This window comes from Sus scrofa, chromosome 15 (assembly GCF_000003025.6).
Source record: "Sus scrofa isolate TJ Tabasco breed Duroc chromosome 15, Sscrofa11.1, whole genome shotgun sequence".
Classification (NCBI taxonomy): Eukaryota; Metazoa; Chordata; class Mammalia; order Artiodactyla; family Suidae; genus Sus; species Sus scrofa.
In genome coordinates this window covers 118,619,470-118,763,648 of record NC_010457.5, presented here as the reverse complement: position 1 = coordinate 118,763,648, position 144,179 = coordinate 118,619,470, and the positions used below count along the sequence as shown (strand labels likewise).

General features: G+C 45.2%; 2 protein-coding genes and 1 long non-coding RNA gene across 9 annotated transcripts; all 3 read right to left on the bottom strand.

The window, feature by feature from the left end:
• LOC110257175 lies at positions 5,367 to 32,289 on the bottom strand. Of its 6 annotated transcripts, none has more exons than XR_002339436.1 (5): positions 30,928 to 32,289; positions 16,161 to 16,252; positions 14,519 to 14,742; positions 12,490 to 12,567; positions 5,367 to 5,743 (listed from the first exon to the last, which is right to left on the bottom strand). It is a non-coding gene; the product is annotated as an uncharacterized LOC110257175 (long non-coding RNA). The 6 variants fall into 6 exon arrangements; XR_002339437.1 differs by lacking the exon at positions 5,367 to 5,743 and adding an exon at positions 9,447 to 9,624; XR_002339435.1 differs by lacking the exon at positions 5,367 to 5,743 and adding an exon at positions 9,448 to 9,651.
• Positions 58,675 to 61,451, bottom strand: RPL37A (ribosomal protein L37a). 2 transcript variants are annotated; one of them, XM_021076246.1, is made up of 4 exons: positions 61,291 to 61,451; positions 60,833 to 60,961; positions 60,175 to 60,257; positions 58,675 to 58,799 (listed from the first exon to the last, which is right to left on the bottom strand). In XM_021076246.1, the coding sequence occupies exons 1-4, from the start codon at positions 61,291 to 61,293 to the stop codon at positions 58,736 to 58,738; spliced, it is 279 nt and encodes a 92-aa protein (XP_020931905.1). In that variant the 5' UTR covers positions 61,294 to 61,451; the 3' UTR covers positions 58,675 to 58,735. The 2 variants fall into 2 exon arrangements, with proteins under 2 accessions (XP_020931905.1, XP_020931904.1); XM_021076245.1 differs by lacking the exon at positions 61,291 to 61,451 and adding an exon at positions 61,039 to 61,259.
• SMARCAL1 (SWI/SNF related, matrix associated, actin dependent regulator of chromatin, subfamily a like 1) lies at positions 75,644 to 135,915 on the bottom strand. The gene is given in 21 exon segments (XM_021076244.1): positions 75,644 to 75,758; positions 75,761 to 75,926; positions 80,183 to 80,279; positions 81,170 to 81,270; positions 82,333 to 82,515; positions 90,374 to 90,476; positions 93,836 to 93,906; positions 100,783 to 101,001; positions 104,832 to 104,972; positions 111,824 to 111,889; positions 115,314 to 115,472; positions 117,417 to 117,567; positions 121,412 to 121,598; positions 127,041 to 127,091; positions 129,525 to 129,767; positions 132,722 to 132,772; positions 133,588 to 133,737; positions 133,740 to 133,817; positions 133,820 to 134,469; positions 134,885 to 134,921; positions 135,829 to 135,915. Coding segments are annotated over 19 exon segments (2,859 nt in total). The 5' UTR covers positions 134,412 to 134,469; positions 134,885 to 134,921; positions 135,829 to 135,915; the 3' UTR covers positions 75,644 to 75,708.

Genomic DNA, 144,179 nt, shown 5'->3' with positions numbered 1-144,179 from the left:
CATCCTCCACCTCCTCAAACAGCTGCCTGATGGATTTCCCTGCACCCACCTCATCCTTCAGATGGAACCCTCAACAGCAGCCAGGGTGAGCTTTGCAAGGATAAAATCCAGTCCTGCCTGAATACTGTCCTGATGGCCCCCAGAATCCTCAAGATCAAGGCCTCTTCTGACCATGGCTTGCAGCCTCTTTCTGGTTTGCCTCCTCCTGTCTTTACAGCAATACTTTTCACAGTTCACCTCTCATTTCTAGTACTCCAAAAAGTTGGAGAATGCACACTTCTTTGAATATATCTTCCTTTTTCCTTCCTTCAGCTGTTCTTTCTTATCCCTCTCAAGTTTTAGTGTTGTCTCTTCCTGCCATGTCTCTATCACCTCCATCATGTAACCCTTTCAAAGCTACATCATAATGAACTTATCTGCATCTCTCACTAGACTCTAAGATCCCAAGAGCATGAGGATCTTGTCTGAATCACTATTGTGTCCCTAGTACATCGAGTACAGTGACTTTCACACAGTCATCACTCCATGGAAATATGTCAAAAGCATAAGCTCTCCCTGGGCCAGCTGTGTCTTCATGTCACAGATGAGATAAAAGTTCTTGAATGGGTGGTGGGGTGGGTCAAGTGGTATCCAGCCCATCTCCTCATTTTCCTGGGGCCAGCCTTGGCAAAGTCATTAGTATTCCTTGGAGGGTCGTGGTTTATTCTTTGTGGGGGTTTCCTGGGCAGATGTTTAGCAACATTCCATTCATCAACAACAAGCCAAGAGGCTAAAGACCAGAGAGAATTACCAACCTGTATGTGAAACCAAGGTTTTCAGGGACATCCCCTTGTTTGGCCCATCCAGAGTTTTCCCAAGCAAAGCCCACCTAATCTGACACAGAGGAAGTAGGGTAATTTATGTCATTTCCATCAGAAAATGTCAACACTGCACACAGGATAGTTAATCCAGAATGAAATAGCAAGCACTTGCTCAAAATTGACTTAACACATTTCTCAAAGCACCTCAGATTGTTGCAAAACCTCTCTGTGCTATTTAAAAAAAAAAAAAGAAAGAAAGAAAAGGAAAATCAAAAGCAAAACAAAACAAAACAAAAAAAACACAGCAGTTTGGAGTTGGGAACAAAGAGTCCCAGAATAGTTTCATTTCCACACCACGGTCACAGCAAAACAATCCTTTGGAAAATGCTTTTTAGTTAACAAGTCTATTTACTTGTCTCATTGGGTCCTTGCGACAATGCAAGCATTCCTTGCAGCCTTTGATGCCATGTCCAAACACTCTGCCTGCTTTTGAGGTCATCCTGGATCTCCGATGCTGCCTCTACCCCGATCTGTCTCATGTTTGTGGGTCCTGAGTTATGCAGGCTCCTCTCCTAAGATACAGGTTCTAGGAATGCCCGCACTCACATGGTCTCCATGGCTTCTCACAGGCACTCTGGATTGCAGTGGATCTTGCCTGGTTTTTTCTCTCTGGTTTCTTTTATAAAGTTTGTCTTTGATACTTTGTAGTTTTGCTATGGTGTATGTTAAAGAATATTTGGTTTTGATTCTCTAGTTTGGGATTTGTGGTGATTCCTGAATTTAAACATACTTGGGAGTTCCCACTGTGGCACAGTGGGTTAAGAATCCAACTACAGCAGCTCAGGTCTCTACAGAGGTGCAGGTTCCATCCCTGGCCTGGTACCATGGATTAAAGGACCCAGCATTGCCACAGCTGTGGCATAGGTCACAGATTCAGTCTGTGGCTCAGATTCAGTCCCTGGCCAGCAACTCCCATATGTGGCCAATGCAGCCATAAAAAAAAAAAAAAAAAAATCTCATCTTTCATCAATTCTCAGGCATCTTCTCTCCAAGCATGGTCTCACCCCCATCTCTCCATTTTCTTTTCTGGAACTTCTGCTAGATGTATGAGAGGCTCTCTCATTTTCTCCTCCATGTCTCCTAATATCTGTTTCATAGTTTCCATCTCCAGGCTCTACTGGGATACTTTCCGAGATTTACCTCCAAGTTCAGTCATTCTTTCTTCAGCTATGTCTAATCTACCACTTAATTCATTCACTGAGTCTTAAATTTTCATGAGTAGTTTTTGGGTTTTTTTTTTTTTCCTAAGAAAGGATACTCTTTATTTTTGAAGTCTGCCTTGTTGGGTTCACTTTCTAGGTATCCATTATGCTTTTGAAGCCTTACGTTATGCTATTAGTCATTTTAACACACTGAGTTTCTGGTCTCCTATGAAAGTTCTATAATCTAAGCTTCTAGGAGGTCTAGTCCTATTGTTTGCTGGATCTGTGGACTCTAGCTCGTGGCTCTTCCTTGTGGGCTATGTGATTTTGGATTGTGAGCTCATCTTCAGCTGGACTTTAATCTGGAGAAAGCGGTATCATCAAAGTGTTTGCTTCCAACAGAGTTTCACTGGCCCAAACCAAATTTTATATTATTTCTTAGACCAGGGGTTTCTAGGTTGTGCAGGAACTATTTATTCCAACCCCAAACCCACTAAAGACTCATGCCAGTGGTTTTCAATTCTTAAGGGAGACATTTTCCTTCCCCTCCTGACCTAGAGCTCAGTTCAAGATAAACAAATTTTCTTCCCATTTTTTTTTTTTTTTTTTTATGCTAGAGATTGACTATTTCTGGTCTACAGTTGTTTAAAGGATGTTGTCCTTCCACGGTTTTGGCTTTATGTGGAAGTCCCAGTGCCAACCCTCCACCTCCCAGAGGCTCAAGATCTTGTTTCTTGTCCCTGAACAGCATTAAAACCCAAACCCCTGTGTAAATAAAAGCAGCTCTAACATCAGCACCAGTCCTCCGCCCCCACCATAACTGCAAAGGACAGCCCATGTGCTTACTTTTCTAGTTTTCAGTTCCTTCTTGGTTTCTGGCTCCTGGAGCTTTTTTTGTCCACTCAGCCTTTTTAATAACAGATAGTATTTTTTTGTTTGTAAACACCACACACCATGCTAAGTACTTATGCCTACTGACTCCTTTAACTCCAGTAATACCTCTTGAGCTAGGTACTATTATTATCGGTCTCATTTTCATATAAAGAAATTGAGGCACAGACAAGTAGAGTCACTTTTCCCAAGGTGTCACGGCTAGGAAGCTCAGGCTGAAACTCAGGCAACCTGGCTTCAGAGCTTGCCTTCTTTGTCAACACTCCGCCCGCTGGGCTCTCTCATTGAGGATATGTAGGTGTTTCCTAACAGGAAACTCTTTAGATACCATGTTGCAGTTTCACACTTTTGCTCCCCAAACTGAATGAAGAATAACTGCATGAATAGATGTACTTTTCTGTCCATCAGACAGGCAACCTGGTGATTTTCACTGGCTAATCTCATAAAGTTGAAGGCCATCTCTTGGGTGGAAGATCAAATCCAGGCTCTATCATGAGCACATCTGCTGGTTCAAAGTAAATGATTCATATATGGGGAAATTTTAGCATATCACAGTCATGAGGGAAAGGTACAGGATTTTCCAAGGCTCAGTCCATGGATAATATGCATCCGAATAAATCCAAGATATTTCTTTAAAAATGCAGATTTTTGAGACCCTTCCCCAAATCTACAGAGTCAGAATTCTTAGGGTTGGGTCCAGGAATCTGCCTTTCAAAAATAATCTCTCCATCAAGTGCTAATTCTAATGGACACCAGAGCTTGAGAACCACGGCTCAGTCTTCACTTTGGAGCCCAACCTGGGTCTATGTTCCTTCTCAAGACGTGACCATGACAGGCATAGCAAAGCCCCCTTCTTCCCTTTTACGATCTAGTGCCCCACAGGTGGGGAAGCAAGCTCACAGAGGATGGCCTTCTGCTGGGCCCCCACTGCATCTGCGTTCCCAAGCACCACCCTATGGTATCATTAATTGTCTCAACTGATGGTCTATCTTCTCATATAGTCTGTGAAGGTGGAAAACATTTCTCAGTCAGCTTTGTGTCCCTGATGCAAACCACGGTACCTGACATGCAGCAATCGCTCAATGTTTGTCGAAATTGATTTGCATTTCTCAGGAGCCGCCTGCTAATCAATGATACTGTGAGGGCTAGAACCCAGGTGTTAATTTTCCCAAGAAGACGTTAAATCTTCCAATCCTGTGGTCCCAGAAGCCATTTTTCTCCTATTCTTTTAGAGGAAGACGAAATTTCCTCCTCCTCAGACCAAAAGCCAGTCTGAGGTATGGGAGGTCAGCTCATTCCTCCTCACCCCTCTGAATCCCACTGTGACCCAGGGACTGCTATCCAGGTACGTCACCAGAGATGAATGAGTGCAGGATGAGGGCTGAGCATTTAGAAGCTGTGATGTGGGAATCATTCAGAAGTGATGTGGCCCAGACAGGGATGTCAAGAGCTCAGCAGCCTCCAGACAAAAAGTTCATGCTGTTGATGCTTGAAGGCAGGGAAGCTGTGCTGAGATGCCAGTAGGCTCCTTCACCTGTCTTCCTCTTCCAAGCATCACCCTTTGACTTGCAGGCTTGCCCCGTGTCTGCAGTTCCCCTGGAGGTTGCCAAGGAGACCCTGTGGCAGGGGAACTAACCCCTATTCCCCATCAACACTCTCTGCCCATCAATATCTCTCCAAGGGACCTCAATCCACACGCCTTCCTTCATACCAGGGTTTGTCCCAAAACTCAGTCCCGAGTTTAATCATCTTGCTTAGGGTTTTCCTCCTGGGAAAAGGAGAAGGACTTTGCTGGAGTCCTCCAGTTTATTTCTGTGGGAGACATTCTATTCTAGTTCTTTCTATGCACCAGGCACTGTCTGAGTGCCTCTGCAGGTTGGTTACTGAGATCGACAGAATGTGGACCCCACCCTGACTGTTTGGAAGGAAGGCAAATGTTCACACACATTTAACACACTCTCTGCCAGGTCATCATCATTCAAGGAACAGTTTCAGGCCTCACATTCTGCCTGAACAACTTCCACCCTTGGACTCTCTCTCTGCGGGAGTCACATCTTGGGTGGTGCTTTTTAGCGCTCATGGGGCTTACGTGACGAGGGGCACTGAAGCTCCGGGGGTGACCTGCATGCTCCAGTGCCATGGAATCCCAGGTGTCTTGCAAGGGCATCCCCTCACAGGAATCTAGGAACAGCAAGAATGCCCCCACCTCCCTCACACGCCTCACTCCTGGCTTTCTGTCTGCAGTCTCTTGGCCTCCCCTGTTTCACCTCTGACTCACCCTTGACTGTAGTCTCAGTTTTCACTAATCTGGAAGCCTCATGTGATGCTGTTACAGTGGTGTGGGCAGGAAAGGAGAATTCCTCCCACCCCCATGAAATCCCCAAGGGACTGAGGTGTATAATATCCAGGGGTCCCAAATATCCAGGGGTCCACTTACTTTCCTCTGTCTTTGGACACTTATGCTATTTACAGGTTTGTTTGTTCAGATGTATTTATTTATTACACTGGCTCAAGTGTAAGCTGAAAACTCCAGCATCGAGCTGAGGCAGGTGGACAGATATAAATGACTTTCTCAAGCCCTGATTTCTCTCTTCTCTCTCAGGTCTGCTGACTCTGGTTGGCTCCATCTCAAACCTGTTCTCCTCCGGGGTGGCAAGACGGCCACAGCAGTGCAGGTCCCACCTCACCTCCATTCCAGTTCCGATGGAAGTGCCAGGAGTGGTTCTCAATGGCTCTGACTGGTCTGGGTTGGGTCACATGACCACCCCCAGACCTATTACCATCGTGTCGGGAGAATGGGGTTCACCCACGGCCAGACCAGAGCTTCTTACTCCACCCAGATCACATAGACTGGAAGAAAAATGGAAGTGGAGAAAATGAATGCAAATGTTTGTGACAACGAATATTTTGAGCACCATAAACACTTTACCTGCGTTATGTTATTCAGTACCTACCTCACAAGGTAACTTTATTTAATGATAAGAAAACCCAAATTTTACCCCAAACGGTGGAGAAACGGTGAGCATTGAATTGCTCTTCCTGACTTTTTTTTTCTTTTAATGGCCGTAGCTGCTGTATAAGGAAGTGTCCAGGTTAGGAGTTGAATTGGAGCTGCAGCTGCAGGCCTACGCCACAGCCACAGCAATGCCAGATTCAAAGCTGCATCTACGACCTACCCTGCAGCTTGTGGCAACCCTGAATCCTTAACCCACTGAGCGAGGCCAGGGATCGAACCTGTATCCTCACCGACACTAAGTTGGATATTTAACCTGCTGAGCCACAATGGGAAATCCAGATCTTCCTATTCCAGAGCCATTCTCATTCTATTTTGCTTATAAATCACTCCATCCTACAAACCATTCAGTCTTAAAAATCTCAGGTCTCCTGCCACCTCTCTTTACCCCTTATCTCCCACATTCAATTGTCACTAGATCCCCCCCCACACACACACACCCCTCATCTGTCCTTGCCCTGCCATCTCACTGTCCCTGTCCTTTATGGCTTTCATTACCTCACTCCCCAGTAAAGACAGTAGCTCCCTAAGGGGTCCTGGAGTCCCCACCCCAGGTGCCCACACCGATGGACTCAGACCAGACACAGTTTATAGACCTGACCTGTTAACTTTTTTTGAACCAACATTTTTTAATTGGTAGACGATTCCTCAAATAATTCTTATTTCCAGCATCTCTTTTAAAACTGAAAGACCGGGGAGTTCCCGTCGTGGCGCAGTGGTTAACGAATCCAACTAGGAACCATGAGGTTGCGGGTTCGGTCCTTGCCCTTGCTCAGTGGGTTAACGATCCGGCGTTGCCGTGAGCTGTGGTGTAGGTTGCAGACGCGGCTCGGATCCCGCGTTGCTGTGGCTCTGGCGTAGGCCAGTGGCTACAGCTCCGATTCAACCCCTAGCCTGGGAACCTCCATATGCGGCGGGAGCGGCCCAAGAAATAGCAACAACAACAACAACAAAAGACAAAAAAAAAAACTGAAAGACCTGGAAAGGTTTTAGGTAAGTTTTAAAAATTTCTCTGATCTTCAGTTTCCCACGTGAGCTGAAGATAATAATACCTGTCTGATAGCGTTGCTGAGGTGATTGATTACGTGTGGACCCTTCCAGAGACGGTGGGCTCACATGGGCTTCCTGGGCTTTCCTACCTCTGAAGATAATCTCCCGGGTTCCTATAGCATCTTTCTCCAGGGGCCCAAATGGCTCTGACCTGTGTGGTCTCCCCGAGCCTCGCAGTAGTACCGGGAGGAGGTTAAAAGCAGCTCTGGATGCCCATATGTGAAAAGAAAAAGGATCCTTCTGGGAAATGATGACTTTCGTCTAACATCACGCCGTCACGTAGAACGAAGACTAACTGTTCTGTCCAACCCTTAAAACTTTGCCAAATCATATTCTATAAACATTCTTACAATGTCTGAGCAGGAGCAATCCAGGTGAGACAGAAGAAAGAAGAGCTGTTTGTTCTACCTGTGACTAGCCGCCAAAGGGAGGTTCCACAATCTTCTCAGAGGCTGAAGGATTTATGGGATTCTAATCACACAAATAGTGCTCCTGGTGGAAAAACAATACATCTACCACCACACCAATCTTGGCAGATGATGTAATCAATTTTACTGTTAGCGTCATCAGCGGTGATTATCGGCAAGAACAGCGTTATGAAATATTGAAGCCACTAAAAACAATGAGGCAGGAGTTCCCACTATGGTGCAGCAGGTTAAGATCTGGCATTGTCTCTGGTTTGATTCCAGGCCTGGCATTCCACAGCTGAGGCATAGGTCGCAGCTATGGCTCGGATGCATTTCCTGGCCTGGGAACTTCCTCATGCCATGGGTGCAGCCAAAAAAAACCCAAAAAACGAAAAAACAAACAACAAGGCAGATCTATCTATGTGTACTGAGACATGGTTTACTTAAAAAGGGCAGAGCGATTAAAAAACATTAGAAGATCTGGCAATATTAGATCTGTATTTTCTTTTTCTTTTTAGGGCCACACCTGTGGCACATAGAAGTTCCCAGGCTTGGGAGCTGCAGCTGCAGCTGCAGGCCTACACCACAGCCACAGCAAGGAGGGATCCCAGCCACATCTGTGACCTATGCAGCAGCTACAGCAATGGTGGATGCTTAACTCACTGCGCCAGGTCAGGGGTGGAACCCACATCCCCACGGACACTATGCCAGGTTCTTAACCCCCTGATCAACAACAGGAACTTCTTTTTTTATTATATTATTAATGATTTTGATTTTTTTCTATTATAGCTGGTATACAGGGCTCTGTAAGTTTTCCACTGTACAGCAAGGTGACCCAGTCACACATACCTATATACACTCAAAAACAGGAATTTCTAGACCTGCATATTAATGCATAAAATTGCACAGCTGCTGCCTGCTTTAGAAAGGGCATCCACATTTTGTTTGCCTACCTCCCCTTGTTCTTCTTCTTTAAAAGTGAAATTTAAATATTAGAAGAAGTACAATATCCACAGATTTTAAAAGTACATATAGGGGGAGTTCCCATCATGTCAAAGTGGAAACAAATCCCACTAGGAACCATGAGGTTGCAGGTTCGATCCCTGGCCTTGCTCAGTGGGTTAAGGATCTGGCGTTGCCATGAGCTGTGGTGTAGTTTGCAGACACGGATCGGATCCTGCGTTGCTGTGGCTGTGGTACAGGCTCCGATTGGACCCCTAGCCCGGGAACCTCCATATGCCTTGGGTATGGCCCTAAAGAGCAAAACAAACAAACAATCAATCAAACAAAAAAGTACGTATGGGGATCCAGTGAATAGTCTCCCTTCAAATCTTACTCCAAAGCCAAACAGCACCCGTCTTATGGCCTCGCAGATATTCTGCGCACACACAACAAAATACACACATGTATAGTACTCATACTCTTTTTTCCTTTTCTTTACGAAAATGAAAACTCACTAAACTCCCTGTTCTTTACCTTATGTTTTTGCTTAACAATGTCTCTTGGAGATTATTACAGATTTGTACCCCAAAAAAGCTTTTTTGTTGTTGCTTTTTTTGTTGGTTTTTTGTTTCTGTTTTGCCTATTTGGTTTGCTTGGGGTAGGGATCGATGGTTTTTGGTTTTTTACTGATGGATGTTATTCTTTTCTATGGATATACCATGGCATATTTAACCAACACCCTACTGATGGACTTTGGGAATATTTCTAATCATTTGCAATTATAAACATTTCTATGACAAATTATCACATGCAAGTGGTATCTCACACAAAAATAAGAACAAACTCTAGAAGTAGAATGGCAGAGTCAAAAAGCATATTCTAAAAATGAAGCTTTAAATTGCTGGGGAGGAGTTCCCATTGTGGTTCAGAGGTAATGAACCTAACTAGTTTCCATGAGGATGCGGGTTCAATCCTTGGCCCTGCTCAGTGGATTGAGCATCTGGCGTTGCTGTGAGCTGTGGTATAGGTCACAGACACAACTCAGATCTGGTGTTGCTATGGCTGTGGCGTAGGCCCGTAGCTGCAGCTCCAGTTCGACCCCTAGCCTGGGAACCTCCATATGCCATGGGTGTGGCCCTAAAAAACATTAAACAAACAAATAAAAAATCGCCGGGGACAAAACACAACATTAGAAAGATTTAAGATGGCTCCTGCTGTACTTATGACACTATGCTGACTGACCTATACTGGTGTTTTGCATTATCTCTTCCTCCAGACAATACATTCAAGCAAGGCAAGCATCTGTCTCATTTCGCATCCTAGAATACAGTGTCAATAAAGAGTTGCTAAAGGAAGGAAAAGAGGAGGGAAGAGTTGTTTTAAATAGAGGTTCGTCCTTGGACCCGGTGACCCCAGCGAAGTTCTGCTTACCCAAAGGCCCTGATCTTATGACCTAATGAAATTAGAAATCCTCACACCCTCCCCCTAAAAAAAAAATCTCCAAAGAACACCAGAGGGAAAATGAGAGAAACTCAACACCAAGGTCAGGCCACAGAAGAGTGGACATATTTCCTTCTGAGACAAGGAGGTGTGTCAGATACCACTTTCCCAGTTGGCCTGAGTGAAACAATGTGGTAGAAGCCCAGACTTTCTATTCCAGGAAGGGAAAAGTTGAGCTGGAGACAGAAAGATGGTCCATCAGGGGGAAAGATAATCAACCCTCTGGCCTCATTTTAGTTCTAACTAGATCCACATTTGCTCCACATTGACAAATGTCTTTTTTTTTTTCCATCCAGATACTCCCCCAGATGATTTCAGGAGCCCCTGAGGGGTGCAATTTGGCACAAATCTACCCATAGGATCTTCACAAAGTCTCACCCCAAAGCAAATTCGATATAACAAAATGAACAAGTCCTTGGTGCTAGCTAGAAATTCCTCAAGACCCAGCACTAAGACCTGACACCCTTTTCAAAAATAGCAGCCACCAGTGGACCAGAGGAAGATTTGTTGTGTCTCTGAGCGCGTGAAGGCAGAGCGTTGAAGGCGGAGCGTTGGAGGACGACACCAAGGGTTTGAGAACGTCTTCCCTCCCAACCCAATAAAGACAAGTTTGGGAGGAGGAAGGAGAAGAGGAAGGCCTGGAGGAGAGGGCAGAGAGAGGACTCGGGTCGGGGGAAGAGGATGTGCCTGGAAGCGAAGCAGGATCGCAGTTGAGGCAGGTGCTTTCTGCACTCTGGTTCAGAGAGAGAGGAAAGGAGAGGAAGGGAAGAGATGGAGGAGAGGAGGGCAGGGGACACAGGAAGGCCTGCCGGGCTTCCAGGGCACCTCCTGCCCAGGCTGGGAAGAGCGAGCATCTAAATGCCTCCGAAGCCCTTCATGGAAAAGCCAGGTCTTCCTGGAGGACGACCACAGAGTCCATGAGAGGCTGCCTACTGGGAGGTTATGGAAACAGGGGCCGCGGGCAGGCCAACTGGAGAGGTGTTTCGGCGACGGTTTGCCCTGGTATGTGAAAAATTTTTCCTGCTTAGATAGTTGGCAAACATTTTAGAGGCAAAATGGAATTTATTAACAGAAAATATTTGTCAAGGATTGTTCTGATTGTTCCCTCCCCCCTCCCTCTGTTCTTTTCTTTCTTTCTCCCTTTTTCCCCCCTTCCTTTTTTCAGGGTGGAGGCCTTCATCAACAAGATTCTTTCATCTTCCTTTGTGGTTTGGATCTTTAAGCCTGACTTGAAAGAAGAGGGAGATGGCTTTAGGGGAAATGCTGGCACCCCCCCCCCCCAAGGATAGTTTCCTTCTCTACATGCAGGTGTCAGCTTTCTGCCCCTAAAGGGCCTGGGCTGACATGAAATTGTCTTTCCAGAGGAGTTCCTTCTGGGCTTGGAGCCCCCAGGACTGGGTCTGAATCTATAATGGCTTATTAATGTTGCGGCTTTCATCTTTTTGAGCCTTCATTTCCTGAGGGGAAAAATGAGGGGTGAATAACACTGATCTCTTTGATGGTTGTACAACTATAAATATAATAAAATTCATTGAATTAAAAAAATACGTATTTCTTGCCGTTGTTGTGAAGATGAAATACGAAAGTGGATGCCAAGTGTCTGGTACAGGATCTGGAACAGAGTAGGACTTCAGAGAAGAACTTGCCATTAGTTCTGTACCTTCCAATACAGGACAGAGACCCTGGAGGTAACCTGCTCACAGGCGAATCAACGAGGCTTAGAATGTGGCACTTTGGGTATCAGTTAGTAACAGAGAGATAAGACACAGCCTTTTAAACCCACATTTAGCCGGAGGCAGCAAAAACGGACAGTGTTTATTGAGAGCATACTAAGAACCAAGTGTTCTATAAAAACTATGGTGTATGGAGTTCCCCTTGTGACTCAGCAGTTAACACACCCGACTAGCATCCATGAGGACACAGGTTCAATCCCTGGCCTCACTCAGTGGGTTAAGGATCCAGTGTTGCTGCAAGCTGCGGTGTAGGTCAAAATGCAGCTGGGATCTGGCATTGATGTGGCATAGGCTGTGGCATAGGCTGGCAGCCACAGCTCCGATTCAACTGCTAGCCTGGGAACTTCCATATGCCGAGGGTGTGGCCCTAAAAAGACAAAAAAAAAATAAAAATAAAAATAATTACGTTGTGGGAGTTCCTGTTGTGGCTCAGCAGGTTATGAACCGCTCTAGTACCCATGAAGATGCAAGTTCAATCCCTGGCCTTGCTTAGTGAGTTAAGGATTTGACCGTTGCTGTGAGCTATGGTGTCGGTCACAGATGGGGCTCAGATCCCACGTTGCTGTGGCCGTGGTGTAGCCTGGCAGCTGCAGCTCCAATTCAACCCCTAGCCTAGGAACTTTCATACGCCTCAGGTGTGGCCCTAAAAAGCAAAAAAAAAAAAAAAAAAAAAAAAAAAAAGCCAAAAACCTTTACGGTGTTATTTAACCCACCCGACTACCCTCCTATTATCCCGAGGCTAGTAGTATTAAAGTGGCTGAAGCAGCATTGAACCCAGACCATTGGCTTCCCCACCCCACTTTCTTAACCATAATGAAAGCTCCATCACTGCAGCAATGAAAAGGGAAACACACAATCATATTCTTGTGGGTTGAACAAGCTTGGACATCAGCTTTTCCAGATCTGTTGTGAGGAGGAGGAAAGTAAAGGCCAGAGAGGGCAAATTCTCACTCAGGGCCATGGAGCTGGTGATGGTAGAACCAGGACTGGAAGCTCAGCTTCTGGAATTTTGGGTCAGTGTCCTGCCACCTAGAGAGAGAGGAATGATCAGATTCCCTGGGGGAGAGAATACTGGTTGGCTTCATAGCCCTTGAGAGCTGTGGGCCTTAACTTCTCAAATGGGAATGTAACCTAAATTTAACCCACCCCAAACCAAATGCTTTCTCAAGCACCTTTGATTGGGTGCCTGCTGTGAGGGAGGCATCTTGGGTGCATACACCTGTGGGGAGACTAACGATGGAGGACCCCTCATTTGTGGAACTGGAAAGGGGCTTCAGGCCCTGTCAAGTTCATCTCTGATGAGCTGGAACGTGGCAGCTGCAGGAACAGGACTCCAGAGCTTGTTAGGCTCTGGGTGGAGCTGCAGAGGAAGAGGGACCTATGGGGATGAGGGGTCTGGAAAGACTCATTTGCAATGACCCTAAGAAACCATGGGCTGGGCCACATCATTTCCCATCTAAGCCATACCTGGACACACAGAGATGGTCGTACCAATTCTTCAGATACTGCAAACATCCTATACCACTCGGTAAGAAGCCAATGCCCTGAGCCCCAAGAGTGCCCCTGGCTACCTCCACTCTCTCTCCAGGCACCTTCCTAACCTCCCTCTGGTCCAGCGACTAAAGAGTTAACACTTGTCCCAGCAGAGGTCCGCCTGCCTTCCGAGCTGACTATCTGTGAAGACTGGTCTAGAACTAAACTCATTCTTACTGTTTTTAAATAGTTTGAATGTCTCCCCCAGATGAAACTACCCAAATGGAATGAGGTATCTAAACAGAGCCACATGGGGTCCATTTGGGGTGGCTCCCTGGAGGACAGATCCTGCAAAGGAAATATGAAGGGCTAAGGGATGCAATTTAGTGGCCGGGAGAGGGAGGGTTTGGACAAAAGCTCTGATTAAGGGGCAATCGTCCTGAGCACGCTGGGGTCTAAACACAGGGTTCGGGCGCCCTGTACATCCCTATGGGCATCTCCCCTTCGACAGATGCTGAGGGCAGGCCTAGCAGCCCAAGGTCACATTATTAATACTCCTTGATCTGCCCGACTCCCTGGCGTTTCCCTGCCAGCAGCACCCTCCTTCCCCTCCTTGCTCCTAGGAATGCAGGTCAGAACAGCAGCAGAGGGCTCCCCCACAACCCCTGAAATCCTCTGCTGGGCAGGGTCCTCCAGAGCCCACCAGGCAGGGTGAAGGTAGGAGGCTTTCACTGTGATGCAGATTTTTTAGGGCCAAACCTGTGGCATGTGGACGTTCCCAGGTAAGGGGGTCCAATTGGAGTTTAGCTGCCAGCCTACACCACAGCCACAGCAATGCCAGATCGGAGCTGCATCTGTGACCTGCACCACAGCTCACAGCAACACTGGATCCTTAAGCCGATGAGCAAGGCCAGAGATTGAACCCATGTCCTTATGGATCCTAGTCAGGTTCATTTCTGCTGAGCCACGATAGGAACTCCCAGGAAAAGAGTTTCAATAACTTCTGGGGGATGGTGTCCTCTATCTTGTGACGGTTGGAAAGGGGTTCCTTAAGACTTCATCTCAATCCCTTGGATTCAAAGGGAGAAAGAGTAAATTGGAACAGGAAGGAGGGAGCGGAGGGAGCTAGGGTCAAACCCACACACCTCCCTCTACCTTGCTGCTGAACTTCAGGGGGCAGATGGCAGCTCTCATTCCACTGGCTCTGGAGCTGGACGGTCCTGGGTTCACATCCCGCCTCTTCCCTTATCAGCTGTCTGACTATCTGACTCTGATAGTTATCTAACCTCCCAGAGCTCAGTTTCCTCATCTGTAAAATGGGAATAATAATAACCCAGGGTCCTTGGAAAGGTTAAATGAGCTAACGGATGGAGGGCCTCTACCCATGTGACTATTGTTAGTTCTCTTCTCTTCCTTCCTCATATTAAGTCGGGCAAGAAAATGAAAACTATCTCCCTAGCCATTCAAATATTTATAAGGTAAGATTTTTTTTCTGTCAGCGACATACTTTCTCACATCTCTTCACCTGGCGTTTTCTTTTCTTGGGCTCCGCATCCCTGGTCTTCTTAGTGAAAGAGTGAGACGTTCAGACCGTCAGAAGATGGTTCCTGAAGCCAAGCAGACACTTCAGAAGGGATGGTCTCTGTGGTTTTATGCTGCACATCAGGAGCCTATCCAGTGTTCAGAGGGTTGTTTTTTGGTTTTTTGTCTTTTGTCTTTTTAGGGCCACACCTAAAAAGCACATGGAGCACATGGAGGTTCCCAGGTTAGGGGTCTAATCGGAGCTGTTGCTGCTGGCAACACACCCATAACCTATTTATTTGACATTTAGGTTGTGCTATACATATGATGATAGATGCTAAACAAATTAAATAAACAAGCAAATATTTATTTATGCTATAACATTATCAAGCCATTAAAAATAAGGTTTGGTGCACCTCAATGTTCATAGCAGCATTATTTACAATTGCAAAACTGTGGAAGCAACCTAAGTGTCTACCAACAGGCAAATGGATAAAGAAGGTGTGGGGTACACATACAATGGGACACCACTCAGCCACAAAGAGAATGAAATTTGCCATTTGCAACACCCATGATGGACTTGCAGGATATTATGTTTAGTGAAATAAGTCAGACAAAGACAAATACTGTAAGACATCTTTTTTTTTTTTTTTTTTTTTTTTTAGGGTCACACCCACAGCATATGGAAGTTCCCAGGCTGGTGGCTGAATTGGAGCTGCAGCTGCCGGCCTACACCACAGCTGTGGCAACGCTGGATCCAAGCCACATCTGCAACCTACGCTGCAGCTTGCAGCAACACCAGATCCTTAACCCACTGAGCGAGGCCAGGGATCAAACCCGCATCCTCATGGATACTAGACAGATTCTTAACCTGCTGAGCCACAGAACTCCTGGGAAAGTATTTATTGGGAGAGAGAGATTCTTAAAATATGAAGTACAGTGAAGAGTCAAGACACAAACTGTATTCATGGCATGATCTCAAATATTCAATAGATGTTTGAGTAGAGACAAAAGGCCAAAAGGAAATTTACCAGAATATAAATTCCGGTCAACTCTTGAGTGTGGGGATTAAAGGTGAGTTTTATCTCATTCATTACAAAAGGAATCCATATCCTTCTAGAACATTTGAAAAATGCAGAATGGGATAACCAGAAAAAGTTGACTTAAATTTTTAAGTATCTTTAAAAAAAGAATGGATGGTTTCCAATTGACCCGCCAAAACCTCAGCAATCAAAACGATCAGCTCTTCAGAGTTTCATTGTGGCTCAGCCAGTTCTGAACATGACTAGGATCCATGAGGCTACGGGTTCAGTCCCTGACCTCACTCAATGGGTTAAGGATCTGGCATTGCCTTGAGCAGTGGTATAGGTCGCAGACGTGGCTTAGATCCCACGCGGCTATGGCTGTGGTGTAGGCCGTCGGCTACAGCTCCAATTCAACCCCTAGCCTGGGAACCTCCACGTTCTGCAGGTGCCACTGTAAAAAGCAAAAACAAAAACAAAAAATTATCAGCTCTTCGACTACCTACTACCCACCTCCAATGTTTGCAACACTCTCCTCCCTACACACACGCACACACCTACACACCCCCTGCCTACATGTACATACACGTGTACACAGACGCTCACCCGCAGAGCACTCCTGAGATTCCCACATGGGCACATGAGGTCAAGTCCCTTGCGGTTGTGGCAGGAGCCTGGGGCTGAAAAGAAAGCATCTGCTGGAAAGATGGAAGAGAAAAAAAATAAGAGGAGGTGGGGTGTGGGGCTTGTGAGGGCGGGGTACAATGGGAAAGGAAGGGAGTGGGCTTCCAGGAATAAAATTCCCACAGATCACCATCTTGGTTCAGAAAGATGAGTTGAATTTTCTCCAGATATAGAAGAGTCTCCAGGACAGATGGGGTGGCAGCTGTTTTAAGAAAATAGAGACAACTGTCTGGAAGGACTCAGGGGGTTGCTCCCCAGCACCAAGGTCAGTTGTGTTCTGTGCTGGATAACACACCTCCCCACGACCTTGTGGTTATAAGAGCAAGAAGAGTTTTTTATGCTCAGGTACCTGCAACTTGCTCAGGGCCAGATGGGGGCAGTTGCCCTCTACTCCAGGCACTGACCACACTGGGGGCTCCAGCACGGCTCATTCACAGAGCTGGCACCCTGGCACTGGGTGTTCAGCCAGAGCCACAGGCTCTGAGCATCCGTTCCTCCCCACGTGGTCTCTGCTCTTCACAGGCTGCTTTGGCTTCCCCTGGGCACAGTGGCTGGCTTCCAAGAGCAAGCGTCCCAAGAGACAGAAGTGGCAGCTGCCAGTTTCTGAAGACCTGGGCCCAGATATGGGTACAGCGCCTCACCTACTGTATTGATTTGTCCAGTAGTCACAGGCCAGATTCCAGGGGAAGGGAGACAGATTCCCACCGCTCTAGAAGAGGATGGTCAAAGAATTTGGGAAAAGTGTTTTAAAACTACCACAGAGGTAGGGCAGACAAGATCAATTCTTGGGGAGCTCCTCCAGGAAAGCCATTTATAACATCGCCGCACTCGTGAAGGTGTAAGATCTGTGGGATGAGCAATATCACACCCTATTCATAAAGAAGCAGCCTGCTTGGCCTGGGCAGGGAAAACCCAGTTTCTCTCTTTGGCCCACCTCTCCAGTCCCTGTAGCAAGGATCCCTCCAGCCTCTGGTCTCCTCCCCATCCCCGCAACATCCCTAATGACCTTGAACAACCTCCTGATGAGACCCAGGGCTGTGACTCCTCAGAGCTAGCTGCAGAACCAGAAAATGTCAGGGACCACTCAGGGGGCCCTGGCAGGAAAAGCAGGCCGCTTTCTCCCCTTGGGAATGTGGAGCACCTGATGAGGGGGCGGAGGGAGCTGGGTGTGCAGCCCTATGGGGCTGCTCTTCTCATGGGACTATAACTCCCTAAGGCTCTGAGCAGGAGGATCCCAGATGGAGTCCAGCCCTTTACGCTCAGAGGACACTGAGTCTTAGAGCGGAGAAGAGGCTGACCTGGAAAAGCAGGACTAGCACCCAGTTCTCCTGACCCCAAATCCATCGCTTGGCTCGTTCCTGCCCTGCTATGGAGTTTCGACTGTGAGGGAGGCACTCATGCACCAAGGAGCTCATTTTGCTTGAGAAGATGTTTCCAATCCAGCACCTCCATCCAGAAGCCCCCAGTAGGGCATCTAAACATTTCCTCTGCAGAGGCCAGAAGCCGAGGAGAGATCTGCAGAGCCAAGGCAATCTGCTTCCCATTGCCAAGCTCACCACCCCCACCCGACCCTCCAAGAGTGAAACTCTTCCAAAGTCACCAGGGTCATCTTTCATTAAGGTGGGAGTCATGCTCTCCACAGCATGACTAGTCAAGGCTGATCCACCATAACAACTCAGCCTAAATCCCAAACCGCCAGAAGCTATATTCACCTTCTCAGGACAAGAAAAAGGATTGGGGGTGGGGGGCAGGGGTAGATGGACACTTAAGACAAAATCTGTTTTTCCTCCCAATTCTGAAGTTTCAAGACCTATTTTCCATCCACTTAATGGACAAGACCTTCTATTGAGCTTCCTTTCAGCCTTTTTCCATTCCTCCTTTTCTTCCTTTGTTTCTTTTTTCCTTTATACAACTTCCTCATGTGCTTGCATGTCCCCCTTTCTCCCCCCCCCACCCTTTTATTCACAATCTAACTCAATGGAATATTTTTCTTTGGGGATCATGGGAGATTTTCTGACATCAGGGAACCCGGATGAGGTATGTGCACTTATAATATCTATTAATATCAATATATATATACATGTATAGAGAGAGAGAGTTCTATCTCAAGAATTTGCTGTTCTTTTGATGACAATCTAATCATTTGCAAGGACAGAAACACCTGCTGAGGCACCAGCCTCGTGAGAGACACACTACCAGCTATTACCGTCTCCTTCCTGGCTGTTCAGTTCGGAAGCAACATCAGACATCCCTGGGCCATTTCTCAGCGAGCAAAAATTTTAGAAGAATCATAAATCAGAAAAATAATTAGGACATTTTTAAAGAGACATGGACCATAAAACTTGCTTCTAGCATCCTCAAAAAACATTACCATTAGAGTAGATTAGTCTGGGATTGGAGTTTTCAGGGCAGGATTAAAAGAAACACATATATGGATTCAATGCTAGTAATGATATTAAATACACATCAGCTTCATGTGTCAAAATGTTTTCCTGATTCAATGCATTTATGCTCCACCTTAGCATAGAGACATGAGAGTTCTCTTGTGGCACGGCGGATTAAGGATCCAGTGTTATCACTGCAGCAGCTCAGGTCTCTGCTGTGGCGCAGATTTGATCCCTGGCCCAGGAACTTTCACATGCTGAGGGTGCAGCCAGAAAAAAGGAAAAAGAAAAAAAAGCATAGAGATATGGAGTCATGAAAGATGCTATTATCAAGGAACTCTGGTCTCGAATCCTGGCTCAGCCTAACGAGCTGTAAGTGTAAAAATACTTCACTGGACTTCAGTTTCCTCATCTATAAAACAAGAGACAAAAAAATATCCAATTCTTGGGGTTGAAAGGATTCAATGAGATAATGTCTTAAAGCCCTGGATAAATGTTAATTTCCCTCCCTCCTACGTCCTTGCCTTAGGTGGAGAGGGAGATGATTCAAACAGGTATTACCACACCCTTAGCATCAAGAAGATTACAACCTGGTTGAAAAGACAACACCTAGTAATATAGAATAAACTGCCAAATTGGTGCAAAGCTGGAAATAGTCAACACACAAACAGTATGGACATAAAGGGGATGGCCAGATCGGAAAATCTTCCCATAGGAGATGGGCCTGGAAGAACTGGTAGTTTGGAGCAGAAAGGAAGCTGGCATTTCAGGCCCAGGTGTTGAGGGAAGAGTCAAACTAGTGTGTCTGTGGGAGACGAGACGAGACTGACCACACAAAATGATACGGCAGGAGAGGGCCAGGGGCACGGTGTGGAGACGTTGTGGAGCCAGGAAAGGGTAAGTGGGCATGAGCTCATGGGAAGTGGGGTTAATTGTAGTGCTGGTATCATGAGATCAGAGTTTGATGGAAGGGAAAGTTGTAGCCCTCCTGTCTCCCCAGAGAGGAGCCAGCAGGAGAATCATCAACAAGACGAGGGGGGTGGGGCTTGCCCACGGCTTAAATGTCGGGAGTAAAAAGGGGAGGAGGAATTGGGGATGACTCCCGGTGTGAGTCAGGGTAGCAGGGGAGTCCACTGACCACACGGAGACTGAGAACAGGGGACAGGGGTTGCCTGAAGAAGAACAAGGTTTTGGTTGGTTTTGGACAAGTTTATGTAAGATAGCCCTTTGCGTGGAGGTCTCCAGGACCTATTTCCACTTCTATTTATTCATTTATTTTAAATTTTAATTAGGGTTGATTTACAATGTTCTGTCAATTTCTGCTGTACAGCAAAGTGACCCAGTTATACACATAAATACTTTCTTTTTCTCACATTATCCCCCATCATATTCCATCACAAGGGATTAGATATAGTTCCCTGTGCTGTATAGCAGGACCTCATCGCTTATCTACTCCAGATGCAATAATTTGCATCTGCTAACCCCAAACTCCCCGGCCATCCCACTCACTCCCAGACCCCTTGGCAACCACAAGTCTGATCTTCTATTTAATGCTACCCTCTCCTCTTCTTCTTCCAGCATCATATTTCCTAAAACCTCAAATGGATGCGCCTGGAGGCAGGAAGTTACACAAACTATCCAGAGGAAGCCAGAGCCACGCTCAACAGCCGCGTTCCCCAGGTCTTTGCTGGGTCCCCCAAATGTTGTGTTCAGCTCCCTCCCCTTTTTACAGAAGAATAATAAGAGTTTCTGGAAAGTATTTGACCTTATATGAGGCAAAAATCTCATGACTTAGGGAGAGTCAATGCCATAGAGAATCTTAGAACCCTAAGATAACCAGATGTTCTTTCTGAGCTCTTGATAATACCCTTTCTCAACTGCATACATTCCAGCTACTTCATCCTAGTTGGTAACTTGTCTTTTCTCTTTGGGTAAGATACCCTTTGAAGAATGGTCAGAGGTACCTTGCATGGATCCTCTTGCCCAAGCATTCTGCCTCCAGGGAAGTCCACCCTTATCGGCTGCTGCCACTCACCGTGGCTTTGGCTGGCAGAGCTGTGTGGGACTTTGGGCACCAGAATAGCAAGCAGGCCCGGAGGCAGCCAGCATCAGGAATCGAGGAAGGGAGTTCCAGATGGAAGCAGCAGAGTGTGAAGATGCTTGACTGCAGGCCAGCCCCGGGGCGGGGGGAGAGGCGCGGGGGCTTGGAATGCCCTAAAAGGTTCCAGACCAGAGGAGAAAGGCTGCTAGGAAAGGCTGAGAGCATCGGCATGCAGACCCAAAGGAACGTCTGGTATTCAGTCCCTATGGTCATACAATTTGGAGAATTACACACTCCCCAGGAATTGAAATCACCTGCACCCTAAAATTCTCATGGCCTTGAGCCTCCTGCCAAGATGACCAAAGCAGAGATGGAAATCTGCCACAACTCTTATGGGTCATTCATTCAAGACCCCTAATATTTCTATTGCCTTCTATGATGTGTCAGAAGGACAGGAAATCCAAATTCAGATTTTTCTGGACAACTAGACGGAAACAGGTAAATGCAGAGGAAATGATTTATATCAATTACAACAAAGTGAATAAAAGTTAGAGAACAGAAAGAACCTCTCAGGAGTCCGAGAGGGTGTGCAGCACAGTCTAGTCTACACTGCAGTCTCAAAAGTGAGTCTTTGTGTTCTTTGTGGAAGAGACAACCACACAGGGCCTCAGTTTTCTCATCTGTAAAATGTGGAGACCATTCCCCACTTTGCCTTTCTTGATATTGTAGCGAGTAAAGTCCATGTGAGATGCTAAAGACCTTGACATCTCCTGAGGAAGTTTCTTATGATTTCTCCGAAGTAGAGACTTATGAACCGTGAGGTTATCCAACCAAAGAGATGGGAAAATGAGGGCTCTTCACCCCTACGTCATCTTCCAGAAACACTAGATGGGCAAATGAGGCCAGAACCATCTATAACTTACTACCAGGCTGTGCTTATCCTTTCAGCTGCCAACACTCCTCCTGCTTTCAGATGATAACCTATTTTCTTCCGCCAAACCATCATCACTTGACCACTCCCAGGACTTGACGATCCCAAGTACTGCAAGACCACCTCCCACCAGCCTCCATCAGAGCTCCCAGGTAGCAGGTATAGACTCCTTCTGGAGGCAGGGACTAGCCACATGCCCAAATGGAGGCAAAGAGAGAACACTAAGAAAAGCCTGAAACACCGTCTCAACCTGTGGGTTTCGGCTGTAGCTGAGGAAGCCTCAGAGTCCCAGTGAGGTGTCTCAGTGGAGGGTGGGCATGGCCCAGGACTAGTTTGGGGCCCCCAACCCCTACTGCCATCATAGTAGCTTTGATGTTATTGGTCTTATATATTGCAGTTCCGTATATGCTTTTGCTTACTGAGGGGGCTCTGTGGCTCTAAAAATGTTTATAAAGCTCTATCTGCACTGATATATATTTTATAAGTAAAGAAACCAAAGCCTAGAGGTAACCCCACAAATCTGTATAGTCTCCACATTAGGCACAGTGCCAGTAACTCAGAAAAAGTTCAATAGCTGGTTTCTGGAAGTAGGAAGGAAAAAAGGGAGGAAGGATGGACGGATGGAAGGAAGGAAGGAAAGTAGAAAGGGAGGAAGGGAAGAGGGAAGGAAGGAAAGAAGAAAAGGAGGGAGGGAGGGAAGAAGGAAGGAAGGAAAAAGAAAAGGAGGGAGGGAAGAAGGAAGGAAGGAAGGAAGGGAGATACTTCTGCACAGACATAATCTCTTGGTTTCTCTTCCCTAAGTAAGCTAACCTCTTCCACAGTTGTTTTTTTCTTCTGGGTTACAGAGGGCAAATGCTGTAAATTCTCTCTAAGGGGAAAGCTGGGTAGAAGTACTCAGGGACATTTAAAAAACTAAGTTGGCATTGTAAAGGAAACAGCCAATATATTTAGCTACCCATGGCATGCCAAGGCCTTATTGAGACAGAAATAAGCACTGTAGGAGGAAGCTCAATTAAATATTTTTCTAAGCAGTCAGTTCTGGGCTTTGCCTGAACATGGATATAGAGCTAGGGCAAAGCAAAGGACAGAAAGCCAAGAGGATTCTGAGTGGGGGCTTCTGTAAAGCTAGTGACCCCAGGGGGAGGGGACTGGCCTGCTGCCATGGCCCAAAGAGCAGGATCTCTACTCCTTTCAGGCAGTTTCCAGAATCCCTACTTTGGAGGGAACCAACATCTCTCTCACACCCATTCTTAAGTGGCACCATAGCTCTGAAATATTCTTCCTTCAAGTTCTACCCAATTTTTCTAAAGTCCTTCCACTAATTAACACCACCTAGAGTCTTGCCCTGTTAAGAAGTAAGGTTCCCGGATAACCTGAGGGAAAGGACCACTTTGGTCAGGGAGCACCACACACATCCAGCTTGTCTTTGTTAAAATATGTGGTACTTCAGTCCAGAGGCATAGCAATGACCATCCCACATGGACTGGGCTGTGAGGATGGGCTCCCAGGCTAGGCAGGGCGAAGAGGAAAGAGCTACCTGGTGGTGGCACAGGCCATCCCACACACAAGCCAGATATGCATGCCAACATACACGCGTATGAATAAGAGCAAATATCTTCCCTTTTTTTTTTTTTTTTGTATGTGGGATCATACTGTTTTGAAAACAGCTTTTCTCACTTAAAAACGTATCATCAACATTTTCCCATGTCATTGAGTATTCTTCTACGACGTGATTTTTAACATCTATATCGCATGCTCTCATTTGGAAGGCAGACTTTAGCCAACCTCCAGCTGTTAAGCATTTAGATTGTTTCCTGTTATTATAACGCTAAAGTGAACACCCTCAGGGCACAGCCTTGTGTTCATTTCTAATCATTTCAAGAGGCAGAATGGCCAGTGGTTAAGAAGGGCCTTGCAGCTGTTCTTCCGGAATCTCAATCCCTAGCTCTTTCGACTTTGCTCAAATGACAGAACTTTTCTGAGCCTCATTTTCTTTATTTGCAAAAGGAAAATTTACTTGTAAAAAGTATTAATAGTACTGACCTTATAAGAGTGTCCTGGGGATTAAGTAAATTAATAAATGTAAAGGGCTTAAAAGAATGCCATCCTTGGCTCTGTGTCATTGGTTGAGAAAGTACTCAATAAACTTTAATTATTATGTCTTTGGGGTTATAGTCTTTGATGAAGAATGTCTGCATCAGCAATTTTATACATTTTTAAGGCCTCTGAAACGTGTTGCCCAACTGCCCTTCTGAAGGATGGTGCCAACTTATATTCCCACAGGCGGTTTATAAAGACCACAGCTTCCAAACCTCATCTTTTACAGTAGTGAAGATGTTCGCTTTCACCAATGTGGATTTCTCCACAGTGGTGGGATTTAGCACTGTTGACCCCTCTCTCTTGAAACCCCCATTACCTGGCTCTGTTTTCCGGGTTCTCTTCCTATATCACTGATCGTTCTTTCATGTGCTTTCTTGTCTCCCCTTTCTTGGGACCAAGTAAGGCTGGGTTTCCTTAGGTCTAAACCTTGGCAGCCTTCTCCTCTTTCACTGCATGCTTTTTCTTGGAAGTTCCACCTTTTCTGATGCCTGTAGTTCTCACTCATCACTAATGTCTGGATCCTACATCTCCATGTGGGTATCCCATCATCTCAAACCTCCAGATGTCACACTAAATCCACCATAGCCTGCTCCCTCTCCTCAACCTCCCCAAGGCAAGCTCCTGGTTTCCAGCTTCCTGTCACCAAAGCATGAAACTTCAAAGATGACTTGAGACTGTGACTCAGTGGTAACGAACCCGACAGTATCCATGGGACGTAGGTTTGATCCCTGGCCTTGCTCAGTGGGTTAAGGATCTGCTGTTGCTGTGAGCTGTGATGTAGGTTGCAGATGTATCTTGGATCCTGCATTGCTGTGGCTGTGGTGTAGGCCAACAGATGTAGCTCTGATTCGACCCCTAGCCTGGGAACTTCCATGTGCCATGGGTGTGACCCTAAAAAGGAAAAAAAGAAATTCCTTGAGCTCCTCGCCTGCCAACATCTAAGACCCACACATTACTTTTTCTCAATACCTCCTGGAGTGTCTCTCCCTTTCCATTTCCAACACCAGCACCCTTATTCAAACTTTTCTCACCAGGCAGGTCCTCTTGCAGCCAGCTCTCCCCTTTCTCCGGTCATGGGCCTCTGGACACACATCCACCCCCCTACTCAAGGATTCGCTGCCAGAGTGAGGCCCACATGCCTCCATCCAGCATTCAAGGACTTCAAAGCCCAGTCTTACTCTATATTTCCGGCCCAGTCCCCTGGACATTTTCTTTTGCCCTTCCTTTTGCCTGGAATATCCATTTGCTCTAAATCCTAGCCATCCTTCAAATCATTCTCTTCCCTGCAGGCTTTTCTAGCGCACCCCCCTACTCAAGGATTCGCTGCCAGAGTGAGGCCCACATGCCTCCATCCAGCATTCAAGGACTTCAAAGCCCAGTCTTACTCTATATTTCCGGCCCAGTCCCCTGGACATTTTCTTTTGCCCTTCCTTTTGCCTGGAATATCCATTTGCTCTAAATCCTAGCCATCCTTCAAATCATTCTCTTCCCTGCAGGCTTTTCTAGCCGCAATAATAACTTGATTTAGTTGGGACAGTTGGGCTACAGGCAATAGTTTGAGAAACACTCAAACTGGCTTCAACCATCAAGATATTTACTAGCTCACCTCAAAGGAAATCTATGGATAGAGTAGCCAACAGGGTCAGTGGTAGCAGATGCCCTTGTTAACCAACGTTTATTTCTTTCTTCCTCTTTCCTAACAGAGCTTCAACTTTGTTCAAATCCCCATCTCTCCTTTGCTCAGCCATGTGCCCCAGGGAAGCTGACCTCATTTCTTAACTGGGGTGAGTAGTGATTAAGAACACGGGTCCTGGGGCCTGAATTCAAAATTTAGTTCTGCCACTTCCAAGCGGAGTGATCCTTGGGCAAATTATTTTAATGCCATATTTCAATGTCCTCATGTATAAAATGAAGATTCTAATAGTACTTCTCCTAGAGCATTGTAATACAGGTATAACACTTAGCACAGCACCTGCACATAATAAAAATTCTATGTGTGGTGTGCTTGCTATTTGTACCCCAACTAAGATGATAAGACAGCCATGGCATTCCCAGACTTTGAGGTAGCCATGGAAGTCAAGAGGGTGGTCTGCTGGGCATCTTTTGGGGAGACTATCCTAACTCTTAAGAAGAAGGTACAGAGTTCCTGTCATGGCTCAGTGGTTAATGAATCCAACTAGGACCATGAGATTGCAGGTTTGATCCCTGGCCTTGCTCAGTGGGTTAAGGATCCGGTGTTGCCCTGGGCTGTGGTGTAGGTTGCAGATGGGCTCAGATCCCATGTTGCTGTGGCTCTAGTGTAGGCCGGCGGCTACAGCTCTGATTAGACCCCTAGCCTGGGAACCTCCATATGCCGCCAGTGCAGCCCTAGAAAAGACAAAAAGACAGACCCCCCCCCAAAAAAAAAGAAGATACAACATTTTCTGACTCTTTTTCTCCCTGGTCTACGCCATGTCTGAAGTGTGGTATCTAGGATGAGCAGCCTGAGGAGGGTTGAGTGATGTCACCAGGAACCCAGAGTCTCGTCTCTTCGCTCATCCTCTTTGGCATGCTGGTGTCTTCCAGGCAGCAAGTTGTCCACAGCAGTTCTGATCATCATGTTCTATGCACAGCAAAAACCAGTGGAATAGAGACTGCCCTTTTCTGTGGCTCATTAGAAGCAAGAGAAGTTTTCCCTGAGGCTGTCCAGCAGCCCCCCGTTCTCACCTAATTAGCTAGAATTGTGTCACATGGTCTTTCTTGAACCAACCAGTGGCAAAGGAAATAAGGTTCTTCATAGCCTAATCCGGGCAGGCCTAGACCTGGGAGAAGCGTCATCATCCCCTGAGATAACAATGCAGCTCTGAGCAGCATCTCTCAGAAGATGCTCCTTTGTCCCCTGGAAGTAATGTTAAGATGAAGGACTGCCATGGAAGGCTCAAGAGACCAGGCTAGGGTCCTGGCACTGCTGCTAACTAGCCAGTAACTTTGAACAAGTTCCTTAACTTCTCTGAGTCAGCATATTCATCGGTTAAGTAGGAATAGTAACCCTACCCTCTTGTGAGAATCCAAGGAGAATATGTAAGACAGCACTTTGTGAGCTCAAAGTTTTTCTATAAATGTAAATAAAGTGTGTGAATTTTAAGGGGCTGCTCCCTTCTTTATGAATCCACTCTCTTAGACAATGGAGCTCTCCTTCCCAGGAAGTGAGTCAGGAATCTCTGTCTCCCTCCTCCTGGCCTCTATCTTGGGCTGCCTCATCTTTAGAACCCACCGTGGTATCAGCAGCTCCACCACAGGTTGTCTATCCTTCTCCATCCCCAAAACCACAGATCTTTTTTGGACTAGAGAGTCTTCAAGGAAGAAAAATGTCCTGCTTCCTTCAGACACCTAGGACTATTTGCCTCCAATCTCACTGTCAGAAAAGCTGGGATGTTACATTTCAATCTAGAAGTTCTAGGCTGTCTCCTTGGCTCTGTACAGGCCAGGCAGGAAGGCTTTAGAAAATAGCTGTTGAAAGCCGAGGCTCTGAAATCAGGCAGTCTCTGAGTTAGAATATGGACCTCAAAGCTTAGTACCTGGTTGATCTAAGCCTCTGCACTTCAGTTTTCCCATCATGAGGCTGTGTATATCCACCTCATAAGACTGCTCTTAGATAAAACACATAAACCGCTAAGCATTGGTTCATGCCTGGCATGTAGCAAGAACTCACGCAGCAGTTAGGCTTGCTAGTCTATTTATAACCATTGTTGGGGGAAACTCATTCCAGCTCCTCTCTGGTCCCTGAGGAGGTAGGAGCCTTGGAAGGAGGAGATCTGGGTTCCAGTCCTGGTGCCAGCACCACAAACTGCGTGGCTTTGGTCACTCCATTTCTCTCTCAGCTTCCATTTCCAGATCCATGAAGTGGAGGCAGGTGCATGGAACCACCTCTGGGGTCCCTCCTTATGCCAGATACTCATTTTTGTGGCTTGCAATCTCTTCCATGAGGAGACTTCCAGAGTCTTCTCCTGTCCATCTGATTTTCCGAGTTGGACTGGTGACTGTTCTGTACTCACTGTCCACATCCAGGAATTTGCTCCAGGGGGCTCCTCACCATTTTTGGGCATGGACACTGCATCTCTGGTTGGGTTCTGCTGCTCCCTTTTCGCGTCCACCGAGGACTCCTGGGTTGCCTGGAGGGAAAACCATCCCCCCCTCCCCCAATTCCTCTGCATCCCCTCGCTTTGTCTCCTGCCAAAATTCCTGGCTCCCTAAGCCAGGTAGGAAAGCAGTTTAGTTCGACCCAATCTGGCACTTTCTGAGAACCTCCCCTGCCTCTGGCACATTCCTTGCATTTGGGCAGAACCCAGAGAGCTAGAGAATTCCTCTCCCTCCTTAGCGTGGGTCCCCGTGTTGGCATGCCAACAGCCCCAAATATTTAAAGCAATCATGAAAATGAGCTCAGAGGTCCATGCCAGAGCCTTGAAAGGAATTAGGCTAAAAACAAGACAAAGGAAGAGGTGAGGCCAAACGGAAAATGCCATGAAAGGCACTGCCCAGCAGGGCCAGGGCCCAGAGCCCTCCTCACTGGCTTCATTCATCGGCAGCCAGGCCCTGGGCTGGGCACCAGGGATGCAAAGTCAAGTTAACTGGTGCCTGCCCTCGAGGGGCAACCAGTTCATCCTGAGAAGCCATACAGACAGGTGATTGAAGTACAGAATGTAAGGACAGGCAAGATGCCAACAAAGGCACGATGGAGCCACCTAGGAAGGGGGTGTCAGCCAGGGTGGGTGGTCAGTAAGGCAGCTCTCAGGGCACTAGGTCCAGGCCTGACTTAGGAGCCTAGGCACACCAGGCTTCACCAGGGGACAAGGGAACAGACGTGCTTCCAGGCAGAGTGGAAAGAGCAGATGCCAACGCACAGAAGCCTGAAGCAGGGTGGAGGAGAGGGAGAAAGTGTCCCACGTAACCACTTCGTAAACTGTAAAGACCCTGAATCTCCTGCTGGCATGTTTATGCGCATGTGATACTTGGGACAGAGAACAAAATTAAGACTTTTTAAAAATGATGACAGTGGAGATCCCATTGCGGCTCAGCAGTGATGAACCTGACTAGTATCCACGAGGATGGGTTCAATCCCTGGCCTCGCTCAGTGGGTAAGGATCCGGCGTTGCTGTGGCTGTGGTATAGGCTGGCAGTTGTAGCTCCGATTCTAGCCCTAGCCTGAGAACTTCCATATGCCGTGGATGTGGCCCTAAAAATAAAATAAAATAAAATAAAATAAAACCTATTGACAGAGACGGACTCTTGGATGCATGCAGACAGAAAGGCTTGAGCAGAAAGCCTTCATCAGAAGGTCCTTTGAGTGTGAGCCAAGCATCGTACCTGTGCGTAGAGAGGCTGGTGAGGCTGTGCAGCCGCAGAGCAGCCCCTTTCCTGTGATGACCCAGAGAGACCGATTCTTTGCTGGAGGGGAAATGGGATTTCCCAGGTCACATGTGTGATGGAAGCGAGTCAGCTTGGCGACTGGGAGCACTGCCAGTCTTCCAGGCACCTGGCACGTCACGGGGAAGGTGCCAAGGTCAAAAACCGATGCCTGCATGAGTTGTGATTAGGGGAGCCCCAGAAGGAGATGGGAGAGGTGGGGCAGGCCTGGGCCTCCTCCTGCCAGAGCGCTTCCAAGCCCGCACAACAGGGTGGAGAGTGGCTCTGCCAGGAGCCTAGGCAGCCACAGGGAGGAAGAAGCGAACAGAATGAAAATACAGCAAGTGAAAGGATCCTCAGGAGCTCTGCAGACACCTGCTAGTAACGGTGTGCTGGGAGCTTCATCATAGTCATCTTTATTCATTTAAACGGTTCTAGCTTTTACTAAGAATCTACTGTAAGGCAGGCTAAGTTAGTTCTTATGGGCACTTAATTTTCGCAACAAATTCAAGAGATCAGTATCCATACTAAGCCCATTTTACTTTATATTTTATTTTAGTTTTTGCTTTTTAGGGCTTCAACGGAAACATACGGAGGTTCCCAGGCTAGGAGTCGAACTGGAGTTGCAGCTGCTGGCCTACATCACAGCCACAGCAGCACGGGATCCAAGTGGTGACCTATGGCTTGTGGTAATGCCAGTTTCTCAATCCCCTGAGTGAGGCTGGAGATTGAAACTGCATCCTCATAGATATTAGTCAGGTTCGTTACCACTGAGCCACAGCGGGAACGCCAGCTAATCCCATTTTATACAGGAGGGAATATCTCTTCATAAGCCTAAATGAAGGTTCCGGATGCCCTAAAACCAGGCAGTGTGCAATTAAAAAGTAAAAAGTGTTAGAGGCTGACTTGTGTCCTCCCCACCTCCCGGTTCATATGCTCAAGTCCTAACCTCTAGTCCCTCAGAATCTGGCTTCATTTGGGGATGGGCTCTTTAAAGAAGTCATTAAGTTAAAATGAGACCAAGAAGGTGGGCACTAATCCAACATGACTGGTGCCTGATGAGAAGAGGAGAGTTGGACACAGACACACAAAGGGAAAAACATCTGAAAGCACAGGGAGAAGATGGCCATCTGCAAGCTCAAGAGAGAGGCCCCAGAAAAAAAACACAAAGTCCACACTTTGGTCTTGAACGTCCAGCCTTCAGACTCATGAGAAAATAAGGCTGTAGTATCATTATGGCAGGCCAAGCAGACCAACACAGGGAGCGGTGGCTGAGGAGTGCCTTAGAGAGACTCCGTGGATCAAGTCTGCTTGGACAGTGTGGTGCCAGGCAGGGGGCTGCCCACCAGAACCCCTTGCCTTGTCCTTGTCTGTTGGGAATCTGAAGACATCTTAGCATCCTCAGTTGAGCACTAAGGGTGACAAGCCTCAGGTGGTTTGAAGTTGTGTTGCAAGAGTGCCATTGATAGGAGTAACCATGGTGGCTCAGCAATAATGAATCCAATTAGTATCCATGAGGATGCAGGTTCGATCCCTGGCCTTGCTCAGTGGGTTAAGGATCCAGCATTGCCATGAACTATGGTGTAGATCACATCAGTGGCTCAGATCCCACTTTGCTATGGCTGTGGCACAGGCCAACAGCCGCAGCTCCAATTTGACCCCTAACATGGGAACTTCCGTATGCCGCAGGTGTGGCCCTAAAAAGACCAAAAAAAAAAAAAAAAAAGTACCATTGATGGGTGTCTTGCCTGACAAGACCAGGGCTTGAAATCAATGGGATGAAAACTGAGGTTTAAAGAAATTAAAACACAAGCTCTAAAGCCAAGCCATCATAATTCTTCTTTTACATACCTTTATATACTAGACTTCCATGAGAGGCGAAGCCAAGGGGACAGACCGATATTTCCATCTGCTTGAGAAGCAAAACAGGTGTGCCAAAGGAATTCACGTTCTCACCATCAATAGACCAGAGCCCAGAGGATGGACCCTCATGAGAAACATCATTAGGATCAGTTAGAAACTAGGTCAGTCGTCACTGTATTTGGGCTTTTGAATTCTTTGAAGTAAGTTAATCATTAAATGGAAGAAGCAAAAATATAGTCTTGAATTTTGGTTAAACTAGAATTGGTCTAGTCAGAGAGTGGGGTGAGAAAGAGGGTTTCAGAAGTTCACTCAGCCCGTGATGCAGGTGTCTGGAGACCCAAGCGGCCCTGGCCTCTACAGCCAATACTGAACTGACCAGAAGTACAAAAGGAATGAGGTTTCCGGGTTACAGGATGGTGGGATGTGGAGATGGAGGAATTGAGGAGAGGCATCTGCAACTTTAGGAAAGCTGGATTTCTGTGCTGAGAGTAATCTTTAAAATAGGTGCAAGCCACTAAGACAAAGAGAAGGCTAGCCAAAAAAAAAAATAAGGAGGACGTCCTGGAGGAGGGGCCCTGCAAGCCGGGCTCTGAAGGAAGACGGATGTGGAGCTGAAAGAACAGAGGAAGGTGCTTTTTCCCATGAAAATGTTAGAGAAACTCAAAAAGGTAGGCAGGAGGTCCCCAATGAAGACTTTAACACTGGAAGGGGAGCCTTGGGCCACACCAGGGAGGGTGTGTGTGTGTGTGTGTGTGTGTGTGTGTGTGTGTGTGTGTGTGTACATCCTGGGACTTTAGTGGGGAGGATCATTCGGTCAAATGTCTCTGGTGAGAAGCGGAGCTAACTAGCCTCGCCAGGGCTAACAAGAGCGGGGTTTGGAGATTGTCGGGGGAGTTCAGCAGGCACCTTTCTTGACCAAGGGGGAGCAGGGACAGAGAATCATGAACGAGACCTGCTGGACTTTCAATCAGATCTAGTGTCAACCTGCAGCTTAAGTGATAGCCAAATGTCTCTTATTTCTATTTTATCATCTCCACACTTGCTCCCAGCACGCAGAGCACGCCATCTGCATGATGCTGGGCCAAAGAAATAAAACCCGAGAGGAAATTGCACGACGGTGCTGCATAATCGGTCCGCTACGTCTGGGATATTAGCTGAGACATGTGTGTCTTCACTTATCCGAGCATTAACATCCTGACTGTTTCAATGAAGCAGGACGTTTCCCATTAGGTCCGGCGGAGGGGCAGCTCCAGAATCAGCCACGCATCAATAGCTTTCTGGTCTCTCTCACTGAACCTCTCTCCCCTGCTCCTCAATCCCATATCCCTTCTTCATGTGTTGACAGTTTTGACAGTTTAAGAGAAGACAGCAGCAGGAGTCCTGGTCTGAGCAAGAAGCAAACAGTGCAGCACGGAGGCACCGGGAGACAGATGCTAAGTGATGGAGGCAGGCGGGGACCTGCCCGCTCTTCCCTGCCGGCTGTCTTCGTGGCCCAGCTGACGTGTCCTCTGCAGCCCGTGGGGGCGGGGGCCCATCTCAGACAAGGCACAGGAAGCTTGGCAAACTTTGGCTTCTTCCTAAGAAAAGCAGGCTCGGCAATGCCTACCTCATGTGGGCAGTAGGAAAAGTGCTTAACACAGCACCTGGCTGCAATATGCACAAGATCGAGAAATGCTTTTAATAATAGTACTAATAGGGATTGCTTACATACAGTGCTTACTACCTACCAGGAGTGGTTTTAAACACTTTATCTATATGACTGATTTAATCTTTTACAGCCCCGTAAGGCAAATCCCATTATTATCTCCACTTTACAAAGGAGGACGCTAAGATACAGAGAGGGTCTGTCACTTGCCTATGGTCACAGAGCTGGTAGATCTGGGATTCAAACTCAGGTGGTCTGGCTCCAGAGGCTAGGTGTGAATACAGATAGATGAATAAATTAGAAAGCTGGTGTAGGAGTTCCCTCTGTAGCACAACGGGATCAGTGGCCTCTTGGGAGTGCTGGAATATAGGTTTGATCACCTGCTCTGCCCAGTGGGTTAAGGATCGGGTGTTGACGAAGCTTTGGCTTAGGTTATGACTGCAGCTCAGATCTGATCCCTGGCCTGGGAATTCCATATGCCAGGGGGCAGCCAAAAAAAAAAAAGCCGGTATATTGGATGGACAAAGATCGGGGATCCTTGTGAGTTTCAGCAAGAGGCAGGTTATTCAAGTAGCACATTGATGTCTTGAAGGCTGGACTTCTAGTCCCGGCCTCATGGCACCCAGGAACCACAGTTAATCATCTAATGTTGCTGTGCAGTGGCCTCACCTACTCTCAGCTAGAAGTGAAGGCTGTCTCCCTTGCTGAAACAGGGATAGTATTTGCTGTAATTTGGAAAGTTAGAACTGGGAAGGACCCAGAGATCACCTGACCCCCAACTGTATGTTTGAGGGAACTGAGGCAAGAGGGGAAGTGCCCCACCCAGGGTCACGAGTGCCTGCTGACACAGCCCCCACATCCTTGCCCAGCGCTGTTTTCTCGGCACCATATGGCCTCTTCTTCATGCCAGGAAAGTCGTATCTGGAAGTTGGAAGAACAATTACAGAAAAAAAACCAATTTTTTTTTTTTTGAAGAGTTGAATGCAGGAATACATGGCAGGTTGTTCTGCAATGAGAAGGGCTCCCTTTGTTGCATGAAGTTCCTATTTCTGTGAGTCTGCTGACGTCATCAGGCTTTGCCTTTCTTCCTTCCTGAAGGCTTGGGGACAGGACACTGATACAAAATGCACCCTCCCTGACCAAACAGGCCACTTGCTGTTCCCCAACTATCACAGCCACAAGGGACTTTCTGGGCTTGAGGCACCTCAGGTCATTTGGTCAAGTTCTGGCTCAGCTGGGTGTGAATCTCCAGCCTCAGCTTATTGGGCCGTGACCTTTGGCAAATACCTTAACAGGCTCCTTATCTCCATTTCCCACTTATCAAATGGGGAAATTACCCCCTCCTCTTGTGGGGTTATATAAATGACATTAACATGTGTACGGAAAGAATTTAGCCTAGGGCCTGGCCCTCAGTAAAAGGGAGACAGGATGGCTCCCTAGGAGGTCGGATTCCACATACCGTTCTGATTTATGTTGTTTGGGTTTGCATCTTATCTCTCTCTTAAGGAGATGCCAATCTAATTGGCAGGAAGTGGGCCAAGTTCATCTTTCTCTCCTGTGGCACCCACTGGGAGCCCTGCACAAAGTCAGTGCTCAGCGAGCACACGTTCCATTGGGGTGAACTGGACACAAACAGGATGAGTTCATCGTCACCAGAAGCTGGTGTTGCAGTTTTTGTAAAAAGCCTTGGGGACCACCCTTCTAAACAGGCTTGGATGTTCTGGGTAGAAATAGAGAGTGGGGTATCACTCACAACCCTCATTAGAGTCTGCTTGTGGGTGATAAACACAGTAATAGCCTCCACCTATAGGGGACTCCAAATAGCCACCCAGGTTCTTCCTACCCTCATCCTCACATCACACTTACTAGGTGAGACATTATCAACCCTACCTGGTAGGAAACCGAGGCTCTGAGAGATCTGTCAAAGGTCAGATGCCAAGTGTACGCTGGGCCAAGGTCTGAACCCAAGCTTGTCTGACTCCCAAGTCCACCCTCTCTGCCCAGAGGCCTAAAAACCCCCTCCCACTATCTAGCAGGCCCCCGTGCCTGTTTCTGTATGGCCCTAAAGCTAAGAAGGGTTTTTACACTTTTATTTTTTAATTTTTTATTTTACTTTATCATTTTTTGGCTTTTTTAGGGCCACACCCGCAGCATATGGAAGTTCCCATGCCAGGGGTCGAATCAGTGCTGTAGCTGCTGGCTTACACCACAGCCACAGCAACGCAGGATCTAAGCCATGTCTGGGACCTACACCACGACTCATGGCAATGCCAGATCCTTAACCCACTGAGCGAGGCCAGGGATCAAACCTGCGTCCTCATGGATACTAGTTGAGTTTGTTAACCACTGAGCCACAACGGGAACTCTAGTTTTTATACTTTTACATAGTTGGAGAAGAAATCAAAAGTAAACTAATATTTTGTGACACAGGAAAATTATATGATATCCTAATTTCAGTGTCTATAAATAAAGCTTTATTAATAAGACTGCAGCTACATCTCTTCACGTGTATGTTGTCTGGCTGCTTTTGTGCTGGAACAGAAGAGTTGGGGTAATTTCAGGTGCCTCAAATGTTGACCATCTGGCTTATTGTTGACCCTGCTTGATGCCATGCTGCCTCTTACAGATAAAGTTCCTGCAAAGAAAGTGTCCCTTTCCATAAAAGTATTGCTACAGAAAGGGCAGCCACTCCTGCAGCCTCAGTATCAGTCCCAGATGCTGACCTTCCCCATGCCTGCCAGCCAGCCCTGGGTTCTCACAGCTCCCACACACTCCCAGTGCCCTCGGAAAGGCAGAGCTGGGGGTAGCCTCTAGCCCCCGCCAGGCAGGGACAGGCCAGAGCAAGCCTAGAAGAAGAGGGAAAGGGATTTGGACCCAGAAGTCAGCTCGACTTCTATAATGCCTTCACCCCCTTGATTCATGGTTTCCTGCTGCATCTTGCTCGGCTGTGAACGTGCCCAGGCCCCAAGCAGGGACAGGCAGGCCAGAACCCATGAAAGCACAGGGGCCCCAGGCCCCACCATGTTTGATCTGGCTTCCGCCCTGGAGGTGGATAGAAACTCAACTCAGAAGAGCCTCTCTAGGGGGCCTCAGGCTGTTCCCTCCTTGGCCTGGCTGCTCAATACCCCACCTGCCCCACACACCTGTGCAGGCCTCTCCTCCACGTTGTAATCACTTTGTCCTCCCATTGCCCCCCCAGGGAGTGAGTTCCAAACAGCAGAGTTTGCTCTTTGTGGCACTCCTTCATTTGGCAGGATTTTTGAGTACTGCTGTGTTGTCCAGCTCTGCAGAGACATGAAGGAAGTAAAAGTAACAGGAGAGCTTTCTATTGTTTCAGGATACTAGCTGCACCAGATGGAGAAGCTACCGACCAATCCCAGCAAATTCAGATTCCTCATACACACGCCAGTTGCCAGTTATATATGTAGCAGCTCCAGGTATTTTCACAGCCATGCTTTTCCTTAAGCCACAAACCGCTCCTGTGGCCCAGGCATCCTTAGACCCATTTTACAGATAAGGAAACTAAGACTCAGAGTTTGCCTGATCAAATGGCTGTAAAGAAGTGAAGCGAGACTTTCAATACAGATCTCACTGGTTCTAAAACCAGTGCATCTGCAAAAAAATGAAGCTACCCCAAACAGGGTGCAGTTGGTGACCAAGTGAGGGCAGCATGGAGATGTTAGAACTGGGAAGGACCTAAAAAATGCAATAAATAAAATTTTTTAAATAATTAAATAAAAAATTAAAATTCTTCTAGACCCAGCTCTGTCTTTTAATGAGCGATATCCCCCTGAAGAGATGTTTTTTCATCCCTGGGTCTGTTTTCCCTTTAGTAAAACTGCAGTGGGGAAACTGGACAAAGTGATTTCAAAGCACCACCCACCTTCATGGCCGCTCTCTGTACTTGCTTCACAGATGATACGCTTAGGTACAGAATTCATCATTTGGCTCTGGCCCTGAATCACACAGTTCAAACCTAGTGCCTGTAGCAGAATCTTAAAAAGAGAGTGAAGCCCTAATAAAACTCAGATAGTTGAGCTATATAAGTTCAAAACAGGAAACTAAAATTTAAGAAAAAATGGAGGCCAAAGATGTTATGTAGATGCTATTTTCCCTTCCTGATTTCACCTTACTTGGCTTTTGCGGAATTCTCTTTCCAAGAGTAACTCAAATCTCTGCTAAATTTGAGTTTTCAGAGTATTCTGCACTGGGAAGCAAGAGTTAGGCACGTTGAAAAGGAAGCTGGGTAGAGGTGGCAGAAGACAACTGAGGCCTAAAGAATGCAAAGGATTTAGGGAAAGTATGGGTGAAGACCTATAAGAAAGAAGAGAAGAAAATGGAAGGAAGGAAGGAAGGAGAGAAGAAAGAAAGAATGAAAGAAAGAAAGAGAGAAAGAAAGAAAGAAAGAAAGAAAGAAAGAAAGAAAGAAAGAAAGAAAGAAAGAAAGAAAGAAAGAGAAAGGGAAAGAAAAGGGAGTTCCTGCTGTGGTGCAATGGGATTAGCTGTGTCTCTGCAGCACTAGGGTGCAAGTTCGATCCCAGGACTGGCACAGTGGGTTAAGAATCTGGTGTTGCTGCAGCTGTGGCATAGTTTGCAACTGCAGCTTGGATCTGATCCCTGGTCTAGAAACTCCAAATGCCTCTGGGCAGCTGAAAAAGGAAGGAAAGAAGGAAAGGAAGGAAGGAAGAAAAAAGAAGAAGAAGGAAGGAAGGAAAGAAAGAAAAGAAAAGAAAGAAACTCCAAGGCTTGACATCCCAGTAGCAACAAATACACATTAGCACCAGGATCTTAGTTTCTAATACCATTCTTAGTATTTAGAAGGAACTTGGGCTTCTTGGAGAAATAGCCGATTCTAGTTCTACAGTCAAAAAACATACAAGATAAATATGTAATGCCAGAAAGTAAGAAAGTGCTCAAGGAGTTCCCGTCGTGGCGCAGTGGTTAACGAATCCGACTAGGAACCATGAGGTTGCGGTTCGTCCCTGCCTTGCTCAGTGGGTAACGATCCGGCGTTGCCGTGAGCTGTGGTGTAGGTTGCAGACGCGGCTCGGATCCTGCGTTGCTGTGGCTCTGGCGTAGGCCGGTGCTACAGCTCGATTCAACCCTAGCCTGGAACCTCCATATGCCGCAGGAGCGGCCCAAGAAATAGCAACAACAAGAACAACAACAACAACAACAAAAAGACAAAAAAAAAAAAAAAAAAAAAAAAGAAAGTGCTCAAAATTTTTTTATTTTAAAATTTTAACCTACATTGATGAGGGTATGTCAGAAGGAGACAGGATCCAAATCAAAGAGCTCCCAATGAGCAACACTGGAAAAAACGAGCAAATGAAATAAGTAACATAATAATGATTTCTAACCCAAAGTAAAGAACAAATATTCACAAGTACATACTGATATAAATATATAATACAAATAAACAAATAAGTAAATGGAGAGGAAGATAAAAACTCATTTAGAAGAATTCCCATGATTATGTAGATAGCCCTCCTTCAAGAAAAGGGAGCATAACCCCCTTCCTTAAGTGTGAGCTGTGCATAATGACTTTCTTCCAAAGAGGACAGAATGGGAATAGGGAAAAGAGTAATTCTCTGGTGGAGAAACTTGACAAACACAGCTGTCTTCTTGCTGTGTCCACACAGGTACCTTCCTCTCCTTATAAGGGCACCAGCTCTATCGGATCAGAGTCCCACCTTCATGACCTCATCTAACCTTTATCACCTCCTACAGGCCCTACCTCTAACACGTGAATTGGGGGAGGATGCAAACATTCAGTCCCATTACACTATGTACAAACCAAATGACATACTTAATATCTTACAGACTGAAAAATAAAGAGATAAAAGAAGAAAGAAAGCAGCAAGGCTAATTTCATAATTCACAGATGTTTAGACATAGATAATACTCCTAACACTATTGAAATAGCAATGAATAGGGATAAACCCCAAATATTCATCAGTAAGATATCTAGCTTAAATCAATTCTGGTGGATGCATAGAATGAAAATACCACGCAGCTCTTAAACAAGAATGAGGATGCTCTCTGTGCAAGGCTATGGAAATATCGCCATCATACATGGTTAAGAAAAACAAGTAAGTACATTGTCACATTGTCCATTTAACTTGCTGAACATTTGTGTAAAAGAAGATGGGGGGGGAATAAGAATTCTAATTGTATATCTTTTTCTATTGTCTTTTAAAAATTTTGAATCATGTAAATGTGATACTTATTCAAAAACAATGAAAAAAATGAAATGAGATGATTTACAGAAAATTATTAACTGAAGTAACAATGAGGTGGTATGTGGCTTGGCAGCAGTCAGGAAGTTTCTGGGAAAACGACTAGTGCAGAGAAGCGTTTTCAATCACCTCCCAATGGCACCTCAGTCTGGTTCCTATTAATTGATTGATTACTTCACTCTTTAAATCTTATAAGCTGAAAAATAAAGTTATTTTAAAATACCAGCAAGACTCTTGACAGATTTTTAGATGGAGAAGAAAGAGAGAGCTTCTAACTCAGCGCCCTCACCAACAAAATGAAAGCTTGTGGCTTGTCAGGGCTCGTTGGCAAGACGAAGGCCTCCCTAAGCCCTGGGCTCTTATTCATTTTGAAGGCTCTATCTCCCATCAAGCAAGTCCAAATGCACCCACACTGAATAAATCTCATTCATTTAATCTCTAAAGCATATTTCTAAGTTAGCTTTTGAAGTGGTTTGACTATTAGGTAACTTATTACATTCACAGTTGTTTTTTTCTTTTCTTTTTTGTCTTTTTAGGGCCACACCTGAGGCATATGGAGGTTCTCAGGCTAGGGGTTGAATTGGAGCTACAGCTGCCGGCCTACACCACAGCCACAGCAACACAGGATCCTAACCAACCGTCTGTGACCTACACCACAGCTCATGACAACGCTGGCTCCTTAACCCACTGAGCGAGACCAGGGATCGAACCTTTGTCCTCATGGATTCTAGTCGGGAATCTAGTACCACTGATCCACGACGGGAACTCCCAACATTTGCGGTTGCTTATATTCCCTGGGATTCCTGCAAAATACGAAAATCTCAACTGAAAGTTGTTTTTGTAGAAAAATTCTTTTTTAAAAAAATTTGGCCATGTCCACGGCATGCAGAAGCTCTGGACCAGGGATCAAATCTGTGCCACTGCAGTCACAATGCCAGATCCTCAACCCACCTAGCCACCAGGGAACTTCTGTTTTCATAGGAAAATTCTAAACACCAAATTTTATAGGTAATAAAGGTAACATAAGGAGAAGTTTTAATTAAGCATATGTTAACTCTGATCTTGCAATTTCCTTTGGTTATCTTCTTTTCTTCAGGAAAAAAAAAAAAGTCTCCTAATGCCTGCAAATCTAAGAGGCAATGTGAGCTAGTGGCAGCAGAGGTAGGAACCCACACCCATGACCTCTCAAAGCAAGGCATCCTCTGAGAACCCTAGTCCTCACAAGGGAAGAGAGGAACCTCCCCCCAGGGGCACGCCCACCTACACAGACGCTGCCAGACGGCCGGGACGAGGGGAGCTCAGGGGGTCTACCCCTCCCCCCCAAGCCTGCCCCACCGTTCCTGAAATAAGCTGCTGTGGAAGGGGCTGCCCCTCCCTCTTTCAGCGCCTGCCTCCCCTCCCATCCACCCTCCCGGCAACTCTATAAATCATCCAGCGTCAGCACAAACCCCCCCTTGCAAGGTTTCCCACAAAGAATTACTGTTAGGTAAAACAAATGGGGAAGGGTGGTGCTTCTTCGAGGCTGACCGGGGCACGAGGGGAAGGAAACGGAGAAGGTGAGCTAAGGGCCTCGAGCTGATATGCATACCGGATCTTTGTTTTCAGTGACAGAGCTCTAGGGCAGCCTCATTTTCGTTTCCATTTGAGGCTGGGGGTGGGGAAGGCGGAGAGCTTTGGTGCTGGGAATATACATACTGATGAAGATGAGGTCAAAACCGGAAGCAGCTGGTTGACCTGGAAGAAAAACTTTCTGGTCGTAGAGTCACAACTTCTCTTCTTTTTAGCGACCCAAAAGATGCCTGCCAGGCCAGACAAAGAATCTGAATCTGTCCTTTTTCACAGGATGTGGCAGCACAGGAACCGCTTTGTAGCTGTCCCTACTCCTATCCCTAAAAGAGCACAAAGCCAACAGAGCCACCCAATTAGATTTACATTTACTGTCCTTGCTACGCACAAGTGTCAGTGCATTATTCATTTAAAACATTTTTATCGGAGTGTAGTTGACTTACAGTGTGGGTTAGTTTTAGATGTATGCAAAGTGATTAGTTATACACATACTCATATCCATTCTTTTTCAGATTCTTTTCCCATATAGGTTACTACAGAATATTGAATAGAGTTCCCTGTGCTCTAATCTTGTTGGTTATCTGTTTTATATAGAGTAATGTGTATATGTTAATTCCAAATTCCTAATTTATCCCTCCTCACCACATTTCCCCTTTGATAACTGTAAATTTCTTTTCAAAATCTAAGAGTTTCTGTTCTGTAAATAATTTCATTTGTATCATTTTTACTAGATTCCATGTATAAATAATATCATATAATTTGTCTCTCACTTACTTCACTTGGTATGATAATCTTTAGGTCCATCCATGTTGCTGCCAATGGCATTATTTCATTCTTGTTTAAGGCTGAGTAATATTCCATTGTATATATGTACCACATCTCCTTTATCCACTCTTCTGTTGATGGACATTTAGGTTGCCTCCATGTCTTGGCTATTGTAACTAGTGCTGCAATGAACATTGGAGTGCATATATCTTTTCAAATTATGGTTTTTTTCAGGTAGATGTCCAGGAGTGGCTGGATCACAGATCATAGTGAGGAAGGGAAGGATACTCCCTAGGGAACTTGGTTCTATGGTTTGTCCTCTTCTCACCAGTGGTCAGACAATAGCTCTCTGGACTTCTCCAGAATGACCCACAATGGTGATTCCTTCCCAGTCAAGACTCTCCCCTTATTCTGTTCCTTTGGGTTACACAGTCTCCAAACTGTTCTCATCATGCTCAAAGTACAAATGTGCCCCTGGGGAGAGGAACATACTAGCTTCCTAATTCTTTCATGTTGAGAGAATTCAGGGGCCCTCTGTGACAGAAAGGAGCCCATCAAGCTGAAAGTGAGGCGGGGGGATAGGGTGAAAGAGACAGCTGAAGGGAGGTGAGGAGGCCTGCAGGCCATATTAGCCTTCGTCACAGTAGGTCCAGCATTCTGCAGACAGCCTGCTGAGTTCAGGGCGTGGGAGAAGGGGGCCTCCATCTTTGCCCTCCTTGATCTTCTCTTCAACTTTCTCTTTCTCACCCTCATTCTTGTTGACCTAGCCGTGTTAAAGGATGTCAGGATTCAAGAGGGGGTTCAGGTGATCAGCATGGTGGGGTTCATGGAGCTTTCTTAAAGGAAAGCCAGAGGTAGTCTGGCTGGTAATGAGACAAACTATTCATCAGGGTCTTTAGAGTCAAAGGAATAATCCCAAAGACTAAATTCTCAAAGTTCATCATTTTTCAGGACAGCTAGCTTACCAGCTACCTTATGTGGCCTTGGGCAGATTGCGTATCCTCTCCAAGCTCAGTTTCCTCAACTGCAAAATGAGGCTAGGAAGAGACCTACCTCTTCAGGATTGGGTGAAGATCAAAGGAGACAATCTCCATTCTTTGTAAACTCTAAGCCAACAGAGCAATGTCCTTATTCTTTATTCACTAATCACCTTTACCCCTACTGGCTGTTGTGCACAAAGTTAGTACCAGATTCTGCCATAAAATTGTTTTACTGAAAGTAAAAAGGCAACACAAATTGAAAAAAAAAAAAAAAAAAAAAAGTTAGCACAAGAGAACAGGCTTGGAGAGACAGTCCTGAACTGAAGTCAACAACAGCCTTGACAAAGAAAGGCCAAGTTCTCTGATCTTTGCACCACACTTCAAAGGGCACTGGCCCCTGACTCACAGGTAACACAAATATTTTTTACTCCAATGTATTTCTTTGTTCAATACACTCATCCCATTTCTCTGGGTCCTCTCCACATTTATCAGTAATATGGCAGCCTTTTAACCGGCGTGTGACAAAAATATCCCAGGCACTTATTTATTCATTTTGGGGGGAAAACCTTCAATTGTGATCCCTAATAAGAGTTTTTTTTTTTAATTAAAGTATAGTTTATTTACAATTTGTGCCAATTTCTTCTGTATAACAAAGTGACTCAGTTATATACATATTATATTTTTTTATATTATTTCCCATCACGGGTTATCCCAGGAGATTGGATATAGTTCCCTGTTCTATACAGCAGGACCTTATTGTCTATCCATTTCAAGTGTAATAGTTTGTAGCTATTACCCCCGAACTTCCAGTCCATCCCACTCCCTCTCCCTCCCCCTTGGCAACCACAAGCCTGTTCTCCATGTTTCACAGGCAATTATTTAAAATGCCAGTTTCTGGGTTCCATACGTAGTGGCTCTGAGGTGAGCCTCACAACCCTGGCATTTGGGAGTTGTTACTGCTACATAACCTGGCCTTTCTTGGCTCATGTCCAAATGCCCACACATCCCCTTTTTCTAATCAATGAAAATGTTCATACACAAAGGCTGGGTAACCTGTGGGGGACCCCAGACCCATTCTTTCAGAACCTCTGCATCAGTTTATTTAAGTCCCAAAGGGCATGGGCATAGACTGTGTCATTTAACTACCCAGTGCATCATTAATGCCTAACACTCAGGAAAGATGCTTGCTAATAAGTGAGAAATACCAGGCAATCTGAACACCTGCCTCTTAAAGGATGTAACACTTTGTCCCCAGTATTATTTCACAACTTTGACCAGCTGCATAATTCCCACTCCTCCTTAAGAATGAAATTCTAGACATCAGTTTCCCATGGTGAAATTTTTTGGCACCCGGAGGCTGGTTTAAGTGGCCCTGGGTCATGGTTCCACAGCCCCCAGACCAGACCAGCACATACTTCAGAGTCTATTTGCTGATTTACTGCTAGTCTTCCCCCTACTAGCAAAAAGTTTGCCCCCTTCCTTGAAGACAAGGGCTTTGTCCCCTTCTCGTTTGTGTTTCTACCACCTAGTCCAGTAATCAGCCCTAAGTCAGCAGTGGCTAACAAAGTGAAGCACCGACAAGCATGAAACAGGATGGGACGAGTGGTAAACCCTTTGAGATGGGAGACGGAAGAGAACCTTCTCTGAAGTTCTAGTACAAGGACCCGCTCATCCTAGGAGGAGCCACATGACTGTGTGTGGTTGGTTTTCGAGGAACGGGGACTTTGATTTTGTTCATAGTTTGGGAGTTCTGAGAAATTATTTTAAGGAGTGGGCATTGAGAAATGTTCCTTTTAATGCTGTGATGTGTCTTAGTTTTTCATGCCAAGTTTGACATCTTGAGCAGGTGTTTCAATTAGCTCATGGCAGAGGATCACTCACGCTATGATTATATTTGTTTATGTAGTGAACCGTCCTAAATTGGATTACTCTTCACCAATATCTGGTTACCTCCTGTAAGGGGATCATGCTTATCCACATTGTTGGACTCCATATGGCCATGTGACTTATGGGCAGAAGTGATCAGTCACTTCCAGATGGATGCTGGAAAGTAGGTTTGTGCTTCCAATACCCAAGTCGCAGGACAAAGAAGATCATGTTAGGAGCAGAGCCCCAGCTACCCATGATGGGTGCAGAATATAGGCAAAAGATGAACACATTTTGCAGTAAACGCTGGCATTTGGGAGATGTTACTGCCACATAACCTGGCCTTTCTTGGCTCACCTCCAAATACCCACATATCCCCTTTTTCTAGTCAATGAATATGTTCACACACAAAGGCTGGTTTTGTGACTTTTTTTTTTTTTTTTTTTTTGCTTTTTAGGGCCACAGCTGAGGCATATGGAGGTTCCCAAGCTAGGGGTTGAATTGAAGCTGCAGCTGCTGGCTATACCACAGTCACAGCCAGACAGCATCCAAGCTGTGTCTGTGACTCACACCACAGCTCACAGCAACGCCGGATCCTTTAACCCACTGAGCGAGGCCAGGGATCAAACCTGCATCTTCACGGATACTAGTCGGTTTTGTTTGCACCACAATGGGAACTCCTGATTTTGTGATTTTTAAGAAAATATATTTCTTAATATATACTTCTATTTGTCTCAGTTTCTATGTCTACAAAGTAAGGGAAAAAATAATGACACAATAGTAGCATCAAATGTTACTTAAAGGTTTACCATATGTCAGGCATAGCACTTTAGAAAAAGTATCTCATTTTATCCTTACGACAACCCTATGAGATGTATTATTATTATTATCCTCATAGGCAAAGGAACAGAGGCCGAGAGGTTAGGAAACTTGTCGAAGGGAATAAAGACACTAAGGATAATTAGTGATGGAAGGTAAGTGATCTGACACCAGCACCTAGTCTCCTGACTTCTGTGCTCTATCTGCAGGGTCATTACTCCTCTTGCCCCCACTACCAGAGGGTACACCCTGTGCAGGGCAAATACAGAGGGATGTCACCAAATGTCATCAGCCTCTTTGTTTTGACCCTCAGCGGCTCTGGCAGAGGACATGGCAGAACTGCTGTGGCTTCACTCACTCGCCTTCTCCTCATCTTCCATTAGCAGAGTTCATGCACATCTTGTTCCATGTTGGCACCTCTAAAAGTGTGGAGCTGAAGCATGAGAAGGACAAAGCAGATTTTTTTTTTTTTTTTTTTAGGGCTCTAAGCAATATTATTTGAGTAAGTCCTTGTGGTTTTCTACAAGAAAATGTCCTACCAACAATTGATAGCCAATGACACCAACAAACCAGGCACCTGCTCAGGCTTCTCTGACCACAACTCCAGTGCTCTCCATTCGGATGATCCTCTCCATACCTTCCTTTGGGCAGTTAATTCTTACTCCCTTCCCAGTGCTCTGCAGTACTCCCCTCTACCCCCAGCTGATCCTGGCCCTGACTCATGGATGCTGACTCAAAGAAAAGCAGACCCCTCAGGCAGCCAGAGGGTGGACCTGGCCCAGAGCCTGCAGGAGTGGGCGGGAGGGCAAGGAGAGGCGGGGAACCCATCAATCAGCCTGTCACCAAGTCTTTGCTGATCCCCTCTCCACTCCCTACAGAAACTCGGTCCCATGCTGAGCTGCACAGTAGGGTTCCAGAAAAGGAAGGGAAGACAGGAATGTTTATTTGATAGCAACTTAAGATGTAAAGATGGAGCTCCTTCCTTTTGGGGGGTCCCCAAGCGTGCTCACTCACCATCACTCTCAGAAGTAAGGTTCGTGTAATGCTAGGAAAGGCTGCCACTATGTAGTTAAGGGAAGGTTAGAAAGGAGCAGCCAGGGTAGCGTTTCAAAGCTGTATTTGCAAAGTTAAAGACATAAGATTAAGATAATGTCAGTTGTTTATAAGGAGAGAAAGGAAGCAGATGGAAAGTAGGGGAAGAATTTAATGCCCCCAAATCCATACTCTTGGTACTACCATAGCTACTGCTCCCCACATTTCCCTCCTATATGCCTGTTGGATGTGGGCAATTCCTTTTGGTTAAAGCACTGTGCTTTTAAAATGTCCCTGCTAGGAGTTCCTGCTGTAGCTCAGAGGTAACAAACACTACTAGTATTCATGAGGATGTGGGTTGGATCGGTGGGTTAAGGATCCTGCATTGCCCTGAGCTGTGGTGTAGGTTGCAGAGGCGGCTCAGATCCTGTGTTACTGTGGTTGTGGTGTAGGCCTGCAACTCCGATTCGACCCCTAGCCTAGGAACCTCCATATGCTGCAGGTGTAGCCCTAAAAAGCAAAAGAATAAAATAAAATAAAATAAAATGTCCCTGTTAAAATGAACCAACTATGCTATTCTGGAAGTGTCTTTTTAACCTGATTTGCACCCAGGATTGCCTTTGCAGAGAGGGAATATAGACCATAAAAGATTCTGGGGCAGAGAAAAGTGACTGAGATGAGGAAGTGAAACTTTAGAACCCCAGCGCCCTAAGGACTAGAATCCTGACTCAACGGCTTACCAGTGTATAACTGAACTGGGGGCAGTTTTTCAATTCCTTTGAGGCTTGGTTTCCTCATCCGGTGAAGAGGAATAAAGCAGCAACCTCATAGGGCCTTGTGAGGAGAGGCACCTTCATAGGCACTTCTGATAGGGAAACGATAGGCAGGCACTGAGTAAAGAGGAGAATGGGGAGAAATGAGCTCAAGGTGATGGAGGTTCAGAGAAAATGTCACTTTCTCCTTCTGAGTCCAGACTTGATGAGCAAAACTCATCGAGGGCTCCCCCTGCTGTTCATTCTGTACACTCATCTTCCTCTATCAAATAGGTGCCTAGATTTGAGTCTGGGGCGCAGAGTGTGCACCTACCCTAATTTCATAAGTGGAGTTCCGTTGTTACTTTGTTAACGTTATATCTTGAAAACATTCTTTGCTTTCCATTCTGTTGTCCTTTCCCCAACTTTATGCCTTTGTCTCGTGCTTAGATTGGCTCCCCTATCACCAAAATCCTTCACAATATGCCACTCTCAGAAAACCTGTCTTCTTATATATATTCTCTGAAGTTCAAGCCAGTAAATGACAGAGCAAAAGTTTGATACCATAACTTCTGGGTCCAAAGTTCATCCTTTTTTCTGCATTATTATCCCTCTCTGAAGTGTATGACCTTATGTATAACATTTAACTTCTCTAAGCTTCTTTTTCCTCATCTGTAACATGGAGGAAACAATCACATTAATCCCACTAGTTTGGTGTAAAGAGAAAGGGAGTCAAGGCAGGAGCAAAGGAGAATGAGCAATAGAAAGAGCACAATCAATACTAGAAATGATCTCAAAGTACGATTCGTTCGAGTAACAGAGAAGTTCAGCATGGCTGGTACTCAGAGTGGAAACAGAACATAAAAACAGATAAGACTGGAAAGGTAAACAGAAGTCATGAAGCACATTGGCAAATACAGTCCAGTTACCCAGCGCAGGCTGTCCTGAGGATTACATGAGTTTATATGGGTCAAGCCCATACAACAGTAGGGCTGACAAACTTTTGCTCCGTCATTTATTCCTGATAAAACGCTCCTACTGCTAGTCATGACTTAGAAACTAAAGCAGGGAAATTTGTGAGCAGAACAGCCTTGAGCTGAAGAGTTAAAAAATAATTGCTTGGGTGGGAAAATAAAATACCTAAAAGACTCAGGAAAAAAAAGAACATCAGGAAAGAGAAATGAAGACTTACATCAACCCTGTAATACTGGCCTTTGATTCTTAATAAATTACACCACTTTATGTTCCTGTGTGACACACATGAGCATGTGTGCACACACACATACACTTGTGTGCACACACACACACAGCTTCCTCTCAGTAGAGAGAAGCCCCTCGTCCACTGGCTCACTTTCAAGTCATACTCCCACTGCCCACAGCACGCAGAAGGTCCCAGGCCTGGGATTGAACTTGAGCCACAGCAGTGACAATGCCAGATCCTTAACTGCTAGACCACCATGGAACTCCAAGAAATGCTTGAGAAATAAAATCTTATTCAATTAAATGTATTTTAAAGATGCATTATCACTACAAAAGAGTTTTGTTTTTATAACTGGTAAAAATAAAATTTAATATTATTAACAAAATGAAAATATGAAATTATAATTTTCTATTCAAACTAGCAAACCCTAGAAAATACACCCAAGATCATCTTAATTATGCATTATTGAGGTGTTCCAAAAGACCTGTAATTATTAAATCCTATGGTCTTTTTTTTTTTACTTTCACATTAAAACATTACGGAAATTTTTAAATAACTTGGTACTTAACTAGTTTTAAACAAGCTCTTAAGCATTTTATATATGCCCTCAAGATGACTCCTCCAGACCTTACACTTAATTATCAGTCTGTTTCCTTCTTCTAGTTATATTTTATCACCCCCTAGTGTTATACCCGATGTCTGCAGCCAATACATGATGGCAAATTTCTCTGCTTTGTTGAAAGAATGAATAATAATCTGCAGATAAGTACTTTTTAAATTTACAGATTAGGTTCCAAAAAATGTATGTAAATCTACTGGGTTCTGAGGGCATGGTGCACTACATAAAACTTAAAAAAAATATTTAGAGAATACCATACCAGGACATCTTATGAAGGGTATTTTCCAAAGTCAGTACACAAAACAAGTAGAGAATAGTGATTGACACTCAACAATGATTATTCTGTTTTCTGCTGTTGAGATTTCTAGGGAAACATCAATGTTAAATGCCAGTCCAGAAAAATGGAGCGTCAATAACAGAAACAAAAGCACAGAGGGATGGCTCTAGTTTAGCTTAAAAGATTCATTTTCAAAATACATTTTAACAGATTAATATGTTACTATTATGTCGAGCTGCTGAAACATTTCTTGATATTTTATGTTTTTGTTTCATAGACTTAGCTATTATTTAGAAATTAAAATGTTTTCTAGCTTATAATGAGTCCAACTTGCTGGGTCTTCTTGGTTATTGGCATTGACTCGTAGAACTTATACTGTTCTTCTTGATTTCCTCTAGTCAGTGTTTCTCTAAATTTTTCAATTAATTCTTCTGTTTGCTCCTCAAAAACATCTTCAGAGCCATCCCCATTTACTTATCTAATGTTTATCTTCATCAATGGCCCAGAAATGCTGAAAAAGCAGGCATATATTTTTTAACAATTTAAATGTCCCTCTTTGTTTCTAGCAACACTTTTCTGCCTTAAAGCCCACGTTGTTACATATTAATATTGCTTCCAGGAGTTCCCACTGTGGCACAGTGGGTTAAGGATCCAGTGTTGTCACAGCTGTGGCGGAGGTTGCAGCTGTGGCTCAGATTTGATCCCTGGCCTGGGAACTTCCATATGCTGCAGGTGCTGACAAAAAAAAAAAAAAAAAAAAATTGCCTTTCATTTCATGAACTAGTGTTTTCAGGTTAATATCTTTCTTATACCCTTTAAATCTTTCTGTAACTTTTTTAGCGTATCTGTATCCATATATTACTTATACTTGATTCTTTAGGGCTTTCTTTAATCTCTATATTTTATGTATATGATCCAATCTATCTTTTTTTAAAATTTTTCATTTTTAAAAATGTTATGGCCACACCACAGCATACGGAAGTTTCCAGGTCAGGAACTGAATCTAAGCTGCAGCTGTGGCAACAGGGGATCCTTTAACCCAATGCACCACTGGGCAGGGGATTGAACCCGCACCTCACAACGACCCAAGTCACTGCAGTTGGATTCTTAACCCACTGTGCCACAGTAGGAACTCCCAATCTATCTCTTTTTTTTTTTTTTTTTTTTTTGCCATTTCTTGGGCCTCTCCCACAGCATATGGAGGTTCCCAGGCTAGGGGTCGAATCGGAGCCGCCCGCCCTACACCAGAGCCACAGCAATGCAGGATGCGAGCCACGTCTGCAACCTACACCACAGCTCACGGCAATGCCAGATGTTAACCCAAAGGCCAGGGATCTAACCCGCAATCTCATGGTTCCTAGTCGCATTTGTTAACCACTGAGCCAAGACGGGAACTCCCCCAAATCTATCTTTTTTTTTTTTTTTCCCACTGTACAGCAAGGGGGTCAGGTTATCCTTACATATATACATTACCATTACAGTTTTTCCCCCACCCTTTCTTCTGTTGCAACATGAGTATCTAGACATAGTTCTCAATGCTATTCAGCAGGATCTCCTTGTCCAATCTTTTAATTGAAGTCTTTATTTAGTCTATTTAAATGTGATGTCATTATTACTGATATATGCACATGCACGTATGTGTATATGTTTACGCTTAAATCTACCACCTGACTATGTACTATACTTCTAGTTCTTTTCATACTCCACTTTTTAATTCTATATCCACTCTATTAGTTATACATTTTCTATTATTTTAATGATTACTAGAGACCACAACATGTACTCAATTTGTAGTTTGAGCTCTTCCCAAACAATCCAAGAATCATTTGAACACAGTATTTATCCTTTCTCAACCTATATGCTGGGGCTATAACACATGTTAGTATTACCCTTACATTTATTATTGCTATTATTTACAACATCTATATTCATTTGCACTTATTGACCTATTTCCCCTTTGTTGTTGACTTTTTTTTTTTTTTTTTTTTTTGGCAGTGTCTACAGCATGTGAAAGTTCCCAGGCGAGGGATCGAACCCAAGCAACAGCCATGGATGACAGCTGCAATGACAACACTGGATCCTTAACCAACTGCGCCACAGGGAAACTTCCTTGTTGACTTTCATTCCTTTGTGCATCTTTAAGTCTTCTTATTTACTTTCTTTCCAATAGGTTGGTTTGTAGTGATAAATTCTCTCAGTGTTTTGTTTCAAACTGTCTTTATTTCATCTTTATATTTTACAAATATGGCCATTAGATTCAGCACCTTTTTTTTTTTCTTCTTTTTAGGGCTGCACCCACAGCCTATGAAAGTTCCCAGGCTAGGGGTCAAATCAGAGCTGCAGCTGCCAGCATACACCACACAGCAACTTGGGATCCAAGCCGAGTCTGCAACCTACACCACGGCTCACAGCAATGCTGGATCCTTAACCCATTGAGTGAGGCCAAGGATCGAACTGTGTTCTCATGGATACTGGTCGGGCTCGTTACCCCTGAGCCACAACGGCAACTCTGATTCAGCACCATTTTTAGTTTAGTGCCCAGAGAGCCCTGAGACTATTTCCATCAACAGATGCAGTATCCCTTCTAACTTAGGGACGTGGACAGCAACAGAAGAATGGGAATTACAAAAAATTTAAACCAGCAGCATTGAAAGTTACATAAATTGAATAAAATTACCAGGACAGTAATGAAAAAAAATTTGCCTCTCGAGAAGAAACTTGGAAAAATCTTAACTTTTGCTGACATACCTATAAAAAGAAATCTGTATTTGTATTCTATAAGGAATCTTCAATTCTACCTATTATAATCTGTGGATTATGAATTACTTTTCTGAATGGAAAAAACAAATTGACTTTAGCAGTAAAAAAAAAAAAAAAAGTACAGCCACCAAGTATACAATTTGAAGAATTTTGAAAATACAAATCTATTGTTTTGTAGAGTCTATTGTTCAAGAAGTTGGCTGCCTGCTTTGATGCTATTCCTTTTTTTTCTACTAGCTGCTTTTGAGATATTTCTTGTCTTTGGTATTCATAATACAATCATATTCTTAGATAGGATTTTCTTTGTATTTATTTTGCCTAAGGCTTACAGGGAGGTTCTTGAATTTGCAGTTTGGTATTTTTTTTATTGATTTGATAAAATTCTCAACCATTACCATCCCTCCTTTCTCCTTTTAGAACTTGTTATACACATGTATTAGAACTCTTTGTCTATGTCTCTTACACTTGTTGGCTCCTTTCCACTGTTTTTGTGCTTCTGGAGTTTGGTTTTTTCTATCTTTCTAGCTACTATTCTCTTAATCTGCATCTAATTTTTGGATAAACCCATTTATTAAGTTGTTACTGAATTTTTCAGCACAAGATTGTCTTCCTTTTGGTAATGAAATTCTTAGCCTTATCTTTTATTAACTTGTCCATAACAAGTTATTAATAATTTTTAAGTCAAGGTCTGATAATTCTATTTGGATAGCCTGTGGACCTGTTTCCACTGTCTATTGTTTCTCCTGGTTTTTTAAATCAAACTATCTTGTCTCCTTGTACACTTGGTGATGTGATTTCTACCTGGGTGCCAGATATCATATATTAAAAAACATAGAGGTAATTTGTAGTTTAGAGTATCTTTCCTTTTCCCAGACAGGACTTACACTTGCTTCTTGTAGGCAATTAGGGCACGAGAAATTCGAAATTCACTAAGCCAATTATGGATTAGGATGATGTGGAACTCATCCTCAATCCCCATGAGGGTTTTGTGTTTTTTTTTTGTCTTTTCGGGGCCACACTCACAGCATATGGAGGTTCCCAGGCTAGGGGTCCAATCGGAGCTACAGCTGCCGGCCTACACCACAGCCACAGCAACATGGGATCCGAGCCACATCTGTAACCTACACCACAGCTCAGGGCAATGCTGGATCCTTAACCCACTGAGCAAGGGCAAGAATTGAACCTGCAACTTCATGGTTCCTAGTTGGATTCGTTAAGCACTGAGCCACGATGGGAACTCCCATGAGGACTTGTTTATCTCTTAGTTACTTCTCCCAGTGTGTAGGCTGCTGGAGGAGTTTTACTCTATATTGGGATCTCACTACATCAAAGGAAGAACTAATACCCAGACAAGAACCTGGGCAACTTCAGGGAATTTGACGCAGAAATTCATGATGTTAGGGCACCTCCAATAAAAGACTCAGTTCCGACTAACTACCTCTCTCTATGACTCTACCCAATTTATAAATGCCCAGAATAATTTGTTTGATCAGTTGTAACAGTTCAGATCATGTGACCATCCTTTTGTGGCCAAGGGAAAGGATCCTGCTATGGGTAATCCCACCATAACCAAATAGAATGAAGCTGCTCAAAGGAAGAGATTTGGGGAGACAGAAATATTGTCTAATCACAGAACATAAGGAAGAGGAGGGAGTGACAGATGATGTAAGACAAGGAACAAATCTGGAGAACATGGTTTTAGCTCTAGAAATGTCATAACACGTTACTGTGTTAACATTTGATTCAGTCAGGTTCCTGGCAGAAAGCAGAGGGGACACCAAAATAAGTGAGGTGAATAAAGGAACTAAGGTCAACAGCATGGGCAGTATCAAAGGAAATCGACAATGGATGCAGCCACTCAGGACTAGTAAAAATGGGGAGTCATTACCACCCTAGGCCCGCAGGAATAAGAGGAGCGGGTACCAAATCTTCTCAGAAAGAGCCACCTAGGAGAACTGAAACCTTCAGCAGAATGGTTGACATGAAGCAACACTGCATGCAAGAGCAGAGGAAATACCATGATTCCACTTTCTTATCTACTAAGACTTCTCTTGGTCTACCCCTTTTCAAAATCCAACCAGAAGCCACAGAACAAAAAACCCATTGCTAGAGCCCACAAAGGCAGAGATTCTCCTGGAGCAAAGGTGGGTGGTAAAGATGACATATCTGGAGACTCACTTTTCTACTTGTTGCTTCAGTGGCATAAAAAACTCAAAATGATCAACCCTCAAGATTTCAATTTAAATGGAACTAAGGTTGTGTTCCCCGGAAGAAGCATTTCTTCCTTAGGCACTAAGACCTCCCAACTCATCAAACCCAAAGTTACAAAGCAAATGAAGTAAAATTGCCTTCAGTGGAAAAACTGCTGTAGTTCTCAGTGGTGAGAGTCCCACTTTGATCCCTAGATTTCTTTTTTTTTTTTTGTCTTTTGTCTTTTTGTCTGTTGTTGTTGTTGCTGTTGTTGCTATTTCTTGGGCCGCTCCCGCGGCATATGGAGGTTCCCAGGCTAGGGGTTGAATCGGAGCTGTAGCCACCGGCCTACGCCAGAGCCACAGCAACTCGGGATCCGAGCCGCGTCTGCGACCTACACCACAGCTCACGGCAACGCCGGATCCTTAACCCACTGAGCAAGGGCAGGGACCGAACCCACAACCTCATGGTTCCTAGTCGGATTCGTTAACCACTGCGCCATGACGGGAACTCCTGATCCCTAGATTTCTTGACCTATGAATCCTGGCTACAGAGAATGCACCACATACTGAACCTTGTAAAACAATGCCTAACCTCATGGTAAGTTAATTCTCAGCTAGTCCTTTTACAGAGCCTTTGGCAAACCGTTAAGTCTATCAAGCAAACTGTCTCTAGATGATGGGGCACATGGTAAAGCAAATGATGTCCCCGAGTTTGAGCCAACTGCTGTAGTTCCTTCACTGTCAGAGACTACATCATACGGGCTATCAGTGATGAGTACAGTTTTCAAGTCCGTGAACACTGACACTGACAGACACTGAAGGTAAGAGACAAATCCACACCCATAGCGCATGTCTATCCCCAAGACAAACTGCTATCCTTTCCATGATGGAAGGCGTCCAATGTAATCTCTTGGCTAAATGGCACCCCTACGGAATGGTGTCATATTAGCTCAGCACTGGCCTCTTGAAGTTTGCCACTCACGAGAGGAAAGAGCCAAGTCATCATTGGTCCATCTTTTCAGCTCACATTCAGGCTCAGTCTCCATTATCGTAATTGTTTTGTTCATGGGCCCACTGAGCAAGCACCAGGGTAGTGGCTGAGGGAAATAGCTGACTGATATCCAAAAGGGTTATCTTACTTATCTGGTCAGTGAAAACAATATCCATAGTGGATACTTTCTGGTGGGCATTTACACAGGATATACATACACCAACCCTGTGCCCATCCAAATAATGTCCACATAACTTATTCCTGCAATACCCTTGTCACCAATCTTTGATTCTTTCTTCTTTCCAACTCCCTGGCCAGCTGGTTAACCCAGAGTCTGAGAAGACTCCGGAGCAGGTTTAAGTTGTGATCCAAGTCACTCTCTCAGTCTCCAGAACCTAGCAAACTGAATATTCCATTTTAGAATAGAATGTTGCTGAAAACAATTTTTTAACTTTATGCACCATATAACAAGTTTATAATGGGCAGTTTCATATGCATAGAAATTCTATGTTCAGGCTATTCCACCAATAGCAGTTAAGAGCTACTTTTCAAGTGGACAAGAGATGTTAAGTCTCTAGAATTCCTGCTATGGCTCAGCAGCAACAAACCTGACTAGTACCCATGAGGACATGGGTTCAATCCTTGGCCTCTCTCAGTGGGTTAAAGACCTGGTGCTGCCGTAAGCTGTGGTGTAGGTCGCAGATGTGGCTCAGATCCCACGTTGCTATGGCTGTGGTGTAGGCTGGCAGCTACAGCTGATTCAACCCCTAGCCTGGCAACTTCCATATGCTGTGAGTGCAGCCCTAAAAAAAAAAAAAAAAAAATTAGGTCTCTTAACTCCAAAACCCTAGTGCAGAGGATTCTTTCAGAGTATTACAGAACACCCCTACCACTAACACTTTCATCCTACTGGGATTTGTTAGGTCACAGAGGAACAGTCACTTGGACTAGATTTGGACCTGCTCCAAAGTCCCCTCTCCAGTCTCCACTCAAAACCAAATGCCTTACAGGCTACTCAGTAAATGACACAGCACATCCAAATGTGACCCGTTTCACACACCCCCCTGCCCCCGCCCTGATCTAAACATATCCAGGTATTATGCCCCTTTCTTAGTCAGAGGTGGCATCAGGCGAAGAAACTTGTCCATCACTTTGGGCAGGCAGTGTGACCTACATCACTGGAGGCATGTTGAAGGCATGTAAGGTTCACAGTACTTCCTGACCTTCCCTGGTCTGGTTTACATCATCAGTGTAATGGATCACCATGATCTTTGCTATCAACATGACCAAGAACCATCAACATTATGGCAGAACATGTAAGTTCAGAGCCCTGAAATAAAACAAAGTATATTGCTGTCCCTGTAACGTGAAGGGAAAACTAATTTTGATTACTTTGCAGTTAGGGATGATGCTAGCTTCCCATTATCAAAAAAAAAAAAAAAAAAATCTTGCTTTAGCTCTTTTCCCCTTGGATCAACATCATTTCTTACAAAAAAAAAGCCTCCTCCAGCCTGAACCTCAAATCTCCTTCCTCAACACCAAAACTCATCCTTTTGCCAGAGCCAGTTTCCCTTCTGGATTCCACCTCCTTCCCACTGAAATATAGAACCAGTATCTTCAAACTTAGTACTCACTGCCCTCTCCCAAGATCCACAGTTAGCATCCTGAAACCAAATTTATCTTAATTTGCTCTTTGAAGGAAAAACTATAGCCTTTTTACAAATGAGGAAACTGAAGTTCAGAAAAGTAAACTCGTCCAAAGTCATCATGGCTCAGGGGGTTAAGCATCTGACGCTGTGGTAGGTCAGACGCGGCTCCGATCCTGTGGTTGCTGTGGCTGTGGTGTAGGCTGGCAGCTGTAGTTCTGATTCAACCCCTAGCCTAGGGACCTCCATACCCCCTGGGTGTGGCCCTAAAAAACAAAAAAATAAACTACTTCTGACTCTAGAATCCATGTTTTTAATCACTATGCTACATCTTCTTGTTCTTGTCCTAATTGTTTCCAAGTGAACTGCAGAACATTTTGCAGGGTTTTAAGTGATGAAATTACCATTTTGTCTGCAATTGCCTTACGCAAATTAACTTTGGAACACGTTAGTTTTCCAAACCAGTTTATTGGCATGCTCTTTCACCCCTGCCAGTGAGTTCTGAGTGATCACATCTTGTCCTTATTCCAGTGAGTGGTCAATGCACACTGGTTTAATGGTCTCTATTCTCAACTAAGCCCCTTCTTCACTAGCTGAATTCACAAAAACACCTGAAAGCCTATGGTGTCAGCCAGACTGCCCCTCTCCTGATACTCCTCTCAAGGCACCCAGCTTAGAGGGCTGATTATGGCATATTAACTTGACCCTTGACTCATTTTGACTGACATACCCCAAAACATAAAGTTACCCTCCCCTGCTGGCGAATTCTGGTTCAAAGCGCTATCAACAACAACAAACTCGAGTTCCCTGATGGCTCAGTAGATTAAAGATCTGGTGTCACCACTGCCGTGGCTTGGGTATGATACCTGGCTGGGTAACTTCTGCATGTTGCAGCCACGGCCAAATAAAAACAACAAAATAGTTTCTGGTTTTCCAGGGGTAGTCAGCAGCAAAAGTTTTAAACTTTGTACACACTGCTTGGTTCTGGTTGCTATTTTCAAAATTGTTAACTGAGTCCTCCCAAAATTCCTTCTCAGTCTCAGTTGTCACTTTCAAAACTCAGCCTCTAGTCCTCACCTCTTATGGATAATGCTGTAAAATCAAGCTCAAGTACCCCTATCCCTTATCTCAACACCCAGAACAAAACTTGCCTACAGATGGGCTCCATTTTGGCTTTCTGGCTACTGCACGCACACAGACACAAACAGTATTTAGGATACAATGAGACAGCCCTTAAGCTCAGCATCCAGTGAGGAATACATGCCTTATTCATCTTTATATCCTGATACAAAGTATTAGACAACTTAGAATAAAAGGCTCAGAAAACCACTGTAAAAACAAGCCAGAGGCTGGAAGTCTTTAGTTTATAAAGGAGCAGATTAAGAGGGAACATTCTTGAGCCCATAATATATAAGGCAGCCTAGGACAGTGAAAAAAAAAACAACAACCAAAACATCGACTAGGAATCAGAAACCTAATTTTTAGCCTTACCAGCTGCCTCCTGAGTCTTGGCAAAATTGCTATTTTCTTAGCCAAAGAAATATTTACTATTTCAACAGCCTTCTAATTGGTCTCTATGTCCCCCATGCAAGCCTCTTCATAAAAAACATGTCTAGGACTATCAGCTCTGAAGCCTAGAATGCATGGGTTGAAATACCAGCTTCATAATTTACAAGCTCTGTAACTTTCTCTTGACTCAATAAGGGTATTACCTATACTGTATAAGGTTGTTGTGGGATTAAATGATACTCCATGTTTAGAATACTCAAGCGCAACAAACATTACATCACTGCTCATAAAACTCTCATCACCCAGATTCCTAAGCAGAGTAAGACAAAAGTCTTCAAATAAGATTCCGCATTAGTAATCCCAGCCCCTCTCATATATTCTATTGCACTACCAGCACTGTTCAGGAAACTGATACTGAGGAGTAACTCAGACCACACAACTACCTAGGCAATTTGGCAGAATAAGTGCTTCTTCACCACAGCCACCTAATGCTTATTCAACTCCTTATGCTGATGCAAAATTTTAGCCACTCACTTGGGGAATCCCTGAAGACCTGTGTCAAACACTTCTATGAAATCGGTATATAATCAGACAAAACACCAAAGGTTAATAGGCAATGTATGTTAAAATATCTTAAAATATAGACAGACTGTGATTTTAAAACAAGTTTGCACAGCGTGATGTATCTCAAAGAAGTCGAACTGGCAAGGAAAGCCTTAGGCTTATGTCATATATCATCTGACTACCAAAAAAACCAATAGATTGTGACAACCCATCTCAGCATGATTTTATAAGAAAATTAAAAGGATTTTAATTTCCAAGTCTTTTTTAAGAAAGCAAAATTAATGCAAATAAGAATGTCAACAAACCAAAGTAGTTCTGTTACATAAATTAACCCATTTATTATAGGCTAGCAAAATTTCCACTGGTGGTGCTTCTACTGGTCCTTCAATTCCTTCAGTCTTCTGATGGCAGACTTTACTGTGACAGCAGAAGTGGTGCTGGAAAGAAAAACAAATTTGGTTCCAAGATAATCAACTAGTTAACATGTGAAACGGCAAGTAAGAAACCTGCCTCCGTTTTACATTATAATCTTAATCTTACATCCATCAACTGTCATGTCTTCAGGATGTGAAGACAATCTCATGCATCTGATTTCTCAGACAGGAGAGCATAAAATTAACAGGAAGAAATGGTTGCAAGAAGCTAACTCATTAAAAGGGAATGGACAGACTGTCAGAAGAAACTAATAAATTATAAGATGTGTACCATCAATGAGCAGTATCAAGAAGACGTCTAAAGCAGTAGAACAGACTAAAGCACGTTTTGGAAATGACAGTACATTTTGCCACAATATTCAGAAAGAGCATTTGAAAAACATCCATCCCACCCCACAGGGAAGACATATGAATACTAATTCATTTTACCATCACAATCAAGTGCACCGCACTCCCCATTTTTGTCCTCAAAACCCCACAAGGTGTCTATCTACCTATATATACACACATCTCCATGTTATCATTTCAACATTTTCCAATTATTTTACACTACTTTAATTTTAAATTTAAAAAAATTTCAGGAGTTCCCGTCGTGGTGCAGTGGTTAATGAATCCGACTAGGAACCATGAGGTTGCGGGTTCGGTCCCTGCCCTTGCTCAGTGGGTTAACAATCTGGCGTTGCCGTGAACTGTGGTGTAGGTCGCAGACACAGCTCGGATCCCGCAAGTTGCTGTGGCTCTGGTGTAGGCTGGTGGCTACAGCTCCAATTCGACCCCTAGCCTGGGAACCTCCACATGCCGCGGGAGCGGCCCAAGAAATAGCAAAAAGACAAAAAAAAAAAAAAAAAAAAAATCAACTACACTAGCTGTATCCCTTTTACTATATGTAAGGTACTAGTACTGGACAGCTGTACACTGACTAGAAGTGAAACACCTCAGCCTTCAGGGTCAGCAACGAATTCTACAACTAGAGGTCTTTGGGGGTGGCTCGAATTTTCAGAATTGGATAACCATAGGAGTCCACACAATAACCAGCATAAAAGTCCACAAGGCAATAGCACCTGGTCCTTGTCAGAGCCACAAAACTGAGAAAGTCCAACCACATTGTTTAAAAGGGCAAAGGTGTGGTAGCCCAGATGGCCTCCATACATATATGACAAGAAACAGCCTGCCTTAAGTGTTCAGCAGTCAGCCCAACAGACCTGTACAACATTCCTTGATGACCCTAATGAATGAATGTAAAATTCTAAAGTAATGTGATCACACTTTAAAAGCATTCTTTTGTTTAATAAGAGTTTAAACTAGCCCATTCAACATCAAACCTGGAATTGTGACATGGTCCACGCACTTTCAGTTACGACAAAGAAATAAGACTCACTTGTAGGTCCAGGCACCACCAGCTACCGTTTTCATGCAGGAACCACAGTGCCAGATGCCCACAGCTCGTCTCTTCATCTTGGTCTGTAAAAGACAACCAATTTTCCCTCTGACCAAAGAACAGCCTTTTATATCACAAAAATCTAAGAATCTAAATTACACTAGAATTAAAGCTGGTGTATTTTACCATTTTTTTCCCCTAACTTCAAGTTTTCTGCTGCAAAATTTGCATAAACTGTGGTGATATTTTCAGGGATGTGGAAGATCTGCAACTCCCCCCCCCAAAAAAAACACAAGAATTGCCGGAATACAGTATTTTTTGCACACAATAAACATACAAACATTAAACAAAGATCTCTACCCGACACTGGTAGACAAAACAGACAGAACTGTGTTCCACAAAACTGGTTTGGCTTAAGCTGGGACTGTCAACTGTTTACCCTTTAGTTCCCACTTGTCGTCACAGGAAAAAAAGGTTTTTACAAAATCCAGAGTTATCAACAATACTCTCGTCTTGCAACTGGTTACCAATTATGTGCAATTCTGAGAACCAGCAAACCATCTATAAACTTCCTTCAAGAAGCCTCACTCCGGAAGGAAACCTTCCCTCCCTCCCTCTTCGCCGCGCCCCCCGCTTCCCGGCCCACAGCCCATCTTACTTTGCCACAGAAGGAGCAAGTGTACTTGGCGTGCTGACTGATTTCAATTTTCTTCACCATTTTCCTGAGGGAAGCACCATAACGGGTCCCGTATTTGCCCACGATTCCAACCTTCTTGGTGCGTTTGGCCTGTTAAAAAAAAAAAAAGTTAGGGAAAAACCCAGCAACAAGGACTCTGACCCTCCACACACCATCCTTCCACCCACCCAGCCCCCGCCTGCTCCCCGCTCGCCCATCACATCCTGGTAAAACCAAGGTCCGAGGGCACTGGGTTAACCCAGCCCGGACGCGCCAGCCTTCGCCAAGCCGCCCCAGTCTCCGTCTGAGGAGCGGCGAAGGCACGGAGGCCGGGGACACAGGACCGAACAGGCGAGCAGAGGCGGGTCGGCGCGAAGAAACCAAGAAAAAGGCAGATGCACGCAGATAGACACCTAGGCCTCACAGGGACCAACACTCACCATTTTGCCGCAAACCCGGTCCGAGCCCAGAGAGGAAGAAGGGTTGTGCGCAGGCGCAGTTTTAGGCGGACGAGCGGAAGCGGCGGCTGGGAGGCCCAGCTAGGAACTGAACTCTATGGTTCGGAGGTCTCCTCCCACCCGGTGCCTTCTGGGTAATGTGGCCGACCTTCTTTCTGACAGGTTTACCCTGATTCACAGATTGCAGCAACGGACTGGATAGCAGAGGCACTTTCTCCCATCGGCATTATTTTACACGTATCTCACCAAGTTCTGCAAAACCAAGTATGATTTCCTCCATTTTACAGACACTTCATATTTTAAGTGACTTGCTCACAGGCACTTGGCTTAGAAAAGTGCTTAACTTTTACGACTCCAAATTTCGTCGCTTTCTGTATAATGCATTCTGAAAGCGGCAAGCCCTGTGCAGGAAGCCAGGATAGCGGTGGCGAAAAACCAAAGCTCCACTCTTACATGTTATAGTCCGGCCAGGGGAAGCCATATGACCTCTTTAACAAGTTATAATTTCAAAGAAATCAGAGCTCTGAAGGAAGGAAGATGGTCCCATCTATCCTAGGAAGAGCCTGGGGCTCCCTGAGAAAGGCTGAGACGAGAAAGCTGGAGAGGAATAGTCACGGTCGAGGTTCGTCTGGCAGCTTCTCCCTCCGTCTCAGTTCTGTTTGCCTGCCGCTCTATTTCAGAATCCATCCCATGGCCCTGATGGGAGGGTGGAAGTACGCACAACCTAAGAGATGAGAATCATCTTCTACTTGGTGGACTTTCTGAGGACTTATGTGGGAAAGACAGCTTCTCAGATATTTCTGAGGGACTCCTCCCAAGAAATAAAGGAGGAGCCAGGATTTATAGGAATTTTGGCGACAAAAACTAAATGGTAGGAACATCAAAATATTACTGTTGAAGTTCCCACTGTGGCACAGTGGGATCGGGTGGTGTCTCTGAAGTGCCAGGACAGAGGTTCAATCCCCCACCCAGCACAGTGGGTTAAAGGAGCTGGTTTTGCCACAGCCCCAACATAGGTCACAACTGTGGCTTGGATCTGATACCTGGCCTGAGAACTCCATATGCTGCAGGGCAGCCAAAAGATGAAAAAAAAAAAAAAATTACTGGTCGTTAAAGAAAAAGACATGTCAGGTTAATGAATTTAGCGCTTTTCTATGTGTGGGAAAATGCAAGAGTCTGGGCTTATTAAAATTATTCTTTTGAGAAGTTCCTTTCATGGCTCAGTGGTTAATGAACCCAACTAGGATCCATGAGGACGAAGGTTTGATCCCTGGCCTTACTTACTGGGTTAAGGATCCAGCATTGCTGTGAGCTGTGGTCTCAGACACAGGTTGCAGACATGGCTTGGATCCCACGTTGCTGTGGCTGTGGCTGTGGCATAGGCCAACGGCTACAGCTTGGATTCAACCCCTAGCCTGGGAACCTCCATATGCCTCGGGTGCAGCCCAAAATGGAAAAACAAAAAAATTATTCCTTTGATATGCATCTTAACTATCTAAGGCCAGCATCCCATTTTTCTCCATCCTGAATCCCCCCTGGATGCACAGCTGAGGGTAACTCCGTGATTGATGGCTTGATGGCTGTAACATCCTTTACTGATCTGGTAGGCGACAGTTTCGCCCACAGCCCCATCCTGGGCTGTCAGATCCCTGCCTGAAACCTTAAACCCCAACATCTCAATCTTTAACCACATCTCTTACCTATCCTTCCAACTCTCTCAAAAGGAGCAGCAGAGAAGGGCCAGGTTACCAGTTAAGGTCAGGAAGTGAAAGGTATGTTCAGCAAATAGCCTGGAAACATGTAGAACACTTTCTCGAAAGTTTTGCTGGGAGTTCCCTTGTGGTACAGTGGGTTAAGGATCTGATATTGTCACTGCAGTGGCTGAGGTTGCTGCTATGGCTCATATTTGATCTCTGGCCTGGGAAATTCCACAGGCTGTGGGCAAAAAGAGCAAAAGAAAAAAGAAAGTTTTGCTGCCTTTCCTTAGAAGGTGGTAAGGCCGGAGGAGAGGAAGCTCAGAGAATTTTGAAATAAATGGGTAAGAAAGAATCTGTGACTTAGGAGCCAAGAAAGACCATGAGAGCTGAAAGGGATTCTGGGATTACTTGGCCTTGTTTCCAATCAGAACTCTGCTAACAAATGGCTTCAGTTCACAAATGATTTTGCAGGTGCTCGAGGCTCCTCACAAGTTAGCCAAAGCGACTTGCAGACAGTTACATCCTTCGTACTTCATAGGGTTACAATCTTTGGACCCTTTATGACTTGAGTACAGTACTAGGAAAATCACTGGGGCTCAAAGCAACAGAAATGGTAACAGCACTGCCAGCTGGCATTTGTTGAAAGGCGCCACATCATGGGCACTGTTCTGAGTATTTTACAGGAATGTTCACATTTACTTTTCACTATGGTCCTTTGAAAGAGGAAGAATCTTTATCTTCATTACTAGGATAAAGAGAGGAGGTCTCATGTAATGGTTAGGAACATAGCTGTGGGTTCAAAGCAGAGCTCTGCTATTTACCCTTTGTTGGACCGCTGACAAATTATTTTACTTTTCTCTGTATTGGTTTCCCCAGCTGTAAAATCTAAATAATTGTAATACCTCCCTCATAAAATTGTTGTGAAGAGCCAAGGAGTTAAATACAGGAAAAGTGTTTGCCACAGCGCCTGAAACATAGTAAACAGTATACAGTTGTAACTATTACTGTTATTGTTTCAGATGAAGTTAAGTGCTTTGCCCAAGGTCACATAGCAATCAGTGGTGGAACTAGAACTCAAATCCACATCAATCAGACTCCAAAGTTCTGTCTTTGTGTGTGTGTGTGTGTGTATGTCTTTTTTTAGGGCTGCACCTGTGGCATATGCCATATGGGTAGGGGTCAAATAGAAGCTGTAGCTGCCGGCCTAGGCCACAGCTACAGCACTACCAGATCTGAGCCAAATCTGCAACCTACACCACAGCTCAAGGCACGTCAAATCCTTAACCCACTGAGCGAGGCCAGGGCTGGGGCCTGCGTCCTCATGGATATTAGTTGGGTTCATTACCGCTATACCACAACGGGAACTCCCCAAAGTAAGTTCTCTTAACTGTTGGCTTGTACTCCAGCTCATAATATTTAGTGCACTGAAAAATCATAGCAGAAAAGTGCTTAACCTGATACCGGGTCTCTGGCCTTCAGTCCAGGCCAGGCTCTGTGACTACCTTGTGGTATGACTTACAGTGCCTGCATGGCCTGGAGAACCACCTCCCTGCCTCCCTGCCTCCCAGTAGTGACTGTCTTTACAGTGAGGTGCTGGACCAGATGATCTCCAAGATCCCATCCAGGTCTTAGGTTCTAAGATTCTAGGAAGAGTTTCCAGACTCTGAGTGCTGTTGGGGAAGCTGACTGACCAATTTTTGTTGTCACCATCCTGCAGGATTTTTGGTGGAACATAGCAGTTGTCTCTTTACCTTCCCCCATCTGTTATCCCAGCTCTGACTATATAATTCCAGAGAAAAGGTGAAATGTCTACTTATTGTCGTGTGGGTAGCAGGAAAATTTTAATTGATTTTTGTTTTTATACATGTCTATATTCTGTATCTCATAATGAGTGTGTATTTATAATTGGAAAAAAATTTAAAAGATTGGAGTTCTCCTGTGGTACAGTAGCTTAAGGATCTGGTGTTGTCATTGCAGCAGCTCAGGTCACTGCTGTGGTGCGAGTTTGATCCCTGGCCCAGGAACTTCAAAAAGCTGCAGGTGTGGCAAAAAAAAAGAAAAAGAAAAAAAAAATCCATCGTCAATAAACACACCTAACACCCAGATCTTGGTTTTTAGTATCATGGTACAATGAAAGGAACCAGGGCTCCTTGGCGAAATGACTGGTTCTAGAACTGGGGCAGGACATATATACAAGATGAGGCTGGAGGGAGCACTTGTAGTGCCAGAAAGTAAGGAATGCTCAAAAAGCAAAAAGGAGGGAAAAAAAAAAAAAAGGAGGTGGGGAAGCATGGGAACCAATCAAGAGAATTCCCAATGGATAAGTCTGAAAAAATGTAAACAAAAAAAGTTGTATTGGTATTTAACCCAAGTAGAAAATAAATATCCATGAGTCCAAGCTGGTATAAATAAATGATTGAATAAATGAATACTGGAGGAGAAGAGGCAAATCTCTCTGGCAGAAGAATTTTAAATAATTTATGTGGCTTCTCTGCCCTCTGGGAAGGGGGATAAAACTCCTCACTCCTTAAGTATGGGCTGTGCAGTGACTCCTTCCTAAGAGCACAGTATGGAAAAGGGAAGAAAGAGGAGCTTTATAGTAGAGAAACCTGCCAATCACAGGTCAAGGTTAGTATCAACAGTCATAAATCATGAAGACAGTATGTCCTTTTGATACAGTGTGATGAAAATGGCACTTTACTTTTGTGACCCTCCTCCCCCAGACCTATAACCTCAGTCTAATCATGAAAACAAAAAAAAAAAAATAAGACAAATTCCAATAGTTCGATGTCCTACAAAATATTTGACAAGTACTCCCCAGATTATTAAGATCATAAGAAACCAGAGAATCTGAGATACTGTCACAGGCAGGGGGAGCTTACAGAGACTAAATGTAAAATGGGATCCTGGAACAGATAAAGACATTAGCTGAAAACTAAGGAGCTCTGAATAAACCATGGATTTTAGTTAGTAATAATGTATCAGTGTTGATTCATTTGTTATAATAAATGTACCACTCTAATGTAAGATGCTAATAATGGGGAACTGGGTGAGAAAGTATATGGGAATTGTTTGTACTATCTCTTTAATTTTTCTATAAATCTAAAACTTTTCTAAAAAATAAAGTATATTTGGAAAAAAAAAAAAAAAGAGTTCCCGTCATGGCTCAGCAGAAATGAATCTGACTAGTATCCATGAGGACACAGGTTCGATCCCTGGCCTCGCTCAGTGGGTTAAGGTTCCGGCATTGCAGTGAGCCGTGGTGTGGGTCACAGATGCAGCTCAGTTCTTGCATTGCTTTGGCTGTGGTGCAGGCTGGCAGCTACAGCTCTGATTTGACCTTCGCCTGGGAACTTCCATATGCCTTGGGTGTGGCCCTAAAAAGACCAAAAGAAAAAGAAAGAAAGAAAAAGAAAAAGGAAAAAACAAAACAAAAATAAGCCAAGGTGACAAGTCAACACCATGAGGACAGGGCTGTGCTACTCCTGCATCCCAGGGCTGAGCACAGAGCCTGGTATGTCAGTAGTAATGAATACTTGTTGAGTAATTAGATGTTAGTTTGCATGGTGCAATGGTGATGATGGGTCTTAAGGCTTTTTTTTTTTTCTTTTTAGGGCCATACCCAAGGCATATGGACGTTCCCAGGCCAGGGGTCAAATCGGAGCTGTAGCTGCTGGCCTACACCACAGCCACAGCAACGCAGGATCTGAGCCACATCTGAGACCTACACCACAGCCCACTGCAACACCAGATCCTTAACCCACTGAGCAAGGCCAGGGATTGAACCCATATCGTCATGGATGTTAATCGGGTTCTTAACCCTCTGAGCCACAGCGGGAACACCTGGGTTTTAAGGGTTTTATAGAGTTTTATTTGTCTGGGCTTTGCTGCTTTACAAAGGCAATCCACTTATATGAGACCAAAAAAGGGGGGGGGGCTTTAGAGATAATAAAGATTAAATTGGAAACTGACGCCCAAGGAGGTGGAATGACTTGCCCAATAAAGGACTTTCAGACCAGTGCTCTTCCTATTGTATGACAAGATTCAAGCTGTTTTCCCAGCTGTAAAATGAGCACACAAGAGTTCACTGGTGGCCTAGTGGTTAAGACTTGGCACTTTCACCACTATGGCCCGGGTTCAATCCCTGGTCTGGGAACTGAGTTCCCATGTGAAGCAGCTGCATGGTGCAGCTGGAAAAAAAAAATGAGTATACTATAACCTCTAAGGTTCTTGGTAGGATGAAATAACTTTTATAAAGTGCCTAGTGGAATTTCTAAATGATGGTTACCGTTGTTAAGATGTTCCAATATTTCTTGAGGCCTTTTCAATCCTATTTTCTCTTCTGCCACATTCAGGGAACTATGACAGACAGGCTTTCTACTTTCCCTTAAAAACATGCCCATCTCCTTTCTCCTTAATTTCTTTAGCTCAGGCATAATGACACTATTATAGTCTTGCTACCTGAGGCCCGCTGTGGCAAAGGGAGTGCTCATGGTCCCTTAGCTCCACCAGAGGCTCCATCTACACATTCTCGACCTCTTAGGATACAGAATGGCAAGGACCCATGGAAGCAAGTCTCTCATCCCTCAGCAGAGAAATGCACTGCCTTCTGGGAGGTGATTTCTAGTGACCTCTCCACCCAAACTATGCCCTTTCTCCAGAAAACTAAAAATTAAAACATATTGGTGCAGGAGTTCTCTTGTGGCAAAGTAGGTTAAGGATCTGGTGTTGTCACTGTGGTCACTCTAGTTGCTTCTTTTGTTTGGGTTCTATCCCTGGCCCATGAACTGCTGCAGGTGTGGCAAAAAAAAAAAAAAAAAAAAAAAATTGATGCCAACAAATGGGATTGGTGCAAGGAGTGTTGAGAAACAAATACTCTGATGTTCCTCCTGTTCCAGTCTATGTCTCTAGGGCAGCAGCCAGGAGTAGCCCAAGAGGGTTGTCCTGGGTGGTTGGGTAAGCATGGCCAGCCTCACACTGGGGCAGCTCAAGCTGAGGTGCGCACTCCTGGGCTGGCTCTAGAGTCTAGTTCACATCATCTTTTACCATCTCCCACCCTGACTCCATATGGCTTCCTATGTTTCTGGCTTCCAGAGGGTCTGACCGAGAGAGCAAGACAGGGAGGATGCATGAGTAAGAATGCAATAGAATGGCTGGAAATGAGAAACTCTGATACAGGAGGACATTGTTCATGTTCAGAGCAATTTTTTCAAAACTGAACCATTCTATTTTTTGTTTGTTTGTTTAGTCTTTTTTAGGGCCACTCCAGCAGCATATGGAGGTTCTGAGGCTAGGGGTCTAATTGGAGCAACAGCTGCCGGCCTATGCCATGGCCACAGCAACGTGGAATCCGAGCTGCATCTGCGACCTACACCACAGCTCACAGCAACACCAGATCCTTAACCCACTGAGCAGGGCCAGGGATCGAACCCAAAACCTCATGGTTCCTAGTTGGATTCGTTAACCACTGAGCCATTATGGGAACTCCAGAACCATTCTATTTATTTATTTTTATTTATTTTATTTTATTTATTTTATTTTATTGTCCTCTTAGGGCCATACCCACAGCATTTGGAAGTCCCCAGGCTAGGAGTCAATCAGCTGCAGTTGTCAGCCTACTCAACAGCCATAGCAATGCAGGATCCGAGCTGTATCTGCAACCTACACCACAGCTCAAGTCAACGCTGGGTCCTTAACCCACTGAGTGAGGCCAGGGATCAAATCCATGTCCTTATGGATACTAGTCGGGTTGGTTACCGCTAAGCTACAATGGGAACTCCTCAAACTGAACAATTCTCTTTAAATAGCTGGCTTGAGGATGAACAAATAGCACTCTCATGAAATCAGCTCTAAGCAGCTTCAGAGAACAGTGTGTGGAGTCTCAATTTGTCTTATCCATGGGCTAATAAATCTCCCTCCCCATTAGAGGATCATGAGGCATAGAGATTGTTAACTGGGATGTGTACCCATAAAAATCTCAGTAAAAAGCTCTGTGGAGTCATTCCTGCTCCTCAGGAGCCCTCAAAATTCACTTCTCACCTTTAGAAAAATACAAATAAAGAACTTAAAGGTTGCCTCCAGGGAAGAGTTCTAGCTGTTGTGTCAACCACTTCTCTCAGGGGCACATGGAACATTTTATTCCTTTTTTTTTTTTTTTTTTTTTGGCTGCACCCATGGCATGCAGGTGTTTATTTTATAGTATTTTGTTAAGCTGTAAATCTGTTTCATGAACTCTTTTGTATATTCTCATCATCCCCCAAAAGAGGGGTTAAAAAGAAAAGAAAGACAGAGTTCCCTTGTGGCGCAGTGGGTTAAGGATCCTGCATTGTCACTTCTGTGGTTCTGGTTGCTGCTGTAGCGGGGTTCAATCCCTGGCCCAGGACCTTCTGCACTCTATGGGCAAAACATCCCCCGACTCTGACAAAAAAAATAAGAGGAAGAGTGCCTGTTTCTCAGTATATCTGGGTTGATGGTGGGGGAATGTGGGCAGAGGGTGTTGCAAAATCAAGTAATTGTTAGCTGTCCTAATACCCCCAAGACCGTGACTCACAGTCTTCTCAGTGCTCCACTATGATGAGGAACCCATTTCCTTCACTGAGAAACCCCCGCCCCCCCCACTCTGCCCCCAGAAAACACAAAACCAAAACAAAAGATAGGTACAAGAGACTACTCCAGTGAATCCTTTTTAAGCTTCTAAGACATTTTTTTTAACCTGGTAATCCTAAACTTGGTAAGAAATCAGAGGATAGGGTGAAAAATAAGGTTGGACTTCTCTTCATTCCCCAGGCTAGGGGTCAAATCAGAGCTGTAGCTGCTGGCCATAGCACCTCAGGATCCAAGCCACATCTGCGACCTACACCCAGCTCATAGCAACACTGGATCCTTAACCCAATGAGGGAGGCCAGGGACCGAACTGGCATCCTCATGGATACTAGTTGGGTTTGTTACAGCTCAGCCACAATGGAAACTCCCTCTGCATCCCCTTTGCAGTTTAAATTTCAGTTAAAAAAAAGCTTCAGAAAATATCAAGTCTTCAATAAACAGGAATGCACAGATAAAGCAAAACCCCTGAGCCAGTGGTGAGGGACCATCAACTCCAGCTGTTTCTCAGCTCCCCTTCTGACCTAGAAACAGGCTCTTGGGAAGCCCAGAAGGAAAAGGCATGATTAATTCAAGCACAAGTGGATCGAGGCGAACAGGATTCCTTACTGCCTCTTGGCGTCTTCCTGACATCAGCCCTAAAGGCAGAGATTAACCAAGGTCATTCGGGGAACCACACTTTAGTAGACAACTTGGTGAGGGGAGGCGGGGACAGCTCCAGTGAGCCTTTAAGGGAACAATTGATGGTGGGGACAAGAGTGGGATAAGAAGTACCCAGATTTTCTTCATTCCAACTGACATTTCCAGAAAACATGGTGGATGGTGGGGAGTGTGTGCCTGGACTGAGCTGCAAAGCAAAGGAGGAAAAGCAGTTAGTGTGGAAATCCTTTCTTAAAGCCAAAGGTATTCACTCTCTATCTACATAAGTCTAAGTATCCTTTATGGAATCACTCAGGAATGCAGCAAATTTCAGAGGTGTATTTGGGAAGGTATAACTTAAAATATATAGGCTACATGGTATAAATGAAACTTGCTTTGTAGGACCTCAGGGACAAGAGAGAGAAGAAAGAGAGAGGGAGAGGGTTTTTCTCCAGAGTAGCTGAAACTGAGGTTTAACTAGAGGTGTCAGCTGGAGGCTCAATGGGCACGTTACGAAGAACACAAAGGAATAGAGGTTTCAGATACGAGGAGTACTCCCACAGCCAAGCACTGATCTGACACCTTGCAATATCTCAGAGGCCACTCTGTGATACAGGCCCCAGGTAAGTGCAGCAGGGACCTGTTCATTTAATTTAGAAGCAGTTCTTCTTCTTCTTTTTTTTTTTTTTTTTTGTCTTTTTTTTTGCTATCTCTTTGGGCCACTCCCGCGGCATATGGAGGTTCCCAGGCTAGGGGTCCAATCGGAGCTTAGCCACCGGCCTACGCCAAGCACGTCTACAACCTACACCACAGCTCACGGCAACGCCGGATCCTTAACCCACTGAGCAAGGGCAGGGACCGAACCCGCAACCTCATGGTTCCTAGTCGGATTCGTTAACCACTGCGCCATGACGGGAACTCCAGAAGCAGTTCTTCTATGTGACACTCTATGTCTCAAAATCACCTATGCATTCACTTTTACTTTGAAGCATACCCCTTGTATCCTAGCCACATCCCTGGAGTAAGGAGGGACTTTTTTTTTTTTTTTTTTTTTGGTAATGGCAGCACTTGCAACACATGGATGTCCCCAGGCCAGGGATTGAATCTGAGCCAAGCTGCAGCTATGACCTATGCCACAGCTGCCCATGACAACGCTGCATTCTTTAACCCCCTCACCCACAGTCACTTGAGCTGCTGCAATAGGATTCTTAACCCACTGTGCTGCAGCAGGAACTCCAGGAGGGACCATTAATAGAAGTAGAGGGGTTGCCCCTGAGGTGCAGAGGAGATTGGCGGAGTCTCTGGAGCACTGGGATGCAGGTTCAATCCCTGGACTAGCACAGTGGGCAGATCCCGCATTGCCACAGCTGTGGCATAGGTTGCAACTGCAGCTTGGATCTGATCCCTGGCCCAGGAATTTCATATGCTATGGGGTGGCCAAAAAAGAAAAAAAAAAGTGTAGAAGTAGGAAATGAGATCCTCAGCAATTGAAGAACTTGATCAAACACCAGTGGAGCCCATGGAAAAGCTGTGCGCACATTTTCTGGAGACCCTGATGAGGGTGGAGTGAGCAGCAGGCAGGTGGCAGCATCTCTGGAGACATTCACAGACTCACGAGAGAGGGCTTCTGAATGTTTCCCAAGCTATGTGTTGTAAGTGCGTGGATCAGGGCTGTGGAGAGGCACCGGGACCAGCCAGGAAGAAATGCTCCTTTCTGAAACTCTCCCAGGACAACTGTGATCCCAAAACCCTTCTGCTTCCTGGGTATTAACTCAGTTCAAAGATTTTTCTCTAATGAAATGACTGTGGTGTTCCCATTATTGGGCCCCTAAGACTGCAAAAATCACCTGGGTGAAGCTGATGTAGGATCATTAGTAGTTCTTTTGGCTCTGGATTTTGTTCTCACTGGGCCACCTCCTGGCAGGCTGCCTGGTACAGCGCGACCATGTCCTTCCCCACAGCTGCATTGATCATTGTGTCCACTGTAGATTATGAACCTCTAAGGGCAGTAGCCATGAGGTGATGTCATTGGCTTTTTAGAACACCCACTCACAAAGAGACTTAATACAGCTTGTTTGGGGAGACAGCAGCCACTGCTCTATGTTAATCATTCTTAGACAAATAGTTAAGTTCTTCTTTGGGGGAAAATTATAGTAAAATTTATTTAAAAATTTTTTGTATTATAGTTAATTTACAATGTTCTATCAATTTCTGCTACACAGCAAAGTGACCCATGATATATATATATATATATATATATATATGACTGTATATATACACATTCTTTTTCTCACATTATCTTCTATCATGTTCTACCACAAGTGACTGGATATAGTTCCCTGGGCTATACAGTATGACCTCACTGCTTATCCATTCTAAATGTCATAGTGTGCATTCACTAACCCCAAACTCCCAGTCCATCCCTCTCCCTCAGCAACCGCAAGTCTGCTGTCCATGTCTGAGTCTGTTTCCATTTTGTAGATAGGTTCCTTTGTGCTATATTTTAGATTCCACATATAAGTGATATCATATGGTATTTATCTTTCTCTTTCTGACTTACTTCACTTAGTATGAAAATCTCTAATTGCATCCACGTTGCTGTAAATGGCAACACTTGTCCTCTGGAAGCTTTCAACAAGACTAGTCACTGTTACAGACAAATGTGTTGAGCTGGGACAGCTAACAAAATTTAAAAACAAAATTCAGAGCTGGGAGTGAGATGGTGTGAGACAACTTCAGGTGGCTCAAAGGAGAGCTCAGACAAAAGTTATCTCCCAGGCCTTGACCCTGGATTTTCTCCAGACAACCATGGGTAGTTCTCATGTTAGCAAGTGAGGAAGAAACCAAAGCCTCAATTATTTATGGAGATCTGGGGCCCAGCAGAGCGTCTTATGGCAGGATAAGTCAGCAGATGCCAGCTCAGCTGCTGATCTCCGCAATCTTTCTCTCAAAGACAGGAGAAGCAAGTCATGCCCTTAGGCTTCCATGTTCAGGCTGAACTTTCCAAAGAGTTCTGACTGTGCGGAGAAGGCAGATGCAGTGGACGACACAGTGATGAGCAGTAAGCACAGTCACCAGAGGTTGAGTTTGACTGAGGAAAGCAGAAAGGTCAGCATCTACCTAGTTATTTCCTGAGGCTGGAGCTTACACAGGACATGACCCCCCAGTTCGAACTGTGCTGAGATGTCAGTGAGCCTGATCTCCTCCGAAAGCAGTGAGGGTAGGTAAGTGACCCCCAAAGATCCCCTCTTTCAACTGGAGCTGAGAGCCCAGGAAAGGAGATTCAAAGGGATGAGAAGGGGTTGCATTCCAGGATCTCGGTCTAGTTTGTTAAGCAGAGAGGCCAGCAGGTTCACAGCCAGGGCCAAGCCTCTGGGGAGGAGAGCTGTGTAACAAACTGCTCACAACTCCCCTAAAGCACCATGAGCCTTATGCCCCGGCAGAGCAGCAGGTCGATGCTTAGAGTGGGCTCTGGAGGGGCTGCCCACCCTGCAGGTCCCACACTGCCTCTTCCCCACTGAGATGCTCTTGGCTGCTGCTGCTGCTGTAAAATGAAAATATAACTACTTTCCTCTGAGGTGGGGTTCACTGTGCCTACACATGAAAAGTGCTCAGCCTGGTCTGTGCCCCTCTTCTAGTGCACAGTGCAAAAGGGAAGACCATTCAGGTCTAACAACAGTCCACACACCATCATACTGGCACAACTCGGGCCAGGAAAACCGGGCTAACTCCAAGTCCACCTGGCCCCCTGGCTTCCTACATCACCAATTAGAGCAGCGACTCCTTCGTTTTTGAAACATTTGAAAAAAAAAAAAATTCCCCTCCTGGACACCCATATGAGTCACCTTCTCCTCTCCCCAACTCTGAAGGCTGAGTGCTCAGCTTTCACCCAGATCTGTTTTTCTCTGAAGCCACTGGACCCCAGATGATCTCATCTGGCCCCCTGACTATAAACACTCCATCTGGTAGAGGCCACAAGACTCAGATCCCCTACTGCCTATGGAACATTTCTGCTCAGACCTTGCTACAGGTTGGGTTTTCTGGAAACATAGAGATAGAGTTTGGGGTGCAAGAAGCTGACTGGAGATCACCTGTAAAGGGAAGGAGGAGGAAACAGGGCAGGCAGAGGGAAACGAACTGTGATGCAGGCCTGATGGAGCCCCTGACAACATGGAGTGGGAGCCCTATGGTGGATGCTGCCGTCAGCCCTGTCCTGCATCTGGCCTTTGTGCCCACCTTGCCCAGTCACTGATGCAAGCTGCCCCTGGAAGGGTGCAACTGCAGACAAAGTGGTCTGAGACTAACTGGAAGTCGTGGCCAGGTGGAGGGTATTTGCTGATTCCACATGGAAATGACAGTATTTTGAATATACCAGGTTGAATAAAATATTACTAAAAACACCCTTTAGAAAACTAACTTACATATATGTGCCCTGTGTTATATTTCTTTGGACAGTGCTGCTCCAAACCAAGAGTTAGCTAGCAAACTATGGTCTGTGGGCCAAATCCTGCCCACTGACTGATTTTGTATGGCCTGTGAGCCAAGTACAATTTTTACATTTTTATATGGTTGAAAATAAAAGAATAGTAATTCGTGACACATGAACATTTTATGAAACTCAAAATTCAGTGTCCATAACAGAGTATTATTGGAAAAGAGCCACAATCATTTGTTTCTGGATTATCTACGGTGGATTTCTTGCTAGAGCAGCAGACTTGAGTACTTCCAACAGACACATCCTGGCCCATAAAGCCAAAATGAATTACTATCTGGCTGTTTATAGAAAAACCCTGTCAACTCTAGTTCTAAACCTGAGCTTTATTTTTCTTCATAGAACATATAACTATTGCCCCTCCTGTTATGTGATAACCTCAACAAAAACATGCACTTTTCCTTTTGTCTTTTTTTTTTTTCTCAGGGCTGCACCCGCAGCATTTGGAGGTTCCCAGGTTAGGGGTATAATCAGAGCTGTAGCCACTGGCCTGCACCACAGCTCATGGCAATGCTGGATCCTTAACCCATTGAGCGAGGCCAGGGATTAAACCTACATCCTCATGGATACCAGTTAGATTCGTTTCCACTGAGCCATGGTGGGAACTCCCACTTTTTCTGTTTAGTGAATTTCTGCTAGCACCTAGACAATGCCTGGCATATATTAGGTGCTCTGTAAATATTTGCTGAATCAATAAATTTAAAAAAATCCAGATTTTGGGGGGCTGTATAGGAAGCACTTTGTTAATCAGAGAACATGAATTGCCAATACTACAACCTGCTCTTATTTCTCAGCCAGAAAGCTAAGGTTAAGATCCAAGCAAACCCACACATGAAGTGGGACAGGAAACGCTGACACTTGGCCTGGTGACCTGCTGGGCTCAGACACAGAGATCAGCACTGAGACCTTAAGAACAAAATGTCTTCTTTTATTTTAATGAACTCCATGATTTTTAATATTTTTTTGCCCCTCTTACAAAGGAGAGGTAAAACTGTCCCAGTTATCAAAAAATTCAAATCTCTCTTCTTCTGTGGACTGCCCATCAATGTGCTTTCGTCCAGTGGGTCTCCTGTGTCCTGGGAACTACTTCCTGGGTCAAAGGACTCTGCTGCCGCCAGCAGCTCCATATCGCTTCCGTCTTCCTCAAAGGACTTTTGGAAAAAGTCATAGATCTCCTGCTGCTTTGGGTCCTTCATCAGAGAAAGAGAAAAAAGGTATCAGCACCCAGGCGCCAACACTGACTCTCCCTTCAGCTCTGTGGTTGGTGAGAAAATGCAAAGGCCAGGGATCAGCTCGTTTCTGGCTTCTTTTCTCTGCTGCTTGTTGGGAAAAGAAAAGAGGAGAGGAAAGGAAAAAGAAAAGAAAAAAGAAAAAAAAGGAGTGGTTGTGAGAGCAGTGGAGAACCTGCTCTCACATAATTTATTTTGGGAATGCTTTCTCCTTTCTAACTTTACAAATCAGTACTTCGATACTGAAATAGTTCCCAAGCTCTTACTCCCTCCAGAGCCTTTCTCCACTGAGAGGTTAAACTGCAATTCAGTTCCAAAATCGCTGTGTTCAGCCATGGATTACACCTAATTTTCGGAGTGGCTACAAAACATACACTCAACATATTGATAAGTAGTTACATGTACCCGTTTCTGACTACCCTAAAGTTACAAGTGATCAGGATGCCCACCAACTGCACCTACGCACTGACTGACTACAGTGGCAGAGTGCTAAAATCACGCCCAGCGGTTGCAACCACAGCACACGATGGGCTTGCTCCACCCTTTGCTGATTTGTCCTCTAAATTTCCAGCTGTGACCATCATTCAACCCAGAGGCACATAGTCAGTATCTCCACTGATATCCCACAGTTCCATAAGCCTTGCTTAAAAAACCAATCACCTCCCCTCCCACTCCTGTATCCCCAGATCAGCTGCTGCAGTTCCCTGGTTTTGATGGTCTCCCACCATGCACCCCCACCCCCGCACCCTGCACCCCGACCTGACTGCAATCACCAGGGCAGCCTGACTCCAGATCTTACACATCAGACCTCTTGAGGCTGGCTCCTCCCTCTGTCGCAGGCAGGTTCATTACTTGGGTCACGTCCCTTTGTCCCACGTGGATCTGCAGGGGCTTCACTGCACTTCCTGCCTCAGGCCTCTTCTCATGTCAGTTGCTCACAGGTCTTTTCTTGGCTGATTTTTCCCTCCAGACTACCCTCTAACAAGATTTTCCTGTCATGTCACTGGGCACCACCCTCTACCTTGTCAAATCTAACGCTGCTTCCCTGGCTTTTCATGACCTTTACAGTCAGGCCTCAACCTAACTGGCCACGATTTCTTTGCTTCACCCTCCACGCTGGTGAAGTGAAGTTCCTGAAAATGGATCCTGCAAGGACTCTAGATTAGTCTATAACCCGCACCCTACATTTCCTCGCCTCTCAGGATCCCAGCCGCTCAGATGCGAAGTGACATTACAGATCAAGGTCAGAGCCACACCATCCACGTGTCCTCTTCTACGATCTCTTCTTCCGCCTCTGTCTGAGCAACTGCAAGGTCAAGGAAATGCCGTCCGCAAGGCAGCCCACTCCAGGGAGAAACAACTGTGCATGTGCACTCGATTATGATGCTGTAACGCTATGTGCTAATTCGGAGCATGCATAATTAAAGGGAAGCAAGCTCCAAGATCAGACGAATATCTCACTTCCCCTCTCAGCAGGCAGGCAGACATAACCTCTTTTGCTTTTGGCTCTTGTATAGGAGACAACATTTTCTTTTCCTAATAGTTGATAAAGTTTTCAGCCCTATTTTAATTTTTTAAAAAATGACATAACTATTAATCAAAATAAGTATTGAGAAACTCCATTTACATTATCTCGCATTTGCATTTTAGGCGGAATTCTTAACTAATTTAGAGCAACTGAGGGTCAGGCCAGTATGAATAAATGAGTTATAAATATGTCCATTCTCATTGGTTGAGAATCCTTTAAAAATAAGGCTCTTTCTTTTCAAAGGGTACATAATAACCAAAGCTCTGTCAAAATAGTCACCATTCAACTGATTAAAAAGTTTTTTACAAAGTTTAAAGACAAGGTTTGTTTTAAAACTGGCTTATTAACCATAAGGATAATTTATACTCTACATTAAAAAATATGATCTTCCCCTGTTGCGAGACATGTTTCTACAATATTTTCTTAGCCTCTTTGCTGAAAACTCCATCTTGTCCTGCTTTACTTTACCCCATCTTCCTGCTTGGAAAACAGTCACAGTGCTGGCGAATGACTTAAGCTTAAGAACAAAGACCTAAAGGCATAAGTTATTCATAGGGTCAGCTGAATGAGGACTTAATGCATTGGTCTAGGCACTCCGACCTGTGCAGATAGGCACGCTGGTTTGCACAGCATGATATGTCCTCTAAAGAATAAAAGAGGAGCCTCATGGCCCCAAGGGGTTTATGAGGGGTCATTAGCAGGATGTGCATTAGCAAGGAGAACCAAGGTGCAAACCTAGACACTCCGGGTTGCTGCACATAGGCATGCCATCTGCAGAAGCACAGTGGTGATGCTCTAGATGTTATGCATAGATAGCTGATGCCAAGCTTCCTCAAATGCTAATGATTGTTAAATGCCTAAAAGTCAGAATAAAAGCTTAATCAGCAACCGGCTATGTGACTTTTAAAATAACTTAAAAATAACTCCTGCTGCACCTACAACCCCCCCCTCACTGGACGTAATCCTCAAGAGCACAATATAAGCAGTGTGGTTTCTTGAGGCGGTGCTCTTGGTCCCTGAGACCTTGAGTCCCCGGTTCCCACCTTTACTTAAGATAAATGTCTCTGTGTCTTGCTTTATGTTAACTTTTTTCCTTAAGTTTCACAGCACCCATTCTTCAGCCCCAACCTCCTGAGCTGGTCTCGGCATTCTCCCAAGTCTTACTTATCCCAATAATTACACTTTGAAGAAAGAATTTAGTTACTAAGTAAATGTAAATGAAAGATGACATCCTCAGACTAAGTCTTAGCATCACCTATGAGACTGTTGATTTAACTCAGCTTCTTATGCTCAGGGATTCCACAGGAAGGAGAAGGCACCTTGGTTTCCTGAGGAACAAGGCTGCCTTTCTGCCTAAGGCTCAGACCTCTGTCCCAGCACTCTCATTGGAAACAATTTACTCAGGAGTTGGCCTCTGGCAGGCAAGATCTCCTGAGTTCTCACCTTCCTTGTCAACCATCTGAGCAGGCGACAGGAGACCAGCCCTTGGGAGTCTTTGTACCTCACGCTCCTCCCCCTCGTTTCATTGAGATGGAGGAAGAAGGGCTGTGGCAGCAATGGGGCCGGAGAGCTAGGCTGGGGCAGGCCTGCTGACCTCAGGCTGCCCTGTCCAGAGGCAAGTAGGCCTCCTCTCAGCATCTCTGACATGGCCAATCTGGTCATGGAAGGATGTTCATTGGCCTCTCCTTGACAATAAGAAGGGCTGCCACATGGGAAATGTGGGGCCAAGCCCAGAAGCCTTCCCACTTGGGCTGGCTTCATGTAACCTGTGACTGTGGGCTGGTCTTAACTGCTCTGCAAGTCTCCATTCACCCCTTTATAAAATGCAGAGACACTGAGAATAAAATGCAGTGACAGAGGGGAAAATATGCTCTATAAAAGCAATCCCCCTTGTGAAACACTCCCATTCTGTGCTGGGGACATGTTCTGGTGGCAGGCCTGCTGCATAGTGTTGCTGTGTACTTTTTGCAACAGTTAAAACAGCTGCCATGGGGAGGTTTCTGTCAGTTTCTAATGGCCTGATGGAAGAGGCAGTATTTGGAGGTCTTGGTTTTGTGAGGATCTAGGAGGGCAGGTCAGAAGCAGCAGGAGTTAATGCCAGCACTTCTCCATAAAGGGATGCATACAAGGACTGACCCAAGAATGACTGGGTCAGCTCCCACTGGGTCGGAAGCTTCATGCCTCCCTCTGCCCCCATGGCAGGGAGCCATGTGCTGGGGTTGTAACTGAGCAGGACCCTATGGGGCCTTCCTGCGCTGCTGTAGCTCCTCTCTGAAGCACCTCAATGACAGTATCTGATACACATTTCCTGAGTGGTTTTACAGATGCTAAAACCATCGCCAAAAGGAAGAAATTAACTACTTGATGATCATGAGAATGTAGCCCCCAGACCTACTGGCACCTAAGGACTGATAATGTGAACCCCTGTGACACCACCTTGTGACCTCACCATCAACCAATCAGAGAACTGTGAGAAAGCTGATCTACTTACCCTGCAACCCCACTTCCTCACCTGGCTTTTAAAATGCTTTACAATTTTGGGTTGGGGAGTTCAGGATTTTTTTTAGGGCAGAAGCCACAAGTCTCCTTGCATGGCCTGCAATAAGCCTTTCTCTGCTCCAAATTCCACATTTCAGGTTTTGGGGCCTCACTGTGCATTAGGCACACAAACTTGTACTAACAGTATTACCTTGTAGAAGTAATCTCTGGCTTCTGTCATTTCTGAAAAATTGGTCTCAGAAAGCCCAGCTTCACCCAGAACTTTAATCTTCTCTTGAATCAGGGGCCTGTTGGGGAGAAATGAACTTCAGTGCGGACAGTGTGACCATGACGTGTTTATGGTTTCACATCTCTGCAACTCCCCAGGCACAAACGCCCATCTGAAATATTTACCTCCTGTCTATTCTAAACCAAGCAATTCAGGGCTCCTATCAGCAGGCTTAAAATTCTTTCTACTGGAAGATGTGAAGGAAATCAATGCTATTACAACAGAATTTTGAACCTGGCGCTGTTATGAGGTGCCAGTTAACAAATCCACTAACAAAGAGAGGGAGTAGGGGCAACCCCCACACACTACAAAGGTAAGATGCCTTAGAAGGCTGAAAACAGAGCTAAGGAGTGGAAACGAGTGTGATAAGAAACTTAACATCAGGAAGTGGGAAATGGGACTGGGGAGGGAACGTTTGGGGGTTTTTTTCTCAAAGGACATGGATCCCCAGAGATGAAAATGTCACCCCAGTTCTGCTAAGAAAGCACAACATGGCCCACTTTCCAGGTGGCACGGCAGCAGCTCTGGAAGACATGGCCTCGCTGGACCAGCAAATGTTATAAACGGGCAAATGGGGCCGAATCCCTGTCTCAGCAAATGCCTTCACCTCTGAGAACAGAGTGCTTTAGAAATGAAATTCACCTACACGTCACCCTTTTAAGAGCTGTTCCCTTGTCTCAGGCCAGTGGGAAGGAGCACGTGCCCTCATTCCTGTAAGATTTCCTCAAGCCCCCTGGAGCCACCAGTAAGCTGGCAGGAGGCCAAACAGGGCCATGATGAAAGGGCCAGGGCACTGCTAATGGGTCTTCTGTGTGGATTCCTGGAGACCTCAGCAAAGGCAGAGGCTCTTAGGAGCAAAGGAAATACTGATCCATGTCCACCCCCATACCCGCCAGCCAGCGGCCTCACCAAAGGTAGTCGTCAGCTGTGCCTCTCGCCACCAGGTAGTGGATGCCCACGGAGTTGGACTGTCCGATGCGGTGCACCCGGTCCTCAGCCTGCATCAGCACCTGCCAGGCGAGGGGATCAGGCTGCATGTGGTCAAGGCCACCAGAGTAGGCAGCCCCTTGCCCCCAGAGTCTACCACCCCCCCCCCCCCCCCCCCGTCCCCAACTACATGTCGTGTAGCAGGGATCTGCGAGCCTCTAACCACAAACAACCTGTCATCTGACAAAGGGAGAAGCAAACACAACACTGGTCACCAGGGGACTCAATCTGAAGCTGGGTAGCTGTGGATGTAGGCTGTCCACCCCCTGCTGGGCGCCGTGGTGGGAGAGCGAGCTTCAGCTCTGCCATCAGCCACGACAAAGGGCAAACAAAGGAGACCCGGCACGCTTCTATTCTTCCTCCGCGGAATAAAGTTATCTTCTATCGGATAAAAATACTGCGCCAGGGGAGAGGCCATATATGATCAGGCCTTTTTATATGGGGGTAAACCGTAGCATGTGGTTTCTATTATAAAATGCCTTCAACCTCTAAGTATGCCTGTTGTTACCGCAGCGGCGGACGTGTGATCAATGTGCGCCACGCCACATCAGATCATCGGAAGGGAAAGAACTTTCTTCTGGAATTCAGGAGAAAACTTTATGAACCCAAACAAATGCTTTCCATCTGCTGTCACTGCCCTGAGCTGACCACATAAGGCCAGTGGGCACCACAGCTGTGTTGAGGGAACACCCATGCAGTCCTGTTGTGCCTCCATTGGTAAGCGGCTCACGGGGTTGGGTGATAAAAGGGGTCAGCCTGGGAAGTCAGAGGCCTGGGCTGGGGCCGGGGCTGCCGAGCTCTCTGCGCCCGGATTTCTTCATGGAGAGATGGGTCCTGAGATTCTTTCTAAAACTTTAATTTGCCCATCGATCATAAGGAGTCGATAATCCTACTTAGTAGCCTGCTATGAAGACCTGCTACCCAGCCAAAAGAGGTCAAGACAGATGTGTAGAGAGTCTAGACATGTTTGTGAGGCCTAAGAAACGGAGGAAGATGATACTGGCAGCAGGGACGGTACACAGAAACCCCGCCTCCCCCGCGGACATTAGCCCCCTCTTCCCTGCAGCCAGAAGCATGCCCCTTACCCCTGGGTTCCAGAACAGCTCTGCGAACACCACCAGATCAGCCGAGGAGAGGGTGAGGCCCATGTTGGCGGCGGTGATGGACAGCACGGCCACGGTGTGCCCCTTGGACAGCTGGAACCGCTGGCACCGGTCCTCACGGTCAGCTGAGGAGGTGGATCCGTCGATGCGGATGTGCTGCACGCGCTGCAGGGACAAGGAAGGAGGCGGGGTGGGAGCACAGTGCCAGGGTCTTGACGCCACAGCTCCAAGGACAGAGCCCGGCTGCTCGGGCTCAAAGCTGGGCAGAGCTGCAAGCCCAACACTCGGTACCACTTTCTGAGCTTCTTTGCTGGTCTTTCCTTTCCAGCTAAAACTTAGATAATTTTAGATTGGCCTGTGGTTTAAGCGATAATGCAGAGGGATCCCTTGCATGTTTTGCCCAGTTTCCCCTGACGGTGATATTGGTAAAAGCATAGCATATCACAACTGTATACTGACTTTGATACAATCCACTGATCTTGGCCAGATGTCCCCGGTTTTATTTAAACTCATGTGTGTGCACATGTGCATCCTAAAGTTTTATTTCACATGAGGGTTTTCACATACCCACCGTCACAGTGGAGATGGTGAACACTTCTAAGCACAGAGAGATGCTCCCTAGCCCTTTTTTAGCCACAACCACCTCCCTCCTGCATTCCCCTCACCCTCTCAGTCCCTACTAATCTGTCCTGCATTTCTAAAATGCTCCACTTCAGGAATGTTATATAAATGGGGCTAAACACTGTGTAACCTTTGGGGCTGGGCTCTTTCTGCTCAGCATCATTGCCTGGAGGGTCATCCAAGCCGCTGCTCTGTGGGTGGTTCACCGCACAGGTAGCTCATTCCTTCTCATTGCTGAGCAGAGATCTGTGGCATGGATGTACCATGGTTTAGCCATTCACTTTCGGAAAGACATCGGGGTTGGTTCCAGCTTTGCACTACTACAAGTAAAGCTGTCAAGAACATTTGTGTACAAGTTTTCATGTGAACATGTTTTTCATCCCTCTGAGATAAACGCCCAAGAGTGCTAGGTCTTATCTGATAGTTGCCTTTTTTTTGTTTTTGTTTTTTTGGTCTTTTTAGGGCTGCACCCATGGCATATGGAAGTTCCTAGGGTAGGGGTCAAATCAGAGCCACACCTGCCAGCCTCTGTCACAGCCAAAGCAACTCAGGATCTGAACCACATCTGTGACCTACACCACAGCTCATGGCAACACAGGATTCTTAACCCACTGAGTGAGGCTAGGGATTGAGCCTGCATCCTCATGGATACTAGTCTGATTCATAATGTGCTGAGCCACAACAGGAACTCCATAAATAATTCTACATTTTGCTTTTCTCCAATAAACAGTATATTGTAAAGAAACTAAATTAGTATAATTTAACCATTTATCTATTTATTCACATTTGGAGGGGTTTCTAATTTTCACTAAAAAAGGATGGGTTGACAAATGTCCACCAACAGGTGAGTGGATAAAAAATTGTGGTATATGCATACAATGGAATATTACTCATCAATAAAGGAAATGAACTGTTGTAGACATATGCACTAACATGTATGAATCTCAAAATATGTTGAGAGAAATCAGATTTTTAAAAAGTATACAATGTATGATTCCACATTTATATTAAGCTCTAAAAATGCAAATTATTCTATAGTGATAGCAGATCAGTAGTGGCCTGGAGATTACAGGACAGGGATTACAAAGGCAAGGAGGACACTTCTGGGGCTGATGAGTCCATTCACTACTGTGCGGCTGTTAGCATAACTCACACCATCTTGTGCCCGTCCAGTTCCTCCTGTCCTTCCACTGACGCTACCTAGGGTGTAGTGTAGTAAGTCTCTTGCCTGTCATCAAAGGCTTTGCAATTAATAGATACTGTTTAATAATCATTAGGTCCAGGTGGCCGATATGCTCCATTAGTCGCCAATGACAGTGACATATGATGACGTATTTCTGACACTCAGGAGACTAGTTACCCATCAAAAATCTTGACTTAGGAATGCACTCCTGTCCCCAAGCACATACCCACATGATACCCCAAGTCAACTATACAATATTCCTAGTGGCTCCTCAGCACTGAAGAGTGCAGGCCATTGCTTCTGGATCACTATCCACCCAGTCCTGTCTGGAAGTTACCCAATAATAAACTGATCCATTGATCATATGGAACTGCCCGTCTTGTTTTTTGGTCTCAAGATACCTTCTCAGTTCGGTGGCCACTTTTCATTCTGTCTCTCAATAACTATCCTGATTTTTACCCACTTGTACACTTCAAATATGTGCAGTTTACTGCATGGTAATTATACCTCAATAAAGTTACTAAATTAAATGTTTGAAGATGGGTTAAAATAAACCTATTCTTGGTTCTTTGCCCATATTTGGTTATATTCTTAGATGAGACTATTAAAACTCAAAGTGTTATGAGGAAAAAACTTAATTGAAGGCTCCTCATATTATCACAAAGTTACTTTCTTTTTCTTTTTTTGCCTTTTTTTTTTTTTTTTTTTTTTAGGGCTGTGCCCACAGCACATGGAGCTTCCCAGGCTAGGGGTCCAATTGGAGCTGTTGATACCGGCCTATGCCAGAGCCACAGCAAAGCCAGATCCGAGCCATATCTGCGACCTACACCACAGCTCACGGCAATGCCGGATCCTTAACCCACTAAGCGAGGCCAGGGATCGAACCTGCAACCTCATGGTTCCTAGTTGGATTCATTTCCACTGTGCCACGACAGGAACTCTACAAAGTTACTTTCTAACATGTAATGTATAAGCATGTCCAGCTCACTGCACTGTATCAAGAGTGAGCACTGGACATTTTTAAAACCTCTGCTGACTTGACAGGTTTTATAAAAAATTATCATTTCAACAAAATTCATATTTCAGATTTTTTTTTTTTTTGGCTGAGGTGTACAGCAGCTTGATGTGGGAGTTCCCAGACCAGGGATCAAACCTGGGCCAGAGAGGTGAAAGCACCGACTTCTAACCACTAAGCTATCATATTTGATTCTTAAAGGGTCCAGTGAACTCCACAAAGGAGCAGTGATCTGTGCCATTATTTTTCATGGATAGATGGACTGTTATTTAATGGGACACCTAGGGTGGGGGGATGTGCCTGGGCTGTGGGATGGAAATCCTGTGAAATCAGATTGTTATGATCATTATACAACTACAGATGTGATAAATTCATTTGAGTAATAAAAAAAAAATGGAAAAAAAATAAAAGAAATAAAAAAAAATGGGATACCTACTGTTGAACATTTGGGTTTCTAATTAATCAATATTATAAATAAAACATGACTAATACTCTTGCACACAAATCTACCTGACTGGTCTGGTTATTTCCTTAGGATAAATTCCTAGAAGATGACGATGGAAAAATTTGTGTGCATGCTAAGTTATTGCCAAATTGCCCTGCCAAAAAAAATATGTGTACAAGAACCATGATTTAACCACTGTGTATAGTGTGGTTTTTAGTAATTTGAATCACTTTCTTCCTTTGTAATTTCTTTCATCATTTTCTTTTTTTTTTTTAATGGCTGGACCTGCAGCATATGGAAGCTCCTGGGCCAGGGATGAATCAGAGCTGCAGCTGCAACCTATGCTGCAGCTGCAGCAATGCTGGATCCTTAACCCACTGCACCACATGTAAACTACCTCATCATTATTTTTATGCTTAGAAAGTCATTCCCTCCCAGTCCAGTGATCAGCTAGCTCTATGTTCATCTCTATTTTTTTTATATAGTGATTTTTATTTTTTTCCATTATAGCTGGTTTACAGTGTTCTGTCAATTTTCTACTATACAGCATGATGACCCAGTTACACATATATGTATACATTCTTTTTTTTTTCCACATCATGCTCCATCATAAGTGACAAGACATAGTTCCCAGTACTTCACAGCAGGATCTCATTGCTTATCCATTCCAAAGGCAATAGTCTCCATCTATTAACCCCAAGCTCCCCATCTATCCTACTCCTGCCCTCCCCCTTGGCAACACAAGTCTATTCTCCAAGTCCATGATTTTCTTTTCTGTGAAAAGGTTCATTTGTGCCTATATTAGATTCCAGATATAAGTGATATCCATATTTTCTTATAATACATTGTTTCAGAAAGCTTTGACTCACCTGGAATTTAATATACTAAACAATGAATTAAAGTTTCACTTAAGTTTCCCTTCCAATTACTTAGCCAATTACCCAAACTTTACCTGTGAATACATTAAATCTGATTTGTGATAACTCTTTGGTCATATATTTGCTTTTTATTAAAAGGCTTTCTATTCATTGCACACATCTGGCCTTCAGTTCTTGAAACGACATGACTGAGTTTTAGAATAGATTTTAATACCCGAAGGAAAAAGTCTGTCAACATTGCACTTCTTTTTTCAAAGTTGTCTTGGATACTGTTCTTGCTTATTTTTTTGAAACTCTATTATAATAATAGTATAAAGTTCCTTTAAAAAAATCCAGTTGGTGGGGGTTTCTGATTGGCACATGCACACTGTGGCAGGAATATGGAATGGTGGGGCAATGGGGACCTGGTGTATTACACAGAGAACTCTACTGAATATTCCCATAATCTAAATGGGAAAAGAATCTCAGAAAGAATGGATGTATGTATATGTGCAACTGACTCATTTCGCTGTGTAGCAGAAATTACCACAGCACTGTAAGTCAACTCTACTTCAATAAAATTTTAAAATTAAAAAAAAATTAAAAGAAAGTCAATTGGGCTTTTTCTTAGAACTGAATTAACCTACAAGTTAATTTGGGATGGACAGGCATTTTTACTTTTTAGCTTTTCACAGAGGAACATGGCACAGCTCTCTGCAACTCTTAAGTTTCTACACTCTTCTTGGTGAGATCATTATTGGTACTTTCTATTTGTTTCTATGAATTTAGCTTATTCCCATTACATTAACTAATTAGTTATAGCTGGTGCATAAAAAAAGAAATTTATTTTATTTGGAACCTAAGCACTCTACACTAAACTTTTATGCATTCTAATAGTTTTCAAATTAATTTGGTTTCTCAAAACTAGTAATAGCTCTGATTTTTTTCTTTCTAAGGACTATAGCTTTTAATTCATTGGCTGGCTCCCTGTATTATATATAAAATTCAAGCCCAGGTGGATTAATGGGCCACCTCTAAAATTTTCAGGAAGCGCAAGCAAGCAAACAAACAAAAAACAGAAGAAAATCTTCATGACCTCAAGCAGGAAAGGAGTCCTTAAACCAGTCATAAAAGTTAAAGACCATATAGGAAATAACAAATACACTTGAAATACGTTATCATTAAAAATCAAAATAAAAATTTGAAACTGTTCAATAGAAACAATATGAAAAGATAACTGATAAAGGATTAGTATCTAGAATTTAGGAATACTGTTTTCAAATCGATGAGAAAAAGACAAATCATCAACAAAAAAACAGGCAAAGGACACAAACAGAATATCCACAGAAGAGAGCCTGAAATGACCAAATAACACATTAAAAGATATGCCTTTTACTGGTAGTCAGGGAAAGGCAAATTAAAACGAGAATGAAGGAGTTTCTGTTGTGGCTCAGTGGCAACAAATCTGACTAGCCTCCACGAGGACGAAGGTTCAGTCCCCGGCCTCGCTTAGTCGGTTAAGCTCAATGGGTTAAAGATCTGCTTTGCTGTGAGCTGTGGGGTAGGTTACAGACGTGGCTTGGATCTGGCATTGCTGTGGCTGTGCTGTACGCTGGTGGCTATAGCTCCAATTTGATCCCTCGCCTGGGAACCTCCATATGCCACGGGTTCAGCCCTAAGAAGCCACAAAAAAAAAAAAAAAAAAAAAAGAGTGAAATGAGACTTCATTTCACTGTATTGGCAAAAGTAAAAAGTCTGATTAATACTAAGCGGTGATGAGCACACAGAACAGGAGGAACTACCTTAGAGAGCAAGGTGCAAACTGACAACATCCAGCAGAGCTGAAGATAAGCCTATCCAAGGATCATGCAAGATCATGCCTGGACATGCCTATGTACATACAGAAGACATACTTAGGTAGGTACATAACATATACAGAAATATTTGCGTAACAGTGAATAAAATTCAACACCCATCAGCAGGAGAATGGGTAAACTATGGAACAGTCATCCAGTAGTGAGTGAACTGAACCTGTAATGCTACAAAGAGAAATCTCAAAAGTAATGTTGAACTGGAGTTCCTGTCGTGGCGCAGTGGTTAACGAATCCGACTAGGAACCATGAGGTTGCGGGTTCCATCCCTGCCTTGCTCAGTGGGTTGAGGATCCAGCGTTGCTGTGAGCTGTGGTGTAGGTTGCAGACACGGCTTGGATCCCAAGTTGCTGTGGCTCTGGTGTAGGTCGGTAGCTACAGCTCTGATTGGACCCCTAGCCTGGGAACCTTTATATGTGGGGAGTGGCCCAAGAAATGGCAAAAAGACAAAAAAAAAAAAAAAAAAAAAAAAAAAAAAGTAATGTTGAACATAAAAGTAAACTTCAAGGTATTTATACTACACTGCTGTTTATATAAGTCTAAAAAATATACAAAGGAGAATATGTATCGTTTAAGGATACATACTTAGAGTGGAGTATTACAATATGGAGGGGGAGGAGTCAGGAAAGTGGTTACTTCCAAAGAGGAAGGAAGAGGAATGAATGAGAGGGCTATTTTATTACTTAAAAATAAATTTTGAGTCACTCTGCTCTATAGCAGAAACTGGCACAAATTGTAAATCAACTATAATTTTTAAAAGGTTAAAAACTTTGAATACAGCAAAACTTCATTTATTAAATCTGGATGAGGGACACAGTGTTTGTTGTATGTTTCTCTGTACCCCACTTTTTTTCTTTTTAGTGCCACACCTGCAGCATATGGTAGTTCCCAGGCCAGATGCTGAATTGGAGCTGCATCTGTAGACCTATGCACAGCAACAGCAACACTGGATCCAAGCCACATCTACGACCTATGCCACAGCTTGAGGCAATGCTGGATCCTTAACTCACTGAGTGAGGCAGGGATCGAATTCACATCCTCACAGACACTATGTCAGGTTCTTAACTCACTGAGCCACAACAGGAAACTCCCCTTCTGTGTATTTGAAATAAAACATAAATGTAAGAGATGAAGGAAGATGAAAGGCAATTTATGGTTCCAAATTTAACCAAAAATGAAAAGAGAGATGAAAGCATGATGGGTTGAGTTTTAATGAACATCCTTGGAAATCTTTCTAGATATTTTTCACTCAATTTAATGAGAGTCATAAAACTCTGTACTGAAGTTTGTACTGGGGAACATATAATTAATAAAAGCACTTTGACAGAAAAGGAGGAGCAAAGAAGGGGAAGAGAAGAGAGTTCCCGTGGTGGCTCAGTGGAAACAAATCTGACTAGTATCCTTGACGACGCAGGTTCGATCCCTGGTCAGGCTCAATGGGTTAAGGATCCGGAGTTGCTGTGAGCTGTGGTGTAGGTTGCTGTAGACATGGCTTGGATCTGGCACTGCTGTGGCTGTGGTGCAGGCTGGTAGCTGCAGCTCTGATTCCGACTCCTAGCCTAGGAACCTCCATATGCTGTGGTGTGGCCCTAAAAGACAAAAAAAAGGGGGAGGATATTCATATAAATACTTGTCTTCACACAAGTGAACAATTTTTGCTCCCTCCTGTTTTGTAATTATTTATACAGGATAATGGAAGACCCAGTGGGAGATGTTCCCAAAACAGGACTCCTGGGATATCTGTATAAAGCATGGAGGAAGATAAATGACACCACTGGGAATATATTTTGACCCCACTGTGGTTCTATAACTGAGAGAAATTTTTCAAATTCTGCTGCAATGTTTCTGGAAACTGCCGCCTCACTTCTTTGCTCAGATCTCACCTCAGTCTGCCCAGAACAAAACTCAGCAGCCAACACACAAACAATAAAAGTATCCTGTGCTCACTTGAAACTAACACAATACTGTAAATTAACTATACTTCAATTAAAAAAAATAAGCATCCTATGCCGAATTTCAAAGGGAGCTTACTTTCCTCTCGAGCGCTTCGGTAACTGCATCCAGAACCACCTTATGGTGGGCAAACACCAGAAACTTCTCTCTTCCACTTTCCAGTAGGTCCAGGATATACTCGCTGTAGTGGACAATGATAACATCATAAGTGAAACATAGGAAACATTCATGCAATCCAACTGAGGTTAACTACTGAAAAGTGACTGCATCTGTGGGGGACACCTTCCAGGTACCTTCTCCCTTCTCTGAGAGCTGCCCTCTCCCCTTTCCCCTGTGGGGAAGGCACCTTCTGCCACGTGCAGAGAGTTCTCTCTGCTTTTCAGTCATCTCCCACACAGAAATAAATGGAAGTATCCCTATGTTTTATGTATCTCTGATAAGTTATCGAAACATTCTTACTACTGGGGGTCCAACGAGACAATTAACAGTTTGCACTTTGGCTGCGACTATCATTATAATGTCTTTTCGATAAAAATGGAAGTATCATCTCTAAATGTGAAAATGCCTGGACAAGGATTAAGGAATTCTGACAGCAATTAAATTTCTGGAAGTACACCACTGAGACATATGTAATAACATATTAGCTTTCAAGTTCCCTCACACATCAGACTGCAAACCACAGGGCCCGCAGTTAAGGCAGTGATAAGTGAATTATTTGCTGAGGCCAAGGAATATAGGGTGAAAAGCCTTATTTGCTGGGTCTTCTTTTTTTTTTTTTTCCTTTTTAGGCTACACCTGCAGCATATGGAAGTTTCCAGGCCTGGAGACAAAATGGAGCTGGAGCTGCTGGCCTACACCATAGCCACAGCCACACCAGATCCAAGCAGCATCTACAACCTATGCTGCAGCTCACGGATCCTTAACTCACTGAGTGAGGAGAGGGGTCAGACCCGTGTCCTCATGAATACTAGTCGGGTTCTTAACTCTCTGAGCCACAACAGGAACTCCTATTTGCCTGGTCTTTATTCTCCCTTTACTTCTCTCTTCCATTCGCTGTTTTTTCTTGACTTTCTGCTCCTTATCTTTACCTGAGGTGAGAAAGGAAGGCAGTTACCCCTGGGGAGCTGTAGGAAGGAGTCTCCCAGTCGGCAGAGCTCTAGGCTTGCCCTGGCACTGGCGCCCCAAAAGGATTCCCAGTCCTAGTACAGGTTGTAGCTCTTGCACAGGCGGAGGGAAGGTGAGCTGCCTCAGACAGGACACAAGAGCGCTCGCCCTGCCCAAGACCATCCCAGCGCCTGGATGTATCTTAGCAGAGAACAGGCCTTGCTCTCCTTGGAGAAGGACAAATCTCAAGGTCTCCTATTACAGTACAAGCAGGGGATGGGAAGGTAAGCGAACTGTCTTCTAAAGAATTATTTTCAAACAACACTATGGCCAACCAGGGTATGGATTTCAGTTCAATTTGTGAATTGTTGGTACTAGCGTGACCTAATTACTTTGACCTAAAATTTGCCATGATATAAGCAACAAAGCCTATTGGTACAACATCAGAAAGTCACAAGGCCATAAAATTAACATGGCCAGCCCATAAATAGCATAGCCCCCATTTTCCTAGGGCTTCTCTTCCCTCCAAATCTCGGACATGGCGCTGCTGCTTTGCCCTTCCTCGTGTCCCTGAGCTACCAGGCTGCAAATATTTGCCGACCGTAATAACCTTGGCTTTTCCATTGAAATGCATCCACTAAAACGAAAACAAACGACAGCAAAAAAGGGGAAGAAGAGAGACTATCAGAGGAAACGGGGGTTTTTAAGATTTATAATCCAATTTCCACTACGAGTTGTGTGATTATGAAATTCAGAGATTTACAGGAGATTTACTCAGTTTCTGCATTTTAACTTGCTGTACTAATCTCACAAAGAGGCTGTGCATGTGAAAGGAGTTAACAGATGTCACAACTGTTGGAAACTATAAAGCACTAGATCATTTACCACGGAATTTTGAAAAAGTCTGTATACGGTATGTTACAGACTGAAGGTTTTGTGTCCTCCCACCCCCAATTCACATGCTGGAATCCTAATCCCCCAGTGTGATGGCACAGGGAGGTGGGGCCTATGGGGGAGATGGCATCAGAGATCTTATAGAAGAGAAGACAACAGAGAGCACCCTACCCCTGGTGCCCTGCGAGGACACAGAGAGAGGGTGGCTGTCTACAGCCAGGGAGAGAACTCCCATCAGGCCTGGATGTGCCAGCCCCTTGAACTTGGATTTCCCAGCTCTAGGACTGTGAGAAATATATGTCTGTTGCTTAGGGTACATGGCCTATGCTATTTTTGTTATAGCAGCATGAACGGACTAAGTCAAGGTATTGTCAAAGTTGACTTATAAGGTGGGAAAATGGTGAGACTTAAAACTTCTAAGGGAAATGGGTGGTTCTGGGCCCAGCAATCAAAGGACCCTGGATTTTGTAGGTCACAAGCTGAGAGAGCTGGGAAAAGGCTCATGTCCTTGCCATTTGTTACTCAGCAGCACGTGGGAATGGGGTCGTGGGGGCAATTCAGATCCGTTCCTAAGAGAGGCGTTTCCAGGCCACAAAATCCACATCTGGAGTTCATTAGTCTCGTCACAGTATCATAAATGAAAATGGCAGCACCCAGAGGGTGCAGGAGAGCCACCCAACATTCAGCGGTCTTTGTGGACAGCCTGAGATTTGAGCAATGTAGGCAACTCACTCTCAGACCATGTTTCAGGGTGCGGAGAGGCCGGGGAGGCGGGAGATGAGGAGGCTGCTCTCAACCCACCCTAAATTCATTTCCATTGCAATTCCTTCACTTGGACTATTATCCTGCTGGAGTCTCAGGGGAATGTTAAACAATAAAAAATTAGGCAAGCTGCATGTTGTCAGGATTGCTTCAAGTCTACCACGCTGATATGAGCACAGCAGTGGGTTTTTCTTTCTTTAGCAAAAGCAAACAAATAGATTTTTTTCAAGTCAGTGAATCATTTTAAGAACAGAAATGATTACTTCAGCTTTAGTATTAGGAGGCAGGAGACCAAGTGGGACAATGGCCACCTGCCCATATCTTTTGAACAAAGGTTGACATTCATCTTCTTTCTTAGGTAAATAATAGATGTCTTTGGAGAAGACCAGAGCATCTCTGAAAGGCAGCCTCTCCATCTTCTGTGAAAGCCCTAATTTTTTCTTACAGGCAAGTAAGCAGTTCTCTTAGTAAGAGGAAAACCTCCCTTTAGTGTTTGGGTCGCCCCATCTCCTTGTAATTGGCTGCAGCTCTAGCTCACCTGGGTTAAGATGGGATCTCAGAAGGACCACAAGCACATCCTGGCAGTGCTCCAGAGACAAGTCTACTTATGCCTCTTGGGCGATGGGGCCATGGTGCCCTAAACTTTATATTCAAGGCAGCCATGATTCAAATCTTTAATCATTTCTTATAAGGCAGTAAAACCACTCTGGCCGATTAAGGTAATAGGTGTGTCTTTTTAAAACAGAGACAGAGAGAAGTCGACACTTGGTGACCACTTACATGACACACGGGATTTTAGCCTCCGCTGTTCTGTTGAAGAAGAGAATGAGGGCTTCTTTCTGCTGCAGTTTCTGTGGAAGGAGAAATTGAGGGTTTAAAGTTTCCTACTCTGAGAACTCTGGGATGCAGAGACATAATTATTGCCACCAGGAGCCGTACAAATCCCAACACTAGTCACCAGAGCCAAGAGCCTCTGATTCATCCACCCGCTTTAGCCAAATTGTAGGAACTGTCTGGACTCTGCTTTTGTCCTGGGAGACATGGCATTATAATAAGCTACTCTGTCATCCTTTGAGAACCATTGTGAGAATCCAACAAGGCAAGGACATGAAAGCAGTTTGGAAAGGCACTTCAGGTAGGGCTATACCATCCATACAAAGCTCACATGCTCAGCTGGAAGGCAGCCTGGCTAAGCTCACCTGTTCACTATAGGTATTATAGCCTGGTGGCAACTTACACATAGCATTGGCTTAGGATGTGCACCCCACCCCTTTTCTTCTGCCAACTTATGTCCATATACAACCTGCTAAGTTGCCTCTATGACTATATCAATTCCACCTGACCCCAACTGGTCTATTCTAGTATCCTCTCAAAACTGTTATTCTCGTGTTTCAGGCTTGTCTCCACAAAAGGGAACTGTCTTCCCTTGAGAAGAAACCATACTTTCTCTATCGTTTGCATCTAAAGAAATCCCAGGAGAGAATGCCAACACAGGAGATGCTTAGATGGTTTCACAGCAATGTGAGCTAACATTCAACATTACTCTTGCGTTCCCAGAAGTGACAGACACTCTCATCATCCTTGGCAGGGCAGCCACCCCCTTGCACAGCCAGCATGGGCCCTGGGAGGCCAGTGATTGACATGACAGCTTCCTCATGGAAAAAAGAAGTGGCTGAACAGTAAAAACTCCTATGGTCCTAACCTCATGAGTAACTCAGGAATGTGGCCACAGCTGGACTGTACCTTAAATTACAGCACAGATGGTGAGAAAAGCTACCTTTCCCTCTAGGTTTTGAAGAGAAAGAAGAAAGAAAACTAGGGACCACAGGAACCCATGGGGGCACTGACAGGTTAGTGGACCCCTTTCATTTTGTACATGTGTCATGGCAGTGGCCACTGTCCTTCCTGTTTTGTGGCAGCAGTTCAATCTAACACGTCCTGGGAATTCACACTGTAGACATGATTCCGTGTGTGAGTGTGTGTGTGTGTGTGGTGTGTCTTAACCTGTCAGGACTCTGATAAGACTTGGCACACTTGCAATTCCTGTGGCCTACGAGCTCACATGAAGTCCATCCATGTCCTTCAAAGGGCCCTGCAGCAGGTTAGGCCGTCCAAGGGAACGCATCCCCACCAGGATATGCCGGCGTGGTATGATGACATCACCCACAGCGTGCATGACTCAAGCAGACTCACTCCACTCGCCCTCCATCCACATCTGTATCCACGTCCTCCAGACATTCTTGTCGCTCCCTCCCTCCCACCTGTGCTCGCTCACTCCACACTTGCTCTTAGAGAGGGAGAGGGCAAAACAGATGGAGAAATGGTAAAAAGCACGTTCAGAAACCCTGCCCCAAGATTTAACATGGAGAACTCATGTGGGTGTGAGAAAACAAACGTCCTTATTACATAGGGCTGGGGGTGGGGTGGTACCCTAGGCTAACCCTATGGGGGCTGATTTGTCAATATGTACCAAAAGCCTTCAAAATAAGCTCACGCCCCATGATGCAGCAACTCACTCCTTAAAATGTATCATCACAATACAACTGGAGGTATACAAATTCACTTGGAAACTGCTTTTCCAGTGTAGTAGTACTTAGAATACTGAAGAACTAGAATCATTTACAAGTCCAACTAAAAATGATTGGCAAAATTATAATATAGCTAGGAGAGAAAACATTATGCAGTCTTCAAATATCATGCCTTAAAAGAACACATGACAGGAGTTCCGTCGTGGCGCAGTGGTTAATGAATCCGACTAGGAACCATAAGGTTGCAGGTTTAATCCCTGGCCTTGCTCAGTGGGCTAAGGATCCAGCGTTGCCGTGAGCTGTGGTGTAGGTTGCAGACGCAGCTCGGATCCCGCGTTGCTGTGGCTCTGGCCTAGGCTGGCGGCTACAGCTCCGATTCGACCCCTAGCCTGAGAACCTCCATATGCCTCAGGAGCGGCCTAAGAAATGGCAAAAGGACAAAAAAAAAAAAAAAAAAAAAAAAAAAAACCCAAAAAACACATGACAACATGGAAAAGTATACAGTGCAGTTTTATAACCTGCTTCCTTTCTCACTTCTGTTTTTCTAGGCTCTCAGTTCTGCTTTTAAAATACATATGTTGTTTATTACATATGATATATAGATATATATAATAAATATCTTAAAGTGAAATACACATACATTTTATAGAAAAAAATACCCTAATGATATATGCCATAATTATGTAAAAATAAAGATAGATGAATCTTTTTTGAATGGCTGCACCCATGGCATATGGAAGATCCTGGGCCAGAGATTGAATCTGAGCGGCAACCTACACCACAGCTATGGCAACGCTGGATCCTTTAACCCACTGCTGGGCCAGGGATCAAAGCCACACCTCCTCAGTGACTGGAGCCACTGCAGTTGGTGAATCTTTTTTTCTAGTACAGTAATGAAAAAATTTAATAAATGCTATTATATGTACTTTTCTTTAATCTTCAGATTTTAAATAGATCTCTATTATATTTTTAATGTGGAGAAATCAATAGTTTTATCTTTGAAAAAAAAAAAAAAGCTCCCCAAACTAAGTAGATATCATACTAGCCTATTAATGATCTCACTTCTTTTGCCAGCCACTGGGAAACTTTAAGTAACCTGCTTTCTTTGTTCCTATCTCCGAGACCTTTATTAAATTAGATCCACTGGGGAGTTTAATTTATTTTTCTGTGTTGGAATTTAAATGGATTGTCAAATGGCAGAAAGGTGAGCTGATACCGTCACCAGGAAGTCTGCATGGACTAGTTCCATTTTTTCTGCTCCTGGTCTTGCTGATCAAAAACTGGCTTTAGACAAAAGACGATTAGAGTCAGCTTTTCTTAGCCTGTGAAGAGCTATCTATTATTTCGGCTGAAAATGAGAAAAAGCTTTCGCCGTACATTATGTTTTATAAATTGGCTGCTTCACCTTGGCTTCTGTGATTTAAAGCTTTTTAAAAAATGTCTTCTCTAGATGGGAAGGGGTGAGGGAACAAAGAAAGAATCATTTCTTGACAGGGCAGCAGTGCTTTGCTGGAACCACCAGAATGTGCAAAACTGCAGGGCAACTTGGGGCTGCAGAGTCACTGTAAAAATGTGGTGGGGGTACTTCCTGTAGACTCACAGTCTGAAACCATAAAACCATGATTCTCCCTTTTAACTCTTTCAGCTCAGGATTTCACAGCCAGTCAGAGCTTGGAAGGCATGTTGATGGCCATCTGGTCCAAGCCCTGGCTCACACAGGCTCCCCCTCCTAGGTTAAGCTGGTGGGGGGGTTGGGGGGGTGCTCCCAGTTGGATCCATTGTTTGCAAGTGCACCAAACTGGGAGCTTTACAGTATGTGCTGACGTTCTAAAGTGTCATGCTCATAAATTCATTTGCTACTTGAATTTTCCATTATAAAAATGAATTTTCATTACAGAACACAAAAGATAACCAAAATTTCAAGAATTTATCTTATCATCAAAAAGAATTTAGTATCTGGCTTGGGCATCACCAATTCAATTTCTCTTAGGGTCACACCTAATTTTCCCAAGAAGCCAAGGAAGCACATAGCGACTCTCAAGCACTGGAGAGCAGAACTCAAGGCCCCTTCTCCACTAGGTTCCTGAAGTTACACTGAAGCTCAAGGTCTGTTTTCACAATCTGCAAAATAGTGTTAAGACTCTGGGGTGAAGAAATAGACAACAATCACATAGCAGCTGTGACTCAGAGCATCTGCCACTTGCCTTTCATACCTCTCCAGCGCCAAGCTCATGAGACAGGTCAAAGCTCCTCTTTTTAGGGAAGAAAATATCAACAGATCTCAAAGAGTTAAGGGATTTGCAAAGCTATGGAGTGCTTATGAAGAGCCAACATTCCTGATTTCCATGGCTCAGCCCAGTCAATTTCACGTCATTGACTGTGAACTCAGAAATCAAACTTACGGGTCACATCTGAAATCATCTTTGGAAAGAGCCGCTCATCTAACTATACACATTGGCATAAAGTTTAAAAAATGCTTTCAATTCTTGCTGCACTAAGTTCAAAGTTCCCATGCTTCTTTTTCTTATTTCTCTTCTTGGCCACACAGCACAACTGACAGTTGTCTCTTGACCACTTAATGTGACTTTCCTCCCTCAATTCAAATGCCCACTGATGCTGTTGTCAGTTGTCTACACTGGCTGCTCTCCACTTGGCTCAGGAGGTGGACTGCGTACAGGTATTCTTTGGGGTCTCCCATGAAACACTGATAGATGTTTTTCCATCACATGCAAGGAAGTAAAACAGCATTTTATGAACATTCAGACATTTTGCATCTAAAAAATACCATACAATTGAATTTTTTTCTATTAATACTATATACATTATACATGTTCATTAATTTTCTTGTCTGGTAGAGTTAGTTCCCGTTGTGGATCATCAGTAACAAACCTGACTAGAATCCACGAGGACTCGGATTCAATCTCTGGCCTCATTCAGTGGGTTAAGGATCCAGTGTTGCTGGATGTGGTGTAGGTTACAGAGGTGGCTTGGATCCAGTGTTGCTGTGGCTGTGGCACAGGCTGGCAGGTGTAGCTCCGATTCAACCCCTAGCCTGGGAATCTCCATGTGCTGTGGGTGTGGCCCTGAAAAGGAAGAAAAAAAAAAAGAATTCTAACAGAAAAACTTAAAATTGAGAAAAAATTTTTATTCATTGAGTTTTTATCTCTAGAAGTGAGAAGATCACCAACGCTGATTTTAACAATAGCAGGCCCTGGTTCTGCTTGTGGTTCCACTGAAATGTAATTTGGGAACCACTGGTCTATACATCCACACCACTGTCATGGAATTTTGTATGAAAACTCCATGGCAAAGAGATTATGCTACTCACTTCCTCCAGGCCACCCAGATAATTATGTATAATACAGCATAAATTATATGCAACTAGACAATTTACCAGTGCATCCTCTGTCCTACACTGTTTCTTTTTTACTCATTTATTTATTTTGTATTTTTAGGGCTCCACCCATGGCATATGGAGGTTCCCAGGCTAGGGGTCAAATTGGAGCTGTAGCTACACCACATAGCAATGCCAGATCCAAGCCGAGTCTGTGACATACACCACAGCTCACGGCCTTAACACTGGATCCTTAACCCACTGGGCAAGGCCTGGGATTGAACCCACATCCTCATGGATACTAGTCAGATTTGTTACAGCTGAGCCATGACGAGAACTCCCCTACACTGTTTCTTTTTTCCTTTCTTGTCTTTTTGTCTTTTCTAAGGGCCACACCTGTGGCACATGGAGGTTCCCAGGCTAGGGGTCTAATCGGAGCTGTAGCTGGTGGCCTACACCAGAGCCAGAGCAATGAGGGATCCGAGCCACATCTGCGACCTACACAGCTCACGGTAACTCCAGATCCTTAACCCACTGAGCAAGGCCAGGGATCGAACCCGAAACCTCATCGTTCTTAGTCGGATTTGTTAACCACTGAGCCATGACGGGAACTCCTACATGGTTTCTTAAAAGCTAAGAGCCAGTCTTCTGATTATGTGGTAAAATAATCTATTTTTTTTTTTTAATCACACATTCTGTCTCTTGTCATTCTTATTTATTTTGTACTCTCCTAGAAGGTGGGAATCTCATTTGGATCTAAGTTTCTGTATACAGGGTAATATCAAGCCCAGATAATGCTTGAGGATAATGTCAAAAAATGTCAATGACTGTTATTTTCTTAGGAATGGAAATGGCAGGGTTTTTATCCTAAGGGGACAGAAACGGAGCTAGTATAGATTACTCTGTAGCACTTGGCACAGCATGGCACTAAAGACAGATATGAAATGAAAGTGTTTTGAAAAGATAAAGCCACCATAGTAGAAAGAGCCCTAAAATATAGGGCTAAAAGGCTTGGTTGGCACTGCCATGGAATAGCCATAAGACCCTGGGCAAATTCCAACTTGTCAGCCTCAGTTTCCCTCTCTATAAAATGGGGGTGCCAACTTCCTGCCAACCATAAATGACTGTAACAAGGATTAAGGGTTAAGAGGGTTTGAAAACTCTGTCATACAAACATCAATTTGTTACTTTGACTAAAGTAAATGACACACAGTGATTGGAGGTGAATATATATACCACATACACTTAGGACCAATTTGTAACCACTGTCACTAGACTGAAGTATTCTTAAAATACACTAAATACACGAGTTCCCTTCATGGGTGACCTGTGCAGTTCCCTTCGTGTTAACAAACCCAACAAGGATCCATGAGGTTGTGGGTCCAGTCCCTGGCCTCAATCAGTAGGTTGAGGATCCGGCGTTGCTGTGACTGTGGTGTAGGCCGGCAGCTACAGTCTGATTTGACCCGTAGCCTGGGAACTTCCATATGCTGCAGGTTGGCCCTAAAAAGCCAAAGTCGAAACAAAACAAAACAAAAATACACTAAATATAAATTCCAACTTTCTTTGAGGGATTCAGAACATATATTACCATCCTGTGGCTGCCCTGGGATTTATTTTTTATGACCATCCATCAACGGTGATCTACGTAAGTATAAAGCTGCAAATTAATATGGGATCTTGGAAGCAGCCTTGGAAGGTGGGCTGACAAATGGAGTGGGCTCACTGTCCTGGCCCAGGGAGGTGGGGATGGGTGACGGAAAGATAAGGTCAGGGGACTCTGGGTGACCTATGCAGAGCCCCTCCAGGGAGGCTACGACTGCGGACACATTACTTCCAAATCCCGTCTGCAGCCCCAGACTCACGGTTTTGTTCTTGGTGGTCATCTCCTTGGCCACGGCATCCAGGGCGGCTCTGGACCTGGCACTCATCTGGCCCGGGGCAACCACCACCATCTTGCGCTGTTTGGCTGGGAGCTGGGAAAGGACGTCACACTTGAGGCGTCGCAGCATGACCGCCTCCTCCAGCAGGAGCTTCAGCTCTCCGAGGTTGGAGGAGCCTGAATAATCCCATCCCCAGGGCAGCTGTGGAGGCAGAACCGAGACATGGCCTGTGAGATTCTCCCAGGGCCAAGGAACAGGCCCGTGACATCAAGGGTCCACTTCTCTGCCCTTGGTTTTGTTCAGAGACCTTCGAGTGGCTTTAAGAGGTGAACAAAACCTCACAGACGACAAATGCGAAACAGGAAGGAAAAGGGAGAAAGAAAGTGAGGAATGAGGTGAACCAAAAACACGTTATCATAGCCTCCCACAATTTGGCACTAAGCTGTCTAGCAGCAAAGGCAAGATGGCAAGGGTTTGGTGTCTGTTACACTGAAGAACTAATGAGGAGTTCCCTCGGTAGCTCAGCAGGTTAAGAACCCGACTAATATCCATGAGGACTCGGGTTCCACCCCTGGCCTCACTCAGTGGGCTAAAGGATCCAGCGCTGCTATGAGCTGTGCCACAGGTTGAGGATGTGGCTCAGATCTAGCATTGCTGTGGCTGTGGTGTAGGATCCCTAGCCTGGGAATGTCCATAAGCTGTGAGTGTTTTTTTTTTCCTAAAAAGAAAAAAAAAATGAAATAAACAAGACAGCTTGTCAGATTTTCCTATATATTAAACACAGATATAACCCTCCCAGGGGTCCATCCTACAGAGTCTGTTGCACAATGTAATAGATGATGCTGTAATATCTTTATCTGATGAGGTTTACAAGGATTTACAAAGCTGTTCTTCCTCAGTAGGGGTTATACCAGCACAACCAAGTGTGATGTGGTGAACACTACCCTGGGGTAGGGGTGGGGGTGGGGAGTGCCTGAAGGAAGCTGGAGAAGATGTTACCAATTAAAATAAAAACCCTGTCCTGGGAGTTCCCACTGTGGCTCAGTGGGTTACAAACCCAACTAGTATCCATGAGGATGTGAGTTCGATCCCTGGCCTTGCTCAGTGGGTTAAGGATCCGGTGTTGCCATGAGCTGTGGTGTAGGTGGAAGATGTGGCTCAGATCCTGAGCTGCTGTGGCTGTGGTGTAGGCCAGCAGCTACAGCTCCGATTCGACCCCTAATCTGGGAACTTCCATATGCCATGGGTGTGGCCCTAAAAAGTAAAACCACACAAACAAACAAACAAAAAGCCCTGTCCTTCACTAACCATTTTACTGGAAATAGGACTGACTTCTATGGTCTTATAGAAAATCAGGAAGCCAGGGTGTCTGCTGCTGTCTCCCCTTGTGCCTCCACCCGCCCACCCTGGACTGTGAATTACCCAGGACACGAGCTGGGCTTCAACATTTTCCAGGGACAGCGGGCTGAGTATAATCATGGGGACACAGTAGGTGTCCTGTAAATCTTTGCTAAATTGAGAACAGGAAGAGACAGCCAAAGGTGGGGAAATAAAATGATCAAAAACTGCTGCTGCTTTTTAAAAAGTATACTCTGAAACCAACTGGAAGTTCTACAAATGCCTCACACTATGGGGTTGAAAATGAGCTTGGCATGGGGCATTCTCTTCAGTGGCTTCTCTTAATGCAAGAATCTGGCCACACACACAAACACATAGTGGCCCTGGCCTAACCAGCTGCATTATATAAAAATCATGCTAGGAAAAGTGGATATAATTAATTTGGGTATTGTTCTCCTTCATTCTAATATTATCAGCTTTTGATCATGCAGGTTAAAACCCAATGATACCAAGAGTTTTAAATGTGGGATACTTAAAATCCAACCAGCTTTTATCGAGAACTTATTACGTAGCAGGCATTGGTCTAGGTGGAAGGAAGGATATGGAGATGGGGGAGGGGCTCACTTTGTTTTCTTGGGTGCTGGCGCAGCAAGAAGGGAAAGGATGGATCCTAGGACGGATGGCATGAATGACTGGGGAGATGGTGGCTGGAGACTGGGACACAGGAAGGGACAGCATGGGGAGGAAAGGCAATGAACTCTGCCTTCAGCCCCTGGCTAAACATGATACCCTGCGCCCAGAGAGTTGAGGAAGAGAAGATCCTTTTCAGAAGGTGGATCACTTGCAAATAGGACAGAGGTACAAATCACACATGGAGAACTTTGAGAGACCAGGATAATTATGTACACTCTAAACTGGATTGATCCCTGGGGAAAGAGCATTACGGATTTTGTTAGAGAGGTGTATGGCTTTAAATACATTTAATAACAGAAATTTCCTGCCTCAATAAGCAGCTAAAAATGGTTTGCAATTAACTTTGCAAAACATCACAAATTACTCTGAATGCAAGCGGGTATATTTAAAGCACTTGAATGGGTTTTTTTCCTTTTAAAAAAAAGTATTTAAAAATAAGGCAGATGATCTTATGTATATCACGAACTTGCATGGCAAGGCTTTTCCCTCTCAGGTGGCATGGGTGATGGTGAGCAAGGGGCAGCCACTTTTCCAAAGGGTCAGTCTCTGATGCAAATAGTGTAACTGAGCAGCACCCTGTAGGGCTCCTGGGCACAAACGCCTTTCTGTGTCCCCCATTTCTTATTGTAAGGAAATGGGCTTCATTCAGCCTTCATGGCCTACCCTGAGTTCCAAGGGGGAGGTCCAGACAGTTGCTGATCAGGGAAGGAAGGGGATGCAGAGACAACAACAATAGTACAGCCTTGGGGCAGGATCTTAGTTCCTTCTAAAGGGATACACATAAGGATGTAGGCATCTTATACACCTAAGAGAAAAGTTACATTCCTCATGCTTCTTTTAGAAATGAATACTTTAAAACCAAACAGCTTAGAGTCTTTCCTTGTCCTTCTCCCTGGCTTAACTGCACCCTAAACACAATCACCCATAATCTAAAATTAAGCACCCTGAGCACAGTTGCCTGTGGGTTAAAGGTTATTAGCACATGATGTTTTCCGGAACTCTCCTAGTTGGTTCTATTCGCTGATCAATATGGCCTTTCCACAATACTGTTATTCTAGGCAATAACCCAGAAGACCACCGTCATGGTCATGCTGAGATCTCCTGACTCCAGCTCTGTAATTTCAACATTTCAAAAATGCTGATTTCCTCACTTATGAAAGCATTCCATTTTGGTGTATATTATCTTCTGTTCCAAAGACAGGAGTGGGGTGGGTATGGGGGTAAGAGGAGATACGCAAAGGGAAAGAGAGCGAGAGAAAGCATAAATAACTAATTATAGGGAAAGTTCTGCATCCTACTTTCCCCCATATGTTATTTCTCCACTTCATTAAACTTTTTTCTTCAGTTTTAAAAAACACTGAGGTTTTAGACATCATGATTTTGTTTGCAATGGCACTTGTGTTTACAAGGCTTCCTTTGCCACTTCTGGTGAACAGAAGTTGTGCAGACAGCAGCTCCAGAGGCAGCTGCTCCATGGGCATCGTCTTCATAGAAATAATGTGTAGGTCAGAGGCTTCCGGCCGGCTGACCAGGCATGATTCACTGTAATGAGTCAACATTTACGAGCAAAGGCCTGCTGATGCGAGCCCACCAAGGCAGCCTGAAACCATGCTCCCCACTGCAACTGTTCAAAGACCTCCTTTGTCCTTTTTGCATGGAGTATGTTAAGGCCTCGGCCTCCTCTGGAGCTTACCTAGTGCTCTTCTCTGGAGCAGGAGCTGCTGGTTCCAGAGCTGCATGAACCGATACATTAGCCATTGGTCGCTGCACTGGAAACTCTAACTGGCAATCGCCGCCATCATTAAAACTGGGGGGTAGGGAGCTGTTCTTATCTTACCCTTGAGGACACTCCAAGGTCAGAGTTAGGGGCAAAGCAGAACTAAAATCTGGGTCTGGCTTCCTTTCTGATCAGACCATGGCCAAAAGGAAGGAACGGAAAGCTAAGTGTGAAAATCAGGGTGAGGGAAGGGCGGGGAAGGGAGGGGACAGAGAATAAATACCCGCTTGGCACCACAATAGCGAAGTCCAAAGGCGTGGAACTGAGGGAAGAAAGTTGGCTTGACGGCAAGGATCTGCGTGTAGAGCTCTGCGGGCCGGGACATGGCTGGTGTGCCCGACAGTAAGATCACCCTCTTGGCAACCTAGAACACAGATGGGGAAGATGCTGAGATGCAAAGAGGGCACGTAGGGGTATCCCCCATGCCCCATGAGTTGGAGCTGATGCCCCAGAACCATACTGACCCCTGGAATCATGCAGCAACACCCTTCACTTCCCAGCACTCTGACTACAGGGACTTCTCAAGGTCACTTGTCTCAGAACCAAGGGAGAGCTCCATTCCAAGGGCACTGAGACGCCTCAATCCAGAGTTCTGTGGAGCACAACCTGGGAACTCTAAAGCGAGGGTACCGTGACCAGAGAACAAGAGCATGCATGGTCTAAGAACCTTGCCGTGTGAGCCAGGGAGGAGACCAGACGTGGCCTCCAGGGCTGCCTCAGCCGCGCTCTGCCACCTCTAGCACTCAGCCCGTTACATGGAACTCCATCTTCTCAGTCTCCCTCACTAGACAGCAAGCTTCCTGAGATCAAGGGCTGGGTTGCGTTCACCTTTATTACCTGTAGCACAGTGGTGGCTCAAAGTAAGCAATCAATCAATCAATAGTCATGTATGTGGAAAATATTCAGAAGGAAGCCAAGTAGCATTTAGGGACCCTAGAATAAACTCAAAGAATCCAACACTGGAAGAGGAAAGGGAAGTATGGGACGGAACAGCAGCAGGGCTCAACTTTTTCCAGGATGGATTTCTGACACCCAGGTGAACTAGGACCAGATAATGACACCTATGACCAGCCCTCTCTCAATCCCAGAAGGAAGCCTAGATAGAAGCCTCTATCTGACTTTGTTGAGAGGGACAAAAAAGAAAAGGCTGTCACTAACTCTGCTGCACAAGGCTTTGTGTAGAGAGCCCTGACTCAAGTTCATTTTGTAGTTAATAAAGACTTTAAAAGGTGGGACCCAGATCCATCTGCCCTAAGCTCAGCCTGGGCAGCAGCAGCGTGGCTCAGCCAGGGCAAGATGAACATGAATAGTTGGTGGGTTCCAATGACGGACTCCAGGTTCCTCATTATCCTGACACCAAGCTGACCCGAGATCAGACCCTCATATCCTTCCTCTTACTCAGATGAGAAAGAGGGTAAGATAAAAAAAAAAAAAAAAAAAAAAAGGAGACACTTTCCACTGTACTAGAACATGACCTGGCCAAATATCACTGGAGGTAGAATTTGTTTCAGCTCTGGGAAGGGACCCTACCGTGGGGCTCGGCTGTCTAGAAACAGCTTGTTAATCACCGTAACCTTGAGTTAATGACAGCAGTAGGAGGCAATTGCACGCAGTTAATCACCTAGGGGAGGAAATTAGGTTTTCAAATGGATACACTACCTCACAAAAATAAATAAATAAAGGTGCAACAGAGGGAAGAAAAATGGTTCTTTATAAATATACAGTATATACAATTCTCAAGATGCACTTTTGCCCTCTCAGCCAACACCAATACCTAATTCCATTATGACAGGAGAGCTATGAATTTCTCCAGCTATGATTTTCCACAGTTCAATTACTCGGCCTTCTAATTTCCTGCACGGTTTAATGCAGACTCATTAAAATAACAATGAGCTTCTTGAATGACGCCTGTAGCATTGCTCGCCTTGGCGCAAGACCATTTCAATGAGACGGGGAAAATGAAAAGTCTTATCGGTAAGAGAAAATCATCTCATCATTCCCCATGTCGTCGTCGTCAGGATGGGACCTGGGCAGCAGCTCAGATCAGGCAATGGAAATTAATTCCAGGGCTCTCAGTCAGGGATTTATAGGACAGAGTTTATATGAAGTCAAACCTCTCAGAAACTGTCCAGTCTAGAGGGTTATGGGACCACTGAAAATGGACATTTATGGGTATTAAAAATGCAGAGGCAACATTATGGAAAAAGAAAAAGGCCAGCTTTGAAAAGAAACTAGATGGGCATCTCATCTACCATGCGATGATTTAGCCTGCTGGGCCCCAACACATTTTTGGTCATCACTGTCATCCATAAGGCCTTTCGTTGTGCCTGGCTGCCTGTGATTTATATGTCATCCTCCACCTCTGAGAATTTCCAGTTTAGGAAAATATAAGCACAGAAAACTACATAAATCAACCCTAAATGGAATGCTTTACAGTTAATTTGTCTAGCACCCAAGAAACCCACAAAAGAACAATGCCAAAAAAAAAAAAAAAAAAAAAAAAAAAAAAAGGATTTCTGTTTAGTGTCAGGGAGAAGTGAGGTGAGCAATCACACGGGCAGGGGATTCCACCCTGGAGCCCGCCTGATCACAGTGGGATTCACACTGGGGTTCCCCCTAGAGCCTGCCTGATCACACTGGGGAGGGGGCAGACCCTCCAGTTGACACCACTCCCCCTCTGGCCTGAAAAGGCAAAAAGCCAGCTCTTCAAACACAGAGGCACTGGGCTTTCTCTTCTAGGTGCAGAGGAGGTTTTCTGCTTCCTGCCTGTGTATCACATGAAAAGGTGGCCCTTGTAGTACTGTACATAACACCCTAAGCCTGGTTACAACTCCATGAAAAGGGCCAGAGGATATATATTACCTAATAGAAGAATATTTATAAGAATGAGGTTGGGTCAAGGGGAATGGGGTGGAGTGATTACCATTATACATCATTAAGGGAAAAAAGGCAGATGCAAAACAGAAGCTGCAGAACACCCTAGGGCAGGAGAACAGCAACATGTGTACATACTTACGTGGGGATAGGCCAACTCTTAAGAAACCTGAAAATCTGGTCCTTTAGGGAGAGAGATCAAGGGACTGGGGATCCAGAGGTGGGAGAGTTATTTCTCACTGGGTACCTTTTGTACTATCTGAATAGATCTAGTTAAACTACTTTAATGAAAAAGGAAAAGCTCATAAAGCTTAGACCACCATTCTCATCTCATCTAGCCAATTGACAGAGATAAAAGGAGTCTGCTTAGACAAAAGAGAAACAGCTATTTACCAGGAAGGATGGTGGGATCCAGAGGGCCTTCTTTCCTCTAAAGAAATAATCTAACTGCTTTAACAATAAAGACTACTATTAAAAAACACCACTAGAGGAAACTCAAACACATACTTACTGCTCAGAGGGGGGAGAAATCTGAGAAACTTCAGGGCTAGAGTTATATGGCGAGAAAGACCATGTGATTCGGGCTGAGTGGGAGCAAAGATGGTGATGCCTGGCTGGACTGGACTTCAGAGGCAACTATCAAAAGGTAGAATTACAACCCAGAAATTCTGAGTGTGAGAATCTGTCTACAAGGACAAAGTCTGAGTTATGAATATACGGATAATGTTCACTTGCAGAATTACATATAATAGCTAAACAATGTCCAAAACTAAGGGGTAAATTATTGGCTAGTGTCCATAGAACAGAATGCCCCCAAGCCATTAAAAATGACCTTGTCTACTACAACTGACACATGAGAAAAATAACCAAGCTGTTAATGGTGGGTTTTCTGGGTTGGAAGGATTAGCGGTGATGTTGCTTGTGTTCTTTATAGCTTTTTATCTTGCCTACTTTCACATGGTGGACCCTTAAACAACGTGGATTTGAATTGCACAGGTCCACTTCTAAGGAGGTATTTTTCAATAGTAAATACTATAGTACCACACGACCCAAGGCTGCATGAACCTGGGGATGTGGAGGAACCTCAGATCTGAGGCACAACTACCTGTAAGTTAAAGGCAGATCGACCCCCACTGTTCAAAGGTCAATGAAAATAGACCTCACTTAGGGGCCCAGACAAATAGTGCTGTAGGGGAAGAAAGATGTCACACTTTCCAGGGGCAGTGAGACTAGTTCTTTACAACCTGAGCAACCTGCCCTCTGCATGCAGCTGCTGTTTCCCCTCATGAAACCCACACGATCTGGCCTGGCTATCTTAAAGGCAGAAGGATGTAACCTAATTACATCATCACAAACATCTGCTGAAAATATCTTGCCATGGCAATTGTCAGAATCTAGTTCTGGGAGTTCCTACTATGGCACAGTAGATTAAGGATACAACTGCAGCAGCTGGGGTTGCTATGGAGGCGTGGGTTCCATCCCAAGCCTGGTGCAGTGGGTTTGGCATGCTGCAGTACGTCACAGCTGCAGCTCAGATTCAATCCCTGACCCAGGAGCTTTTCTATAGGCCATGGGCATGACCATTAAAAAATAATGGTACAAGGAATATAGTTGTAAGAGATGCACAAGTGAGAGGAACAATCACGTGGTATTAAATTAGGCCCTTATGTGGCTTTTCAAAGGCATTATTTTACTTCTGCCCAACTCTCCTCTTACTCCATGAAGACTCAGATTCACTTCCTTAAGAGTATGTAGATCAGTGGTTCTCAACAGAGATGGGGAGAAGTGATTTGCTCCACCGACCCCAGAGGAAGCTCGGCAATACCTGGAGACAATTTTGGTTGTCACAACTGGCATTTAATGCTTAGAGGCCTGGGATGCTGCTAAACATCCTAGATAGGCACAGGACAGCCCTGTGTATAACAAGGAATTATCCAGTCCCAAATGTCAATAGTGTCAAGGTTGAGGAACTCTGATCTAGATGAAAATATAGCAGAGAGACAAGAGGCTTGATTACCGAAGAATGCCTCACCCACACCTCCCTCAATGTCACAGCAGTCCAGCACCACGTGAAGTCAATGTCATGGACAGGGTGGCTTTGAGACACCCATGAACAGGCTGCATTCATGGGTTAATTCGTTCAAATTCTACAGCAAATGCAGAGTAACATATACTAGTTAGCAGTTGAAAATATTGCTTTAAATGTATCATTTTGAAATACATCCAAGATACTAAAAACATAAATGCTACTTTAAAAGGTCTGGCTCAGAAGCTCATATTTCAGGAACCAATATGTAAGTCCAGCTTGCCTGATCAGGCAATGATTGCATTAAAAACACAGCTGCTAAGAAGCTTTCCTATTAGACCTTTAATGATATCATCTATCTACTGTGCAGTTTTGTTTTTTTTTTTTTGTCCAAACAATCAGGGGTGTAGACTGAATTTCAGTTATGGCTGCAATACTGGAACCACAGTACCAAGGCCTATCAACATCTTTCAAAATGAATTAAAACCTCCCCAAAGAAGGGTCATAACTACGGGAAAAACATTTCATTTAAGTGTGTCCACTAATAGCTTTCAATCTATAAACATTTATAGGTAATGTGAGCAGAAGATCAAGCTTTTTAAATAAGGGAATTTGAAGTTTGGAGGAAATACCATAATCCTGTTTTGGAAGCTGTATCTTATTACCTGCTATTCCTCACACAGAACAAACCTGAAATGAGTGGACACTTGTGTGTGTTTTGTGGGAAGTAGGATAAATTAATTTTCAAATGCAAATGAATTTTACCAACATTTAGCGTATTTGTTTTTTCTAGCTTGGGTAACTTAAAGCTTCTGTTAAGTAGTAAAAGCTTCAGTTTTAAAATGCTGGTGCAACCCAAAGGCCACTTTTCCAGAGGCCAAGGTGAACACACACTTTTGTTTGCTCAGTTCATACAAACCGGAGGAGATCCCCGCAAAGTCATCTCTGAGAGATTTCTACCTTGTTATGAAAGAAAAGACTTCCTTCCTTCCTTTCCCTTTCTTTCTTCCCTCCCTTCCTCCCTCCTTTCCTTCTTTCCCTCCTTTTTTTTTTTAGGGCTGCACTTAAGGCATATAGATGTTGCCAGGTTAGGGGTCCAATCAGAGCTACAGCTTCTGGCCTACACCACAGCCACAGCAGCATCAGGTCTGAGATGCATCTGCAACCTACACTGCAGCTCATGGCAACGCCAGATCCTTAACCCACTGAGTAAGGCCAGGGATTGAACCCACAATTTCATGATTCCTAGTTGGATTTGTTTCTGCTGTGCCAGGACAGGAACTCCCCTCCCTCCCTTTCTTTCTGCCATAGCTGCAGCATGTAGAAGTTCCCAAGCCACAGACCAAACCTGTGCCACAGCAGCAACTCGAGCCGTACCAGTGACAAAGCTAGATCCTTAACCTGCTGAGCCACCAGGAAACTCTAAAGACTACTTTTCTAATTGTACTGTTTTTTTTTTTTTTCCCCAATAGTAGGAAAAAACTTACTACAAAAACATGAAAGTAAGTTTGGGAGCACTCCCTCTGTTGGGGAAGGTGGGCTGGGACACAAAATACAGACACAGAAGTGTATGTCACACGAAATGTGAAGCTTATACTGCATGGTAGAATAGAATGCTTTTGGATAAAGATCTGAAGCTGCACTACGTACACGTACACACACACAGAGACAGATAGACACACACTCCTCTTCTGCTCTGAAGCCAGGACTTACGCAACCAAGTGCTCAGCACGGGTTCAGACCACCCCAGGAAGGGATGTGGATGGCTGACCCTCCCCTTAACAAAACAGCCTTAGGGCGGCCCCATAGCAGAGCATCATCTTTGAGAGCAGGTCTCAGCCTTGCAGTGCCTCTTGCTGATGCCCAAGGCCTGGTTCTGAGTCTGCCCAACTCATTGCCCTTGGTTCCAAGCACCATGAGAGCTCTGTCCCTCTAAGTGACCAGAAGACAGGCAGCTCCTCCCGGGCTGTTTAGAGGACACGATGCTGCAGGCTGTCCCTCTGCCTCGTCCAGGAGAAGCCCAAGGAGGTTCCCGAGTGAGTCCCGACCTGGCCTGTGACCTTCAATAGGTCCTCATCTTTGAGAGACAGATGGCTGCAGAGACCACTAGTAGCAGAATGTTAGGAAGGAAATTGAATCTGTCGCTGAAGCCGTAAGTAGAGATGCCCCAAGTCGATGCTAGGTCATGTCCACAGCCTGCAGCCCTGGACTGGCAGCCCCTGCTCCCCCTGGACCCCTGACGAGCCTGAGCAAAATATAGCTAATCCCAGTGCCGAGTGGACTCAGGCACCAAGTCTGTCCTCAGCTGCACTCACCTTGAGGAAGGTCAGAGCTGCACGACACCGGGCGGTCTTAATGTTTTTGAGGAAGTGAGATTCATCCTGAAAAGAGACGGTCGCGTGAGTGAACAAGGGCAAATCCTGAGTGGACGGAGAGTCCATGTCAAACGTGACCCTAGTACGACATCACAAAGAGACGGCTGTGCACCTACGTGAGGACCAGGCCCCAGTGCATCTCCTTCAGGATGTTCTGGGCAAGTCCCTTCATCTCTCTGGGACAGTTTTCCACCTGCAAAGTGGGGGTGGTGACCCCCTGCCCTGAACAAACCACTCAAAGATTTGTGAGACGCCCCTCACATCTGCACAATGCTAACAAAGTCTGCTGGAGACCCACTGTGTGCCCTGCACCGGATGAGGCACTGCAGCCCAAGCCCCTGCCTGCAGGAAGGACATTAGCCATGCTGGCAACTGCTCAGACAGTGTTATCCATGCTGCTGCTGGGTGGGTGTGACAAAATACTGCGGGGACTCAGGGAAAGGAGGCAGTCGACATGATTCCTGGCCTCTGGGGGCTGACTGTCACGTTTGAAACATGGAGTTTGATTTTTTTATAGCTCTGTTTCTGTGCATAACCAAACTAGTGTATGTCATATTTCATTCCATTTCGTTTCATTTTTGCTTTTTAGGGCCACACGTGTAGCATATGGAAGTTTCCAGGCTAGGGGACAAACAGGAGCTGTAGCTAGCTGCCAGCCTACACCACAGCCACAGCAATGCAGGATCCAAGCCAAGTCTGTGACCTACACCACAGCTCACAGCAACGCCGGATCCTTAACCCACGGAGTCGGGCCAGGGATGGAATCCGCAACCTCACGGATTCTAGGCGGTTTGTTACCACTGAACCACATGGAAACTCCTGTTATATTTTATTAAGCCAAATGAGTAACTAATACTTCTTAGTATTGGGGGCTATTTCTATTTTGGCACATATTCAAATTAGTTGCAATATGATTCCAAGCAATGACTTGACCTCTCTATGGTGCCAGCTTCTCCAAATGCAAAGTGAGTAGAGTAACTAATGTATCACATCCTTGGCTTAAAAGGGCTACTGCACACGAAGTCCCCGAGACAGTCCTGCCACTTAGATGGGACCAGTCGCCCTACGGCAGGGATACCAGGGAGATCCCAGCTCTCTCCCTGAAGAAGACCTATGAGAAACCCCCTGTTTCATTTCAACTATGATGAACCAAAAAGGACCTCAAAAGCGCAAGTGTGAGATGGACGCCTAAATGTCGAGACAGGGTTTATTCCCAGAAACGTGGGGTAACATTCATATTCTTGTCTGCTAATAAGCCTGCATGACAGCCAAGAAAAAGGTTTATAGAGAGAAATAACAGGAAGTACAGAGGATATGGAAGGGAATGGACCCTTTCAATCAATGGGTAAAAATGTACCACTATTATAAGTAACCACAGGGAGAGGCTTTGTCTGATTCTCTTCTAAGAAGTGTGACATCTCAGAGCTGTCACTTTATTCCTTCCTCTCAACACTGCTCTGAAGTCAGAAGGTGACAGGGCTCTTACTTAACAGAACAAACGAACACTGGCGGTAAGCGGCTTGCCAAAAATCATACGGCAGGTTAAGTGTTGAGCCAGAGACAGACAGGCATAAGTTCTGAAGCAGATGCAACCCAGCTCTGATCGCTGTCTCTCCACCTGTACCTATGGGCAAATCACGTACCAGTCTCACTGTCAGTCTTGTCAGCTGTGAGAGTGAGGAGTACTTGGTGTCCGGGCCCCGGGGTGGGGCGGGGTGGTGGGGTCAGAGGTGAGATGTGAAGGACCTGAGGCAGGATAACGCCTATTCCTCCCACCCACCGCAGAGCCATCACCATCCTCCTTGAGTACCCTTTTAATGTTTTCACTGCACACGCATGCTGATGTTTTTTCCTTTTTTTTGTCTTTTGTCTTCTTTTAGACCCGCACCTGTGGCATATGGAGGTTCCCAGGCTAGGGGTCTAATCATAGCTGTAGTCGTTGGCCTACACCAGAGCCACAGCAACGCCAGATCTGAGCCTCGTCTGTAACCTACACCACAGCTCACGGCAACAGCAGATCCTTAACCCACTGAGCAAGGCCAGGGATCGAACCTGCAACCTCATGGTTCCTAGTCGGATTCGTTTCCACTGCGCCATGATGGGAACTCCTGATGTTTTCTTCAGAGCCATACTTGGATTGGTGACAAATGAGAAATGACTGTGCCTCCTCTCCTTCCTTCCTGCGCTGCCCCAGCCCTTGGCTGCCAGGCCTCTGAAGGCACTAGAATGAAGTGTAAGGATCTGCACGTCTGTCTGTCCCACAGGACTGTGGCTCCGGCTCCTCGGAGGCCAGGGGCTGGCCTTCCTCCCTCCACACCCTCAGTGCACAGTACCATGCAGGTCACAGAGCTGGTTTCAACCTCTAGTTAGCAGAGTAAACTCACAAACGTGCCTTCCTCGTAGTCAGCCCGCTGCCGGGAAACCCAAGGCAGGGTCTCCACCGCAGTCTTGTTGATGCGTGTGACTCAGCATCTCTCAAAGGGTTTTCTTAAAGCTCTTTCCTTTGGCTCCTTCTGGATGAGCCACACACTAGACAAGATGAGCAGTGAGATCTGGGAGCCACTGTCACAAGAGAATCCTATTTTTAGAGGAGGAAAACACCACTGGCTTTTTCAAGTCCCATGTTTGAATAAAGAATTTTTCATGTCACCTGCAGGCATTGGGTTTCCCTGTTCTGCGAGGAGGAAAAGCAAGGATAAACTTCCCCTGGAAACCACCCAGTGCTAGCTTTGCCCAGACTGCTACCTGGGCGGGAGTAGGACTGGCCAGATGAGGGCAGGGACAGGAGAAACTCACACCTTTCCAGAGTCATGTTTGTGACCATGGAGACACACTGGGCACTGACAGAGGAGGCTGAAGCAAGTCTCCGGAGACTTTCCTTCTGGAGTATGAGAGGGGTTAGAAGAAGGAAAGCCAGCAACTAAAGACCATCACATCTGGGGGCTGGAATCGAAAGGCTCCTTTCCAAAAAACAACTACGGTAAAAAGTGTTTTTTGTGGTGGGGAGGGGGTGTCTTTACAGTGCCTGGAAGAACATTTATTAACTGTTTGAATTGCACATCTGAGTCATTCCAACAAGATGGCACCAGATGAAGGCTGCAGCCCTTGGCACCCTAGCCATCTGGGTCCACACACCCGCCTCCATCCAAGACTCCACGTGGGGAGACGTGGGCAGGAGACCACAGCGTAGACCTAGTAAGTCACAATCTTTCACAAAGCCCCCCAGAAAATTCTAATATGTAGCCAGGGTTGAGAACCACTATTGGAGAGGAAGGAAAGGTCAGGTCCCCACAAAACCAAGCCAGTGATTTCTGTTCTTCTAGCAACCCAGTGGGGCTCCATGAGATGGCAGATCTGGACATTCTTGGAGCTTTCAAATAGCAAGTTTCCACAGAGATAAAGTACTTAAAGGCTTTGCCAAGTCACTTACAATGATGACAACTTTAAAAGAGGTTTTTAGCTGTTTTTCTATCTTGCTCAGAAGATCAAAACTGACAATGTTGACCAGGCCAGCTGTCAGGCTGTCCTTCCCGGTCACGACGACATTGATGCAGTCTGGGCTCAGAGACGGCAGCCACTGACGGAAGGCCTGGGGGGTGATGGGAGAACAAAACCAGCATGATGATCCGGCCCTCGGCTGCCACCTGTGACCCCCCTCCAACCCACTGACTCTCTCCGTGTGGACCAGTATTGAGGCTCCTGGAAAATAAACTCGGTCTCATTCCCTCCTGTTCTGCATTCGTCATAACCTCGTCCCCACGAGCAGCATCGCCTCCCTCTTCCTCTCATCCAGCCACTGCCCATCACTGTGCACTAACAGGACACGTCCCTCCTTGGTAAACAGGCGCTTGCTGGCAGTCACTCTGGGCTGTCTGTGGACTCCATTTCTGGGATCTCTAGCTAGGTGGCAAGTTTCCGCAGGGAAAGAATGAACTCTTTTTAGAAGAGGAATTGTATAAAGGAATTTGGAGCAGAGTCTGGTACACCAAAGGCACTGATGATAAGAAAATATTCCTATCAGTGTTTTCTACAAAGCCACCTGCTCTCCCCAGAAATCTTTCCATCTCCAGCCAAAGCCAGTACCTGGAGCTGATGGACAGCCACCAGGTGCCTCTGTGTCAGCGGCCAGGGGTCTGGTGCTCCTGGGCTGACATGATTCTGCTACTGGGAGCACTGGTCCTTCCTTCACACTCCGTCCTGCTTATAACATTGACCATCTGACTCTCCCCTAGAATTTCTGAAGGTGCTGTGGGAATCTCACACACACACACACACACACGCAAGCACGCACGCACTAAACATGTTAGTTCCTAGAGGCTCTTGGTGCAATTCAGATCACAAGGACAGAGAAAGAACTAGCTACTGTCTTGAAGCACTTTTTTTTGGCCACCCTGAGGGATGTGGAGTTCCTGGGCCAAGGATCAGATCTGAGCCACAGTTGCGACCTAAGCCGAAGCTACAGCAACGCCAGATCCTTAACACACTGTGCCGGGCTGGGGATCAAACCTGAATCCAGAGCTTCCAAGATGCCACAGATCCCTTTGTGTCAGAGTGGGAACTCCTGATGCACATTTTGTTAAGACATTTTAATACTGTTTTCCATCACGGTCTATCCCTGCTACACAGTAGGACCTTGCTGTCTAGCCATTCTAAATGTAATAGTCTTCAATGTGCATTTCTGAAGTTTTGCTTTCTCTTCAGCGGGAGGGCATGTCTGGGCCTCAGGGCCCCTGGCTGTGGGCAGCGCTGCCTCGTCCCTGAGATCGGCGCCGGGGAGCTTAGTAAGAAGCTGAGAAGTGAGGAAGCCGACAGCCACCTCGAAGCATAAAGCTGAGAAAAGCTGTGGACAATGAGCCTGGTTTTCTTTCCTTACCCAGTTTGCTCCTGTGGATTTTTACTCATTTCCCAGGACCACTCTCATCCCTGGATTAATGGCAGACAAAGCTCACGGCTGAGTGATAACACAACGGTCATGTGGGGTTCTTCAGCCAGGGAGGTACCTGGCAGACTGTGAACATCCTGCCCATACCACCTGCTACAGGGCACAAAACCCTGGAGCCCAGAAGTCAGGAGGTGCAACTTCGAGGCCCCAAAACTGGTGCTCACTAGCAGCAGGTGTGGCGCTTATCCTCTGAGGTGAGTTTCCTCATCTGTCAGTGGGTTAGTATCTGCTGTGTCTATGACACATCACTGTATGGGATTAAGGGAAATAAAGGAGGTGAAACTGTTTTGCAACTTACGTGGAGCAAAAGTGAAAGGTGTTCTTAGCCGGGACCCGAGAGGGACTCAGGACGTGTCTGCTGATAGATGGAGGCGAGCCTGTAACGCCTTGGCTTTCCTCCCCAAAGACATGGCCTGCTTCTCACTCAGGAAACCAGGGGCCTGGCCTCAGGAAGCCATCTCCCCTCCCCTCCCGCCTTCCGAGGAGATGGATCCTTCCAATTCCCCAGGTCCTGTCCCTAAGCTGTCACTGGATGGCCCTGACACTGAGGAAGACCCTCCCTGTTAAAGTCACACCACCAGGAGAGCTGACCTGCTCCCAGGTAAAGCGCACAGACGATGGTACCACCACCAGGAGCGGCCACTCCTTCCGGTAATAGGCTGCTATGCAGATGGCTTGGATGGTCTTCCCCAGGCCCATGTCGTCAGCAAGCAGCAGGCGGCCTTTTTTCGCGATGGCGAAACTGAAAGCAGACAAAGTGAGGACGGAGCACAGCCTGCACCCCCAGGGACTCAGTTAACACTCGCCCCCCACGCTCCTGTCTGGCCAGCACGGTCCTGCTCCCCAGAGCGGGAAGAGGAACCACAACCACCATAAAGACAATCGGGACAATGTGAAATGGAGTCAAAGGGCAGGGAGAAGCTCTAGAAGACGAGGCCAAGGAAGCCAAGGGGGGGCAGTTTCCAGGAAGAGGAGTTGCCCTCAGCCCAGTGGAGGCGGGGCCCAGGGGATATAAAGGAAGAGTGGGAAATGGTCCCTAACAAGGGGCCAGGAGGGGTGTGCTGGTCAGGCAAGGGATCAGCTAGGAAGAGAAGAAGGAGGAGTCAAAGTAAGGCTTTCTCCAGCTCATAGGGGACTCTGTATGCACAAGGCTGGTGAAGACAGAAGATGCTGGAGAGAAGGAGGATGGCAGAGGGAAGGATGGGGCAAGGGTGTCTGTCTAAGAGGAACGCCAGCCTCATCCAAGTGCCTCACCACCTAGCAGCCTCCAGGGTCCCCGAGCCCTGCAGGGCAGCAGCCCTTGCTAAGTTTGCGAATAAGGGCGTGGAATTATTACTCCACTCCTTTGGAGCTCAAGGGGTCTGGGTTGGAATCCCAAGCCCACCACCTGCGAACCGTACACCTTTACGCAAGTTGTCTGACCTCCTCATGCCTCAGCTATAACACAGAAATGACAACGGGATGTACACCAGAAAGTGTTGCGAGGGTCTGCAATGTTTAAGCAGCATCCGATGCCAACTATCATTCCCCCAAAAGGAGCAAAACAACCAAGGTGCAAACAGTGACAGTGATTTACTCGACTCACATGATGAATGAGAAACAAGCTAAAAGGATGCCGAGTGCCAGGTGTCTGGGCTCCTGCTCCAAACCCCACTCCTCTTCCACGGGAGTTCCCGGAAAACTGATCATTTGCTCAGGAACCTGATAATAAGCTGGGCCACCAGCTCTCGTCCTTTCCTTCTTACACAAAAGACAGAGAATGTCTCCTCTTCTGCTCAGTAGCAGCAACGGCCCATAAGAGTTCCGGGCTGCACGTGGCCTTTCTGAATCGCCTGGAAATGGCATTTCTGCCCTTCAGAAGCTGGTGTTCAGCAAAGGTGGGAAAGTGGGCCGTGGGTCTGTGGGTGGCGTGGGCCCGGACGCCCAGGCTCCGCAGAGAACAGGCATTGTGTTGTGACACTCCTTGGTTTTCCCAGCTGCCACATGGCCCACCTGTGAGAGGCAGTGTCCCTCCCTTGGCCCCCTGGCTGAGGCCACCAGACTCCTTCAGTGGGGAGGAAGGGGGCCCAGCCACCTCTTCCATGTACAACTTGGTGAAACCTGGACCTTTCCAGGATCAACTCCTGACCCAGACAGATGTGTGCAGAGAGGCAAGTGTGAAAACTGACGTTTTGCTTCCGTTTCTGGTTTACAAAACTGGTGGCCAGAGGCATCAATGCAACAAGCCAGGGAGGGCCCTTTGTTTCAGCCTCTGAGGCGTAGTTGCCATTTACAAGTGTCCATACAGCTTCTTCATCTGGTCATTCCCAAAGCAGTACAGACCCCTGATTGCCACGGTCTTTCCTTCTACCCTGCCTTGAGGGAGTCCAATTAAGAAACAAAGTGATCAAACAGAACAAAGATGACGCCTGGATGACACACATGGCAGAATGCCATTCTCAACAGAGCAGTTTGGTACCACAGGAAAAACGCTGCTTTCATCATTGGGAGACATGGATTCCAGCCCCAAGTCCACTTTTGGAAGCTGAGCGATTTTTTTAGGCAGACGACTGTCTTTCTTGGTCTCAACTCACTCAATCTATTAAAATGAACCATCTAGGGAGTTCCTGTGGTGGCTCAGTGGTAATGAACCAACTAGTATCCATGAGGAGGTGGGTTCAATCCCTGTCCTCACTCAGTGGGTTCAGGATTGCTGTGGCTGTGGTGTAGGCTGGAAGCTATAGCTCTGATTTGATCCTCAGCCTGGAAATGTCCATATACTGCAGGTGCGGCCCTAAAAAGACAAAAAGACAAAAAAAAAAAAGGGACCATCTAGATAGTAGAGGGGGCTGATACCTAAGAGATTTTGCTCCATACATGGAGTTCAACTGTAGTTCTTACATAAACAACAAAACCAAAAAACATTTGGAATTGATAGCTTTTTCCTCAACACCAAACTCCCCTTCAGAGAATAAAAGTTAAAATCTGGATTTAATTGAAAGTTTTGAAGAAATGCTGTAAGTACCATTTGCAGTTTCAGAGCCACAGAGAAAAAGATGGACACAGCCAGTATTGCTCTGGCTCTGACGTGAGTCAGCCCTGGGGTGCCTCGCATGCACGCGTGCCCCTCAGTGGTGATGGGTTAACTGCCAAGGCCAGCATGCACCACACAGCTCCAGGGGTCTCTGTGGAGCCACGAAGAACCTGGATTCTGTCCAGGAGCTGGGGGTGGCAACCTCTCTCAGAATTAATGAAGGAGCCAGAAGAAGAAAGATCAAAGGGAAAACTCCCCTTGAACCTGGATAAAATGAGGTCCATAGGACATCTCAGTAGATTAAAGACTGAAACAGCAAAGTGTGTTATCTAAGAGAGATGGTAGCCGGAAGGAAAAGGAAGGAAAGAGTGTGGGCAGAGCTGGGACTGTGGGGAGACAGTGAGGTCCCACTGGGCCCAAACTGTGCCTGGAGGACAAAATCCTGCAGAGAGAGCAGCCAAGCTTTAGGCAAAACACAAGCAGGCTGCACTTGGGCCGCCTGTCTTGTGGGTCAGGTCCAGTACCTCCCCTGGAATAGGTCTCTGTCTCCAGCCACGCTGCCTGACATTAGATCTAGCTGTCATTTCTACATGGAATCTCAAATGCCTCTTCTCTTTCCTTCACCTCCTGTCTTTCCACCAGAAGGCAAGTTTTTTTTTTTTTTGGTCTTTTGTCTTTTTTTAGAGCCGCACCAGCAGCACATGGAGGTTCCCAGGCTAGGGGGTCTAATCAGAGCTATAGCTATTGGCCACAGCCACAGCCACAGCCACGCCAGATCCAAGCCACATCTGTGACCTACACCACAGCTCACGGCAACACCAGATCCTTAACCCACTGAGCGAGGCCAGGGATCGAACCCGCAACCTCACGGTTCCTGGTTGGATTTGTTTCCGCTGTGCCATGATGGGAACTCCCAGAAGGCAAGTTTTATGGAAAACCTGTCATCTTGCTTCTCCCAAGGAACCCTGGGAAGAGGGACAGGTTAGGACATGGGCTTTTCTTTTTTCTTTCTATAATAAGAGCAACCTTCTTTGGGAAAACTACCACCTGTCACTCTCAGTCCAAGTAAACAGGGTGGCAGGCCCTACCCTTCATTCCAGGGATAAACCTGTCACCTGGTTTCACCAATAAGACCCCAGTGACCTCCAAGACCAACAAGGCCACAGTGACTGACTGGTTCAAGTGTCAGCAGCAAATTTCAAGCATTTCAGTGTCAACCCACTAGGGAAGCAGTGCTTCTGCTAGACTCTAGAACCAATGGGTGAGAGAGGGACAGAGCCCTAGTGAGCTCTTTATAGAGACCCTGGGCTTTCAGTTACATGCACTGAGAAATCGTTTTCTTATGCTACTTTGGGCTGGGTTTCTGCACACTTGCAAGCCAGAGTCCTTATTAACTTATGGAATTTGAAATCAATGGTTAGCATCAGGCTTTAGCGGCAGCACACCTGAGCTGTTTGATGCTGATACCCAGATGCTTCCCGCCTGCTGTGAAAAGAGGAGTGTCCACAAAAGAAGGAGCATCTGAAGCCACGAAATCTGAGCAGAACAGGAGGAAGCCTGATGAAGAACCTACTTGACTCCAGCCCTCTGAAAGGGCAGCAGGCTAGATACGAGCTTGGAGTCCACTCCGGAAAGGTCTGCCTCAGGTACATCTGTCACGGGATGGAGAGACGTCTTCTCAAGCTGAGCAGCAAAAGCCAGGGTGACAGTCTTGGGCAGAGGATCCAGCTGAACTTGTGGAAGGTGGCGTGCCTTTTCCACTAGAAAGAGCAAGAGAGGCGTATGGAGTGTTAATGCCCAAGACTCCTGGGGGAAAAAGAAGGAACTCTGAGACAAAGTCCAATGGCTAGAACCCTGCTGCATGCCATCTTCTCAGAAAAAGTAACTGGGGAGAAAACTGGGTGCTGACACATGCATGGAGAGAACTAGTTTCCCTCTCTGTTCCTAAGGTCTGCAAACAAGAGGGTGATCAATAATGCAAAAATGATTTTCTAGAGTACACACACACTGGAAGGAGCTGAAGTGTTTTTGTGATCGACCTTTTTAGGCTAAGTAATCAAAAATACTATCTTAGTAACCCCATTCAATAAATAAGGACCTATATTCTTTAAAAAAAAATCAGCCCAGGAAAAGCCATACTTAGAATGAATGAATCCTGTCTTGTTTTCATTCTCCTTGTTTTATTTTGGTTTCAAAGTGTGAGCAGATGGAGAACTCCAGGTTACCTGCCGTCAACAGGTAAGGAAGCACTGTGGTCTGTGCAGAGAAGCTGCTAGGTATTCCCAAGAACAATCAATAGGACAGAGGTGCTATTTACAAACACCACCACCACAAAAGACACCAACTGGTAACATGAGTGTGGCTCTGCAACTTTTGACCCTTTCCGTAAGAGTCATCTTCTCTTGAGGGAGGTGAGCTTCACAGATACTGGCAAGCTAAGGCCTGTGGGTCAAACCAGTCTATTACCTGTTGGTAAACGACACTTCACCAGAACACAGCCATGCCTATTTGTTTATGGACTGTCAGTGGCTGCCTTCATGCCAGGATGGCCTGAGCTGAGTCACTGGGACGGAGACCGCATGACCCGCAAAGCCTACAGTATTTATTATCTGGCTTTTTGCAAAAAAAGTTTGCCAACCTCTACTTAGAATCTACACCATGACTAAGAGTGACCATGACTCTCTTCTAATTAAAGCTTATATTTATTTATTTTTATTTAAAATAACACATTTATTAAGATAATTTAAAGAAGAAGAACCTGAATTATAAAAAAAAATTAAAGCTTATGTTTAGAGGGTCTCTCCTTTCAAGTGTGCTGGTTCCAGACCCCAGTATAATGGTGAGGAAATCTCCTCTGGTGGATCTGTAAACCAGGTGGGAAAAAGAAATGACTGGGGCCTGACATGGAAATAACAGCAAATTATTTCACTGATTTTTCTTTTTAAAGGAATTGAGCCTCACCTGATTTTAAAATTAAGAGGAAAAAAAAAAAAAAAAAAACCCCCAAAAAACCAAAACTCTTTATTCAATGGAGAAAGGAAAAAAGAAAAGGAAAAAAAAAAAAAAAAAAAGATATGGAGTTCCCGTCGTGGCGCAATGGTTAACGAATCCGACTAGGAACCATGAGGTTGCGGGTTCGATCCCCGCCCTTGCTCAGTGGGTTAACGATCCGGCATTGCCGTGAGCTGTGGTGTAGGTTGCAGACGCGGCTCGGATCCCGCGTTGCTGTGGCTCTGGCGTAGGCCGGCGGCTACAGCTCCGATTAGACCCCTAGCGGAACCTCCATATGCCGCGGAAGCGGCCCAAAGAAATAGCAAAAAAAAAAAAAGATAGAAATAAAACAGAATTCTAGGGGGCAGAGGAAGCAAGGGGAGATAAGTTAAAAATTTTAAAGTTAGAGATGACAGACCTAGAAATCCCTGGTGGTAGGATTATCGTTAAACTGCAATCATAGCTTGCTGGCTTAGGGTTGGAGCTTTCAAGATGCTCTTCCCTAGGAGTTTCCGTTGTGGCTCAGCTGTTAATGAGCCCGACTAGCATCCATGAGAACGTGAGTTGGATCCCTGGCCTTGCTCAGTGGGTTAGGGATGCGGCGTTGCCACGAGCTGTGGTGTAGGTGGCAGACTTGGCTTGGATCCCGCATGGCTGTGGCTCTGGCGTAGGCCAGCAGCTACAGTTCCGATTCTTCCCTTAGGCTGGGAACTTCTATGTGCCGCAGGTACAGCCCTAAAAAGACAAAAATGACCAAAAAAAAAAAAAAAAAAGAAGACATTCTTCCCTAGTATCATTTCATTTGAAAAATCTACTTAGAAGAGGGACCATTGTTTACAGATTTGCAACTTTTATAGATTTTACATTTGCCTTTTCAAGGGCAGCCCGGGAGAGTCAGTAACCTACCAAGGGGCTGTCCTCAGGAATCGAGGAAAAGGAATCAAATTAGAGAATGGGGTCTCTATTTCATTTCTACCTGACCTTACTTGAAATTCTAAGGGTGCCACTTCTCTATTCCACATGGTTGTGTGTGGCCTTAACCAACACCTTCCCAAATATTTTCTGCCACAACCATCAACTGCCAGTTGCAAATATTGATGTGACTACAGAGGGCTGAGCCATCTACCGCCACCTTAGATGGCTTTGCATTTTCCATGTATTTAAGTCCATTTCTGTCTTTCCCTAAATATAAGTACCAGTTATTTCTGGAAACAGTCTGCATGAACAGAATCACCATGATAAGAAATTAGGCAAGGTTGACAGCTTTAATATAAAAGAGACTGTCCATATTGATGGAGAAATACATTTTCTGCTTCCAAATTAAATCTGAGCGTGCTGTTTTCTGCACACTTCAAGAGACTGAGCACTCCGTGTGCTTTCAGAACCCATTTTCATTTTAATCCTAGTGATCTTCGGCACTCAAATACCTGATGAGAACGAAGGGCTGTGGATCCAGCCAGTGTGAAATGTGGTGCTTAGTCAGCATGATGTCCTTGCCGCCACTGAGGAGGAAAAAAACCACCCTCCACAGTTTCCTACCAACTACTGTCTCCCCAGATCCTGCGCTGCTGGTTCAGCCAACGGGGTGTGTTTCTGAGACAGCTTTCATTCACTGCAACCACTCTCTGCCTCCCCCTCCCCGTGCTGGGGGACAACAGCAATGTGCCCTCTGGCTTCATGAGTCACGGAGGAGTCGGTTCTGTAAAATAGCTCCCTGGCAGATGTTGATGTTTTCAAAGGGCAGCTGATAAGACAAGATCACGGAGGGGGGATGCAGAAGCATCTGGACTGTGACGGCTCAGGGGGAGGAGGTAGGGACTGAAAGCTTTGTGCCAATTTCCCGTGGATGAGAAGCCTGGAGTCCCTCAGAGAAGAGGGAGGAGGAACGCCCTGGAACTGGCCTTATCTGGAGACCGGCAGTCACCACATCAGCCCTGAGCACCCACTTGCTCGGTTCTGTCATTTCTTAGTTTCTTAGGCACAGGGTCACCGGCTCGGGTCAATGACCTGATTTCACACATGAGCAACGAGGCTCAGGGGTAAGGAGAGAGGGGCACGTCCTCCAGGTCTACTGTCTGTAAACAGAGGAATCAGAACTAAACTGGGGCACCCTGACTCCTCGGCCTCTTGGTTCCTAGACCTGACTTCTACATTTCCTAATGGGTCACGTCACAAACTCAAAATTGCAATTTTATTTTATTTTAATTAATTTACTTATTTACTTTTGCTTTAAAGGGCCATACCTGTGGCATAAGGAAGTTCCCAGGGTAGGGGTCGAATCAGAGCTGCAGCCTCCAGCCTACACCACAACCATAGCAATGCAGAATCCAAGCTGCATCTGTGACCTACACCACAGCTCACAGCAACGCCAGATCCTTAATCCACTGAGCGAGGCCAGGGATCAAACCCGCATCCTCATGGATACTAGTTGGGTTCCTTACTGCTGAGCCACGATGGGAACTCCCAAAATTGCAATATTAGTCTGACTTCACTGTGACCCTGCAATGCTCCCAATAAGGGAAACAGCAGTTTCCTTTCTCTGGGTCCAAGCTTCTCCCAATCTATGAAATGGGGAGAATAGTCTTATTGCCTATAAGACGTTATAATGATGAGCTAGCATGTAAAAAAATAACCAGAACTCTAACTGTAGCTCTCTTAACTCAAGGCCCAAGGAATGATTAACACCAAAGACTAAATCTTATGTGTGGCCATCAGGTGCATTTTTCTGGGTGAAGAATCCACTGTTTTCATCAGATATTTCAAGGAGTCTGTGGCCCACAAGACTTGGGACTGTCACACACAATGCTATGCAAACAAGTTGCCAGGCATGGTTTCCCAATATTACATTCATCCATTAATGCTGTAAATATTCTGCTTTTTGTCCTTCCACAAAAGTCAAAGCCCGTACAAGCCCATACATATATATCTTTCTGTGGTTGAAAGACAAAGGGGCAAGAGGGAAAAAAACTCACTCCTACTACTCACCAGAAATTAGGCTTAGGCCAAATAGTTTGCTCTAAATCACAAGTTCCAAATCACAGAAGCCAAGGGATCTCAGATCAATGTCAGCCATCCTTCCTCCTTCTGCTATTGCTGGCTGACACGAAATAAGTAACTCTTCACGTTCAAACTTAACCTTGAGCTTGCAGTAAGTCTTTCCTCAAGGAATCACAAACTCTTCCCTGATATTTAATTTCTGATAATAGCACAGATATGGATTAAACAACCCCCTTTCCACAGACGGACAAATGGACCCAGAATACTGAACTACCTGACATTCCACAGTAAGACACACAAGGAGGAGACAGAGCGAAAAGACTCTCTTCCCTAAAGCCCTAGCCTGGTGGGCTAGTGCCTTGCCCTCTTCCCCCACCCCCCCAAGTCTCTCCTGGTACTGACTGGTACCAGAAAGTTCTCAGGGAGTCAAGCAGGAGGAAACTAGGTTGTGCCAGCTCAACACCCACTGCAGTTTCGACAGCCTGGAAGATGGGTGACAGGCTGAGATATGATCTCACTACCCACCCCCCATCCTTCGGAGGCATATTGGAATTCATTCATTGACCCACCCAAGCAGAGGACAGATAAGTCAAGTGATAAGCCCAAAATGGCTTCTCCTTCTCATAGTTATATCTGTACACACAGTCCTATCCTTGGTCAGCCTCCAAAGCACTTACTAAATGCTTAAGTGCCCTGGTCTTGGCTTCTGCCTCTGGCAGAACTCAGCCCATTATGAAGCCTATAACCACGAAGGCTCCCTGACTTTCACAGACCATCTGGCTCTAGAAGTAAAGCAAGAGCTTGTTCTTAGAGAGACTCTGAAATAGCTTCCATCTAAGCTAAGGAAACCTCTGCTTAGCTCGCCTCTGATTCCCAAAGTCCACATATCCTCTTCTAATACCTCTATGATGGGTGGGAGGTTTCAGGGGCCTCAAGAATCTGACTACTACCATCTCTCCCAACTGTGTTTGCCTGGGTGTTGTCAAGCTGCCATCCCAGCCAAGGGGCTGCCTAAGACTATCTGCCCGTTTACTAGTCCTATAGCTACGCAAGCAGTCACTGCAGTGGAGGGGAGGTGAGTCTTTCAAAATACATTACATTTAAGGCACATAATTAAGGTTTAATTCATTCATTAATTAGTAGCATAAGTTAATATAATTATTACTATAATTAATTAATAGCATAATATAAAGCAAGCAAGGTGGGCAGCTCACTTAGTTTATTGTATTCCTCCAGGAGAAAGTTCCACTTCCTGGTCTTGACATCTGCAATGACAAGAAACAAGAAAGCAACCGTGACACCCTGCCCTTCTGCAATGCCACCACACTTGTTCATCCCCTGGTTTCATAAACCCCAGGAGGTTCGGGTGATGCGGCTGATCACGTGCCTGGAGCTGAGGATCCAGGGGTGGAGAGTCCCTGTCCTCGAGGCTTTCACTGAGTTCAGGGAGGAAAGACGGCAGGCCGGGGACAGCACTGGGTTGTACGGGTGGTGATAAAAGGGTACTGTGGGGACGCACAGGACTGGGGATGGCCCGGCAGGTCAGAAGTGCCCTGAATTTCCAAGGTCAGGATAATGACTGCAGCTTACACTTATTCGGTGGTCACCGCAAGCCAGGCCTGGCACCAAGAGACTTACACGCACCATCTCCTCAGCTCCTCAATACACAATAAGCTGGACACCATTATTCGCTCCATTTTTTTAAGTGGGGAAACAAGCTACATGTGGTCAGAGTGGTCAAACAGCCTGTGCTGAAATTCCAGGTCTGCCACTTCCTGGCTGTGTGACTTTGGGCAAGCTATGTAACTTCTCTGTGCCTCAGTTCCCACATCTGAAAAAGGAGAATCCTATAGCCCCAGCCTCAGAGGGTTCTTATGGGGATTACATAAAATTTCAACGTAAAATACTTATGAAAGAGTGTCTGGCAAACAATGCACCCCCAAAAAGCAAAAACAATTATAAATTATTATTATTGTTATTACTGTGACATCTGATTACTGCAGCATCAACTACACATACATCAACTAAGAAGAAAGAGCATCTACTCAACATTGACAAATTATTTCGGTTTTCCTGCCAATTGATCTTCTGAGAAAATCAAGCAAGAATCAGCTCAATAAGAGCTCTCTTGGCAGCAAAAATTAATTCTTCTCTGTATGGTCACTGAGGAAGCGAGGTATGTAGGGAAAAGGCCTCACGGACACAGTATGTCTGTTTCAGGAAAAAAGTAAGGTGGCCCAGATGTAATCTGACAGATAAATCAAATGCAGACAGACTACCATTTTTTGGCCACACCCAAGGCATGTGGAAGTTTCCTGGGCCAGGGATCAAACCCACACACAGGAGTGACAATGCCAGATCCTTAACTCACTGAGCCACCAGGAAACTCCAAAGAGACTACTTTTGATGTGAGAATAGCTTGATCTTGACTGTGGCAGGGCAGTAAATGGGAACGTCTGTGAATGACTGATACGGCCAAAAAAAAAAAAAAAGTCCAATCATGGTTTTTGGATGTCCAGGTTTGGGAGGGGTTGGGTGTGAGTATTTTTGCTGTTCATAATCCTCCCCAGACAGCAGGTCACATCAGGAGTGAGATTTTAAAGGCCGTACTTTTCAGAAGACACAGGTCATCGGTACCTGCTTTCTGACAAGAGACCCATCCCAAGCGGAAGCCGAACATTCGAGGGGCAGCAGGGGAGGTGATGGGCCCCAGCCCTCGTGTGAGCAGCTTGGCACATGACCCATGCTGGGCCCTGCATGCCATACCTAAACCCTACCCACCAGCCTGCTCTGCCCTCACCAGTCAGAACCATCCCTCTAAGGGCTAAAAATGCAACAGCCACCCCCTCCTGAAGAAGCCCCTAAGCCTGATGAAAGCTCGTGAACAAGTCACCCCACAGAGGCTCAGTCCATGATGCTGCCTGAATGTGATGTCTCAAAGGCAGAAGGCTTTCAAGGTTCACTTTCTACTTGCCTAGGGAAACACTAAAACCACTTCAAGAATAGGAATATAAATCTGTAAAAGCCATGCTATTCGGTAAAACAACATGGCCCACGCTGAGAACAAAACCCAGAAGTTCAGGATTCTTCTGCTCCTTATTTTGATGGGGCAGCTTTGGAAGAACCGCATAAAAAATAAAAACTGCCTCCTCTGGCCAGTGGTTTTCAATCCTGGCTTATGGTTAAACTCACCTGAGATCTTTAAAAAAGCCTGAAGCCCAGGCTCTGCCTCAAGTCAACTAAATCAGTAGCTCTGGGTGGGAACCAGGCTTTAGTGTTTATTCTGGGGATGGGGCTCAGCCCTCCAGGTGGTCCAGGGGCATGCTCAAGTTTGAAAACCGCTGGTTTAGTCTACCCAAAGCCATCTGTTTTTACAGCAAACACCTGTTTTTCGAGTTCTACTAGGGACAAAATACAAACAGGTGTGTTTAGGTGGCTGAAGCAGGAACTTACCTGCTCCTACCAAGAAGACACTGACCAGGAGACTGGGGAAGGAGTCTTCTCTTTGGGACAAGGCAGCCCCCACCAAGTGTTCAACCATCTGGAACAATTTAGGGAGCACCTTTCTCCCTAAGAGGAGCATGTTAGGAAGGCTCTTCCAGAAAGTCACCTCTAAATATTTGAAGAGAGGAAACACCCTACTCTGAGATCACAGGCCACTATGCATCCTGGGAGTCAGGCAGAGGCCAGCTACTTGCCGTATTTTCTGGACTCCATCTGTTTAAACAGTGCGATCAGGTCCTCGGAATAGCCGATGTCTGCCTCAAAGCGCGCCCGGGAGATAAGCATACACTGCCCTTTGACAAAGGCGAGGGATGGAGCTGCAGGAAGGCAGGTCTGGGCCATGCTGCTGCTGCCACTGGGGGAGGGCGACTCCATGTGGCCCTCGGCCCCTTCCAAAGACTGTAGGGTGACCCTAGGGAGGCGTTGGGCTGCTTCCACTGCCGAAGAAGAAAAAGACAAAGGTGACGACCTGGATGGCTCTGAGATGCTCAGCAGGCGGGGGGGGTGGGGGTGGGGGCAGGGACAGGGGCAGGGGGGGGGTGGGTGGGGAATTACGTAGGGCAGGCAGGGGAGAAAAGGTGGTGTTAGACCGGGAAGGCGTGTAGGTGTGCTTTGAGTGGGGCTTCAGGAATTGCAGGATTTCCTGATTGTAACTCTTCTACTCCTTAGGTTTTCCAATTAAAAAAAACTAAGAATTCAGAAGTTCCGTTATGGTTCAGCAGTCACAAACCTGACTAGTATCACTGAGGATGCAGGTTCGATCCCTGGCCTCACTCAGTGAGTTAAGGATCTTGAGTTGCCACGAGCTATGGTGTAGGTTGCAGACATGGCTTGGATCCCGAGTTGCTATGGCTGTGGTACAGGCCAGCAGCTACAACTTTATTTTTTTATTTTTTATTTTTTTTGCCTTTTCTAGGGCTGCTTCCCGCGGCATATGGAGGTTCCCAGGCTAGGGGTCCAATCAGAGCTGTAGATGCCGGCCTACACCAGAGCCACAGTAATGTGGGATCCGAGCCAGTCTGAACCTACACCACAGCTCACGGCAACACCGGATCCTTAACCCAATGAGTGAGGCCAGGGATCGAACCTGCAACCTCATGGTTCCTAGACGGATTCATTAACCACTGCGCCACGACGGGAACTCCTGCTGCAACTTTAATTTGGCCCCTAGCCTGGGAACTTCCGTATGTCTCAGGTGAGACCCTAAAAAGAAAAAAAAAATTAAAACAACAACAACAACTTAGAATTCAGAAATGAACAGGGAAGAGGGATTTCACCAGGGCAAGTATAAACTTAGATAATTTCTGTGTCTGTGTCAGAGAAGCCACCAAAGGAAGTCAAATGACAGAAATCACCCACCTAACCCTATTTCCTGGTCACTGCTCTGCTGCCTCAGGGAGGATAAGGAAGGAGAGACAGGATGGTCAGGCCACAAATGCATAGTTTTGATCCTTATTTCCTCTATTTCTGAGGCATTTTATAGATTAATAGATTTGATGACAGAAATTTTCAAAAAACAAACTGAAAGGAAAGGCAAAACTGCTAATAAAGGTATCTGCAAAAGATATAAACAGAGCTCATACTTTTAAAAAATACTAAGACTACATAAGAAGTTAGAGAGGTAGGAAGTTCCCTTGTAGTGTGGCGGATTAAGAATCCAGTGTTGTCACTACACAGCTTGGGTCACTGCTGTATGTGTGTTCCATCCCTGGCCCAGGAACTTCCGCATGCCACAGAAGCAGTCAAAAAAAAGAAGTTAGAGAGGTAACCAATTCAAACGGAGGGAAAATCACTAACAGATACTTGGAGAAATATGCAACTTCACAAAGTAATAAAAAGCCATTGCTTTCAAACTTGCAGGATTAGAAAAATAGATATTTGCAATGCTAGATTGGAATAAAACCTTTTGGGAATCAATTTTCCAATATACAGCAAGAGCTCTAAAGAGTAACCATACTGATTCAACTTACAGGAATCTATCTCAACTAGCAATTAAAAACACAAAAATCTGTAGACCAAGGTGTTCCTCAGAACTTTGACAGTGGGAAAACTGGGAGGAAATTAAAACACATTCTTACAACAGAATGTTATACAGCCATTAATTTCTTTTCTTTTTTTGGGGGGGGGGGAATGGGCTGTGCCTGGGGCATGTGCAAATGCCCCGGCCAAGGATCAAACCTGTGCCACAGCAGCGACCTGAGCTGCTGCAGTGACAACACTGAATCTTTAACCCTCTGCACCACACAAAAGAATTCCCGCCATTAATTTCTTTTTTGGAAAATTTTGGAAAAGTCGAAAATACAAAGCATGAAATATCATTTTCTGGAGGTCAAAGAGGTTCAATAATGGACACATATTTTCATCATCAGAATGAACTGTTTAACATGCAACGTTAAATAAAAATTCTTACGCTGGAAGACTAAGTGAAAAGGGAAAAATACAAATTACATTACATATGTAAAACCTGTACATTAATGCATAGGAAAAAGGCTGGAAGGAACAAAAGGAAAAGCGTAATAGCGGTTAAGTGAGCAGGGATAGACAGGGACTGTTTTTTTTTCCTCTGCCACTGATATACTTTACACATGACCCAGGATAAGTGTGTGTTAGGGTTAAAAAGGCAAAATTCAGAGGTGGACCCAAAGCAGAGTGACAGTAAGACTGACATAGTCTTTAAATGTTATAGTCATAAAAAGTATAACCTACTAAGAAGACACAGCAATCACGAACTATCTGAAAATTAAGAAACATGGATAAATGCACAAATCACAACCATTGCAAGTGTTTGCGGTATATTTTGGTAGAAGAAGACTGAGTGTGCAAAATAATGATAAGAATACAGAGGAGCTAAAAAAGTCATAGCCAGCAAAAGTCATCTAAAAGCTATAGAGAAAATTTTGTGCCTAGTAAACAGTTTTAGGTTTGTGTTGTTTGCAGAACTGTTACCGGTCCCAGGGGCAGGGCTGGCACAGCTGCCTGCCGTGGCTAGAGCCCACAGTCCAGTGGGAATACACTCTGGAGCCAGATGGCCTGAGTTTGAATCTCAGTTGCACAACCTATTGGCTGTGTGACCCTACGTGAGTTACAGGGCCTATCTGAGCCTCAGTTTCCCCATCTGTAAAATGGCTGTTATAAAGAATAAAAGAGACATCATATTATAAGGGCTTAGAACAGCCTCACATGTAGAAGGCTCCATTAGGTGCTAGCTTTTGCTAAGATGACCCGTGACTTTCTCCAAAGGACCTGCCTCCATAGGCTGGCCAATGGTGAGAAGGAAGAGCACTGGATGGTGCCACAAAAGCCATCTGAACCACAAGCTGCATCTGGTCTTGTAGAGGAACTTTGCAATACCAGCATCTCAGAGCACAGGGACAACCACACACGCACTTACTCAGGGCATTGTAGTCGGTCATGCTGAAGTTCCACATCTTAGTGGCAGGATCTGAAAGGAAACACAAGTACCCAGTTTGCCATCAACGGGGCTGATGACTGTTGGTATCAGCTGTACTTGGACATTCAATAAAGGCTTATTGAACGAATCAATGCTAAGTTCAAAACAGTTGACTGAAAAGCCCCTACTTGGAGTTCCCATCATGGCGCAATCCGACTGGGAACCATGAGGTGGCGGGTTCGATCCCTGCCCTTGCTCAGTGGGTTGATGATCCGGCGTTGCCGTGAGCTGTGATGTGGGTCGCAGACGCGGCTCGGATCCCGCATTGCTGTGGCTCTGGCGTAGGCTGGCAGCTGCAGCTCCGATTCGACCCCTGGCCTGGGAACCTCCATGTGCCGCAGGAGCGGCCCAAGAAATGGCAAAAAGACCAAAAAATAAACAAATAAATAAAAATAAAGGCATTAGTTTAAAAAAAAAAAAAAGCCCCTACTGATAGACAAAATCCCTACAGAGGACAAAGAGCAAATATAAATGAGGATGATGCTTTAACTCTGCCCTTCTAGATGGACCACTCTGAGCACGTCACTTCACCTTGCGGAGCCAGTTCTGTTGCCTTTAAAAATGGAAAGAACATCTACTTATCACACACAAAAAACTTGTTAGGCTTAACTGCTACAATGCATATAAAGCACCTGGCAGGGGAACCAGCCTGGGAGTAACTATTCATCTATTCTCTATATGGCCACAACTGGATAGACAGAAATGTGCCAATGCACTCTCTTCATATTGATGAGAAACTGTTAGATCTAAAGAGGCTCTAGAAATAGGAAAGACCATCGGAAAGAACCAGATAGAAGAGGCATTACCATAACGTCTGCTGGGCAGACTCTTAAACACTGCAATGAGCTCCGCATTGTACCCAATCTTCACCTGGAAACGATCTCCTATCCTGATGCATGTTCCCTGCTGGGAGCTTGCTGCTGGCTGATGTGGGGTCCCCAATTTCTGGTGGAGTTTCCTTCTGTCCCGGGCGTCATCCTCTCTGTGCCACAATGGACATCAGCAACGTTCTGCCCTGAGGCAGAGGGTCTCGCCATCTTGCCTCCAATACAGCATCCCTGGGAGGCTGTCCAGACAAGGAAGCTGCTGTCTCTTGGGGATTCTTTGCTCCGGCCAAAGGCTCATGAGTTGTATTAGCAAATGGTGTTGATTTGGTCCCATGTGAAGCCTGAGGATGATCTTGACCTAATGCATAACCCAAGAGCTGTTGGCTGGGGACCTCTGGAGGACTGTGTGCCAAGGGAGGGGAGATCCCAGCGACAGTCATTTGACTTGGTAGGCGGTGGCTCAGGCAGGCTGTGGGCACCTCTTCTTCCTTCTTCCATGTCCCCTTTGCCTGTTCGGAGGTACTGAGTTGAAAACTGGGGGAATTTTGAGGTCTCTGGTCACCATTAGTTGAACTCAGGGGATTCTGTTGCTTGAAAATGATACCATGGCTCCCTGACTTAGAAGGATCCTGGGGGAGGTTTTGGAAAGGGCCCTGCTTGGACTGGGAAGATGTGGCAGCAATGGAGGAGCCAGAGCCTGTGTTCTGATGCTGTCCTGCTAATTTCTCAGCTCTACGGGCCAGAGCCTTTTGCCGATTCTCCTCAATTTTTTTCCTCTGCTCCTCTGTAAGAGGCAAGGACATTTTAACAGGGAAATGCTGGCACAGGAATGTCAATTTTCTATCAGAAACTTGGCAAAACCTGAGGAAGGAAAAACAGTAATGAAATAAACATTAAATGTATTTATTTGTTACCTCGATTTTAACAAGCTTTTGTCGCACGAAATGTACAAGGAGTACAACCAAAGGAAATATTAAAGTTTCTTTTATAATTAAACATACACACACACACACACACACACACACGGACAGTATATAGCATATGCCAAAACCCATGATCCTGACAAAAAGGCAAAAAGCAAGGTCATCAAATCCAAAGCTGAAAAGGTAGTTCAACAGCAATATTTTTCTCCCTCTCATCCACTAGTCAACATGAGTTATCGGATCCCAAGAAAGTTATGCAATGCAACCTAAATCCATCAAATAATGAGAAAGGTGACATTTCAAACTAGAAAGGATATTGGATTGGACAGACATAGACCAAAACAACCACATACCATGGCGTGATGCTTGCTAAAATAGCCTCTTGCCAACCTGGAAGAAGGAAAAAAGCATTAGCATCACAGAGACTGTACCCTAAAATTCAACCCTCAAATTCAATCCTTATACCATTCCTGGCAAATCAGCCTGCAACTAGTCAAGTGCAAGCTTTAGTGCCTGCTGTCTAAAACTCACTGCCATGGAGCAATTGAGTAACTCTTTTGGAAAAATAAGAAGGAAAAAAAATATATTCTCATTGTACAAATTCGAATGTTACAAAAAGATGTAAAGAATAGAGTAAAACTAATTTGCAATCTCACCATCTATCAATAATCACTGTTCATAGTTTATAGTATAATTCTGAATTTTTTCTATTCATAGCCATAGTTACACGCCATGTATTTGGGAGGTAGATGAATTTACTACAAAATATGATCATTACATATGTTCTGTTTTGTACCCTGATTTTTTTTTTCCAATTAATTTTCTTAGGTCATTTTTCCATGAGCTGAGCCACTTCTGCAATATTTCTAGACCCAGAGCGCTGGACACCAAATTTCTCTGGCTTGGTTCAGAAGAAACAGTCTCCATTCAATGTAACGCCACATAATGTTTACAACAGTGACATGGGGGAGGAGGAGCCCTGAGAGGAGCCTGGGGTAAAAAGGTTTCCTTTCTGCTAGGACCCTCTTTGACCAGAACCCCCAAATCCCGACACCTTCCACTTCCTCCAACCACCAGCAATTAACAAGCGGTTAGGGAAAGGCTTTGTCCCTGGCCCGGCTGAAGTTCTCAGGCTCCCGGGGTAAAACATTCCTGCCTAACTTTACAAGCAGGGCGCTTCGGCGCCCCCAAATGCTCCAGGTCCAAGGCCCGGTGCGCTGCCTCCACTAGCCAGGGGAGGCGAGGCCATGGGATGATGAAGTCCCTTGATCAGCCCTAAACCATAAAGCCATCCCACCGCATGGACGCCCCTCTTCTTTTTGCTGGGACCTGTGTTCCACCCGGTCTGGGGGGACGCCACTGCCACTCTTATCACCTTCACTTGGATTCACCCTTCCGGTCGGCCCACTCCCTGCTGCAGGGAAGCATTTGGTCTCGTCCGCCTCCGCCACCTACCTCCCAGTTTAACCGTCTCACCCGGTGAGGCCTATAATGCGAACCACATTCGCGGCCGACCCCGAAGCTAGGTGCGTCTCCAGAGCCCTCCCGAGCCTCTCTTCCGAGTGGACTGTTAGGCGCGGGTTCTCGAGCGCTGCGAGTTCGCTCGCCTTATTTCAGCAATCGGGCCTGGGAGGTGGTCGGGGTGATGGAGTCGCTCACCGAGGAACTACACTTCCCAGGGGGCAAGGCGGCCCCCACTTACGCTTCAAAGAGTGAGTCATGAGACGGGAAACCCGAGCTGTGCTGCAGGGATTCGTAGTTTAAACCTGGAGCCTGGCGAGACGCAACGTCGTGGGCGGGAGGGGGGGAAATGATGCACCCTGGGAAGTGTAGTCCTCGGCTCCCTCAAAAGTTTTAGCAAGTACCCGGATTCTGAAAGCCTGGGTTGTTGAGGTATCCAAACTGGAGTGTCTATGTCAGAGTTGTCTCCAAAGGGCTTCCCAGGCGGGCAGATGGATTTGGTAGCTCTTAAAAAATATATTTCTTGGGGCATCCATTCCTGATACTGATAACCTTGCAGTTTAAGCTCCACCCGCTGTTCCAATCCTGACCTGACCTTCCTGGACAAAAAGAGAATTAACATTGTCGTCATTGTCATATCGTCATCATCATTGCCATCATCAGCCATTGTGCTGAACATCTAATGTGAATCATCTCATTTAATCCTCACTGCAACCTGATGGAACACGCACTATTCAAATCCTCTTTTACAGAAAGGAAACCTGAGCAGTTAACTTTTTCAAAGCCTTGTTAGGCTATTTGTGTTTCTGATTCCGAAGCCCATACTCTTGAGAGAAAAGTATTAGGCTGACACTCTCAGAACCAGTCTACCCCGTTTCTGAGCACCAGCACCTCTCCATTCCATAATCAACTCACTATTAAATATTGGTGGTAAATATAATATTTCCCTGGGGAGGGGGAGGGAATGGGATGGACTGGAAGTTTGGGGTTAGTAGATGCAACTATCACATTTGGAGTGGATAAGCAATGAGATCCTGCTGTGTAGTACAGGGAACTCTATTCAGTCACCTGTGATGGCACATGATAGAGGATAATGTGAGAAAAAGAATATATATATCTATATATATCTACACACACACATATATATATCCTTTTTATAATATATGTATATATAACTGGGTCACTTTGCTGTACAGCAGGAATTGACAGAGTATTGTAAATCAATTATAATAAAAAATTTTAAATATATAATATTTCCTATCATCAGGGTACACGTGAGTGTTGCTATCTGTTTTTAAACATGATTGTCTTTGTTTTTAACTCACTTTGTTTTTAAACAAAGAGGTAGAGCTCTACTTAAGGATTTGGAAAAACAGCCAAGACATACTATTAGGAAAAACAAAGCACAGCAATGGGTATATTTTGATCTATTAAAAAAATCCTTACCTATCAGTGCTCGTAAACTCTGCTGATCCTGTTGCACCACAGCAGGAACTCCTGGCTTTTTTTTAGTAAAGTGATGCCCGTCATAAATGCCTTTATTTACCAAAATTAGAAGTAATTTTTCCTTCAAAAATATCCAATAAGATTCCATTTGTGAAATCCAAAAATAAGGCAGACACAATTGTAAGGGATTCCAGAGATGAATAAGATCAAATTCCTGTTCCTCCAAAAGATTACAAGATTCAAAGGATAGAATCTGAATCTTGTCACATTTAGCAAATGTCCCAGATATTTGTCCCCAATGTTACATGAGACATACTTATTTTTTAAAAGTATTGTTTTTCCGAAATTTAAATTTAACTGGGGTCCTATATTTTATCTAAAAACCATAAAAATAGTCCATTCCTTTTGTATCAATGAGCAGCAAACAAATATGTACTGATAGAAAGATGATTCGCAGACATATTGATATGTCAAATTTTAAAGCTAGAAGTTTTGTAGATGAGGAAATAGAGGCCATATCAGCTGCTAGTTCAGGGACACCTTTGTGTGTGTTAAAACACACCCAGTGGAATCATCTGAGCCTGACATAGCAGTCCAGGCAGAAGCTGGGCTGGAACTGGGAACCCCAGCCCCACTGCATGACTCTGATGCTAATTAAATGTACAGATAGTTGTAGCCTGCTTGCCCTTGCCTGACAGTGTGTCTGGGTACACTGCAATCCTCTCCTGGGAGCTTACCTGCTAATGATGCAGGCATTGGGCTTCCCTCTTCCCTCCATTTCTGATCCCCTAGAGAGGGCTTGACAGCCCTATGGGAAGGGAGTTTTTGACAGCCACCTCAAGGGCATGTCATCATTCAAGTTAATTACACCTAGAGCTCCGTGAAAAGATTCTAAGATTTGGGAGCAGATGCAAGACTTTGGGTGGATAAGGAGGCTGTTCCCTCCTTGGGTGCTGCCAGTCGGTAAAGGCATTTGCATATCCAAAGCACAGAGGAGCCATGTGAAGTTTTATAAGCCAAGAAATTCACCTTCCTTAGCGGTTGTTCCGTTCTGATGGACTTAATTGCTTTGAGTCTGACAGTTCAGTTTTTCTCCCTTCTCTCATCTCTTCCTCCCCACTACCTCCCCTCCAAAGCCTTAAATGTATTATTTAGGACATACATAGATGTCCTAAAGATGGAAGCTCCAGTATTATTTCTACACCATGCATTTCATAGTTTGGTGTGAGGGTCCTCCAAGCATCCTACTTTCTCCAACTGTTTGGTCTTGGTGGCTGTGATTAATTCACAAGTCCCCTCCCTCAAATGTCATACATTTCCTGCCAGAATGGCTTTGCCAAAATCACATACCCCCCTTGACATCCTGCTCCAGTTTTCTTAGACCTGAGAAATTTCACTTTTCCTGTTCCTCCAAAATCACAGATTCCACTTTATTCATCCACCCATTCGTATACTCATTTAGCAAGAGTTCGGTGACCTGCTATGGGCCATACAACTGTGCAAAGGCCCTGGGGTTGCCACATTCAATAGGAACCCAAAGTTGTCACCCTTTCTTCTTAAAGCCTCCAGTCTGGTTGGGGAAGCAGACATACCTACACAAAAGGAAATAAACTAGATGATAAAGGCTTGAAGGACCTAAACAGAGGGCCCAAGGAGAGACTAAAGTAGGAACTATTTCATGGTGGTCAGGAAAGGATTCCCTGAGGGGAGGCACTGAAGCTGAGACCAGAGGAGGAGAGGAGGTAGCCATGCAGATGTCAGAGGGAGGAGGTTCTGAGCCAGAGGCACCCAGGCAGGAAAGAGCTGGGTGTGTTTGAGGAGCTGGAAAGCAGGCAAGTGTGGCTGCAGGACAGTGGGAGAGGAGGAGAGGCACACATGAGGAAGCTGGAGAGGCAAGTGGAACAGAAAATGTTAGGGTCCCACAGGCCATGGAAAGATGTTTGGATTTTGTTCTGAGAGCTGTAGGGAACCACTGGAAGGATTTGCCCTGGAAGAGTGTGTGATCTGGTGTGGGTCTTAAGAAGCTTGCTCTTGCTTCTGAGTGGAGACTTCCTTGGGGGATGGGGATGATGGTGAGAGTGCCTACAGAAAGGCCTTTTAGGAAGCCTTAGCAAGAGTCCAGGCCAGAGATAGTGGTGTCCTTGTGACATGATCATTGTGGGACTTTGAGGCCTCCTCAAGACAGTAGAACTCAAAAGCCTCTGGCCAAGACAAGAATTATCAGACCCTTTTCATCATCCTGCCTGTCTCATTGTAATGCCCCCTGTTCCACTTTAAGCAACCTGGCCTTACTCCTTCCTACCTCCTACGAGGAAAGGTTTGTGGCCCACTCCTCACTCCACTCCACTGGGGGCCTTATACATCTCCAACCAACCAGCAAGCATATCCTAAGACCCCCTTTTCCCCAATCAGTGAGCAGGTCAACAGCTGTATCATAAGTCCTCTCCCTGGGCTATACAAACAGACATGACTACACGCCTGGGGGCGGCTCCCTCTAATCATCAGGAAGTCATCCGACTGATAGGGATGAAGTAGGCACAGGCAGTTTTCGAAGTCCTAATAAAGGACCACAGATAATGAGAAACTCGGGGGACATTGGGAGATCACTATAAGTAAATAAATTGCTCAAAAAAGCCATCAGAACAAGGCGGGCTTGCTTGACTAATGGAAGCGTGGTAATTGCCTCAGGTCATTGGGTGGGGGATAGGATTAGGTCTGCATTCAGATTCAGACCAAGGGCAAGAGTTTGAGGACCACCCTTCTGCTGATTTGAATACACACCTTCCCAGAAAGGAAGAGGTGGGCTTTTCCAAAGCCACTCCCTTTGGAGGATAAAACTGTAGCCCACCAATCCTCGATCCTCGGGCAGAGCTTCCTTGCCTGCCCACTTGTATCTCTCACAAGCATCTTATCCTAATAAATCTATTTCTTGCCTATCACTTTATTTCTCACTGGATTACTTCTGAGCAGAGACATGAAGAACCTGAACCTCAGTGAGTCCAGACACAGGGTATGTGATTCTAATTTAAAACCATGGATTTAAGTCCCAAACTGGGTTTAGGCTAGGTTCGAGTCCTGGCACGTGGGTTCAAGTCCCAGTCTGGGTTTAGGCTGGGTTCAGGATGTCAGTGCTGACAGTTTCACCACTGTGCTGGCAGCCTCTCTTAACTCAATAAACTCTTCTTTCTCTTTACCTCAGTATGCTGGAAAATTCTTTTTCCAACCCCCATGCATGAACCACAACAGTCATGTCGGCAAGAGGGAGACTCCTGAACCATGTCTCCTTGGGGAGACTGAATGTCTGAATCCAGTACACAACACACAATCAGAGCCCCTTTTCTCACCTCCCTCTGGTGGCAATGCATGTGAAATTGGCTTAGAAGGCTGGGGTAGTAAATAGAACTTATGGAATGCCATATATATATAATCATATATATAATATATATATAAATATATAATTTTTTTCCTGTATATTAGGTGGCTTCTTTACAGAAATATGATTTGGAAAAGTTATGTTCTTTTGATGCTGGAAAGATGTTATCAGAATCTGGGTTCTTGTTCACGGAGCCAAAGAATGAACTTCACGAACACACAGGCAGCAAGCAAGCAAAATCCTTTATTACAGGAAAGCAAATAGCTCCCAGGACAGACTGGTAGAGGGAAGAAGAGTCCTCCCTCTATTGTTTTACAGAGGTTTTTATTTTTTAAGCATGGGGGTACCAACGTGGGGTCCAGATATCTGTTCTTTTTCCCATCGACCTTGCCCAGTTTACCTATATCAGGCCTTGTCCAATAGGGATTTTAGAGTTAGGGTATACTCCATAAGTTTTATGATCCTTTTGCTCTTCTTTCCCCTAGACTTAGAGTCTCCACTCTTTACATTCTTTTGCTAACAGTCAAATGTATAGGTCAGGAATTAATTCCCACCTTGACATAAAACAATGTACTTTGAATAGTTAACCTTCCAACAAGCAAAGCCTGTTGGTCTCGATTAGTTTTTACAAATATTAAACCATGAACATTAATCAGGGAATATATCAAAGCCCATGTTCCTACACTAACTACCTGAATTCTTATTCTGCCTCATTTTAATGATTATGAAAGGAAAATGGGAAAAAAATAAAAATGAAAAAATGAAAAAAGAAAGGAAAATGGAGACAAAGAGGAGGTAAGTAGCTTGTTCCAGGACATGGATAACCTTGAAGTGCAAGCTTGATCTTAGATGTCTTCTTTCCTACTCCTCACCCAGTATGTTGCTCCATTAGTGCTACAACTAAGGAAGAGCTATAAAACTTTGCTCGATATTATACTCTTTTGGTATGGAGCAAATTATTTGTGGAGAATTGCCCAAGTGGTGGCACCTCCTTTGTATCTACAGATGTGGAAATTTAACATTGAATTAGTCATTGGCTTGATGCAATACCCCTGAAGGCCACCAGGGGGCGAATAATAGTCCATGATCCCAACCCAAGTTATTGTTTCCCATCCTTCTGGGCTTCTCTGTACTCTTTGGTTCTCTGTGTTTATGCTTTGTCTCATCTCTTTCTTTCTTTGTCATGTTATGTTACATTTATTACCTTTTTATGGTCCTCTATGCTTCTCTAACCCCATATCCAGTCTGCCCACATCATGGAACTAAAGCTTATTTACAGTGCTTTGTTGTCTGTGTTGAACCTCTCCTGGTTCAGTTCTCAAAGATAGTAAAGTGTAATGCTTTGTATTTCTCTCCCCTAGCCTTTCCCAACTCATGTTTTTTAGATTTTTACTTATCTGGCTATCAGTTGCCTTCAATGGAAAAAGGAAGAGCATCCATGCCTGCCTGACTCAAAAGAAACATCTCATAAACAAAAGGTCATTTGATTGTTAAGGAATTACAAAGGTAGGGGGAAATTTAAGAGGCCCTGAGGGCTGCATGCTGTCTCCACCATAACTAAGACAGCATCCAAAAAATCATCCAAAGTGTGGGGTTCTTATGGATCTGGGGAACACCTGGCTCTCTACTTACTCCAGTATTTCATGTTTCTTAACTATCAGAAGAGTCTCCATGTCTGCTCCAAATTCTCTGCAATTCAGATTTGTTCTGTCTGCAGGAGAGATCTTTGGAGGGAGCTGCTGGCTGTTTTATGTTCCGTAGACCTCGGGGGGCTTGGGATCAAGCCCTTCCTCAGAGCCACGCTACAAAGCTGCAGGTTGAGGCATTAGGGTGGTGAGGACACGCGGCTGGCCATCTGCTGCGAACAGCTATTTCCATCTGCATTAGGAGGAGGCCAGCTCCTCCTATATCAGAGAGAAGAACAGTCCCATTTATCACGAGGGTAAATTATCCTAATTGAGCGGTTAAGAGAATGAATGCTTTCTAGGTAGTTTACAGTAAAGGACCTCCTTCTCCTGGCTGCAATAATAGAAAACCACGGGCCATCAGATCCATTTGGGAAAGAGCATTAGCATCCAGTCCACTCACCAACTTGGTCCTCCAGCCCTTGTTTCCAGGAAATCAACTCCCTCTTAGCAATCAGTTCAATATTATCTGAGTTTTTATTTTTCTCTTGTAAGCTTCTGTAAGAGCAGGGACTTTCTTCTTAACCCTACTTGCAAAGCAAGTGATGTGTTGTCCAGTAAATGTTACATACGCAAGCCTTTTAGACCACACAAGTCTCCACCTCGAAATGATGGAAGTAAATCCCAGCTTCCACTAGCCCACTTCCATTAAACTGACAATTCCAGAATTCTTTCTCAGCACCCCTCTAGCTTGCTACAGACACCAACTTTTCTGCTTATAAACAAAAACACTGAGTTAATTGCTTTTGGAAAAATTTAAAGGGCTCATTTCAAGCTATCAGTTGGAGAGATAGCATTGAAAAATGTTAATTAAAAAACTATATATTGTTTTGAATAGGCAATACATTCATGTGATTCAAACTCTGTGCATACAAGCACGTACAGTGAAAAGTTTTCTTCTAGACAGAAGGAGATTTAACATGAAGCCCTATAAGTTTTGGCTTCAGGGACCCTTATTTGCATAGGCCTCTTCAAAGGTCTTGTACCTAATTCTGTATTCATTTGGTATTATTATTATTTATTTATTTATTTATTTATTTATTTATTGGCTTTTTCTAGGGCAGTTCCTGTGGCATATGGAGGTTCCCAGGCTAGGGGTCTAACTGGAACTGTAGCTGCTGGCCTACGCCACAGCCACAGCAACGCCAAATCCAAGACATGTCTGAAACCTACACCACAGCTCATGGCAACGCTGGATCCTTAACCCACTGAGCAAGGCCAGAGATGGAACTCAAAACCTCATGGTTCCTAGTCGTATCAGTTAACCACTGAGCCATGACAGGAACTCCATTATTATTATTTTTAAAGCTGCTCCATCCCAAATTGCATGAGCTTCAGTGTCTCCAAGACACTTGAATCTGCCTCTGCCTGCATCTCTGTTTCTGAACCACCCCATTCACTGCCCAACAGACAATATATCATCGCTTTCTTGCATATGTCAACTAAAAAAATCTGCAACCTAAAAGTTGAGAGTTAAATTTTATTTGGGGTGAATTTAGGACTTAAGCCCGGAGACAGCATGTCAGGTAGCCCCAAGAAACCGCTCGGAGGTGGTGAGGGATGAGCTGGAATACATAGGAGTTTTTGTCACAAAGAGCAGGGAGCAGGAACAAAAGAGGCCTGGGCTCACTGAAATCATTCTTTGATATGCACCTCCGCTATCAGGGCCCGTATCCTGAGTTT

Bases quoted from the DNA above. Each gene is read 5' to 3' on its own strand.
- RPL37A (XM_021076245.1), bottom strand. From the start codon at position 61,068: ATGGGCGAGCGGGGAGCAGGCGGGGGCTGG. The intron at 60,962-61,038 runs GTGGGTGGAAGG...TTTTTTTAACAG, and splicing joins GGGGAGCAGGCGGGGGCTGG to GCCAAACGCACCAAGAAGGT. The intron at 58,800-60,174 runs GTGAGTCTTATT...TTTTCTTTCCAG, and splicing joins GGTGGTGCCTGGACCTACAA to CACCACTTCTGCTGTCACAG.